At 50.4% G+C, this 141,791-nt stretch overlaps 3 protein-coding genes across 6 annotated transcripts; all 3 read right to left on the bottom strand.

Moving 5' to 3' along the window:
• Positions 1-62,543: 62,543 nt before the first annotated feature.
• Smim41 (small integral membrane protein 41) lies at positions 62,544-69,520 on the bottom strand. The gene is made up of 2 exons (XM_045153386.1): positions 67,527-69,520; positions 62,544-62,896 (listed from the first exon to the last, which is right to left on the bottom strand). The coding sequence occupies exon 1, from the start codon at positions 67,882-67,884 to the stop codon at positions 67,624-67,626; it is 261 nt and encodes an 86-aa protein (XP_045009321.1). The 5' UTR covers positions 67,885-69,520; the 3' UTR covers positions 62,544-62,896; positions 67,527-67,623.
• A 129-nt stretch (positions 69,521-69,649) lies between these two features.
• On the bottom strand, positions 69,650-79,924 carry Atg101 (autophagy related 101). Of its 2 annotated transcripts, none has more exons than XM_004649852.2 (4): positions 79,837-79,924; positions 79,545-79,645; positions 74,111-74,363; positions 69,650-70,303 (listed from the first exon to the last, which is right to left on the bottom strand). In XM_004649852.2, exons 3-4 carry the CDS (start codon positions 74,360-74,362, stop codon positions 69,899-69,901), a joined length of 657 nt encoding a protein of 218 aa, XP_004649909.1. In that variant the 5' UTR covers position 74,363; positions 79,545-79,645; positions 79,837-79,924; the 3' UTR covers positions 69,650-69,898. The 2 variants fall into 2 exon arrangements, with proteins under 2 accessions (XP_004649909.1, XP_045009320.1); XM_045153385.1 differs by having other exon boundaries at positions 79,814-79,907.
• An 18,745-nt stretch (positions 79,925-98,669) lies between these two features.
• Nr4a1 (nuclear receptor subfamily 4 group A member 1) lies at positions 98,670-124,258 on the bottom strand. Of its 3 annotated transcripts, none has more exons than XM_045153391.1 (8): positions 124,241-124,258; positions 118,363-118,481; positions 102,720-103,597; positions 101,755-101,884; positions 101,315-101,466; positions 100,760-100,962; positions 100,490-100,668; positions 98,670-99,483 (listed from the first exon to the last, which is right to left on the bottom strand). In XM_045153391.1, exons 2-8 carry the CDS (start codon positions 118,394-118,396, stop codon positions 99,227-99,229), a joined length of 1,833 nt encoding a protein of 610 aa, XP_045009326.1. In that variant the 5' UTR covers positions 118,397-118,481; positions 124,241-124,258; the 3' UTR covers positions 98,670-99,226. The 3 variants fall into 3 exon arrangements, with proteins under 3 accessions (XP_045009326.1, XP_045009328.1, XP_004649908.1); XM_045153393.1 differs by lacking the exon at positions 124,241-124,258 and adding an exon at positions 116,430-116,614 and having other exon boundaries at positions 118,363-118,483; XM_004649851.2 differs by lacking the exons at positions 118,363-118,481; positions 124,241-124,258 and adding an exon at positions 106,363-106,489.
• Between the last annotated feature and the right edge of the window lie 17,533 nt (positions 124,259-141,791).

Raw genomic sequence — 141,791 nt, 5'->3', positions numbered from 1 at the left:
TACACATCCGTCGAGGGGAGGCAAGGTCTGCACCCCTCTCTGGTCCCCATCATCTTATGCTTCCAGAGTCTGCTCTCCCCTTCTCCCGCCCCCCCCCCGGTAAGTTTTTCCTTCCAAAGACCACTCTGGCTTGGACTTCCAGGGCAGGGGCAACAGTGGGTGAGATGAGCCCTCGCCAGGCCCCTCCAGGCTCAGCCTGCCTCCAGCTGGCCAACACAGGCCAGGGCTCCCCGCGCACTGCGCCGTCCCCACCCTCCGCCCCCAGTCTGAGGGTCATTGCCAGTCACGGTGGGCAGCCTGGCACTGGAGCAGCTTCCAGTCTGATGGAGTGGGTGGGCCGGGGCAGCATAAACTTTTTTGTTTGTTTGTTCTTTGTTTTTCTACTGGTAAACACGGTAGCACCGCCCTCCTAACGGCCGAAGAAGCTGACGCAAGAACGTGCCAACCCAATGTGTCTCATGTCGCCTCCCACGGAGGGACCCCCCCCAACTCTAACTCGGGCAGTCCTGGGGTGCCCGTACCCCCTATCACCGACCCTAGCAGGAGCGCGGCGGCATGGGCGAGCAGATGGGGCAGGGCTCGGAAGCCTCTGTTCCCGTCGTGCTGACACCTGGTGCCCGCCCGCAGGCCGGCGTGCCCGGACACGGACCTGCTGGGGCCGCCTGGATGGGGCTGGACGGGACGGGAAGGGACGCGGGCGGCGCCGCCACATCTGAGCCCCGCCGCATTCCAGCGCGCCCCGCCCCGGGACCAGCGAAAGAGCCTCGCCACGCCGGGGAGGGCGCCGCCCCCTGCCGGCCGCGGCCCCAGAGAAGACCCCCCCACACACACCTGACCCCCACCCCCACCCCCGTGCAGAGCATGCCACATCCACTGGCGCTCAGCCCCCCATCCCACCCTCCACCGCGCCCCGAGCCTCCCAAGGTCCCACCACCCCCATCAGTCACTGATCAAGAACTTCCTGCCTGGGCCTGGGCCCGGGGTGGGGAAGGAGTTCCGTGGAAGGGCAAAGCAAAGCCAGAGGCTTTGGCCGCTGGCTTCTGACCTGCCAAAGCCTGCTCGGGCATTCCACGCTGGAGATGAAGTGGCAATCCGGTTTCGGCTTCAGGTTTGCACCGCAGACAGCCAGAGCTGGCTCCTGTGGGCCCTCCAAGCCCACCTGCGAGGCCTTTCTGGGGGCCCCTCCCATTCTGCGAAACCCGCAGGGCCCTCCAGTGCCCCTCAAACAACAAGAACCAAACTCTTGCAGTGGGCAAGACCTGGGCTTCCCGGTTGATGAACTTTGACACGTGTGTCCACCTGCCCACCAGCTCTGCACAGGGCCTGCCTCCCACACACACACAGATCTGCGCACGCTCCATGCACGTGTGATTGTACACACACACACACACACACACACACACACCGTTGGTGCTGCCAGTGCCTCTGAGTCCAGTGGACTAGGCTCCTGCAGCTCTTTTTCTGGGCCCTAACAGCCGGCAGCTGCGCTTGGGAACATCAGTTTGCCTTTCCCTAGCCGGGTCCTCCCCTTCCCCAACGCTGGGCCCTCCATTCAAAGGGTTCCTTGGATGAGAGGTGCTGGGAAGGCAGCAATTTCAATTCCAGTCACCGCACAGAGCCATGTGAGTGGGGGAGTAAGATTCAGAGGTGGTTGGAAGAAGCCATTTTGGGATTCGTATCAGATGTGCTTGTCTAGGGTTTGGGGTGGGCCTGGGCTTTTTCCGTTCACTTGGGTGCTCCCCTTCCACTGTTTAGCATACAGTAAGCGCTCACTAGCTGACAACTGCCCCTAGACAGTGAGCTGCTCTCAGCCCCTTCATGAGCCCAGGTCCTGAGAGAAGCCATACAATCTCTCTGCTATGCCTTCACCGTATTGGCTCACAGAACCTTCTAGTGCTCCTGGTCCATGCTCAAAGGGGCTTCATCAATGACCTGTGAACAGATCCTATGGTCTCCTCTTCCTTCTAACACTCTGGGGCCTAACAGGAGTCTATGAGCCAGGAGGGAAAGACGGGCTGAGCTCTCATGCACCCAGAATCCACACTTATGTGGCCATTACCCAGAAGTCCAGTGCGCTGCGCCTACAGAAGCGTTTGCTCGGCAGATGCCCATTTGGAAAGGTCAGAAAGCCAGCTGGCCATGATTCTCAGCATGTCCATGAAGAGCTTCAGGCCGCAAGGGTGTAGACTCCTCTGAACTCCCTAGACTGGAGGATAAGGCAGCAAGGCCTTGCTCACACTTCAAGTTTCCCACAAAAGTGGCCAGGTGATGGAGGAAGGTGTCCATGGTGGGGACTACTCAAAGCCCTTAGCAAATACTTTTTTTTTTTTTGTAATGAATTGCAGAGTTTTTATTGGATATACAGAGCTGTAAGCTTTTATTGAAATAAAGTGATTTCTTTTTTTTATTAGTTTTCTATTCTGCAAGTACAGGCAGTTTGGAACCATAATTAGGTTCATCCATGACCTACTCCCTCCCCATTGGCCCCTCCTTGTTGAGGTATATGGGTCGTGCATTGTGGAGTTAGCCCACAGTTATTGGTACGATAAAGCAAATACTTTTTGACCACCAGCTAGAGTCAGGTACTACCCAAGGCACTCGGGACCAGATTGGCAAGAATGCAGAGAGTTGCCCAGTGCCAACCAAGACGCAGTCAAAGCTGGAGTGTGAGCAACAAGCTGCAATCCCTGCAAAGCAGATCATGGGGGTTGGGGAGCCCACAGGCCAGAGGCTGGGAAGGAGATGGAAAGACAGTCCAAGTGGGTTCAGAATGGGGCCTCAGGATTCCCCAAACCACAGAGTTGGGGACAGAGGGTCGCTGATTTTCATTCCTTCAAGTCCTTTGGCTCTCAACCATGAAAAATTAGATGTGCAGGTGACAAGGAGTTAGTAAGGCAAAGGAGATTTGTTGAGAAAAAGGTGAAAAGGCCTCAAAGTGTCAAGTGTGCTTATGATTTCAGCCAGCATCTGAAAAAGAGAGAGAAGAGAAAAGAGAAAGATTATGCCTTTTGAACAAGCTTGCAGGGTTAGTCGTGGGGATCTGCAAGCAACTGTGCCAAGGGAGGAGCTTCGGGGGGACAGAGAACATTATCTCATTAAGGGGAGAACATCTTTAGCATATCTTTAAGTAAGAGGTGGTCTTTTGACCAGGTGAGTGGTTGACAGGTTCTGTTGGGTTAACTCTCATGGGAGAGGACCCTAGGTCTGATACTTCTATCTTCTTCCCTTTCAAACTAGGGAGACAGGAGGGAAGGTCCCTCCTTCAGTGTCCTCCAAACCTGCTAATGTCTGCCTATATGCAGCGAGAGGAGAGGATGAGGTACCTGGACCGTGATCTCCACCTTACAGTGATGGCTGAAGCACTGAGCAGTCCATCCTCCAGAAGGTAGGGGCTTGAAATGGGAAGAGATTAGCTAGACCATAGGGAGAATGTCCTGCTTGAATTGCCTGAATTCTAAACTTAATTAGAAATGACCTAGATTCCTTGAGCTCTAGGGCTTCTGAGCAAGGGTGTGGGTACAGGGGCTCAGCCCTTTCTGCCCCATGAGGGGAGGCTGGGAAGTGCAGAGGGTGGCTCGCACATTGGTGAACATCCGCATATGCTTGACCTTATCTTCGTCAGCCTCCCTGGAGTGGGCAGGTCGGGAAGCTGCAGAAGCTGAGGCCAGGGAGGAGAGGCCTGGGCAGGTCTCCTCTTGGTGGGTGCTGGTGGGGGGGAGCAGGGCTCTGGGCTCCATGGTAAGGAGTTGGGCTAGGCATAACCCACAGACTCCAAGCTCCCAATCTAGCCCCCACCCCACTATCCCACAAAGAGACCACCCTGTTAACTCCTTGCCAGAAGATCCCATGGTAGGAATGCTGCACGGACCAAACTAAACCATGCTAGAAAAGACCCCGGCAATGGGATGGAGTGACACTTTTATCTCTGAAGTCAACTTTTGATGACACACAGGTCTCATTCCAGGACCAGACAAAACACTGTATACCTAGGGCTGGAGAAGCCAACCTCCGAAGAAGAGTCTAGAGAGAGGCTCAAGCCTAGAACTGGGAAGACAGCAACGCCAACAGGTGACTCTGGCCCTGTCCCTGCCCAGCCCCCTGCTATGATGTCTCACACTGGGCAACTTTAGAACTCCCTGGCAGAGGGGCTGGTGGGCCCTGCCCAGGGAACTCCTCCACCAAAGAGCGAGCATCAGGCATGGCTGGTGTGGCCTGAGCCTGTGTTGGAAGTGAAGGGACCCTAGCCCACAGCTCACCATCTCAGTGAATCTTAGGAGAGATCACCTGGTCAGGGTGACACAGCCACCAAGCTGACTCTCTTTACCCTCCAATGTCCCCTGGGGTCTGGGGCAAGGCAACAGGAGCTCCACAGGAAGGCAAGAGGTGTGGAGTGGCTGGGCTCAGGGCCAGCACCAACTCTGGTACACCGCAGAAGCTGGGCTCTGCCTGGGCCTGGTGAGTTGCCTGGAGGCAAGGAGGCGGGCCTTATCCTTTTCCAACCTGGCAGAAGGTATTTGTTACCTAATAAGGTGCTTTCTCCTTTGCTAAAACAGCCTCTCTTAGAGTCTGCCTCAGCTAGTGCTGAAGCAGGAGACACACCCCACCTCACACCCATCGGAGACCCCTATCTGTCAGAGAAAAAAAAAAAACAGCTACCCTAATCAGCCGCTGAGGCCCCCTGACTTCCCACCCTAGATCCTAGATCCTGCAGGATGGGGCTGACCCCAAAAGTCTCTTAACTTGCACTGCTCCTCACAAATCCCATTTATAGCTTTGCTGGCTCTTCTGACCCCACTTAGACACATATAATCAGTCACCTGTGGAGAAGGGTTGATTCCCTGGGAACACAAACTTTGTGTCCTGTTCCTAAGGCAGGAGGCCAGACTGCCCCACAGAAAACGATCCCCCAAGGACCAGGAGGCCTTCTAGGGTGCCTCTATGAAGGCCACCCCTGTCCATCCTCAGAAGCAGCGGTAGGGCCTCACCCAGGACATAGTGGGGGCTCAGCAGGGTGATTCATCTGCCCCCACCATAATCCAGACAGAACTAGCCCTGGATTCTGCTCTGAGGACGTCAAGGAAGTAAGTCCTAGCAGTGAGATGGACTGATGTGGGGTACAGGGCCAGGCCAGAATCATTGTCCCTACACCTGGCTCATGCCCAAGCATGGTGGCAATGAACCTGACCAGGAGGCTTCAGGTTGGCTGAACACTTACTAGCCATGTGACCTTGTAAAGTGATAGCCTCCCACAGCCCAGACCCCACTGTGTGAAATAGGGCCTATGGGATCCTCCTGTAAGACTGACTAAGCACCCAGGGAGTTGACTCTGAGGCAATCAGCACCTAGGACTCAGCAAGTGTCCTCTATAGGGTGGCTAGGGAGGTCTGTGTGTTCTGTGGACCTGCAGGTGCAAAACCCATTCCAGCTCCTCTGGGCCCTGCCAAGAGCCCAGCCTGCTTCCCTGGGAGAAGGGCAAGAATGAGATAGCAGGCTATAGTTAATTCTGTTCCAGGAGCAGGGGCCTGTAGTCACCAAGGGACATCTTGAGAATGCTCCCAGCTGTACCAACAGTATCATGCCATGAAGGCTCCTCGGCACCCAGGACATAGGGCCCTGGACTCAGTATGACTGTGTTTCTGCTATGCAGCCAGGCAGCTGAGCCACACCCCGGTGACTCAGGGCTGGGGCATGCACCCTCCAGGCCGTGGGAGAACAAAGCCACCAGCTCAGGGTCTGGGCATCTAGCCTGAGTCACACAAAATACACCCAGTTAGGGGCCCCACCCCTTTCTGATGGTCCCACCCTAGAGGATCATAAGCTCCCCTTACCCCCTCCAAGTCCTTGTAATGGTGGCCAAAAGGAGATAGCTCCTCACTGGTCAGGTGTGCCTAGGACAGCAGACTGAGGTACCAATTTCTGAGCCAGTGAAATCTAGTAGGCCCAGGCTCAGACCAAGACCCCAGCCCACCAGCACACCCAGATCCAACCCAATCCAGGCAACAGAGCCCAGCGTCTAGCTTCTTCTGGGGCTAAACCTGGAGGGTAATGGAGGCAGGGGAGAGCCTTACCCCCGTGAAGCCAGACTGCAGAAACAGCCCTGAGTCTGGCCCCTAAATATGGTCCTCAAATATATGGAAACCAAGAGAAGGTGAGACATCCTGACCAGATGAGATCTCAGCTTCCTCCTGAGTGTGAGGTCTGTGAGGAGGAGTAGGCCTCACCACCCTGAGCCCAACCGTCAGCTCCAGCTCAAAGTAGCTGGGGTCCCCAGACAGAGTCTAAAGCGGGGGAAGGAGCCAACACAGAAGGGCCCGCAGCAAGGTGTGGGGGTGAGGTGCAGGAAACACAGCCTTCCTTGACAGGAAGGAGTCCCAGACACCAGGTCCATCACAGCTCCTGCACCATGCTCCAGCATACACAAGGCCTGAGAGCCTGGGACCCATTGCAGGACACCTCCTTCTGCAGCCCAGCCTGAACCCCAGAGAATGGGGAAGCCCTGATACCACCAGGGTCCCCAGCCAAAGCCACAGCTGAGGAATGCCAGGCTAAAGGGGAGAAGAAAGGCCCAGAGCTTACTGCCCAGGGAAGCTTGAGAAGATCCACCCACACTCCCCAAGGTTCCTTTGCCTAGCCCAGCACGGAGGCTCAGCTAACCCCCACCCAACCCAGCCTGGCCCACTCAACCTGAGCCAACCTGTGTCTGCCCCTCACCCTCACTCAGAGCTCACCCTGCCTGGCATTATGCCAGCTTCAATGCCAAGTCTGAGCTATAACCCCAACTCTACCTCAAACCAACTTTTCTCCAAACCTGGGTACTTGCTCCATCCTCAAAACCCAGCTCGAAACCGGCTCCATCCCAAACTCTAATCCTTGCACCTCAGATTCCAGTGTCAGCCACTCCTGCTCCAGCCCACAGTATTCCTCCAAACCTTTCCCAAGCAAGTACCCCTCACACTCACCAGCACATCACACCCTGAGTCTGCCAGTCTTCGGTGCCCCAAGCCCTTCCCCAGCCTTACTTCTACTCCTACTGCCCACCTGTGCCCATCCCATGTCCACTGTCTAGTGACCAGGAACCCACAGGAGAGGGCTGTGCTTGGGAGCTTGGGCCAGCCATAGACACTGAGTATTGGGCCAGATGCGTACATGCTCAGTCCGACTGACCAAAGAGGGACATTAAAAATGTCCCCAGGACTGCCAGATCTCTAAAGGGCCCTTCAGACCCCCTACTGACTGGCCTGCTCCAGCCTGCCACATTCCCAGCAGTGGTAGAAGAGGCAGCTTAGCACAGTCAATGCCACACAGTCAATGCCACTATGCCTACCCAGCTGGGAACCTTCTCTCTACGGCAGACTAGCCCACACCCCCACCACCAAGATGCCAAGCACCCATGCCTCAGCAGATGGCTCAAGTGAGGTCCCCAGAACCACAGGGCTAAGATGCCTCATGTCCAGTGCCCCAGGTCTGCCCTGCTGCAGAGCGCCCAGCCCTGTCCTAAAGGCCCTGCAATCTAGGCTGGAGCCCCTTCCGCTGCTACTGCCAGCTGTGATCTGGGGAGACTGCAGGCTGGCTCCTCAGCCTCCACACCCCCTACCACAGCCAGGACAGCTGCTGCAGCTGCCGCAAGGACGCAGAGCCCTAGCCAGCTCCCTCCTGCACTCCCCAGGACCCCCTCGGGCAGGTGCAAGATGCCAGGCTCATGAGACCTGGACAGCCTCCCTTAGCTTTTGAGAGGAGGGTCATCCCGAGTGGTCCTTTCCTTGACCTGCCACAGTCCTGTCAGGAAGCCCAGCCCTTGGGGTGGAAGACCTAGGGACACCCCATCACACACACACACACACACACACACACACACACACACATGAGAGAGACCCCTTCCCTCAGGCCTCAGCCAAACCAGGGTTTACCCCCAGAAGTCTAACCAGGGGTTATGGGCATCTGGAAGCAGTGGAAGATAGGGCATGCAGGACACTCAAGGACAGGCAAGACCAAGTCCCAGGCCAGGACATCCCCAGCATGAGACCCAGGAAGCTCGGGCAGCTGTTCAAGCTGGATTCTTCATAGCATAGTCCAAGGGGAGAAGATGTTCCTCCTAGGAAACCCATCCCTACCTCTGTCTGCCATCAAGGCCCACGCCTCTGCACTTCTTGGCCTCCCATCCCTTCTTCAATCTAGACTTCCTGGCTACGGCCCGGGCACTGCTCCCTAGCCAATGCTGAACAGAGGGATTGGCTCAGTTCTCCCTATCCCACTTGTCCTAGCTGCACAGGATCTTCCACAAGCCAAGGTCGATTGTGGTCACCCCTCCACCCCCGCTAAACATGGAAGTCAGTGGACCACTGCAGCCTAGTCACTAGCAATCAGGGCCTACCACTGCCCACTGCTCACTGCCCACGCCCTGGCCTAGTCATGCCAGCCAAATAGGCCCCCAGCTACGGCTCCAGGCCTAAGGGCCCTCCTCCCCCATGACATCTTGGCTTTCCTTCAAGGCCAGCTCCATACTCCTCCTCCAGCCCTCCATCGCCAGGGACAGCGCTGCCTCCTCTACAGCCCGCAGCAGGCTCTCAGCTGCAACGGCCCTCGGTGCCCTGTGGTCCCGCAACCGCGCTCTTGAGTGTCCGAGCCTTGAGTCTCCTCAGCCACAGACACTCAGGGGCCCAGCGCTCACTCCCTGGTCCCTGGCTGGTGTTCAGGGGGCTATGACTTCACCAGTTCCCATCTAACACCTCCAGCCCTGCTACTGTGGGAAGCGGAAAGAGAAGGGAAGAGAGGGCTAGGTGCTTTCCACACCCAGCTCCAGTCCTCACGTAGGTGTGTGAGAGCCACTGTTAGCATCTCATGCAGATGCTGGGGCCCCACGGTTAGGTGACAGTCCAAAGTAAAGTGGCAAAGAGACCCCGAAGCCTCCTCTCCCAAGGAGATCAAAACCTAACCCCATGTGTGTGAAGAGGTTGCAGTCAGGCCAGGCGTGGTGGCACGCGCCTTTAATCCCAGCACTGGGGAGGCAGAGGTAGGAGGATTGCCATGAGTTCGAGGCCACCCTGAGACTACTTAGTGAATTCCTGGTCAGCCTGGGCTGGAGTGAGACCCTACCTCAAAAAAACCTCAAAAACAAAACAAACAAAAAAAAAAAAAAGAGAGAGAGAGAGAGAAAGAGGTTAGGGTCTAAGAGAAGAAGCTGGGGTTGGGCAGGAACAGGCCTAACCCTTCACCCCAGACCTGATAAACATCACTGAGGGGACCCCAGGCCTGGGGAGACCCAGAGGATCTAGGACATCTCTAAACATCCTGCAGCATTGCTGGTGTGTCCTCATGGAGCACACACCAGACACACACACACACACACACACACACACACATCAAGCCGCATGCACACACTCAGCTCCCCTATCCCTACACCCCCACAGCCTACGCCCACGAAGACTTATTTCTCCAAAACCCAGGCCTCTTCCAACCTTTGCATGGCTACACCACACCCAGACCTGCCGGGCCGGCCAGACAGGATGCTAAGGAACACTCCGGCAGCCCTGCCCCCACTAGGAACCTGCAAGTTCTGTGGGACGGGAGCGCCCCCAGCTGGTGAGTGTGGGACTTGACCTCCTGGAACTCCTGGGGCCGAGCAGGATTGGTGAGCTAGGAGCCCCCAGGAAGGGAAGGGCAGCGTCGTGGAGGAGCCAGGGAGCAGAGGCGGTCATGCTGCCAACGGAGCCTGGCCTCGGCCTTGGTGATGGTCGAACTGGGGTTTGCATGCCCTTACTGCCCAGGGACACACGGTCTTCAGGAAGCCCGGCCCATCTCTGAAGTCCACCTCCTTAGAAGCCCCTGCTTGGCTTCTCCTCTGAAGTCACCCTTCCCCGAGTGATGGGGTCAGGGTAGAGAGAGAAACACCTTACCCAGCCACGTACAGTGGGTTCTGTGCCCATCCCCTGAGCTGCAGAGAAGAGGGGCAAGCTATGGTCCTGTGCTCAGACAAGACGGCTTGCTGCAAAGCCAACTGAAAAGGAGGGGTACTGGATTTTATGGAGCGCTTACTCTGTGGTGGTCACGATTCCGAGCACTTTCTAGGGAGTAAATCGGCCCATCAACCCCGGAGTCCTCTAAGCTGGGCTCCGTCAACCTCTTCACTTCGCATATGCTATTTGCCCAAAGACACGGAGATTTTAATCATAGATCCGGATTAGAATTTTGCTCTGCAAAATTATTGACTAACTCTTTGTGTTTTAAGTCTGGGCCAGTCTCATTTATCAATGAAGTGCTTCTGACTTCAACCATCACCAAAATTTAAAAAAAAATCTGTCTTCAGCTGGGCATGGTGGCACATGTCTTTTGTCCCAGCACTTGGGGGCCAGAGGTAGGAGGATCACCATGAGTTTGAGGCCACCCTGAGAGACAACATAGTGAATTCCAGGTCAGCCTGGGCTACAGTGAGACCCTACGTCACAAAAACAAAAATAAAAATACAAATAAGGGCTGGAGAGATGGCTTAGTGGTTAAGCGCTTGCCTGTGAAGCCTAAGGACCCCGGTTCGAGGCTCGATTCCCCAGGACCCAAGTTAGCCAGATGCAAAAAGGGGCGCATGCGTCTGGAGTTTGTTTGCAGTGGCTGGAGGCCCTGCACGCCCATTCTCTCTCCCCCCCCCCCACACACACACACTTTCTCACTGCCTCTTTCTCTGTCTGTTGCTCTCAAATAAATAAATTAAATAAATCTTTCTTTAAAAAAAGTAAAAATCTATCTTCTGCTCAAAACATTTATGTGCATGCTGCATCAGCGCCATCTAGGGGCAGAAGTGCCACCAGCAGCGACCTTCTTTGAGGAAAAAAAAAAAAAGATCCTAGCAGGGCATGGTGGTAATCCCAGCATTTGAAAGGCTGAGATAGAATGATCACTGTGAGCTTGAAGCCAGCCTGAGACTACATAGTGAATTCCAGGTCAGCCTGGGCTAGAGTGAAACCTACCTCGGGGGAAAGAAAAGATCCTATTAGGTAGAATGCCAATGCCTCTCACCACAGGTGCCAGTCAGTACCATGGCAACCCGTCTGCTGCATATGGTTACCAGTCAGAAGACAGCTTGCTGCAGAGCTGTGCGCTAAAACATTGGTGCTGGTTCCCGGGTCCCAATTCCTCTGTTACCGGCATTCCACAATCCCTGAGCACAGTTTGGATGTGGCTTCCTCTGAACCAGGAACCTTATAGGAGCAAGGAGCTAAAGAACATTCCTCACAACATTAGCAATGTTTTTTTTTTTTCCCTATGCTGAGTGATGAGTACCCGGATACTTTATTATTCTTTAAAGGTTGCATATCAGATGTTGTGCATATGAAAAATATTGTTTAAACTTCATCAGTTCTTTTGGGGGTTTTGGTTGGTTGGTTGGTTTTGTTTTGTTTTGAAACAAGGTCTCATGTAGCCTAAACTGGCCTTGAGCTTCCCAAGTGCTAAGATTACAGGTGTGCAACACCACATTAATCATCATTAGAGGTTTTTTTTGGGGGGTCTCATAGAGGTCGGAGGAATTGTCTCTATGCCACCTTCTTTTTAGACAGGGTCTCTTGCTACTACAAATGAGTCTGGCCCATGAGTGACCTTATGTGGGTGCTGGAGAATTGAAGCTGGGCTGTAGCCAGGCCAGCAGGTTTTGCAAGCAAGAACCTTTAAATGCTAAGTTATCTCCCCAGTCCCATCATTAGATCTTTTTTTGGTTGGTTGATTGGTTGGCTTGGTTTGATTTGGTTGGTTAGTTAGCTTTTGCAGAGTGTTTTGTTTTGTTTTGTTTTGTTTTGTTTTGTTTTCTTTTGTTTTTTGTCTGTCTCATGTAGCCTAGGCTAACCTTGAGCTTGCTATATGAGAACCTTGAACTCCTGATCCTCCTGCCTCCCAAACACAGGGATTACAGGTGTGTGCCACCACACCCAGCTTCATTAATTCATTTATGAGCTAATTCGTTTCGTTTTAACTTATTTTATTTAATTAATGAACTAATGAAAACAAGGGGCTTGCAAGCCCTGGCATGCCCATTCTCACTCTCTCTCGCTCTCTCTATCAGCCTCACTCTCTCCCTGTCTGTCCCTCTCAAATAAATAAATAAAACAGAAAGAAAAATTTAAAAAAAAAGAGTCCTGTTCATAAATACTAACAGGACAGGATAGCAGGAAGTGTCAACCTTAAGAGAGACATCAGGGATGAAATGATGATCGCATCCACCCAGGAAATATTCCTGCTTGCAGGGAGAATACAGCTGGACACCTAAACAAGGCTAGCGTTAGACTTCCCAGAAGGGAGCCATTCCAGGGGGACAGTGTTGGGAGAAGCCCAGAGGGAGAGTATCCAAAGGTAGGTTTGTGGAGTAGTCAAAAGGGAAAAGATTTTAAGAAAGGAATCTTGGCTGGGCATGGTGGTGCACGCCTTTAATCCCAGAGCTTGGGAAGCAGAGGTAGGAGGATCGCCATGAGTTCGAGGCCACCCTGAGACTCCATAGTGAGTTCCAGGTCAGACTGGGCTAGAGTGAGACCCTACCTTGAAAAAAAAAAAAAAGGAATCTTGGACTAAAGGTAGTTGAGAGTCTGTAGAGATGGTTCAACAGTTAAGGTGCTTGCCTGCAAAGCCTAATGACCCATGTTCAACTCCCCAGTGCCCACGTAAAGCAGATTCACGATGTCGGTGCACATGCGTCGGGAGTTCAGTTGCAGTGTGGCTAGAGGTCATGGCACGCCCATCCTGGCTCTCTTCTCTCTACCCTCTTTGCTTACAAATAAATTTAAAAATTGTTTTTTTAAAAAAAGGAGAAGTCGGGCATGGTGGCTCACGCCTTTAATCCCAGCACTCGGGAAGAAGAGGTAGGAGGATTGCTGTGAGTTCGAGGCCACCCTGAGACTCCATAGTGAATTCCAGGTCAGCCTGGGCTAGAGTGAGACCCTACCTCGAAAAATCAAAAAAAAAAAAAAAAAAGAGAGAGAGAGAGAGATTGAGAGAGAGTGAAATCCTACCTTGGAGGAAAAAACAAAACAAAAAAAAAAAAAAAAGGAGTTTCCTATGATGACAGACCTTGTAGGAGTTTTCACTTGACTCAGCAGCTGTGGGTAGCCAGAGGCATTTGAGCAGGAGAGTACCCCAGTCAGAATTATGGGATACCCTAGTACTGTCTAGTAAGTCGGCAATGTGGGTCTGGGCTAAGAGACGCATGTCATGAGCCAAGGGGGAAAGTCCCAGGGGTCTGCCTCTGTCAATGGATCTGTCCAGAGGGAGAGTCTAACCTAGGAGACCCCTCCATCCAGAGAGGATGGGAGCTAACCAGCCCCGTGCCTAGGACAGTCCTTCCCTTTCCTGCTCAGCTCCATGCAGCCCATTGCTCAGTCTTCTCATGACATCCTTCCGGAACCACCTGCAGCCCTGGGAGCAGCTCAAGAGAGGCAGTCATTCCAGAAGCCTGTGCCCTGCCCCAGGGGACTTGCCTGGGAATGAGCTGAAGCAGCCCAAGGGGGAATAGGGCTGCCCACAGGGCCTTTAAAAGCACCAAGTGCCCTGCCCATCCACCCATGGGAGATGTGCAGCTTGGATCCCAAGCCCAAGTCCCCAGAGTTGTGAAAAAAATGCCCCCCCAGGAGAATATACCCACAGCCCAGAACCTGGAAGGGTGACCTTATCTGATTTCTTTGCAGATGGAACTGATCTCTAAATAAAATTATCCTGTGGCTGGAGAGATGGCTTAGTAGTTAAAGCACTACAGAGAGTGCCATTGCTGCTGGACACCTGATTGTGTGGCTTAGGCCTTTTGGAGCTGATTTTCAAGAGGAATGTGGAAGGGTTTGAAATCTTGGCCTGAGAGATACATTGCAGTGCTGTAATTACAGCTTGATGGATTATTCTGATCAGAGTTAAGAGACCTGAATTAGTAAGAACTATGGACTGCGAGGTTTGGCTTATGAGGGTGAGAAAGAGCTTTGCCTGGGCTGGGCTAGAAGCAGTTTGTGAGTGAGGCTTGCTGTTATGCCTGTGTCCTGAGAAGTTGTGCAGGGTTGCATTGCGTAGAAATGGACTGATGTGAGCAGAGGGATATGGCACAGAAGTAAAATCTGTGGGCTGAAACTCTGCCATTCAGCTGCAATTATATGAGAGATTGCAACCTTTGAGATTGAGTCAGCTGACCTACACTGGAGCAACAGGAAGACCTTAAACTCTTTATTTATTTATTTATTTTTGTTCATTTTTACTTATTTACTTGAGAGTGACAGAAAGAGAAAGAAGCAGATAGAGAGAGAGAGAGAATGGGGCGCCAGGGCTTCCAGCCACTGCAACCGAACTCCAGATGCGTGCGCCCCCTTGTGCATCTGGCTAACGTGGGACCTGGGGAACCGAGCCTCCAACCGGGGTCCTTAGGCTTCACAGGCAAGCGCTTAACCGCTAAGCCATCTCTCCAGCCCAGAATATAAACTCTTAAAGGGGCCTGAGTGCTCAAGAAGTGTCCTGTCCTTCAAAGTCTGCTTTATTCCCCCCTGAATTAACAAATTGGCATGCAACCTGGTATTTTGGACTATAAGAAATGCAGGAGAGGGTCATTGAGTTTGCAACAAAGTCTTATGTTTTGGAAACAGCCATGGGCAGTGTGAAGCAGGTTTGCTGGATGCCTGCATGGAGACCCAATGGAGCTGTGAGGATAAGCCATGGATTGCAGTGGAGACCCAGTGGAGATGCCAGGGCCATGAGATGGCTGCCAAGGAGAGCTGCCGGCCACGGATAAGTTTTCCAGAACTGTGAGTAGCCTAGCTGGAGGGGCAGAATTGGAACTCCAAGAGACCTGTTGCTGGTTATAATATATATAATATATAAGGCTGGAGAGATGGCTTAGTGGCTAAGGCACTTGCTTGGGAAGTCTAAGGAATCAGGTTTGATTCCTCAGAACCCACGTAAGCCAGGTGTACAAAGTGACACATGCATCTGGAGTTCATTTGCAGTGGTTGGAGGCCCTGTGTGCCCATTATTTCTCTTTCTCTCTCTCTCTCAAATAAATAAATGTAAAAGATATTTTGGAGCTGAGAGATGACTTAGCAGTTAAAGCACTTGTCTGCAAAGTCTAAGGACCCAAGTTCGATTCCCCAGGACAAGGTGGCACATGAATTTGGAGTTCATTTGCAGTGGCTAGAGGCCCTGGCACACCATTCTCTCTCTCTCTCACACACACACACATACACACACACACTTAAATAAAAAGTAAAATATTGCCGAGCTTGGTGGCGCACGCCTTTAATCCCAGCACTCAGGAGGCAGAGGTAGGAAGATTGCCGTGAGTTCGAGGCCACCCTGAGACTCCATAGTGAATTCCAGGTCAGCCTGGGCTGGAGTAAGACCCTACCTCGAAAAACAAAAAAAAAAAAAAAAGTAAAATATTAAAAGTAACTGCTGAAAATGTTAACCTTAAACAAATATTTATTTATTTGGCAAAGATGGTGAGAGAGAGACAGAGACAGGGAATATAGACATGCCAGGGCCTCTTGCCTCTGCAGACAAACTCCAAATGCATGCACCACTTTGTATATCTGACTTTACATGGGTGCTGGCAAATTGAACACCAGGCTGTTAGGCTTTGCAAGCAAGCACCTTTAACTGCTGAACCATCTCCCCATCTTCCTTCCTCTCTCCCTCTTTCTCTCTCTCTTTCTTGGCTTTCATTATGGAGATGGAACCTAGGGGCCTTATAAATGCTAAGCAGATGCTATACTGCTGAGCCATGGACCTCACTGTCATTATGCGTCAACCTGGGGTAGCTGAGCTGGGTCATCCGTGCAGCTCCTTATAGCTCAGCGTTTCCCCTGCACAGGGTGGCATATATGTCTGGAGTTCATTTGCAGCAGCAAGAGACCCTGGCATGCCCATTATCTCCCCTTCCTCTCCCCTCCTATAATAAATAAGTAAATTAATTCATTAAAATATTTTTTTAAAAAATAGAGGAAGAGGGGAAAGAGGTAGGAAGAAAATAAGAAAAGGAGAGAATAAAAAAGAGAAAGGAAGGAGGGAAGGAAGGAATAAATTGAGCTCTCCTCCCCCCCCCCAAAAAAAAACAGAAGCTTTTCCTTCAGAAACAGAGATTAGCTAAGAAGCCAAACTCAGCCAGCTTAGGCTGCACAGGGCTAGGGTTAGAGAGAGAGGATGAGGATTTTCCAGGAGGCAGCAGAAGGCTGGCAAGGGCCCTACACAGCACGGGGATTTCTTCCCTCCTCACCCTAGCCTGAGGTTCAGGAGCTCTACTATGGATTCTATTTAACGTGACTGAGCAAAGCTCAGTGGGCCACAGAAACCATTAAGGAAACAAGAAGACGAGCGGAGGGCTGGAGAGATGCCTTAGTGGTTAAGGTGTATGCCTGCGAAGCCTAAGGACCCAGATTAAATTATCCGGGTCCCACATAAGTCAGATGTACATGGTGGCACATGCGTCTGGAGTTCATTTGCAGTGGCTAAGGCCCTGGCATACCCATTCTCTCTCTCTCTCTCTCTCTCTCTCTCTCTCTCTCTCTCTCTCTCTCTCTCCCTCTCTCTGTCTCTAATAAATAAAAAGAAATCTGAAAGAAAGAAAGAGAGAGAGAGAGGGAGAGGAAGGAAGGAAGGAAGGAAGGAAGGAAGGAAGGAAGGAAGGAAGGAAGGAAGGAAGGAAGGAAGGAGGGAAGGAAGGAAGGACCAGGAAGATGAACCAGACATGGTGCACACCATTAATCCCAGCACTAGGGAGGCAGAGGTAGGAGGATCAGCGAGAGTTCAAGGCCACCCTGAGACTACAGAGGGAATTCCAGGTCAGCCTGAGCTAGAGCAAGACCCTAGCAAGACCCTACCTCGAAAAAGAAAAACAAAAAAAAAAAGGAATGAAAAAAAGAAATAGAGGATGATGGCAGGGTTGAGGGCAGTTTGCTCCAATACAAAGCATCATGGGGAACGGAGGGCAGCAGACAGGCTGCTGATACTGACTGACGGAAGCTACCTCGCACACGTAGATAATGTGATGGGAGGCAGAGGGGTGATCCGCAGACTCCCCTCCACCTGCCGCTCATCTCCACTCACACCCAACATCTCAGTTAACAAACCCAATAGGAGAACTCTTATTTCCAGCCTCCATTCACTTCAGGAGAGCTGTCCCTCCACTCCTGAGCACTGGACCCCTGAAAGCCACATTGACTCCATAAACGCACTGAGGCCCCCCTGGTATGGCTATTTCTTGCTCACATGGCCCTATAAGCACGGTATCATTATGGGATGGGTCACCCCAGTACCCTGCAGAGAGCCACAGGGTCCAGATCACTTCAAACCATGATAGGACAGAAGGCAGGGATTTAACACCGCCCTGGGCAGGGCTGCAAATAAGGCTCCTGCCCACGTCACCCCCTGTGACTGTCTGCTGGTGCGCTCCTAAGTGGATTAGAGAAGAAAGCTTCTGCCGGCTGGTGTTTAAATGCCAAGTGTCTGAGGCTGGGCTCATCTTATAGCAGATGCCACATCCAGTATGACAGTTGCCACTGGGGCTCCTTCTTGGTCACCTATGTGGTTGCCTGTGTCTACCCGCCAAGTTCTGACTGCTCTCTGCTGAGCCCAGGCTGATGAATTCAATGGAGGTGTCCTGAAGACCATGGCCCCTACATCTTTCCCATGCTTAGGGAAGACACTGGTGGCCGTCCCCACTGGATGAGATATTGGCTTGGATTCAAGTTTGGTTGGCTGGCTGGCTGGATGGGTAGATAGATAGATGGGTGGCTGGTTTTTTGGGTTTTTGGAGACAATGTCTTAATACATATGGAGCACAGCCTGGCTTTATACTTGCAATCCCCCTGCCTCCACCTCCTGAGTGCTGAGAATATCTGTGAATGCCCCTACAGATTAACATTCAACTGGGGGATGGTGAGCCATGCCGCCACTCTGTGCAGGTTGGGTTCCCTTGGGTGCAACCCTGAGTTTATGATGCCCACATGCTCCTGGTTTCTCGATCAGCACCACTGGCCTCTGCTGATATGGTCCTGTCCCATTGTCCCCTAATCCCAAAGATGTCCCCTGCCAGCCACTTGGCCTTCAGAAGGGAACTTTCCCTGTGACACTCTCATGAGCCCTTCCTTGCGCCCTGGAGTGTAAGCGGTGTGTCCTCTGTCCTGCCCAAGAACATGCATCATTATCTGGTGACCTTCTCGCCAGGCACAGTCTACCCATGCCAGCATGCCCCCTGCCAAGGGCCTTCCCCCACAGCGTCCCGGTCAACTCTGGGTCTGCTGTTTCAACACTGTGAGCATGTCACTCAGGATCCCCACTATTTCTAGAAGCTTTCCTAGCAGCAAGTTGACACACTCTCCAGAGTCCTCACCACAGGGCTCAGAAGCCCTTACTGGCACTCAGCACCTCTGCACAGTCCCCAAAGCTCCGCACATGCTGCTCCTCCTGGACGGCTCTAGTAAAGACTTCCACTGACTCCTCACACCTAAGGCCACATGTCATTTCTGCCCAGACATGGCCCCAGCTCCATCCACGCCACCCCCAACTCTGTGCCTCTCCTTTGGGCTGCAGTTTTTTGGTTTTTGTTCTGTTTTGTTTTGTTTTGTTTTGTTTTGTTTTGTTTTGTTTTGTTTTGTTTTGTTTTGTTTTGTTTTGTTTTGTTTGTAATCCCAGAGCAGATTCTGGTTTGTTTGTTTGTGTGTGTGTGTGTTTTAAGAAGAGAGAATGGCCTCCAGCCGCTGCAAACAAACTCCATTATGCATGCGCCACTTTATGCAGCTGGCTTTTCGTGCAAACTGGACTCTAACCCCGGTTGCTAGGAACTTGCAGGCAAGCGCCTTGACTGCTGAGCCATCTCTCCAATGCCAGGCTGTAGTTTTCTGTCATTTGAGGGATCAGTGAATTCACATCTTTCTCTCCCTCTAGGCTATAAGCTCGTGAATGCAAGGCATTGCCCACGATCGGCTACCTAAGGGCATTGCCACATAGCTCGGTACACAATGCTTAAAGGAGCAAATGAATGAGTCCACCAGCCTCCCGTAACAGAACAGATGGCCTTAACCTTGTCATCCTCCTGCCTCCAAGTGGCCCAAATGCAGGGATTACAAGCATGTCCCACCACACCTGGCTTGAGTATCTTTACCTTTAATATGGAACTCAATCTGTGCTCCGCAGAGGACTTCTGCTGCTCGTCTTTGCCAACACTGATGAGGGCTTTCGTCTTTTTCGTTCCAGCCAAGCTGGGGAAGTGTGGAGCTGGCTTTCACACTGCAGCTCTGCCTTGCTGTCCTCTGATGGCCAGTGGAGGTGAACAGCTCCACACGTTGCTGCTCCCTTGGGTGCCCTTCTACTGAGCGCCTCTCCAAATGCCACTGTTCCAGGTTCCTTGGGGCTATCTATCTTTTTGTTTTTTCTTTTTTGTTGTTGTTGTTGTTGTTTTTGTTTTTGTTTTTCAAGGTAGGGTCTCACTCTGGCCCAGGCTGACCTGGAATTCACCACATAGTCTCAGGGTGGCCTCAAACTCACGGTGATCCTCCTACCTCTGCCTCCTGAGTGCCAGGTTTAAAGGCATGCGCCACCACACCCAGCCTATATATCTTTTTTCTTTTGTTTTGTTTTCTAAAGAGACAAAGAGAAAAAGAAAGACAGAGAGAGAGAGAGAGTTTGTGTGTGTGTGTGTGTGACTCCAGATGCATGTGCCACCTTGTGCATCTGGCTTATGTGAGTTCTGGGAAATAGAATAAGGGTCATTAGGCTTCTTGGGCAAGCACCTTAACTGCTAAGCCATCTCTCCAGCCCTTCTTTTGTTTTTTTTTTTTGTTTTTTTTTTTGATTGTTTTTAATTTTTTTCAAGCAAATACTGTTATTAACATGGTAAGATTTTTTTTTTTCAAAACATGGTAGGGTTTTGACTTCAAATGCTTATCAAGTCTGCTGCTCAAATAAACTTACAGCTTGACTGCATATTAACCTTGAAGATGCCAATTTCTTGCCCAGCTTGGGGTCCACTGAGATAATTCCATGCTTTCCTTCCTAGCCCATCAAAGGGCCTTTGCAAGTATCTTTAGTTTTATGCCCAGAATCCCCTCAAATACATGGGGTTATGACATCAACTCATACAGAATAACAAAGACTTCATCTCTTATTCTAAGTTCCATGTCATTTACAGCTGAGTTGGGGTGTACAAACTCACGTAGGTTACAATATAGTTTCCCACATAAAATTTAAAATTTTGCACAAAATACACCTCTCCTCCTTTGGCCTCACACAGAAACTAAAGTCCTCCGATAAAAACGATATTATCCTCCAACCTTCCTCCTAGTTCCTTAGTCTGAGCCAGTAAGGCCCATCTGCAGTTCAAGTTGAAATCTTCTGGAATGACCGCAACTGCATCAGCACCTCCAGAGCCGGTGAACACCAACTCTGAGCTTCTCATATGTCACACATAGACCCAAAGTTTCAGGGAGCTAGCAGGTCACACTTGAAAGAGCACCTCAAACTTCAGAAATAACTCAACAAACAAATGTGACTGCCGCGAGAGATCACACTCTAGGCCCTAACTTCTGTATGTTCCAAATAAAAGTTACTTCCCCAACAAAAACATTTAACAGTCAGAACGATATGGAGGTCATCAACTGCAGACCACAGCAGAAAGGCCGGGTAAGAGGACAGAGTAGAGACAGACGGTGGACAAGGGAAAACCAAAGTCTCTCTGGTTCTGCTTCTCCAGGGTGTCAGCCAATCGCCAGCACTTGGGAGGCAGAGGTAGGAGGATTGACATGAGTTCGAGGCCACCCTGAGACTCCATAATGAATTCCAAGTCAGCCTGGGCTAGAGTGAAACCCTACCTCGAAAAATAAAAAGAAGGAGGAGGAGGAGGAGGAGGAAAGGAAGGTGGACTGGGGAAATAGCTCAGCAGATAAAGGCACTTGCTTGCAAAGCCTGCCGCCCTGGGTTCAATTCCCTAGCCACCCATGCAAAATGGGATGGGCATTCATTTGGAGTACCAAGAGACCCTGGCATGCACACTCACGCTCATGCACACACATAAATAAAAAAAATAATGTTCGTAAAACAGAAAGAAACTTTAAGGTATATTCTTTTAACTTTTTATTGACAACTTCCATAATTATAGACAATAAACCATGATAATTCCCTCCCCCACTTCCCCCTCACAAGACCACCTTCCATCATATCCCCTCCCCCTCTCAATTAGTCTCTTTTATTTTGATGTCATCATTGTTTCCTCCTATCATGAGGGTCTTGTGTAGGTAGTAATAGGCACTTTGAGATCATGGATATTAAGGCCAATTTGTTTCTGGAAGATTACATTGTAAGCAGCCCTACCCTTCCTTTGGCTCTTACATTCTTTCTGCCAGCTTTTCCACAATGGACCCGGAACCTTGGAAGGTAGGTGTTGCAGTCTGGGTTCGCATTGCTGGTAGAAATCACCCAACCAAGAGGAGCTTCTGGGAAAAAGAGATTTATTTTGGCTTACAAGTTTGAGGGGAAGCTCCACGATGGCAGGGGAAAACGATGGCATGAGCAGAGGGTGGACATCACCCCCTGGCCAACAGAAGGTGGACCACAGCAACAGGAGGGTGTGCCAAACACTGGCATAAGGAAACTGGCTATAAAGCCCATAAGCCCGCCCCCAACAATACACTCCCTCCAGGAGGCATTAATTCCCAAATATCCATCAGCTGGGGAGCTAGCATTCCCAACACCTAAGTTTATGGGGGACACCTGAATCAAACCACCACAGTAGGATAGAGATGTTTTAGTGCTGAGCACTCCTCTGTCACTTCTTCTCAGCACCATGGTGCCTTCTGAGACATCCCAAGGTCACTGCCATCTGGAAAGAGAAGCTTCTCTAACCAAAAGTGAGATCAGCATTAATATATGGGCATGAACATTAAGAAGAGTGCTTACCGGGCAGTTTAGTGAACATAATATATGCGTTTAGCCAGACAACAGCAGGCATTACACTCCTAAGGCTCCTGATCTCCCCTGCCATAGGCTTTTGACTAGGTTTTCAGTACCAGGCATGTATCCCCTCCCATGGAGCGGGCCTCCAGCCCAATTAAAAAGTGGTTGGTTTCCCCGATAACAGACATGCTACTATTGCACCCATTGGCTCCTTTGACCTGGCTGACCAGTCTTAAGGCTTGCAATGTCCACCGTTGTTTATCACTACTGATGATTTCTCTCTCCCATAGGGCTGCATGAAATGTCGCCTTTTCCAGCTTTCTGTCAGCTGATCTACAGGGAGGAGGCTTCCAGCTCAGCTCCAGCTTGATTTTTCTCAGTGACCTGCAGTCCAAGCATGTGGAGCCTTCAGCAAAAGGGTCCTGTAAGGTATAATTGATATGCAAAGCATTGCTTATGTTTAGCACACACAGTGATGGGTTTGCCACATGTACACACCTGTGATATCATCCCCAGAGCCAGGGTAATAATCTTCCTTGGTTTCTAAAGTGTCCCTGTGTCCCTTCCTTTCGCCACCATAATCTCCAGAGCTCTGCCTAGGTCTTACACCCCAGTAACAGTCCAAATATGACCCATAAGAGGTTTAACCTTCACCCCCCACCACCGTCCTCAAGTCTCCTGGGATTTCTTTTTTTTTTTTTAATTTTTATTTATTTATTTATTTGAGAGCGACAGACACAGAGAGAAAGACAGATAGAGGGAGAGAGAGAGAATGGGCGCGCCAGGGCTTCCAGCCTCTGCAAACGAACTCCAGACGCATGCGCCCCCTTGTGTATCTGGCTAACGTGGGACCTGGGGAACCGAGCCTCGAACCGGGGTCCTTAGGCTTCACAGGCGAGCGCTTAACAGCTAAGCCATCTCTCCAGCCCTCTCCTGGGATTTCTAAAGGAACCTCTGCTACCCGACTGCCCTCACACCCAAAGGGCCAGGCCACCCTCCATGGGACTTAGGCCCTGCCCCATCAGGGTCAGCCCAGGGCCCAAGGCCAGAGAGGCAGCACATGCCTGTCACCAGCAACAGAAATGCGACTCAATGAAGCCAGTAGTGTACTGGGGAGGAGACCTTCCACTCCGGTGCTCCAGGTCCTCAGAGTCAGAGGTTAGTGAGTTTATCGATGACGCAGGAAGACAAAGCCCATTGGAAAGAGTTAAGGGTGGGCATCAGGAGAGGAATTCAGGGCTGGAGAGATGGGTTAGCAGTTAAGGCATTTTGCCTGAGAAGCCAAAGGACCCAGGTTCAATTCCTCAGAACCCATGTAAGACAGATGCACGAGGTGGTGCATGTGTCTGAAATTTGTTTGCAGTGGCTAAAGGCCCTGGCATACCTATTCTCTCTCTTTCTCTCTCTAACTGCCTCTTTCTCTCTCTCTCTTAAGTAAGTAAATAAATAATTTAAAAGAGAAAGAGAGGCCAGACGTGGTGGCACACGCCTTTGATCCCAGCACAGGGGAGGCAGAGGTAGGAGGATCGCTGTGAGTTTGAGGCTACCCTGAGACTTCAGAGTGGATTTCAGGTTAGCCTGGGCTACAGTGAGACCCTAACTCGAAAGAAAGACAGAAAGAAAGAAAGAAAGAAAGAAAGAAAGAAAGAAAGAAAGAAAGAAAGAAAGAAAGAAAGAAAGAGAGGAGGGAGGGAGGGAAGGAATGAGGGAGGGTGGGTGGGTGGAAGGGAGAGAGAGAGAGAGACAGAAAGAAAGGAAGGAAGAAGGAAAGAAAAGAAAGAGGAGGGAGGGAGGGAGGGAGAAAGAGAGGACAGTTCTTCTACAAGTACCCTAGTAATGTTGAAATTCCTGGGTGTCAGCCAAGGAGGGATAAGAGAAAACCAAGGGAGTGAGGGCCTCTCTTCCTCCGGCCTCCAGACTAGCCACTCAGGCTTCAAGAAGGAAGTGAGGTGAGGCGCACCCGCACGGTGCCCGCGGGCAGGCTGGCCTCAGCTGTTCTGCTGAGAGCGGCCCCACAAGCTCATCTTTGCTGTGCATCTATGAAGGGGACAGGCTCTGTTCTCACCTACATTAAATTAAACGCTAACACCCAACAACCCATGTGGTGGTTACTATCAACTACAAGGATGCACAGAGAGCCTAAGGGACTCACCCAGGGTCCCCATAGCTGCTGGGTGGTGGAACGCGGACCAGTGCCCAGGGTCTCCATCTGCCTGCATCTTGCATGGCTGCGGGTCCCTCCTGCCTGCTCAGGGCTCCTGTCTCTCACAGCATTGCTGCTTCTTTCCTTCTGACACAGTCCCCAAGCCCCTCCCTTCCTTCTGCCCCAGCTGCTGGGCTCCGGCAGCCGGGGCTGGTACCAAAGACAGCTACGGTGCCCCCCTCAGAGCCAGTGGCTTTGTTTCTTCCCACTTAGGGTTTTTTTTATCCTTTATCTTATCATGAATGATAGCCTGCTTCTTTCCGGAGACAAAGGGGGAGGCGATTGGCTTCAAAGTCCTAACCAAGGGCTGAGGAAGTGGCTTAGCAGTTAAGGCTTTTGCCTACGAAGCCTAAGGACCCAGGTTCGATTCCCCAGGACCCACGTGAGCCAGATGCACAAGGGGGCGCACGCGTCTGGAGTTCGTTTGCAGTGGCTGGAGGCCCCGGTGCACCCATTCTCTCTTTCTCTCTTTCTGTCTCTCAAATAAATAAATAATTGTTTTTGTTTGTAAATCCTAACCAACACATGGAACTGAAGAGCCAGGCCCCAGAAAACCGAGGTGGCATGGCAACGATGTTGTGATTCAGCCTCAAGCCAGCCAGGGCGGAAGAAGAAATCCGATTGCTGCTATCTGCAGGAAGCAGGCTGTTTTGCTCTGTGGCGACAAAAATTTCCCTCACAATGCATTTCTAATAAAAATTGCTTAGATGGGCCTCGCTAAGAGAAACACTTAGCGGTGCCATTGACTGACTGGCTATGTCCTAAGAAAAACATGTTTGCAAAGGAGGAAAGCATATTTCATGAGACTGTTGACCAGTACCAAAGACACAGTACCAGCAACACCCAGGGACACCGAGTACTCCAGAAGAGGGGTCACAGGGTCCAAGGACAGGATTGGATCAGGGCCAGGATTCAATCAAAGCTCCCCGAGCAGCCTGCCTAAGGGCAGAGCCAGGCACCCTCTGCTCTCCACTGGGACAGCAAGGGGGCTGGAAAGGGGTCCGTGGATTGCCAAGACCCTCCCTGCTACTAGAGAATCGCTCCAGTCTTGGGTTGAGGACTTCTCCTGAAACATCTTCCCAAAGAACCAAATAGAGGCCAGAAGAATGAGGGAAGGTGATTGAGTGAATGCGGAGCTCAGGGAGAGGATAGCTCATCTGGCAAGAAAGGGGCAAGGAGGAAGACCCTGAAGGAAAAAAAAAAAAAGGGAAACAGTCTCATTGAGTCTTTGTCCATTAAAGCAGTATGAAAACCACATTCTGCCCAAGATGGCATGAGCTTTGGCTCAAAAACTGTGCCCCAAAACTTTCAGTCTCAGAGCCTTCCAGTGAGTTGTTGGCCAGGGAGGTCCCTGATGCCCCCAAAACATTACAGGCCATCGCCAAGGCCCTTGGTTTCCCACCAGGAATAGATGGTAAGACCCTATTGCTGAAGACTCCACATACTTGGGCTGCAAGGCCACTGAGAAATCTTACTGGAACTGAGCTGATAACCTCCTCCATGCAGACCAGCTGACAGAAAGCTGGAAAAAGTCACGCTGCATGCAGTTTGATGGGATAGAGAGAAATCATCAGTGAAGATACCCAACAGTAGATACTGCAAGCCTTATATTTGGCCAGCCAGGCCAAATGAGCCAACTGATGTAATAGTGCACATCTGTTATGGGGGAAAACAACCGCCCTCTAGGGCTGCAGAGGTGGCTTAGCAGTTAAGCGCTTGCCTGTGAAGCCTAAGGACCCCGGTTCAAGGCTTGATTCTCCAGGACGCACATTAGCCAGATGCACAAGGGGGTGCACGTGTCTGGAGTTCAGTTGCAGTGGCTGGAGGCCCTGGCGTGCCCAATCTCTCTCTTTCTCTACGTGCCTCTTTCTCTTTCTGTCTGTCACTCTCAAGATAAATAAAAATGAACAAAAGAAAATAAAAAAAAAAAACACTCTCTAATTTGACTGGGCACCCACTCCATGGGAGGGAATACATCCCTGATACTGAAAACCCGCAACAGGGGTAGTCATGAACCCTAGAGGTGTGACGTCTGCCGCTGTCTGGCTGAAAATATATGTTATGCTCACCAAACTGCCCAGTAAGCACTTCTCTTAATGTTCATACCCATATATCAATGCTACTCTCCCTTACGGTTAGAGAAGCTTCTCTTTTCAGATGGCAGTGACCTTGGGATGACTCAGAAGGCACCATGGTGCTGAGAAGAAGTGACAGAGGAGTGCTCAGCACTGAAATATCTCTATCACACCTTCCATGGCTCAGCGTCCATTGTGGAGGAGATGGCAGAAAGAATGTAAGAGTCCACCCATTCTTACTCTCTCACTCTCTGTCTCATTCTGTCTCAAATAAAAATAAAATCTTTTTTTTTTTTTTTTTTTGGTTTCTCAAGGTAGGGTCTCACTCTAGCCCAGGCTGACCTGGAATTCACTATGTAGTCTCAGGGTGGCCTTGAACTCATGGTGATTCTCCTACCTCTGTCTCCCAAGTGCTAGGATTAAAGGCGTGCACCACCACGCCTGACTAATAAAATCTTTTTTAAAAGGGCTGAGGAGATTGCCTAGCAGTTTAGGTGCATGCCTGCAAAGCCTAAGCACCCCGGTTCAATTCTCCAGGTCCCATGTTAGCCAGATGCACAAGGGGACGCACACGACTGGAGTTCATTTGCAGTGGCTAGATGCCCTGGTGCACCCATTCTCCCTCGCTCTCTCTCTCTCTCTCTCTCTCTCTCTCTCTCTCTCTTTCTCTCTCCCTCCCTCATTCTGTCTCTAATAAATAAATAAACATAAAATCTTGGGAAAAAAAAAAAAGAATGTAAGAGCCAAAGGAAGGGTAGGACTCCTTACAACATGCTCCTCCAGATACAAAATGGCCTGGCTATCCATGACCTCACAGTGCCTGACACTACCTACATAAGACCATCATAGGAGGAAAAGATCATGACATCAAAATAAAACAGAGACTGATTGAGATGGGGAGGAGATATGATGGAGAGTGGAGCTCCAAAGGGAAAAGTGGGGGGAGGGATGGCATTACCATGGGATATTGTTTACAATCATGGAAGTTGTTAATAAAAAATTTTTAAACAAATTGATTAAAAAGAAAAGGACTGGAGAGATGGCTTAGTTAAGGCGCTTGCCTGCAAAGCCAAAATACCCAGGTTCAATTCCTCATGACCCACGTAAGCCAGGTGCACAAGGTGGCACATGTATCTGGACTTCGTTTGCAGCAGCCCTGGTGCACCAATTCTGCCTCTCTCTCTCTCTCTCTCTCTCTCTCTCTCTCTCTCTCTCTCTCTCTCTCTCTCTCTCTCTCAAATAAATAAAATAAAATTCCCTCTCAAAAAAATAATAGTATTTACTGTCATCGGTTTACCCTTTACTGGCCACAACATTTAGGGCCCCAAGATGTTCTTTTTGGTTTTTGTTTTTGTTGTTGTTTTGATTTGGGTTGGGCTTTGTTTTCTTTTGTTTTATTCAGTACTAGGGATTGAACCCAGAGCCTTGTGCATGTGAGGCACGCGCTCCACCACTGAGCTGCATTCCGCGTCCTCTGGTGTATTTCTAACTAAGCAGTAACAGCTTGAGGACTGCTTGTGGAAACGTTAGTGCCACAAAGCTCAATTGCCTCTGGGAATCTGCGTGCCCTCCTGACATTCTTAATCCTTTCCTTTGCCTGATGTGGCAAACATTTTGTCCCCAAGATCTGTTCTCCTCCTCCTCTTCTTCCTCCTCTTCATTCTCCTCCTTCTCTTCTTCTTTTTGTAAATTTAATTTTACTTATTTGAGAGAGAAAGAGAGAGAGAGAAAGAGGCAGAGAGGGAGAGAGAGAAAATGGGTGCACCAGAACCTTCAGCCACTGTAAATGAACTCCAGACATATGCACTATCTTGTGGGTCCTGGGGAAATCAAACCTGGGTCCTTTGGTTTTGTAGACAAATTCTTTAACCACTAAGCCATCTCTCCAGCCCTCTTTTTTTTTTTTTTTTTCCTTAGGTAGTGTCTCACTCTAGCCCAGGCTGACCTGGATTTCACTATGTAGTCTCAGGGTGGCCTCAAACTCGCAGCGATCCTCCTACCTCTGCCTCCCCAGTGCTGGGATTAAAACCACGCCTGGCTCCCTCTTCTACTTTTTGAGAAAGAATTCCATATAGCCCAGGCTAGCCTCAGAGTCATTATACAGCGGAAGATATAGTTTTGAACTCCTATTCTTCCTCCTCAGCATCCCAAGTGCTGGAATTACAGGTGTGCATGCCCATGCCCAGCTTAATCTCTGCTTCTGTAGAAATAAAGGGCCCTAGCCAGGTGTAGGGGCGGCACACAGCCTCTCTTGCAGCTGTGGCAATGACCCGACTGAGCACTAGCCAACAGGATGATGGTGAACATGGTGGAGCTGAGCTCTCCTTGCCTTGTCCCTCTGTAGCTGGGGCACAGAGGCGGTGGTGGCTGGCCAGCTTGTGGGGTGAGAAAGCTGCAGGCGAGATCCTGGCTCTGCAGGTGAGATCCTGGCTCTGCAGGATTCCGTTGCAACTGGGAAGGACAACTAGCGTTCCATCTTATGTAAGCCACTGTTCTTTAAGTCTAATGCAACAGGCAAACCCCCCCAGACCAACCAGCATCTCCCCCAGGGGACACCCATGCGATGCCACTGTCCTCCCTCCCAGGAGCCACAGCTGGGCACCGAGCATCATGTCAGCTGTTCACACTTCCCCAGAGGTCATTTGCCACAGCAGCCGAGCAAGGAGTAGAGCCAGGGACTTCACGCTGTAAGACAGGAAAGTAGAGGCCCATATCTATGGCAACCTGCCTCTGAGTTCAAAGGTAGGAAGCCTACTCCAGAGTCCTCATCCCAACCCCAAATGATTCCCACTCCCACCTCAAGAAAGCTGCTGTGCTGGAGGGATGGCTTAGTGGTTAAGGCAATTGCCTGTGAAGCCAAAAGACCCAGGTTTGATTCCCCAGGACCCATGTAAACCAGATGCACAAGGTGGCACATGCATCTAGACTCTGCAGTGGCTGGAGGCCCTGATGTGCGTGTTTTCTCCCCTCCTCTCTCTCTCTCTCTCTCTCTCTCTCTCTCTCTCTCTCTCTCTCTCACACACACACACACACACACACACACACACACATTTAATTAAATAATAAATGGGGGGGAGCTTTTTTTTTGAGAGGCCTGCCCACCTGGTAAGCATCTTTTTGTTTGTTTTGTTTTGTTTCTCAGGGTAGGGTTTCACTTTAGCCCAGGCTGACCTGGAATTTACTATGTAGTCTCAGGGTAACCTCAAACTGATGGCAGTCCTCCTACCTCTGCCTCCTGAGTTCTGGAATTAAAGGTATGTTCCACCATGCCCAGCTCTTGGCATCTTTTAATTTTATTTTTATTTATTTCAGAGAGCAGGAGAAAAAGAGGGGGAGAGAGAGAGAGAGAGAGGAAGAGAATGGGCATGCCAGGGCCTCCAGCCACTACAGACGAACTGCAGACGCATGCTCCCCCTTGTGCATCTGGCTTACGTGGGTCCTGGGGAAATGAACCGAGGCCCTTTGGCTTTGCAGGCAAATGCCTTAACCACTAACCCATCTCTCCAGCCAGAGCCATCTCTCTAGCCGGATAAAAGCTTTTTTTAAAAAGAAAGAAAGGGGGCTGGAGAGATGGCTTAGCGGTTAAGGTGCTTGCCTGTAAAGCCAAAGGATCCCAGTTCAGTTTTCCAGGACCCACGTAAGCCAGATGCACAAGGGGGCGCATGCGTCTGGAGTTCGTCTGCAGTGGCTGGAGGCCCTGGCGCGCCCATTCTCTCTCTCTCTCTTTCTTTGTCAAATAAGTAAAAATATTTTTTTTAAAAGACCTAAAAAAAAAAAAAAAGAAAAAGAAAGAAAGAAAGCTTTGTTAACCTAATCAGCCAAGCAAGCACAGCTATTCATTCTGTGGGTGAGAGGAAATCCCAGGGTCCCAGTGGGTTTCAGAAGGGCAGATCCTCTGCCTGATAGAGACACCCCCGGGGGTGTGAGGGAGAAACAGGTGGAAGGAGGGGCTCAAGCTGGGAGAACAATGCTAGGTGCTGTCCCCTCGACACCTCAGCAAGCCCTTCCCTCACTCTCAGCACCCTGGAAGTCCTTGCATTACTGTGGGTGCAGCCGGCCACCCTGAGCCCTGTGCACATGCATCTGGAGTTTGTTTGCAGTGGCTGGAGGCCCTGGCATGCCCATTCTCTCTCCCTCTCCCTCTCTCTCAAATAATAAATAAATAATAATAAAAAGAGGAAGTGTTCAGACACAGACAAGCCAAGAACATCCCAGAAGACCCATCCCAAGGTGCTGGCCTTAGATACCTAACCTGAGAGGCCACATTGCCTTGCTCCTGTCTTCGAAAGGTGGCAGCGTTCTGAGGCCCACCCACTCTGAAGAGGAAGAGACATAGACTCCCACTTCCGTGGAAAAGGGGGCAAAAGAATTTGACACCTTGTCTTAAACTGTCACATCACACAGTGTTACACTGTGGCCCCCCCAGCTTCCTCCCCCCCACCACCACACACACATCTCACACACACCAGATCTTTCCAGAGAGCTGTTGTGGCTTAAAAAAGAGAAAGAGAGAGAGAGAGTGCACTGGGACATTGTGTGTTAGTGGAAGAGCCTCCTGGGTAGATGTAGGGCTGGCGGGAAGGTCGAGGGCAGAGAAGGAGAGTCTAAGGTCCTCAAGGTCAACTTGGCAAATGTTACTCAGCCAGAAGCTGCCCCCTGCACCCCCACCCCCTGGAACTCTGCTTCCTTTCACCCGCAGGTGCCTTGCTCCCTTTGCACTGGTTTCTGTACTAGAGACTCTACAGCCTTGTACCTGAGAAGTCTCCCCAACAAGAACAGCCCTCCCTTCTAGAGCCATTAGCTCCGTAGAGCCATTATTCAATATTCTGCCCAGTTCAGTTCATTCAGCATGGCCCTCTGCACTGGCAGAATGGGGAACAGACCATTCTGGGTAGGGGAAGAGGGAGTCTCCTCACAGGGACTCAGGTTCTGTAAAGCATCATGGGCTGCTGGGCTGGGAGATTGCTCAGCGATTACACATGCTTGCTTGCAAAGTGTTGCAGTTACCTTTGCATTGCTGGAAAAACACCCGACCGGAAGCAGCCCATGGGAGGAAAAGGTTGATTTAAGGCTCTCAGATTCCAGGGAAAATTCCATCAGTGGCAGAAGAAGCTCATTATAACAGAGAGACACCACCAAACAGCCAGCAAGCAAACAGCCAGAGTTCAAACTGGCTCTTATTTTTATTTACTTATTTATTCGCCGGGCGGTGGTGGTACATGCCCTTAATCCCAGCATTTGGAAGGCGGAGGTAGGTAGAGCGCCGTGAGTTCGAGGCCACCCTGGGACTACATTGTGAATTCCAGGTCAGCCTGGGCGAGAGTGAAACCTTACCTTGAAAAACCAAAAAATAAATAAACAAATTTTATTTATTTATTTATTTGAGAAAGAGGAAGAGAGAAAGAATGAGTGTGCCAGGGTCTCCAGCCACTGCAAATGAACTCCAGACACATGCGCCACCTTGTGCATCTGGCTTACGTGGGTCCTAGGGAATTGAACCTAGGTCCTTTGGCTTTGTAGACAAGCACCTTAACCGCTAAGCCATCTCTCCAGCCCTCAAAACTGGCTCTTTACACACGTTAGGGCTTGACTACAAGATCTGCCTCAGTGACACCTCCTCCAGCAGGCTGCTAAAGACTCAAGTTGCAAGGTCAATCTCTCTCTCTCTGTTTTTTTTTGTTTGTTTGTTTTTTTGTTTTGTTTTGTTTTTTTTTTCAGGGTAGGGTTTCGCTCTAGTCCAGTCTGACCTGGAATTCACTATGTAGTCTCAAACTCACAGTGACCCTCCTACCTCTGCCTCTTGAGTGCTGGGATTAAAAGCATGCACCCCATGCCTGGCTCGCCAATCTTTTATTTTTAGTTTTTTTTTTTTTTTTTTTTTTTTTTGGTTTTTTGAGGTAGGGTCTCACTCTGGTCCAGGCTGACCTGGAATTAACTCTGTAGTCTCAGGGTGGCCTTGAACTCATGGCGATCCTCCTACCTCTGCCTCCCGAGTGCTAGGATTAAAGGCGTGCGCCACCACGCCCGGCTATTTTTAGTTATTTATTTGAGAAAGAGAAAGAGGCAGAGAGAGAGGGAGAAAATGGGTGTGCCAAGTCTTACAGCCACTACAAATGAACCCCAGACTTCATGCGCCACCTTGTGCATCTGGTTTACGTGGGTCCTGGGAAATCCAGCTAAATTCCTTTGGCTTTGCAGGCAACTGCCTTAACCACTAAGCCATCTCTCCAGCCCTTTAAAAAAAAAATCTTGCAAGCTCAATCTTAATTTTTAAAAATGCCTAAACAGGCCTGGAGAGATGGTTCAGTGGTTAAGCGCTTGCCTGTGAAGCCTAAGGACCCCGGTTCAAGGCTCGATTCCCCAGGACCCACATTAGCCAGATGCACAAGGGGGCACATGTGTCTGGAATTTGTTTGCAGTGGCTGGAAGCCCTGGCGTGCCCATTCTCTCTCTCTCTCTCTTTCTCTGTCTGTCACTCTCAAATAAGTAAATTAAAATAAACAAAAAAAATTTTCAATGCCTAAATAAATGGGGCCATACATTCAAACCACCACACACAGCCTGCTGGCCTGCGTTAGATTCTCCAGTATCCACATATAGTCAGATGTGTAAGTGGGATGTCTTTAGAGTCTCTCTCTCTCCCTCCCTCCCTCCCTCTCTCTCTTTCTCTCTCCCTCTCAAATAAGTACATTTTTCCTGGTTTCTATCCAAGGTACAATTTCACTCTAGCCCAGGCTGACCTGGAACTCACTCTACAGCTCCAGGTTGACCTTGAACTCACAGTGATCCTCCTACCACAGCCTCCAGAGTACTGGGATTAAAAGTATGCAACAAACCAGGCATGATGGTGCACGCCTTTAATTCCAGCACTCGGGAGGCAGAGGTAGGAGGATCACCATGAGTTCAAGGCCACCCTGAGACTACATAGTGAATTCCAGGTCAGCCTGGGCTATAGTAAGACCCTACCTCGAAAGAAAAAAAAAAAAGCAACACCACTCCTGGCCAGGTAAATTTATTTTTAATAGCTGGGCGTGGTGGCACACTCCTTTAATCCCAGCACTCGGGAGGCAGAGGTAGGAGGATTGCTGTGAGATTGAGGCCACCCTGAGACTGCATAGTGAATTCCAGGTCAACCTGGGCTGGAGCGAGACCCTACCTCAAAAAAACATAAAATAAAATAAAATTATAGGCAGGACAGCAGTTGGCAGCTGGAAAAGCCAGAGACAGGAGGCTCTTCCCAAGGGCACTGCTGAGATCACAAGGGCTCCAGCACAATTTCACACTGCCTTTTGCGCTCCAGAAATTGCGCGTCTGACACTGCCACTACCCCCACTCCCACACCGTGCGCAGGCTCGCGTGGCCAGACTCTGGGACACAAAATGTGGAGGCCACAGCCACCAGGCACAGTTTTCTGTTCAGCAGCAGCAGGAAGGCGGAGACCCCACGCTCCATGTTCCAGTTCCCGCAGGAGTGCATCTGTTTGGACAAACCTAAATCACTCTGGATGCACTGGGCTGGAGAAGCACGGTGATTGGCTTTAGAAGTCTACACTGTCCTGGGCACAGATGAGGTAGTCAAGTGGCCGCTGACCCTGACCCCTGCTGGGCTGTGGGGAGGCAGAATTCTCCCTTTTCTGGTTCCTTACTTCTCCAGCATCTAGCCTCCAGTTTATCTCTCCAGGTGGCTTTGTCACCACCACCCCCCAAAAGCTCTTGGCATCTCAATAGGCTCCCAGCTGGAAAGGGGAGATGGAATGACAAGGGTTCCCACGCATTCCTTCAATCTCTCCCAAGGCACCATTACAGTGTGTGCAGATTTCATTCCTGACCTGTTTACACAGTTTCCAAAAGGAATTACCCTCTTGAGAGGAAAGAGTCCCCACTGATTTGCACTTTCCCCTATGTTTCACCAAGACTGTACTAACCTGGACCTCACTATGTAGTCTCAGGGTGGCCTCGAATGCATGGCGATCCTCCTGCCTCTGCCTCCCGAGTGCTGGGACTAAAGGTGTGCGCCACCGCGCCCACCTCAGCGTTCTTCCTCTTCATCTTCCTCCCTAGCACAACCGTAAGGAGTGGAGTCGGGGACGAAGGCAATCAGGTGCTACGACCCCGAGAATGCTTAAAAGAGTGAGCTTGGAGGACCTAGGAGAGCAGCTCCCAGGTCCAGCAAAAGGGAGTCTAGGAATTTGGGTCCTTTCAGTGCGTAGCCACTAGAGGGCGCTGCAGACCGGCCGGTACTTTCTCAATAGCATTTCCACATTCGCAAAATGCCTGATGCTTTCCAGGGGACTTCTCGCATTCCTTCTGAAGTCCTGTATTTTTTCCTTACGGGTCCCTACGGCTGGCTGGAATCGGAGTGAGAAGGGCGCTGGGCCCCTCCAGCCCTGAGTTGCAATCTTTGATTTTAAACTCCCCCGGGGAAGGATTAAGCGACCCCTTAACTCCCTTACACTCCTGAAAGCATTGAGCTCTGACACAAAGGATTACCCCAGGGAGGTAAGAAATAATTTCCAGGCTGAGGTCCAACCTGTGCCTGTTACTAGGGAACACAAGGTCCCTTTGGCAGGTTCTTATCTCATAAATAAAAGAATTTAGAGCCCACGTGGTGGCTCACGCCTTTAATCCCAGCACTCGGAAGACAGAGGTAAGAGGATCACTGTAAATTCAAGGCCACATTGAGACTACAAGGTCAGCCTGGGCTAGAGCAAAACCATACCTCAAAAAGCCAAAGAAGAAGAAGAACAAGAAAATAAATTTTAAAAAGACAAAGAAGGCCTGGAGAGATGGCTTAGTGGTTAAGGCGCTTGCCTGTGAAGCGTAAGGATGCATGTTTGACTCTCCAAAGCCCAAGTGAGCCAGATGCGCAAAGGTGAGGCAAACACAAGGTCGCACATGCCCACTAGGTGGCGCAAGCATTTGGAGTTCAATTGCAGTGGCTGAGGGCACTTCTCTTCTCTGTCTCTCTCCCTCTCTCTCTCTCTCTCTCTCTCTCTCTCTCTCTCTGTCTCTCTCTAAATGAAACAAAAGACAAAGAGGAAGAGAAGAAAAATGGAATGGAAAAAAAAAAGAAAGAATTTAAAACCTGACTCAGGAAAAAAAAAAAAGAACAATTTTATTGACGTTTGAGAGGAAAACAATAGGTCTGGCAAGCCAGGGAGCTCAGCGGCTGCCAGGAGACTGGAGGTGGGTGAGGGGAAGAGAATAGGAGCTTTCTGAGTTAGGGGTCCGGGAAGTAGACAGCTCAGCAGTGGGAGTCTGCAGGCAATGGCTCTTTAGAGAGTGAGAATGTCTAGAGTGTCAGAGCAAGCTGACTTAGGATTGTGGCTGCTCTCAGAAAAAGAGGCTAGAGAGAGGGAAAAGGGACAGTTACCAGACGTGGTGGCACACACCTTTAATCCCAGAACTCAGGAGGCAGAGGAAGGAGGATCACCGTCAGTTCAAGGCCAGACTGAGACTACATAGTGAATTCCAGGTCAGCCTGGGCTAGAGGGAGACCCTACCTCAAAAAGAAAGAAAGAAAAAGTTGTCCTTCCCCAGCTCTTTATGCTTCCTGCATTCTAACTCAGAAAGCAGGCAGATGGGGCTAGAGAGATGGTTCAGTGGTTAAGGCACTTGCCTACTTGCCTACAAAGCCAAAAGGCACAGGTTCAATTCCCCAAGACCCACATAAGCCATACGCACAAGGTGGTGCATGCATCTGGAGTTCATTTGCAGTACTAGAGGCCCTGGTGTGCCCATTCTCTCTCCCTCTCTCTCTCTCTCTCTCTCTCATAAAAAAATTGCAAAAATAAAAACACAGAAAGAAAGCAGACAGGCAGGTATAGCAGTGAGGGTCTGTAAGCAATTGCACTGAGGGAGGGGACAATTGCTCCTCCCATTGCTTTTTTTCTTTTCAAAAAAAAATTTTTTTTTTTTTTTGGTTTTTTGAGGTAGGGTCTCACTCTAGCTCAGGCTGACCTGGAATTCACTATGTAGTCTCAGGGTGGCCTCAAACTCACGGTGATCCTCCTACCTCTGCCTCCCAAGTGCTGGGATTAAAGGCATGTGCCACCACGCCCGGCTCTCAAATTTTTTCTTTATTAACATCTTCCATGATTATAAAAAAAATCCCATGGTAATTCTCTCCCTCCCCCCACTTTCCCCTTTGAAACTCCATTCTCCATCATATCCCCTCCCCATCTCAATCAGTCTCACTTATTTTGATGTCATGATCTTTTCCTCCTATTATGATGGTCTTGTGTAGGTAGTGTCAGGCACTGTGAGGTCATGAATATCCAGGCCATTTTTTGTCTGGAGGGAGCATATTGTAAGGAGTCCTACCCTTCCTTTGGCTCTTACATTCTTTCTGCCACCTCTCCCTCATTAGACCCTGAACCTTGGAAGGTGTGATAGAGATATTACAGTACTGAGCACTCCGGTCACTTTTTTCCAGCACCATGAGGCCTTCTGAGTCATCCCAAGGTCACTGCCATCTGAAAAGAGAAGCTTCTCTATCAAAAGTGAGAGTAGCATTAATATAAGGGTATGAACATTAAGAGAAGTGCTTACTGGGCAGTTTGGTGAGCATAGTATATACATTTAGCCAGAGAGCAGCAGACATTACACCCCTAGGGCTCATGACTACACCTGTTGTAGGTTTTCAATATCAGGGATGTATTTCCTCCCATGGAGTGGGCCTCCAGTCCAATTAGAGGGCAGTTGGTTTCCACCATGACAGACGTGCCACTTTGCACCCGTTGGCTCATTTGGCCTGGCTGGTCAAATATAAGGCTTGCAGTGTCCACTGTTGAGTATCTTCACTGGTGTTTTCTCTCTCTCCCATTGAGCTGCAGAATGGCTTCTTCCAGCTTTCTGTCAGCTGGTCTTCATGGAGGAGGTTTTCAACTCAGCTCCAGCAGGATTTCTCAGTGGCCTTGCAGCCCAAGTATGTGGAGTCTTCAGCATTAGGGTCTTACCATCTATTCCTGGTGGGAAATCAAGGGCCTCGGCAATGGCCTATAATGTTTTGGGGGCATCAGGGACCTCCCTGGCCAACAACTCACTGGAAGGTATCCCATCCCTGGCACTGAAAATTTTCCAGCAACATTGTCCAAAAAAGTAGGTTTCCATATGATTTATTTATATCCTTATTTAGATTTTGATTAGCCCTCCCTCCACCTTTCCTTTACTCAGTCTCTTCCCATGACCTCACTTTGCCATTGTTCTTTATTTATTTTTGGTGTGTGAGAGAGAGTGTGTGTGTCTGTGTGTGTGTGCACGTACACATGGGCATGGGTGCTGTGGCACCTGTGTGGAAGTCAGGTATCGTTTTGAGGCAGGGTCTCTTATTCTTGTTCACAATGCTGTTTTCTGCACAGGCCAGGCAAGCCAGGAAATTCCCCAGTCTCTGCCTACCTTCTCATTGTCAGGGTGCTGGGATCACAGAAGCCTAACACAGCTTCCAGCCTGCACGTGGGTGCTGGGGTTCCCAACCGAGGTACTCCTGCTTTGAGCAGCAAGCACTTTATCCACTGGGCATCCATCTCCCCAGCACCGCCCCTGACCGCTGTCCTGAGACGACATCTCATGGAGCCCAGGGTGGCCTCCAACTTGCCGTGTGGCCAAGGATGAGCCACGTGCTGGGATTGCAAACACTCAACAAGCACTCTGCCAGGGACAGGATCTTCTTAATGTGTGTTCAGGTGTCTTATGTACCTTGAAGTTACAACTTCCTCTCCAGGTGATTAGCAGGCTCATTGGACCAACTTTTTTTTTTTTTTTAATTTATTTGTAAGCAAAGAGAGAGAAAGAGAGAAGACAGACAAAGAGAGAATGGGCACGCCAGGTCCTGTGGCCACTGCAAACGAACTCCAGATGCATGTGCCCCTTGTGCATCTGGCTTATGTGGGTCCTCAGGAATCGAACCTAGGTCCTTTGGCTTCACAGGCAATGTCTTAATCGCAAAGCCATCTCTCCAGCACCCCCCCCTCCTGCATTTCACCAACTTTTAAGGGAGGAGACAATATTGCATGTTTGGGATCTTAGACCTTCCTGGGCAGTTTGGAATGCCATGTTTCTACTTGCTCCTCAGCAGAGGGACTGTCCTAGGTCCAGCCACCCTGGGCACCTCTAGAAAACGTCAGTAGACCTCAGCTACCTTCCCAGCAGCTGCTGCTTTTTTGTGTGTATCAGGGTACGTCACAACTCTAATTTCGCTTCAGGTCACATACACACGCACGCACGCACGCATGCACGCACGCACACCCCTGCAGCCCGTGGGCTTTGCTGGGTTCTAGGCTGGGCAGACAAGATCATACCCATCCATGCCCACCGCATCTATGAGGTGGGTCAGTTGAGTCAGGAGAGCCTAGGAACTCACCTTTGCCAGGAGAGTTTTGCACTGAAATTCTTAGACACTTCTCTGCTCTCCTAGGAAAACCTCCCCAAACACAGCCTCCCGCCCCCCCGACTTCTTTCTCTCTCTCCCTCTTTTCAAGCAGGAAGCCTGGGAGCCACAGTGCTCTTCAGGCCACACAGAGGCGCCAGTGTCCAGTGCTGGCTGCACCTCTCCTGCCTGAGAAAGTCACGGTAAATTTCTTCTTAGACAAACCATCCCTGAGATGCCTCCTCCTCACTGGCCAGACATCTAAACGGATCTAATCCCATTACTGTTTAACCCAGCTTGAATGAAGTGTTTCCTTGCAAATGAAGTCAACTGCTAACTCTAGGAGGCTTCACAAGACGTGTTCCCAAAATCTCCCCACCTCCCACCTCGGGGGCATCTAACAGAGCTAGATCTGAAGAATGCAGTTGGAAGGAGCTGGACTTCCAAGAGATTTATCAAAAGAGGCCCTAGTCCAGCCGGGCGTGGTGGTGCACACCCTTAATCCCAGCACTGGGGAGGCAGAGGTAGGAAGATGGCTGTGAGTTTGAGGCCAGCCTGAGACTATGTAGTGCATTCCAGGTCAGCCTGGGCTAGAGTGAGACCTTACCTCGAAAAACAAAGCAAAAAGAAAGAAAAGAGGACTGGAGAGATGGCTTAGCGGTTAAGCGCTTACCTGTGAAGCCTAAGGACCCCGGTTCAAGGCTCGATTCCCCAGGACCCACATCAGCCAGATGCACAAGGGGGCCCACGCATCTGGAGTTCGTTTGCAGTGGGTGGAAGCCCTGGTGCACCCATTCTCTGTCTGTCTCTATCTGCCTCTTTCTCTGTCGCTCTTAAATGAATAAATAAACAAAAAATTTTTTAAAAAAAAAAGGAAGAAAAGAAAAAGAGGCCCAAATCCTACAGCAAATCTCTCCTCAGTAGATTTGCAGCGTTACGGCAGCAGTGTGTAGGCCTGGAGTGAGATTTACAAAGCCTAGACCAGACTGGTGTCTGACCTGAGAGCCTCATCTGTCCAGATAATGGGGGAGGGGGAGGGGGCACCCTGCAGGGGGGGAGCCACGGTGATCCTCGGGGGTGATGCGGCTTGGGGTGGGGAGGATGTGAGGCCAAGATGGGAGAACAGCTGGAGCAGGGCAGAGAGGGGGGTAAACGAAGCAATGGCGAATGGAATGATCCAGAAGGAAATAACAGCTGGGGAGGGGGGTGTTGGGATACAACCCTGATCAGCCACAGCATCCTACAGAATTTTCCTCAAAGGGGTAACGGTCTATATTTGTGCTGTCCAACAGGAAAGCCACTAGCCATGGGGGACTCAGAATGCATCTGGTAAGAATGAAGTACTACCATTTCTTTCTTTTTTTGTTTTGTTTTGTTTTTGTTTTTGTTTTTCGAGGGGTCTCAATCTAGCTCAGGCTGACCTGGAATTCACTTTGTAGTCCCAGGGTGGCCCCGAACTCCTGGCAACCCTCCTTCCTATCTCTACCTCCGGGGTTCTGGGATTAAAGAAATGCGTCACCACACCCGGCTTGGCTCTTGCTTGTTGATATATTGATGTATTCATGTCCATACAGCTGCCCGACACAAACCATCACTGGGGAACCAGGAGCCACGGCCTACTCATGAGCCCTTACCTCTGTTTGTTGTTGTTGTTGTTTTGTTTTAATTATTTATTTTATTTGAGAGAGAGAGAGAGGGAGAGAGAGAGAATGGGTGTGCTAGGGCCTCTAGCCACTGCAAACGAAGTCCAGAGGCATGTACCACCTTGTGCATCTGGCTTACATGGGTCCTGGGGAATCGAACTGAGGTCCTTTGGCTTTGCAGGCAAATGCTTTAACCACTAAGCCATCTCTCCAGCCTGCTAATGACTGTTTTGTTTTGTTTTTTCTCTCCCAATTTTTTTTTTTTTTTTTTGAGGTATGGTCTCTCTCTAGTCCAGGCTGACCTGGAATTCACTATATAGTCTCAGGTACCACCATTTTTTAAATCTTGTTATATTCACATTTAAATATCTGCAGTGGCAGCTACAGTGTTGGACAGGGTGGTTCATGAGGAAAGGTCGGAGGGGGAAGACGGGAGACAGGCAGGTAGGAGATCCAAGTGAGAGAGGAGGTGGCAGTCATCAGCTGGCACTGAAGAGGCGGTGTGGGCAGTAGGCATAAGCAGCAGCTAGAGCGGGGAAGTCATGGAAACCAACTGCGGATGGGGAGGGAGGCCGTGGGCCCGGGAGGACCCCAGGAGATGGGCTGCTTCCGGCCGCATTATTAGAACAGGAGCCAGGACCAGCTGGCTTGGAGGAGGTAGTGAGTGGAAGCTGAGACAGCTCTGGAAGGCCATTCTGTACCTGGCACTAACGTGCAAAAGGGAATGACCTGGAGACAGGCTTGCCAGGTGCCTGAGGTCACACATTGGCAGCCTGGGGAATCGACTTCAAGTCACAAATGGACCTGGAGTGGCTCACACCTTTTTTTTTTTTTTTTTGGTTTTTTGTTTTTGGTTTTTCAAGGTAGGGTCTCACTCTAGCCCAGGCTGACCTGGAATTCACTATGGAGTCTCAGGGTGGCCTCGAACTCATGGCGATCCTCCTACCTCTGCCTCCCGAGTGCTGGGACTAAAGGTGTGCACCACCACACCCACCCATTTTTTTTATATCAGAACCTACATTTTAAAAATAGTAGAAAATAATTAATAAGATTGGGGCCGGAGAAATGGCTTAGCGGTTGAGCGTTTGCCTGTGAAGCCTAAGGACCCCGGTTCGAGGCTTGTTTCCCCAGGACCCACGTTAGCCAGATGCACAAGGGGGTGCACACGTCTGGAGTTCGTTTGCAGTGGCTGGAAGCCCTGGCGCGCCCATTCCCTCTCTACCTGTCTCTTTCTCTCCCTCTCTCTCTGTCACTTTCAAATAAATAAATAAAAATGAACAAAAAAATATTTAAAATATATTTTAAAAAATTAATAAGATTGGCAAAATAAACCAGGCATGGTGGCACACGCCTTTAATCCCAGCACTAGGAAGGTAGAAATAAGAGGATCGCTGTGAGTTCGAGGCCAGCCTGAGACTCAAACCTCAAACTTCATAAAACCTCACAAGAATAGATACCCAGAGTCTACAGAGAAAGCAGCACTAGCCAGGTATAGTGGCACACGCCTTTAATCCCAGCACTCGGGAGGAAGAGGTAGGAGGATCGCCTTGAGTTTGAGGCCACACTGAGACTCCATAGTGAATTCCAGGTCAGCCTGAGTCAGAGAGAGACCCTACCTCGAAAAACCAAAAGATAAAAGGGATCTGAGTATTTGCGTAACATGCAGGGAGCCTTGCGCTCACTTTCCGGCAGGGCATGCACCCTGGTCTCGTGGCGCAAGCCTACAATAGCAGCACTCAGAAGGTGGAGGAAGATCAAAATTCAAGGTGGGCTTGGGGAGATAGCCCAGGGGCTAAAGGCACTTGCTTACAACGCCTGTTGGCCCAGATCCCCAGCCGCTCATACAAACCCAGATGAGCATTTATTCTCAATGGCAAACGACCCTGGTGCCCATGTGCAAACACATGCACGAAGGCAAATAAATAACTAAGTAGATAGATAAACAAATACTTCAAGGTCATTCTTAGCACATAAGTTTGGAGCGAGCCTGGAATACCTGAAACAAACAAAAACGTTCATTTCCGCTTATGTCGCCCAGCTATGGAACCAATACGACAGGCCCAGCCGTACCCACAGAAATTGAAGTTCAGAAAGCATACAAGGTGATAAGACCTACCAAGGCAAGCCCAGATTAAGTTAGCAAAACACGATCAGCCTCTCAGCCAGCACAGCCAGCTTTCCCGCAGCGCAGGCAAGTCAGGCTTTCCAAGCTCCCTCGGCTTTGGCCTCTAGTCCCTGTAGCCTGGCCAAGAGCCCAGGCCACTGACCCTAAGCTCTGGGTGAGTTCACTTCAGGCAACAAGGTTCGCTGGGGCTGCCATGGCTCCTTGAGGAATGGGCTTCCTTTGTGACGGCCACACTAAAAGACACCAGCCAAAACCTGCTAAACTGCTGGATCCACGGAGCACAAATGTTGTGGCAAAACAAAATCCCAGGACCACGTTTGCACCCTATATCAAATGCTTGAATATATTTGGCCATAGCTCCGTGAAGAACTTTGTTTCATCTAAGTTACAGTTTTGTTTGTTTGGTTTTGTTTTTGTTTTTGTTTTTTGAGGTAGGGTCTCACTCTAGCTCAGGTTGACCTGGAATTCACTATGTATTCTCAGGGTGGCCTCGAGCTCACAGTGATCCTCCTACCTCTGCCTCTCAGCACTGGGATTAAAGGCGTGTGCCAGAATGCCTGGCTAAATTACAGGTTAGAAATAAGTTGTGTAAATCACTCTTTGGAGGGAAAAAAAGGGGGGGAACTTAAATTTAGTAATGTGACATTACAGTCTTTGGAAATAACTGAGTTGTGTACTGCTGTTCTGACAATGGAAGAGATTGTATGCTCTCTGAAGTGGAATAATCTATTTTTTTCTAACATTTGTCTTTTCTTCAAAAGAAAAGTTTTTAACAATGGAATACCATAGATCCTCCACTTAAAAAAAAAATTGGGGCCGGGCGTGGTGGCGCATGCCTTTAATCCCAGCACTCGGGAGGCAGAGGTAGGAGGATCGCCATGGGTTCAAGGCCACCCTGAGACTCCATAGTGAATTCCAGGTCAGCCTGGGCTAGAGTGAGACCCTACCTCGAAAAAAAAAAAAAAAAACTGGGGCTGGAGAGGTGGCTCAGCAGTGAAGGCATTGGCCTGCAAAGCCAAAGGACCCAGGTTCGATTCCCCAGAAACCACGTAAGCCAGATGCACAAGGTGGTGTATACATCTGGAGTTCATCTATATTGGTTAAAGACCCTGACACACGCATTCTCTCTCTCTCTCTCTCTCTCTCTCTCTCTTCTTCTTCTTTCTCAAATAAATAAAATAATATTTTTAGTTAAAAAGAAAAAAAGAAAGAAAAGTGCCAGGTATGGTAGCACACACTTTTTTTTTTTTAGAATATTTTTTAAATTTATTTATTTGAGAGTGACAGACACAGAGAGAAAGACAGATAGAGGGAGAGAGAGAATGGGCGCGCCAGGGCTTCCAGCCTCTGCAAACGAACTCCAGACGCGTGCGCCCCCTTGTGCATCTGGCTAACGTGGGTCCTGGGGAATCAATCCTCGAACCGAGGTCCTTAGGCTTCACAGGCAGGCGCTTAACCGCTAAGCCATCTCTCCAGCCCAACACACACTTTTAATCCCAGCACTCAGGAGGAAGAGGTAGAAGGATCACTGTGAGTTTGAGACCAGTCTGGAGCTACAGAGTGAGTTCCAGGTCAGCCTGGGCTAGAGTGAGACCCTACTTCGAACAAAAAGGGGAGGGGGGCTGGAGAGATCGTTTATTGGTTAAGGCACTTGCCTGCAAAGCCAAAGGACCAGGTTTGATTTCCCAGTCAGTACCCACGTAAAGCCAAATGCACAAGGTGGCACATGTGTCTGGAGTTCATTTGCAGTAGCTCGAAGCCCCAGCATGCCCACCCCCCTTCTCTCCCCCCCTCAAATAAATAAATAAAATATTTTTTTAAAAGAAAGAAAAGCCGGGCATGGTGGCACACGCCTTCAATCCCAGCACTCGGGAGGCAGAGCTAGGAGGATCGCCATGAGTTCAAAGCCATCCACTACATAGTGAATTCCAGGTCAGCGTGGACTAGAGTGAAATCCTACCTCAAAAAAGAAAAAAAAAAAAAAGGAAAGAAAGAAAAGAGAAGGGCTGGAGGGATAGGATGGCTTCATGTAGCAGTTAAGTCACTCACCTGCAAAGCCAAAGGATCCACATAAGCCAGATGCACAAGGTGGCGCATGCATCTGGAGTTTGTTTGCAGTGGCTAGAAATCCTGGCATGCCCATTCTTTCTGTCTCTATCTGTGCCTCTCTCTCTCTCCCTCAAATAAATAAAATAAAGTTTAAGAACAAGAATGTGCTTAGCATGTACGAGGTCTTCCCTCTTTAGTGGATCCTCAGCACAAAAAAAATGGTGGAAGACAGGGAAGAAGTGGGGAGAGACAATAGTTTTAGAAACCCAATCTCTCTCCTGCACACATGCAGTCTTTTGTTCATTTGCTTATATATTTATTTATTTCAATGGTTGGTCTGGTTTGAGTTATTTTGTTTTACTTGTTTGTTTATTTGAAGGTACATGTGGAAGAGGCCTGTCAGGGCCTCTTGGCGCTGCAAAGGAACACCAGTTGCCCGTGCCATTTACCTGGGCAGCTTAGGAATTGAACCCAGGACTTCAGGCTATGTCAGCAAGCACCTTTAACCATCCTCCCAGCCCCCTCTTTTCTTATTTTGTTTTAATTTTTATTTATTTTATTTTATTTTATTTATTTATTGAGAGAAAGAAGTAGGTAGAGAGAGAGACTGGGTACGCCAGGGCCTCCAGCCACTGCAAACAAACTCCAGACACATGCACCACCTGTGCATCTGGCCTACGTGGGTCCTGGGGAATTGAACCTGGGTCCTTTGGCTTTGCAGGCAAGCGCCTTAACCACTAAGCCATCCCTCCAGCCCTAGTTTGTTTGTTTGTTTGTTTGTTTGTTTGTTTGTTTGTTTGTTTGAGGTAGGGTTTCACTCTGACCTGGAACTCACTATGTAGTCTCAGGGTGGCCTCAAACTCAGGGTGATCCACCTGCCTCTGCCTCCCAAGTGCTGGGATTAAAGGCATGCGCCACCACACCTGGCTTGGTTTTTTTTTTTTTTTTTTTTTTTTGAGGCAAGGTTCTACTCTAGCCTAGGCTGACCTGGCACTTACTCTGTAGCCCTGTAGCCCGAACTGGTCTCGAATTCATGGAGATCCTCCTACCTTGACACCTGCCCTCACCCACTTCCTCCAAGCAGAGATAAAAGGTATGAGCCACTGTATTTGGTTTCTGGTCTTGTTCTTTAAGACAGAGTATCATGTAGCCGAGGTTAGCCTCAAACCAGAGGCTGAGGATAACCTTAAACTCCTGACCCCCTGCCTCCACCTCCAGATACTAGATTACACCACCATCCTAGCTTGTGTTCTTTTGTTCTAAAGATGGGGGTCTCACTATATTGTCGAGGCTGGTCTTCTACTCCTAGGCTCAAGGAATCCTGCCTCAACATTCCTACTTTTCTTTTATTTATTTTCAATTTTTTAAATTTTTTTTATCAGAGAGGGAGAGCAAGAGAAAGACAGCAGGAAAGACAGACAGAGTGAATTGTCACGTTAGCACCTATAGCCACTGAAATCAAACTCCAGATGTGAGCATGTGTGACCTTGCCTGCTTGGGTCACCTTGCGAGTCTGGCTTATATGGGACCTGGAGAGTCAAACATGAGTCCTTAGACGCCACAAGCAAGCCCCTTAACCGCTAAGCCATCTCTCCAGCCCCCTGCCTTTCTTTTAAATTCATCATTATGGTGACATAATAGCCAGACATGGTGCTCACATCCGTCACCTCAGCATTCCGGAAGCTAGCCTAGGTGACCACAGCAGCTCACCACTGTGAAGCAGGAGGATCACCATGACTTTGAGGCCAGCCTGGGCTATAGAATGAGACCTTGTCTTTAAATATATATTAATTAATTAGCTAATTAAAGGAGGAAGAAAAGGAGTAACAACAATGAAAATAAATAACCATCTTAGAATCCTGCTTGATGAGGCAGAATAGTGGCAGAGGGGATCGATTAGAATAAAGTCTAATGACACATATGTATGAAGTGCCAGAATGATGCCCATTACTTTGTACGCTATCTTTAAAAATTAAAGGAAAAGGGCTAGAGAGATGGCTTAGTGGTTAAGGTGCTTGCTGGTAAAGCCAAAGGACCCAGCCAGGTTCAATTCCCCAGGACCCACGTAAGTCAGATGCACAAGGTAGAGCATGCATCTGGAGTTTGTTTGCAGTGGCTAGAGGCCCTGGTGCACCCATTCTCTATCTGCCTCTTTCCCTCTCCATCCCTATCTCTCTTTTCTTCCTCTCAAATAAATAAATAAAATAGGAGGGATGGACCAAAGGACCCAGGTTCAATTCTCCAGGACCTACATAAACCAGATGCACAAAGTAGCTCATGTGACTGGAGTTTGCAGTGGCTGGAGGCCCTGTATCCATTCTTCCTCTTTATTTGCCTCTTTCTCTATAAAATAAATTGAAAAACATTATAAAAATAAAATAAAAAATTTAAAAACTGGGTGTGGTAATGCATGCCTTTTATTCCAGCACTAGGAAGGCCGAGGTAGGAGGACTGCCACGAGTTTGAGGCCACCCTGAGACTACATAGTGAATTCCAGGTCAGCCTGGGCTAGAACAAAATCCTACTTTGAAAAAAAAAATTAAAATTAATGGAAAAGGTTTTTTTTTAACAAATACATAAAAGGAGAAGGAAGAACTCTGTTGGATGCTGCTTAACGGAGTTGTCCCTAAGTTTGAGACCACAGACAAGGGGCTGCTGGGTGTGGCCGGAGGAGCTCACTGGAGGAAGCCCTGTCCTAGCCCTGGGGGAGGAAGGTGTGACACAGTCCCTGCTTCCTGCCAAGAGGATTTGAAATATTCATCATTTCTCTCAAATGACAAATGATGAAATTTTGCTTCTACTTTTAGTTCATTTCCCTTACAATTCCTGTAACATTTAAAATGTGACAAAGACATTTAAAAAAAAAAGATACACTCAAAATTGAGAACCAACAGGCAGCAAACTGTTCCATTTAGCAGCCACCTGTGTCTCTGAAGCACGGATTGCATGCCCAAGTGAGCCCATAACCTGGGGACCCCGCCCCCCCAAGGTACAGAGTGGTGCAGGGCTCACATTGCCAGCCCATCACTCAGATTCATTGAGAGTGGTATCTAAAGAACTGACACTACTTGGGCTGAAGAGATGGCTTAGCAGTTAAAGGCATTTACCTGCAAAGCCAAAGGACCCAAGTTCGATTCCCCAGGACCCGTGAGCCAGATGCACAAGGGGGCATATGCATCAGGAGTTCGTTTGCAGTGGCTGGAGGCCCTGGCGTGTCCATTCTTTCTCTGTCTTTCTCCGCCCCCTCCCCCCGCCTATTTCCCTCTCTCTCTCAAATAAATAAATAAATTAAGTAATTAATTAAAAGAATTGACACTACTAGAAACATTTTGAAGTTACTTCCTCACAAAACTTTGTTATTGCTAAACCCAAAACAGCATCTGCAAATCTACCAACTATCCTCTTGAAATCCTGCTCTGACATTATCTCTTAATTGTTCTGGTCTTGCCAGCAGGGTATCATGTGATCAGCTCCAGTGTGCCTCAGGTAGCTCCTAGAATGTTCTGGGAGATGAAACCTTTTCTTCTCCTTACCTGAGGAAGCAAAGGGGCTATTTACTTACAGTGCCCCATCCACCCTCTGAGACAAAGGGAAAAAAAATAAGAGATAATTTCACTTCTTCAAAAATATATCTCCTGGGCTAGAGAGATGGCTTAGCAGTAAAGTGCTTGCCTGTGAAGCCTAAGGACCCTGGTTCGAGGCTCGATTCCCCAGGACCCACATTAGCCAGATGCACAAGGGGCGCACACATCTGGAGATCATTTGCAGTGGCTGGAGGCCCTGGCGCGCCCATTCTCTCTCTCCATCTGCCTCTTTCTCTCTCTGTCACTCTCAAATAAATAAGTGTGTATATATATATATATATATCCTAAGCCGGGCATGGTGGCTCATGCCTTTAATCCCAGCACTCAGGAGGCAGAGGTAGGAGGATCACTATGAGTTCGAGGCCACCCTGATACTCCATAGTGAATTCCAGGTCAGTCTGGGCTAGAGTGAGACCGTCCCTCGAAAAACCAAATATATATATATATCTCCTAGTTGGGTATGGTGGCACACACCTTTGATCCCAGCTCTTGGGAGGCAGAGATAGGAGAATCGCGAATTCAAGGTCACCCTGAGACTACATAGTGAATATCAGGTATCAGGTCAGTCTGGGCTAGAGTGAGACTGTACCTCGAAAAATTATAAATATAAATATAAATATATATATATATATATATATATATATATATGTGTGTGTGTGTGTGTGTGTGTGTGTATATATATATATATCCTAAAGACCCTCTGTGTGCAGTGAACAAAACAGCAAAACTCCTTCTCCTAACAGAGCCGGCACTGGAGCAGATGGCTCAAGCAGAGAAGTTTTCCAGCTAATACGATGGCTCCTCTCATGAAAGCCTATTCAACCTCATCTTGAGCGCATCTGCTCTGCCAGGAATAGGTTCAAAGAAGAAAATGTTAGGGTTCAAATAGATTCTACCAGGTTGGAGAGGGGAGCACAAGTTGAGAGGTGGAGGACAGGCATCCGGGAGAGAGAGCCCTGGTCAGAGATCCCAGGAGCTGGCCACTGGCCATGTGGAGCCGCTCAGGTCAGGGCCCGGGACCCATGCAAAGCCTGAGGCCGCATTTACACAAGGCACGTGACTGGGGGGGGCTGAAGGCCAGGGATGCAGAAACAGCAGGGGACCTTGTCTGGCGGAAGGGAGCGAGTTGGCTAAAAGCTGTCTGTTGTGGCTTCAGAAGCCTTCCTTGAAAATTCCCTAAATGCACCAAAGGGTGATGTTCAGGGCCGGTGGCAACAGGGATGGGAACAGGTTTCAAGAGGGGCGGAGCTGGGCATGGGCGCACACCTGTAAACTCAGCTCTCCGAAGGCTGAGGCAGGAGAAGTGTGACTTTTAAGCCAGTCTGGGCTACATGGCAAGTTTCTCCTCATAAAATCTAAAGGAGGAAGGGACAGAGCAGCAACCTGTGCGCTCTTGAACAAGAAAGACCTCCAGCCACAGGCACTACACTGAAAAGTTTATGAGGCCGGGCGTGGTGGCGCATGCCTTTAATCCCAGCACTTGGGAGGCAGAGGTAGGAGGGTCGCTGTGAGTTCGAGGCCACCCTGAGACGACATAGTGAATTCCAGGTCAACCTGGGCTAGAGTGAGACCCTACCTCGAAAAGCCAAAAACAAATAAATAAATAAAAAGCTTATGAGGCCAATTGCCCCTCCTTCTTCCCTCTCTGGACATGAAAAGATCCCCTGTGTCACCCTCATTAAGCCACACTTGGCTTTGACCCTGACATTGTCCTCCAGGGCAAACCCCAGCACCTACTGCAGCCCACCCAACTCCATGAACTTGGCATCGCCTTGAGCTGGCCCACCTGGGCTGACTCTGGGGCCAGATCCAAGACTTGACTCTCTTAGAGACAGATGTCTCCAGAGAAGCAGAAGCGGTTATAACCAGAGAAGGAGGAGAAAAAATGGCACTGGGGAAATGGCTTAACAATGTGTTTGCCTGAGAAGCCTAAGGACCTCAGTTCAATTCCCCAGGACCCATGTAAGCCAGATGCACAAGGGGGCACATGTGTCTAGAGTTCCTTTGCAGTGGCTGGAGGCCCTGGCATGCCCATTCTCTCTGCCTCTTCCTCTGTCTCTCTCTCTCTCAAATAAATAAATAAGTAAAATATTAAAAAGAAAAGAAAAAAGGTGTCAGGCATGGTGGCACATGCCTTCAATCCCAGCACTTGGGAGGTAGAGGTAGGAAGGTCGCTGTGAGTTCAGGCCACCCTGAGACTACAGAGTGAATTCCAGGTCAGCCTGAGCTAGAGTGAGACCCTACCTCAAAAACACCAAAAAAAAAAAAGTGAGAAGAAACAGGTGTCAAAGAGCCCAAGGTCTGTGCCCTCAAATACACTCACAGGGCTGAGGGACAGAGGAGCTGGGTGGGGGAATGGGACCTGGAGCTGAAGCGGAGTCAGGACAGAGGCTGGGAAGACACCAAGCAGCCCGGGCTTCTCCACCCCCATCCAGGGATCTCAGCATAACTCACTCACTCATTCTCTTATCCAACATGTATTTATTGAGCCCCTCTATGTACCAGGCATGATGGAGTCATGGACTCTGTTCTCCAAAGGTTTATGTAACTTAGAAGAGCAAATACTCATATAGTTAAACATGTGAAAACAGACTCTGGGATCATTGCAGGGCACCATGGGAATGCCGAACAGGACCCCCAGTGGTCTGGAGGGGATCCTCTGTGAAGATGGGACATCCCAGACCTGAAGGAGGAAAAAGAGTCCACCAGGTAAGAGGCTTGAGATGGAACGCAGTACTGAGACACTTGCCCAGTGCACACTGGGGCTGAGCACCATCACTGTCACGGGCATTGCAAGGGAAGGGAAGGGAAGGGGAGGAGAGGAGAGGGGAGGAGAGGAAGGGGAAGGGAAGGGGAGGGGAGGGGAAGGCAGAAAGGGGGAGGAGAAGGGAAGAGAAGGGAGAGGGGCAGGGCAGGCCAAGGCCAGGGGAGGAAAGGAGAGAAGAAAAGAGAAGAGAGGAGAGGAGAGGAGAGGAGAGGAGAGGAGAGGAGAGGAGAGGAGAGGAGAGGAGAGGAGAGGAGAGGAGAGGAGAGGAGAGGCGAGGCGAGGCTGGTAAGATGACTCAGTGGTCAAAGCTGCTTGCTTGCAAAGCCTGCCAGCCCAGATTCAACTCCCTAGTATTCACACAGGATGCAAAGTGGCACATGTACCTGTATGCCCAACATACCTATAATGGGATGCAGACTCTGGAGAATCCGGAGCTCCTGGGCAGGTCAGCTAGTCTAATATTCATTGGTGGCTGTCTGGCAGTTCATTTGCAGAGACAAGAGACCGTGTTTCAAAAGAAATTTTAAAAGGTGGAACAGGGCTGAAGAGATGGCTTAGCGGTTAAGCACTTACCTATGAAGCCCAAGGACCCTGGTTCGAGGCTACATTCCCTAGGACCCATGTTAGCCAGATGCACAAGGGGGCACACGCATCTGGAGTTTGTTCACAGTGGCTGGAGGCCCTGGCGCGCTCATTCTCTCTCTATCTGCCTCTTTCTCTCTCCATCTGTCACTCTCAAATAAATAATAAAAAATTTTTAAAAAGGTGGAACATAGACATTTTAAAGTTGTCCCCCGACCTCCACACATGTGCACGTTGGCATGCACTCATACACATGTCAAGTTTTTAAAGAAAAAGGGACTAGGGAGATGAATCATTCAATAAGGTGTTTGCTGCACAAACATTGGGCCCAATTTCAGATCTCCAGAACCCATATAAAAAAGCCAGTATAGCCAGGCGTGGTGGCGCACGCCTTTAATCCCAGTACTTGGGAGGCAGAAGTAGGAGGATCACTGTGAGTAATAGGCCACCCTGAGACTGCATAGTGAATTCCAGGTCAGTTTGGACTAGAGTGAGACCCTACCTCGAAAAACCAAAAAAAAAAAAAAAAAAAAGCCAGCATAATGGTGAGCATTTGTAACCCTAGCACCAGGAAGTTGGAGACAGGATGACCTCTGAGGCTTGCTGGCTAGCTAGTCTAGTCAAATCAGTGAGCTCCAGGTTCAGTGAGAGACCCTGTCTTGAAAAATAAAGTAGAGGACTAAAGAGATGGCGTAGTGGTTAAGGCACTTGCCTGAGGAGCCTAAGGACCCAGGTTTGATTCACCAGAACCCATGTAAGCCAGATGCACATGGTAGCACATGGGTCTGGAGTTTGTTTGTAGCATCTGGAGGCCCCAGCAGTTAGGGAGTTGGGGTTGACAGACAGGGGACACACAGTGTAAAGGACACTAGAGAGAGGAATGAGGATGTAATAGGAGCAGGGCCAGAGCTTGGAGAACTACAAAAAAATTATTTGGACCAGCCTGGGTTACAGAGTGAGCTCAGGTCAGCCTGGGCTAGAATCAGACCCTGGTTAATAAATTAATAAAGAGGTGGAGGCTTCTATCCTATGAGCCTGAGAAGCTGTAACTGCAGGAAAGATAGGGACGCGGCTCGTCAAGATGCCGCCTTTTCAAGACACTATCATGTTAGTGGAGAATGGTGGCCCAGAAGCACTAAGGGACCTGAGGGCCATGTAAAGCTGGGAACAGAAGGCCGTTCTCTCAGATACAGAATGCACCCTATTTAGACATGTCTTGACTGGGAGCAGCGATGTGGGGGACAGAGATTAGTGAGGAGGTGGCACCACTGACTAGGAGCAAAATCTTGTCAGAGCCATGGTTCCCGAGGGCAGAACCAAAGCTGTGTGTCCCTGTCACCCTGCTCTGGCTGCCCTCCTGCCCGCCACATCCCATGCTTTCGCCCTCTGCTGCCACACTGTCCTCTTTTCCATTTTAATCACTCAGAGGCAAGTTCATTCCTATCACGGACTTTATAGCCGCTGTTCCTCTGGCAGGAACACTGTGGCCAGCTCTTCCCTGGCTGGACCTCCCACGGGTCAGGTCTCAACTCAAATGTCACCTCCCACAGAGACTTTTCCTGACCACCTTTGCTAATGTCACACCTACCACAGCCCAGTCACTACCTGTAGTTACCAGTTACCCCTGCCATTTTTTTCCCCCTTTTATATATTAAAAAGAAAAAGGTTGCAGGTTTTTGGTTTTGTTTGTGTTTTGCTTTATTTTGTTCAAGACAGGATCTCAGGTAGCCCAGGCTGTCCTCCAACTTGCTAACTACTCAAAGATGACCTTGAACTTCTGATCCTCCTACCTCCGCCTCCCCAGGACTGGTATTTCAGGCCTTACCGTATCATACCGGATTGCCTGGAATCAAACCCAGGGCTTCATGTATGCTACACCAGCACTTATTTCCCAAGACCCCCTAATGCCTTTTTTTATAGGTCCATGCAATGCCCCCTTATAAGAACCTGGAGCTCTGAGGGGCCGGGGGCTCTGTTCTCCGGTGCTGGAACGGCAGCTGCCCAGGCAAAGGACTAGGGGCACCTAGACAAGGGGCAGGGTAGCACAGGAGGGGGACTGGCCGGGAGGAGGGCCAGTACAAAGCCCCGAAGAGCTGGGCAGAAGATCTGGGAATGGGAAATCGGTTCGATGCAGACACGGCAGGCGCGCCTAAAACTCAGATGCCCCACTGTGAAAGTTTTGTGGGCTGGAGAGATGACTTAGTGGTCAAGCGCTTGCCTGTGAAGCCTAAGGACCCCGGTTCGAGGCTCGATTCCCCAGGACCCACGGTAGCCAGATGCACAAGGGGGCGCACGTGTCTGGCCTTCGTTTGCAGAGGCTGGGGACCCTGGCACACCCATTCTGTCTCTCTATCTGCCTCTTTCTCTCTCTGTCACTCTCAAATAAATAAATAAGAATGAACAAAAAATTTGTTTAAAAAAAAAGTGCACATTGTCCATCACCCAACTCTCACCAAGTACATATACCATCACCTGGCTTTCCTAACAAGGGGCAAGCACGTAGGTTACACAGGGGAAGACCTGGGGTGGGGTTTCTCTTGGAACCCACAGTCTCCTGTCACCTTGAAGAAGTCTTGGACAGGGGAGGAAGGGACCAAGGAGGCTGGCTGAGGTGACCACTGAAAAGTGGTCTTTGGAGCAATAGTCCTGGGGCTTGGTGCGTGGGGGAAGAGGGATGGAGGCCAAGCTTGGAAGGCCTGAGGACAAGTTAGAGGCCAGAAAGTGGGGGGGGGGGGGGGTGGCAAGGAAGGTAGCGCCTCTGAGAAGCTTGGCAATAGGAGAGTAACTGGAGGAGGTGGTGGGGCAACAGAGGCCTATTTTAAGGCCGAAGAAACCTGAGTGTGTCGGGACTCTAGGGCCAGTGAGCGGCAGCTAAAGAGGCTGCAGGGGGCTGGAGCCAGGCGCAGCCCTCCTCAGCTGCCTCCCCATTTCTGAGCAAAGTGGGAATGCTGGGGGGGGGGATTTGGGGGGTGACAGCAGCCTCAGGGTCTGAGACTGAGCAGTGTGAGGAAGGGTCTGCTGGACCTGTGACCAGACAAGAGCTCTTCTGGAATGGCTCTGTGGAGGAGCGACAGGATGAGGGCAAGAGTGACCGAGGTGGCAGACTGTGGGACGTAAACTGAAAAGGGACTAGGGGACAGAGCAGAAGTGGAGGGCAGGAGTGAGGAGGCTCAAGAAAGGGTTGGCATGGGCTGGAGAGATGGCTTAGCGGTTAAGCACTTGCCTGTGAAGCCTAAGGACCCCGGTTCGAGGCTCGGTTCCCCAGGTCCCACGTTAGCCAGATGCACAAGGGGGCGCACGCGTCTGGAGTTCGTTTGCAGAGGCTGGAAGCCCTGGAGCGCCCATTCTCTCTCTCTCCCTCTATCTGTCTTTCTCTCTATGTCTGTCACTCTCAAATAAATAAATAAATAATGAACAAAAACAAAAGAAAAAGAAAGTGTTGGCATGAGCACAGGGCAAAGACTGAAGCAGGAATCTCCGAGGGGAAGGTTCCAAGCAGGGACGTGTTGGTCTGAAGGGAGAGGCGGGTAAAGGACCAACACCCAGCTGCCCCAAGAACTTATACACCACAGCCTTGGGGGAGGGTGTTTCCTTTCTTTCCTTCCTTCTTTCTTTCTTTATTCCTTCCTTCCTTCCTTCTTTTTTGTTTGACCTAGGAGAAATAGGTACTCAGCAAAACAGTTACATGATACTAAGGAATGTCCTAGAAATGTAATGCTACCCCTTTCCATCACAGCAGGTTCTCTAGCCCTGGGCAACCACGTGACCACTTTCTTCTCGGTGTATAGGCTCCTTTATTGGAGGCTGAGAGGTAGTGATATGCAACTTAGTGAGCTGCCGCCTCCCTCCAAATCCGCAGGCCCCTTTCCAGCCCCCAGAACTGCTGGGAACATGGACGCTCCTAGCCAACCCCTCAGTTTCCAAAATCGACCCTTCCCTGACACGTGAAGGAGCTCATCACCTGCTCCCCGGCTCTCTGGCACCCCTGTCCTGTGCCTGGCGTTAAGTGGCGAAACCCCAAGGCTGCATGCCCTCTTGTCTCAGCTGGCCCACCCTGAACTTCATTTGCCCAAGTCAAGCAATGTCATGATCCAGAACTCTCTCCTGAGGTCCAGCCCCTTACACTGGGGGCCTGACAGCTCCCCAGGAGGGCTTCCCAACCTAACGCCGCAGCTGCCCCCTTTGCCTATGCCCCAGAGGCAGCAGCTATGGGATTGGTTTATGGCCCCCAGCCTCTCTGTTTGCCCAAAAGCAAGCAGACCCAGGTTTGAAAGGAGACATCCCCCTGCTTCGGGTTCTGTGATTTGGGGGTGTCCCTCAGCCTCAACCCAAGCAGATCATGTGACCAATGCCTAGAACATTCCATGCTTTCAGCATCGCTCTGCCTCCAGCTCATTCTAAGCAGATCACGGGGGTCAGCCTACATCACCTGAGGATGATCGCCTCTTGCCTGACAGATCTGAATCTAAGAGGACACAAAGACAGTATCGCGCTCACTGTGCACTGGCATCCCACATTGCCATCTCCTAACAAGGCATTGGTATGAGCCACACCCTGCCTTCCCTGGTTTGAAAATGAGGGGATGGAGCCACATGGAAGTTAAGCACAGGCTCAGGCCCCACACGTATGACCAGAACGCAGATCCAGGCAGTGTGGCTCCACAGTCAGCGCCCCTGACCACCAGGCTGCATGGGCCCAAGCGGAACCAGAAGCAAGCTGAGGAAGAGGAGGAGGCGCCCACTCTCATGGGCTGGATGGACTGTGGATCAGACCAGGCCTGAGGCAGCAATGACCCTTGGACTTCTCATTGACATGGGCCAATGAATTCACTGTGCCTAAGCCATATAGTTTGGGTTTTCTGTAAATTCAGACCCACAGAGTCCTGAGAATTCATCTTCTCCATGAGAGTTTCAGCTGCTCAGGACAGAGCAAGGACATCTTCTACCTCCCCTGTCTCCCGCTCCTCCCTCACACCTCGTTAGTGACTAAAGCCTGTGTACCAAGCCCTAGTCACTAGCATATTTGGGGTTGTTTGCCTGTTTTGTTTTGTTTTCTTTTTGGTTTTTCAAGGTAGGGTCTCACTCTGGTCCAGGCTGACCTGGAATTCAGTATATAGTCTCAGGGTGGCCTTGAATTCACAGTGATCCTCCCACCTCTGCCTCCCAAATGCTGGGATTAAAGGCGTGCACCACCATGCCTGGCTTGTTTTGTTAGTTTTCTGAGGTAGGGTCTCACTCTAGCCCAGGCTGACCTGAAATTCACTATGTAGTCTCTGGGTGGACTGTGGACTTGAACTCATGGTGATCCTCTTACCTCTGCCTCCTAAGAGCTGGGGTTAAAGGTGTGTGCCAGCACCCCAGGCTGGGCTGTTGTTTTTTGTTTTTGTTGTTGTTGTTTGTTTTGTTGCTTTTTTGAGGTAGGGTCTCACAGTAGCTCAGGCTGACCTGGAACTCACTATGTAGTCTCAGGATGGCCTCAAACTCATGATGATCCTCCTGACTCTGCCTCCCAAGTGCTGGGATTAAAGACGTGTGCCACCATGCCCGGCTTGGCTGGTTTTTGATAATTACCTCTTTAATCTCCTTACCTCTTTTTGTTGTTGTTGGTGGCGGTGGTGGTGGGTTTGTTTTATTATTGTTTGTTTATTTGTTGTTTTGTTTTGTTTTTTGAGGCAAGCCCAACAGACTGGCCTTTTTTTTTTTTTTTAATAAGAGAGAAAATTGGTGTGCTGGGGCCTCAGCCACTGCAATCAAACTCCAGATGCTTGCGCCCCCTTGTGCAACTTTGCACTCTTGTGTCACAGTGTGTCTGGTTTATGAAGGACCTGGAGGGGTAACATGAGTCCTTATGCTTCGCAGGCAAGCACCTTAACCGTTAAGCCATCTCTCCAGCCCTGTTGTTGTTTTTCAAGGTAGGGTCTCACTGTAGCCCAGGCTGACCTGGAATTTACTATGTAGTCTCAGGCTGGCCTCAAATTCAGTGATCCTCCTACCTCTGCCTCCCGAGTGCTGTGAAAAGGCATGCATGACTCTACCTGGCCTCTCACTTCCTTCTTATTTCCAGCTGCTCCAACCCTCATGTGTAACCCAGCCTACTGAGATCCAGATCATACCAGCCATCTGGCCACCCCACCCCCCTCTCAGCTGCCCTCTGAAGCCCTCTGCCCAGGGGCACTTATGCCCTCCCACCAGGCAAAGGCCACTCCTTAAGCTTCCCAGTTGGCCTTGACCAGCTCCCAGGAGAGGCCCCTCTACTCTTTGCCTCTATCCACCTGGGCCTGTTTTAAGTGCAGTCTGTGAGCCCCACTCTCTACCTTCCTGGGGGCTCTCAGAGGACAGGGCCGTCACCTTTGACCCCTGTGTGCCACTTGCCGACATAGTACACACTGGAGTCCTTGTAGAAGGGACAACGAAGTCGTGTCCCCAGGAACCAGGTGAATCTTCTCTCCTCTTTTCTCTTCTTCTCTTCTTCCCTTCTCTCCTTTCTTCTGAGGATGGTCAGGTCCAGGGAAAACAATGTCACATGATAATTGTAGTACAGAAAGCCTTTTAATGCCGGGCGTGGTGGCGCACGCCTTTAATCCCAACACTCGGGAGGCAGAGGTAGGAGGATCGCTGAGAGTTCAAGGCCACCCTTAGTCTACAGAGTGAATTCCAGGTCAGCCTGGGCTAGAGTGAGACCCTACCTCGAAAAACCAAAAAAAAAAAAAAGAAAGCCTTTTATGGATCGACAACCACATTACCTATTGGCTCCTCATAATAACACTGCTGCTTATATTTCGTGGATGGAGAGATCTCGGGTTCAGCAAGGCTTGCCAACTTGAACTCAGCACACATTCCCCAAATCTACTCTTTTTTTCCAGTGGATCCCATACTTGGATACCAAGTCATTCTGGTGGACTTTTGCACATACCGGCCACAGGGAGGCAGCCGGGTGCTGGCATGAGAGTTAATCTTTGCCCACTTCATAGGTACCCTCAAGCAGTCTAGGATGGGAGGGGATGGGGGATGGAAAGCCTAGGATCTGAGGCTGAAGAGACTCAGCAGTTAAGCCTACAGACCCAGGTTCAATGCCACGGTACCCACATAAAGCCAGATCCACAAAGTGGCACATGCATCTGGAGTTCGTTTGCAGTAGCTGGAGGCCCTTGTGTACCTATCATTCCTTCTCTCTATCTGTGTCTTTCTCTCCCAAATAAAAATAAATAAAATATTTATATATAAAAAAAAGATTAGGCTCTACTGGAAAGGATTATACTAAGTGAGGTAACCCAGCCCAGAAAGCCAAGTGTTGCATGTTCTCTCTCATATGTGGATCCTAGCTACAGATGACTGGGCTTCTGTGTGAGTAGGAAGAAAACTCAGTAGCAAAGGCCAGTAAGCTAGAAAAGAAATATAAAGGGAAGAGAAAGGAAGGGAGGGGTACTTAATAGGATGGTATTGTATATATGTAAGTAGAAGACTAGATTAATGGTGGGTGAAAAGGTCCAAGTGAGGTCAGGGAAGAGATTGAGCAAAGGAAAAGTGGAGGGAGAGCTAATCAAAATCTAAGAGGATATATAATAAATCATATGGAAACCTACTTTTTTGGACAATGGAACACTCAGGAGCCATAGATTGTTGCTAGAAAATTTTCAGTGCCAGGGATGGGATACCTTCCAGTGAGTTGTTGGCCAGGGAGGTCCCTGATGCCCCTAAAACATTATAGGCCATTGCCGAGGCCCTTGATTTCCCACCAGGAATAGATGGTAAGACCCTATTGCTGAAGACTCCACATACTTGGGCTGCAAGGCCACTGAGAAATCCTGCTGGATCTGAGCTGATAACCTCCTCCATGTAGACCAGCTGACAGAAAGCTGGAAGAAGCCATGTTACATGCAGTTCAATGGGAGGAAGAGAAATCACCAGTGAAGATACTAACAGTGGACACTGCAAGCCTTGTAATTGACCAGCCAGGCCAAATGAACCAACGGGTGCAATAGTGGCACATCTGTCATGGTGGAAACCAACTGCCCTCTAATTGAACTGGAGGCCCGCTCCATGGGAGGGAACACATCCCTGATACTTAAAACCTACAACAGGGGTAGTCATGAGCCCTAGGGGTTTAACATCTGCTGCTGTCTGGCTAAATGTATATACTATGCTTATCAAACTGCCCAGTAAGCACTTCTCTTAATATTCATACTCTTATATTAATGCTACTCTCACTTTTGGTAGAGAATCTTCTCTTTTCAGATGGCAGTGACCTTGGGATGACTCAGAAGGCATCACAGTGCTGGAAAGAAGTGACAGGAGTGCTCAGCACTGCAATGTCTCTATCACACCTTTCAAGGCTCAGGGTCTAATGAGGAAGAGGTGGCAGAAAGAATGTAAGAGCCAAAGGAAGGGTAGGACTCCTTACAACGTGCTCCTCCAGACACAAAATGGCCTGAATATCCATGACCTCACAGTGCCTGACACTACCTACACAAGACCATCATAATAAGAGGAAAAGATCATGACATCAAAATAAGAGAGAAACTGATTGAGATGGGGAGGGGATACGATGGAGAATGGAGTTTCAAAGGGGAAAGTGTGGGGGGAGGGTATTACCATGGGATATTTTTCTTATAATCATGGAAGTTGTTAATAAAAAATTTAAAAAAAAAAAAGGAAGGAAGGATGTGAAGAAAAAAAAAATCAAGACTTGGGGCTGGAGAGATGGCTCAGCAGTTAAAGGCACTAGCCTGCAAAGCCTAATGACCCCAGTTCTATTCCCTTGTAAAGCCACAGGCACAAAGTAGTGCATGCATCTGGAGTTTGTTTGTAGTGGCTGGAAGCCCTGACACACTCATTCTCTTTCTCTGCATGCAAATAAAAAAATAAAGCAAGACCTGGATCTAAGGGAGAAAAGGAACCCAGCAAAAGAGGCCAAGTCTGGAGCTGCAATTCCAGTATCTGCTAGAAACGGGCCAGTCTGGAGGGGATAGAAGAAATAACCACAAGTTCCAAGCATCAGGGGCTCATTTGTATCACTGGCCGGTTTTTTAAAAATCTTTTTATTGGCAATCTCTGTACATACAGACAATATACCATGATCACAGTCCCCTGCCACCACCCTCCTTTTCACTCCTCCCAAATGCCCCCCTCCGCTGAAGCCCTTATTTTTCCCAACTAGTCTCTCCTCTTTTTCATGTCATCATTTCCCCCATTGCTGTTATGCAAGTCTTATGCAGGTAGTGTCAGCCACTTTGTGTCTGATCGACAGCATTGTAAGCACTCCTCCCCTTCCTCTGGCTTTGACATTCTTTCCAACACCTCCTCTACAATGTTCCCTGAGCCTCTGAGGCTGTGATAGAGATGTCTCACTTAGTGCTGAACATACCACTGTCACTTCTCAGCACTCTGGTGAGTTCTGAGTCTCCCTAGTGGTCACTACCATTCGAAAAGAGAGGCTTCTCTAACCCAAAGTGAAAATAGCCTTACTGTGTGGGCATAAATGTAAGAATTTAGAGGGCAGTTTGGTGGGTATATCTACTGAGCCAACATTATCCATTTAGACAACAGTAGTAGTTAATCCCCAGCCACAGGCTTTTGATTCAGTTTTCAGTACCAGGCATGAATTCCCTCCTGAGAAGCAGGCCTCAGAGCCAGAGAGTAGTTGGTTTCCTCCACCACAGACATGCCATCATTGCACCCGTTGGTTACTGGCCTATGTAATAGCAAGCCACAGAAAGCAATGGGACATTGCTGGATGGCTGGGGAACCTCCCAAAGGGGTGACACTGACCATCCCCAGCAGGCACAGGTCACCAGCCTGTCAGACAACAGGGGCCTCACTCAGAAATTGCAGAAGACACTAGAAAGTGGAGAAACATCCCTTGTTCCTGGATTGGAAGAATCAATATCGTGAAAATGGCAATCTTACCTAAAGCAATCTACACATTTAATGCAATCCCTATCAAAATTCCAAAGGCTTTCTTCATGGAAATAGAAAAAACAATCCAAAAATTCATTTGGAATCACAAAAAACCTCGAACATCTAAAATAATACTGAGCAACAAAAAAGAGGCTGGTGGTATCACCATACCTAATTTTAACCTATACTACAGAGCCATAGTAACAAAAACAGCATGGTACTGGCACAAAAACAGACATGTAGATCAGTGGAACAGAATAGAGGACCCAGATGTAAGCCCAAGTAGCTATAGCCACCTGATATTCGATAAAAATGCCAAAAATACTCATTGGAGAAGAGACAGCCTCTTCAGCAAATGGTGTTTTGAAAACTGGATAAATATCTGCAGAAGGATGAAAATAGATTCTTCTCTCTCGCCATGCACAAGAATTAAGTCCAAATGGATTAAAGACCTTAACATCAGACCGGAAACTTTGAAACTGCTAGAGGAAAAAGTAGGGGAAACCCTTCAACATATTGGTCTTGGCAAAGACTTTCTGAATACAACCCCAATTGCTCAGGCAATAAAACCACAGATTAACCACTGGGACCTAATGAAATTACAAAGATTTTGCACCACAAAGGACACAGTGAAAAAAGCAAAGAGGCAACCTACAGAGTGGGAAAAAATCTTCGCCAGCTATATATCTGATAGAGGATTAATATCTAGGATATACAAAGAACTCAAAAAGTTAACTAATAAGGAATCAAACAAGCCAATCAAAAAATGGGCTAAGGAGCTAAATAGAGAGTTCTCAAAGGAAGAAATACGAATGGCATATAAGCACCTAAAAAAATGTTCTACGTCACTAGTCATCAGGGAAATGCAGATTAAAACTACATTGAGATTCCATCTCACTCCTGTCAGATTGGCCACCATCATGAAAACAAATGATCATAAATGTTGGCGGGGATGTGGAAAAAAAGGAACCCTTCTGCACTGCTGGTGGGAATGCAATCTGGTCCAGCCATTGTGGAAAACAGTGTGGAGGTTCCTAAAACAGCTAGAGATTGATCTACCATATGACCCAGCTATAGCACTCCTAGGCATATATCCAAAGGACTCATCTCATTTCCTTAGAAGTACATGCTCAACCATGTTTATTGCTGCTCAATTTATAATAGCTGGGAAATGGAACCAGCCTAGATGTCCCTCAACAGATGAGTGGATAATGAAGATGTGGCACATTTATACAATGGAGTTCTACTCAGCGGTAAAGAAAAATGAAGTTATGAAATTTGCAGAAAAATGGATGGACCTGGAAAGTATTATACTAAGTGAGGTAACCCAGGCCCAGAAAGCCAAGCACCACATGTTCTCTCTCATATGTGGATCCTAGCTACAGATGACTGGGCTTCTGCGTCAGAGGCCAGTAAGTTGAAAAGGAAACAGGGGCCTCGCTCATGTCCAGAGAAGCCTGTGAGCACCATCTCCTGCACCAAGCACTCAGGGTATGAGGTCAATTCCAGTGCCCGGGGCACACAGCAACTCCCAAGGGGGCTCATCCACTCCTTGAGCATGGACCTCCTGGGTCCACCCCAGGAGATGCTGGGCATCAACTCAGAGGCAGCAGCTGGGTGCCAGGACTCTAGGGCGAGGAGTCACCATAATCCATTGCCTGCACAGGTTCCCTAGCAGCCAGAAGGCAAGCTCTTGGGGAGGCTGGTGATTCCAGAATCTGTAAGAGATAAAATCTCAAATGGAGGGGGCTGCACTGTTGGACTGAGGAGGACATCAGATCAGGAGATTCAAGCACAACCTAGAGTTCCCTGGAGCCCCCAGCTGGAGCCTGGGGGAAGTGACAGCAGCGTCCCCACTTCCCCATTTTCCACATTCCTTTCCTTCCACTCTGCCTGAAAACCTTGACCCAGACAAGAGCTCTACAGCAAATGTCTCAGAATCTTACCCCTGGGAACACAGGTCCCCAGCACATCCACTCAAAACACTGGTACATCAAAGGCAGAAAGTTGAGGAAAGTCTTGGCCTGAACCCTCTATCCACTCTTTCCTGGTGTCAGCAGATACAATGATGCTGGATACAACCTTTCCCTCCACCTAATCGCCACACTACAACCCTAGCACTGAAGGAGAAACAGGAGAAAGCTAGCTTCTTGTAGGAAGTTTCACTCAGAAACTGCTGTCCACAGAGATCCAGGAGATGTCACCCCACATGGCAACCCTCCTTGGCATGAATGGAACTCTTGGCAGGAATGGAACTTGAGTCTGATCAAGACTCACCCATAACCAGCTACACTGGCCCCTGCGCCCCACAGCTCAGCACACTACCTAGATGGGCTGCTTCTGGATGCCACCCCCCCAAATCTACAAACCAATTGGGTCTTCTCCTTACTTACCTGAATCTGATGAAAGAATACATTTTCTGGGGGCTGGAGAGATGGCTTAGCGTTTAAGGTGTTTGCCTGCAAAGCCAAAGGATCCTGGTTCGATTCTCCAAGACCCACATCAGCCAGGTGCACAAGGTGGCACATGCATCTGGAGTTTGTTTGTAATGGCTGGAGGCCCTGGCACACCCATTCTCTCCTTCTCTCTCTGCCTCTTTCTCTCTCTCAAATTAAGTGTTTTAAAGAATATATTTTCTATACTCTAATGGCTTTCTTCCTGTCATCCTCTCTGCATGCCTCTCCTTGCTCTGGCCACAGGGACACACGTGAGAGCCTAACACTGTTTCTTGGTCTGGGGGAACTTTTCTGTTTGCTTCTGCTTTATAGTTTGGGGTAACTTCTCACTTTAAGTACAGGTATGATTTTCCTCTGGTCTCGGAATCCACATGTGCATTTCCCTTACCTGCCAGGTGGTGCTTTTGCTAACTGCAGGCCTGTCACCTTTGTCACTTCTCTCAAGTCAGGGTGGCCATGGGCACAACTCTCTTTGCTACTCATCTCAATGTCTTGGTCTGTTTTGGTATTTTCCCCCGGCTCTTCTTCCTTAAGCCACCACTGCTTGCCCTCTTAACTTCCTCCCATAGGGAAGCATGGGGGGAATGCTACATTTCTCTTCTAAAATCCCCCCACCTACACACCTAAGCTCTATCTTCCCCGTGCTTGTGGCCGTACTCCAGTCTGTCCCTAGAAGCCTTGATTTCTCTCCAATGAATCTCTTCAGCAATATCCTACCAGCATGTGCCACCACAACTGGCTATTTTTTTTTTAATTTTTATTTATTTATTTATTTGAGAGTGACAGACACAGAGAGAAAGACAGATAGAGGGAGAGAGAGAGAATGGGCGCGCCAGGGCTTCCAGCCTCTGCAAACGAACTCCAGACGCGTGCGCCCCCCCTTGTGCATCTGGCTAACGTGGGACCTGGGGAACCAAGCCTTGAACCAGGGTCCTTAGGCTTCACAGGCAAGCGCTTAACCGCTAAGCCATTTCTCCAGACCATCTCCAATGAATCTCATGACTACGCTGGGTTTTCCACATGAGTGCATGTTTCCTGCTTCCCACCTGCTTGTGACCCTGCTGTAACCCTCTTCCTAGATCCCAATTTCCCTTAAATAACCCCCCACAAATAAATAAACTTAATAACTCATGATTTATCCTTCTATCATCTTGATCAATTCTTGGCTAAAGGTAGGACAGGGCCCAAAATTGGGATTCATAACCTTGAAGGACCCCTCCAGAGCCCCAAAATATTGCATTAGCACCACAGGGAAAGTCTTTGCCTATAGCCTCTGTCCACTCTTCCTTGGTACGAGCAGATACAATGAAGCTGGGGTGAAGGATGCCTTTCCCTCACCAAATCACTACCCTACACCCCAGGCACCACAGGGACCTGGTCCTAAGGCCAGTTATCCTGCACTGGCCCCGTGCTCTGACCCTTGGATCTTTCCTACCCACGTTTATTTAAGCAACACTCTGAGCTCCTCCCCTATCCCTCAGGCTCCTGCCAGAAAAGACGAGCACAGCTGGTGGGATTCTGCTAACCAGCATCTGGAAGACTGTTCCGGAAACAAACAGTATCTAGCAAGGCCGCTGGGGTAGCAAAGACAAGAGGGGACAATGGCAGCGGAGCTTAGGATTGGAGTCTCTGACTCAAGTTCTGTATCAAAAAACGTTTGGAGCCGGGCATGGTGGTGCATGCCTTTAATCCCAGCACTCAAGAGGCAGAGGTAGGAGGTTTCAAGGAGGCCACCTTGAAAAACCAGAGTGAATTCCAGGTCAGCCTGGCCTAGAGTGAGACCCTATCTTGAAGGGAAAAAAAAAAAGCTTTGGGCCAGTCATGGTGGTGCAAGTCTTTAATCCTAGCACTTGGGAGGCAGAGGTGGTAGGATCACTATGCGTTCCAGGCCAGCCTGAAACTACGTAATGAATTTCTAGTCAGCCTGGACTAGAGTGAGACCCTCTCTCTCCAAAAACAAAACAAAACAAAATTTGGAGCTGGGCGTGGTAGCACACCCCTTTAATCCCAGCACTAAGGAGGCAGAGGCAGCAGAATTGCTGTGAGTTCAAGGCCTCCCTGAGACTACATAGTGAATTTCAGGTCAGCCTGGGCCAGAGTGAGGCCCTACTTTGAATCCCCCCCTCTGCAAAAAAAGAACAAATTTGGTAAAGGTTCTGCTGCCGTGTTCTTCATCAGCATCTCCTCCAAGAACAGTGGGTGAGTGGGAAAGGGAGGAATGACCCATCACCATCTGGAGGGCTCAAGCTGGGACGAAAGAGACCATGTCCAGTTCCAGCTGTTTTTTTTTTTTTTTTCTTTTCTTTTTTCTGTTTTTCGAGGTAGGGTCTCATTCTAGCTCACCTGGAATTCACTATGTCGTCTCAGACTGGCCTAGAACTCACAGCAATCCTCCTGCCTCTGCCTCCTCAGTCCTGGGATTAAAGGCATGCGCCACCACACCCAGCCAGTTCTAGCTCTTGAACATGTCATTTGCTTCTGGGTTTCACAGCTTTTCTAGGAAGTTCTCTGAGCTCCCTCATTGTAAATGAAGAGGTCTGTGGGAACCTGGAGATTATCCCACTGGGGAAAGAGGAGCGTGCAGGGTAGCAAGGTGGAAGGCAGTGGAATGGGTGAGGCCAGAGTCTGCCAAGAGCCAGGTTATGTTAGAGGGAGCACCCCCCCCACCCTGCAGGGCTATCAAAGTGAAGAGGTGGGGTCCAATTCTTAGATCCCCCGCCCCCCCCCCACACAGGGTCCTGGAAGGCACCGCTCTCTCTGCAAAGCAGTACAAGTGCCATCCCTAAGGTAAGAAGTCAGCACCTCACAAGGCCAGTGTGCCATGGCTGCCCAGGGCAGGTGCCAAGTCCTGAGCTGCTCAGCAGGGATCACACTTCTCAGCAGCTTTGCAGCTACTTAGCTGCACCTGTCTACATCCCTTGGCCCCTCCTCACAGGCACACCCAGCACCACTGCCTTCTCAGACACCTGGGCGGGGGCCTGGAGTAACAGGGATGTCAGAGAACTCAGTCACCAACAGCCACCCTACAAAGCTCCAGAGAGAAACAGTGAGAGCACCCCTATTCTCCCAGCAGTCCCTGTGGGTCAGCCCTAGGTAGCCTTGGCCTGGAGTTACCTTGTCTTTTGGGCCACCCAGGCCCATCCCTCCAGATGGTTCCTGTCCTTGGAGAGATAGCGGAAAGAGACCCAGACACAGCCCCTACAGCTGGACGTCTTCAGGCCCACTTCCTGGATCAACAAGCTCCTGAGGCCCCCCAGCTGCTGGGAACCCTGTCACCCACATACCCTAATATGCGGCATATCAGGCTCCCAGCTACTTCACTTCCCCAAACTTGAGCAAGGGTCAGCAGAAGGGGTCATGGCACCCCCAAAGTCACCCAATCGGGAATGCCTCAAACGGGAGGCCACAGTGAGGACTCTTACTCAGTCCCAACCCTCTTCAGGGAAAAGGCTTCAGGAAGGAGAGGGGAGAAAGCTGAATCCCAAGGCCAGGCTGTGGCCTTAGGGAATGTTTCCTCTCATCCTCTAGTACAAAGGGTCCTGTTAGGTGGTCGGCTTAGGACTGGGGACCTGGTGGGGCTGGGGGAAAGGAATGGGTACTAAGGAAGGGCACCCAAGTACACAGGCCCCTCCAGATTCCCTTCTCTTCCACTGGGCCCCCTCCCAGTTATACAATAGCCTGCTGTGTCTAGAGAACAGACAACAGGGGAGGAGGACCCTGCGGCAAGAGGCCAAAGAGAATTCGGGAGCAAGAGGCACCCAAAAGCTGCAGCCCACCCTTCCTGGCCTCACAGGGCTGCAGTCAGCCTTGCTGAAGAGCTGATTCTGCAGATGGTCAGTGAGCCCATCCCTCCTCCCAGACCCGTCCTCTGCCCGCGACCCAGATCTCTCACCTGTGACGAACTTGGCCACAGCCCCACAGCTCCAAGGCCGGGGCGTTCTGCAAGGTACCCAGGAGGCTGAGCCTCCCAAACACCGCCAGCCTGGCACCTAGGAGTCGTCATCCGCTCCAGGCTCAAACTCTTGGGATGCCTGCTGCTCACGACCTAGCGGCGCGGCCAGGCCCTGGGCGCGGAGGAGGAGGCCACAGCCCAGGAAGAGGACCCCACCGAGCACAAGCAGCGACAGCACTCCCAGCACTGCGGCCTGCACCAGGTGTGGCCCCCTGGGGGGCTCGAGCAGCACCGCCGACCCGTTGCAGCAGCTCAGCCAGGTGGCTCGGGCCACAGCGCCCACCTGCGAGTTGTTCATGCTCCCCGGGCTGCCCAGATGTGTGTGCTACTACTGCCAGACACCAGGGCTAGGGTGACTTCCCAGAGGACTCTGGGGGCGGGTCTTGTGAGGAGCAGAGCACTCGGCCCTTCCTAAACGGAGAGCTCCTCCTCAGCAGACTATGGATCCTTCTCTGACAGGCCAGATTCTTAAGCCCGGCCTATTTTCCTCCAAACACCAGTCCACACACTCACCTACTTGAATGCAGCCATGAAGCCCCAAGGCTCTGCTCTCTTGGCAAAGAACCAAGCTAGCACCTCTCTGGACTTTTCAGAGTTCACGAGACTCAGATTCAATCCCAGGTGCTGCCCACGGTGAGCAGGACACCGAAGAAGGGATTTCAGTCCCTGAATCCAAGTTCAACACTTCTAGGTGGCCCACATGGCTGCTGAGACAGCCTTTAACGATCCAAATGATATAAAACTTCCCTGGAGGCAGAGAAGCAGGTCATAGGATGCCTCCTCTAGACCCCAGGACAGGGAGAGGCAGAAGGTAGAACAAGGCCTACGCCCCACTTTCTCCTGCCCTCTTAGCCAAATCAGGCTTAACAGGAAGGGAGCGTAGATCTAAGCCACCTGTCCCTACCTCACAATGCCAAAAGGATGTGAACCTTATTGACAAGTCCACTGCCAACTGGGTGTCCCATAAGCCAGCAAGAGTGGGAGTGGAGTCCAGATGCGAAAAAACAGAGAGCCTGCCCAGGTCTACTGGAAAATCCCGCAGCAAACCAAGTCCTGTTTTTTTGTTGTTGTTTTAGGTAGAATCTCCCTGGAATTCACTACATAGTCTCAGGGTGGCCTTGAACTCAGGATGATTCTCCTACCTCTACCTCCCGAGTGCTGGGATTAAAGGTGTGCGCCACCATGCACAGCTTGGCCGAGTCCTCTTGCGGAAACTAGTCACTGCTGGCAAACACCTGTTCCAGGCAATACCTCCAAAGGAAAACAGGCAAGACCCGGCTGCAGCAGGCCAGGGAGACTTGCTGGCAAATTCCCATCTCCAAATCCCCTTGGGCATCCTCCAATCTCTAGAGTGTCCAGAAACCAAGGGTAGGACATTACAACCTGTCAGGAAACGCCCAGGACCAAGAGGTCGTGGCCAGGAGAAACACAGAAATGCATCCTGCCCACTTACTATGCTCAGGACCGTAACACGACCTCCATCCCTGCGCCTCCTCAGCACTCCACCCTACAGGCAACTCATCCAGTCAGGTCAGAATGCCCAAATGTAGCTAAAAATAAAAATTTCTTAAACTGCAAAATATGGAATAAGCCAACACATTAGGCAACAGTGGAGATTTTGGGTATGCTTGTATAAAAACACCTTAGCACTGTCCTGTGAGGGGAGGCCAGCCTGGAAAAAAGTGTGACTAGCCACCATCTACTGCTGGCCAATCTCTCCCGACACCCATCAAATGACTTTCTGATACAGATGGGGAACTTCATCTTTGGGGTAACCATGCAGCTAGATCGCACAATAAAGGCCAGCATGCCACGCATCCTTAGGGAGGAGAAACAGATCAGCGCCATCCAAAAGCAAGAGGCTCACGCCATGCCCTCATTCATGGGAACAGCCATGATTGCATGTGGGTAACACAACTTCTATGAATGTCTGTCAGTTTCAGTCTATCTTTAATTCCATGCACCCTTTGCTTCCGGCCTAGAATGATGCCCTCAACATGTACCTGTGTCTCTACAGGAGTGCCAGGTGTTCATGCTTCAGGGCAGGACACAAGCTAACATGGTTGAACCCAAACTCACATTGCAACTTTATTCACCGCTCCCACAGCACCCTAGAGAATGTAGAAGGGGAACCCATCAATGGTGTGGAGAGCCTGCAAGCAGAACTTAAGGATCATCAGAGGCTGGTGCTGCCCCTTCCAAGTCTTACCAAGGACCTACAGCAGGTTCCAGAACCCCAAAGGCTCCATAATAGAAGCCTTAGAAGCCGAGATCTGGGAGCCATCCAAGAGCTCCCAAGGCTCCAGCAAGGCCTATAGGGCAAGGGTGTCCTTGATAAGCCTGCGCACGGTGGTGGTGACGGAGGCTCCCAGGGCGTCGGTGATCTGAAAGGAGATCTTGTAGAGGTAGGGCTGCACGTCTGGCAAGCCTGTGTCAAACACGTTGTCCACTTCAGACTGCGTGGGCATCTTGGGTAGGTACTCGTGCCGGTTCATCACCTCCACGATGTTGATGATCTTCTCACAGAGCTTCTCGCCCACCTTCTCCCGGCATATCTGCCGTTCCTGCTCTGTGGCCAGGGCCACCACGTGCACCTTGACTGTCCACACCTCCCAGGGAATGCACTCATCTGAGAACGGCCAACGAGACTTCTTCTTCTGATAGAACTCCAGGGACATCTGGCCCAGCCCATCACCGCCTGAGTTCCGCAGTGCATCCTGGGAAGGGAGGAGTAACAATGAGCAAGCAATGGCCTCCAAAGGGTTCTCACCCCTGTGAAGCCTGCTTTCTACACCCAAGAATTGTACTTTACCACCTTCAAATAGGGCAGGGAACAAGAGGTAAAGGAATTTTGAGGAAACAATAAACTGGCAGCCTAAAACTGCTTATCCAACGCCTGTCTCCTTGCCTGACTCTGGCATTTTTTCACAGTAGTCTTAGCAGGACATGGTGGTGCACACCTGTAATCCTAGCACTGGAGGGGCTGAGATAGGAGAGGGGAGAGCTCAGTGTCAGCCAGCCTGGGGCACAGAGTAAGAGAGACGCTGTCTTCTTTTGTTGTGTACATACCTGGTACTGAAGCCAGGGCCTTACACATACATGCTAGGCAAGCACTCAACCACTGAGCCATGTCCCCAGCCTGAAACCATCCTTAAAAAAATGGAAAGTGGGCTAGAGATGGCTTAGCCATTAAGGCACTTCCCTATGAAGCCTAAGGACGCATGGTGGACTCTCCAGATCCCAAGTAATCTAGACGCACAAGGTGGCACACAAATGGAGTTCTACGGCAGTAGCTAAGGCCCTGGCACACTAATTCTCTCTCATAAAAAGAAAAAAAAAAAAAGCCAGGTGTGGTGGCACACACCTTTAATCCCAGCACTTGGGAGGCAGAGGTAGGAGGATCACTGTGAGTTCGAGGCCACCTTGAGACTACAGAGGGAATTCCAGGTCAGCCTGAGCTAGAGACCCAACCTCAAAAAAACAAAAATAAATTATTAAATTAAAAAGTACTGATGTTATAAGCATCACTCTGGTTCCAAGGCACTTACTCTGTGCTGGGAACGTTGTGTGAGTGGATGTACATTTTCATATGCACGTGTATGTGTGCAGGTGTGTGTGCATGTGTACATGTGTGTAGAGGCCAGGGTCAACAATGGCTGTCTTCCTCATACAGTCTCCTGTCACTTTTTTGTGTTTTTTCTTTTTTTAAATATTTTGTTTTTATTTTATTTATTTGACAGAGAAATAGAGGAAGGGAGGGAGAGGGGGAGAGAAAGAGAGAGAATGGGTACACCAGGGCCTCCCACCACTGCAAATGAACTCCAGATGCATGTGTCCCCTTATGCATCTGGCTAACGAGGGTCCTAGAGAATTGAACCTGGGTCTGTTGACTTTGCAGGCAAACGCCTTAACTGCTAAGCAATCCCTCCAGCCCTGTTTGTGTTTTTTTCGAGGCAGGGTCTCATTCTAGCCCAAGTTGACCTGGAATTTGCTATGTAGTCCCAAGATGACTTTGAACTCGGTGATCCTCCTATCTCTGGTTCCTGGGTGCTGGGATTAAAGGCATGTACCACCAGGCACAGCCATTAGTCTTATTTTTAAAAATATATTTATCTATTTAAGAGAAAGAGGTAGAGAGATAGAGATAGGGAGTTGGAGAGAGAGAGAGAGAGAGAGAGGGAGGGAGGGAGGGAGAGAGAGAGGGAGAATGGGCACATTAGGGCCTCTCAACTCCACATGCTTGCACTACCTTGTGCTTCTGGCTTTACATGGGTACTGGGGAATTGAACCTGTGTCCTTTGGCTTTGCTGGCAAGTGCCTTAAGTGCTAAGCCATCTCTTCAGCTGCAGTCTTATTTTTTGAGACAAGATCTCCCACTGAACCTGGAGCTCACTAATCTGGCTAGCCTTCTAGCCAGATAGCACCAGAGATCCTGACTCTACCTCCCCTAGCAGTGGGATCACAGTCACTCACACCACCACCTAAAGTATGCACAGGTGCTGGGATCCAAACTCAAGACCTCACACTTGCCCTGCATGCACTTCATCCACTGAGCAGTCTCCTCAGCCCTATGCTAGGACTTTACACAGTAAGTCCTATGAGGTAAGTAAATCACTTCAATTTTACTGAAACAAAATGAGGCTGAGAAAAAAGGCTATTTGAAAGTCATGTTAATGAAAATATGTACCAAAGTTTGAATGCAAATTGTCTACTTTCAAAATCCTTTCCTTTCACCTTCATATTAAGGGCCTTCTCTTTGCCCAAGTCCACCCAAGGGTCCCCAAACCTTCCAAACATTTTCTACCATCTCCTACTTACTTTTCCACTGCCAACCGCTTCATGGGCTATCACTCCAAGCCAGGCAGGGCCCATGAGCACCTTTCCACCCGAGTTAGTGTCAACTGAGAGGGTCAAGATGTGTCCAGTGGGAACAGTCCCTCTTCCACACACAAACCAAAGTCACATGACCCTGACTGATGCTGACAACAGCTAACAGTTCTGTAATGCTTACTGCTTGGCTCAGACTGGTCCAAGCACTGAGCAGCTGTGGATCATCTGATCCCTGTGGTACACATACCTACAAGCAGGTACAACTGCAAGTGCACACAGTGGAGTACTTGCCTGAGGCCACACATTCGTTGAAGGGAAGGGCCTGGCTCCAGTACCTGCTTTTAACCACTGTGCCTCTCAGAGACATCGACAGGATGGGGGGGGGCACACTGCTCCCTGTCTGAAAGGGTAACTAGGAAACCTCGTAACCTTGCCCCTTCCAGACTTTCAGGGAAAGGAAAAAGGGTAGAGAGGAGATGTCCACTGGACACTAGGCAACCCTCTGCAGCAGAAGGGCTTTGACACAGTAGCAGAAGGGGACTTATTTGGGCAAAGGTCAAGGACTGGCAATAGGGGGGAATAAGAGCAAGGTACGTTGATGTACAAGTATGAAAATGTTATAAGGAGCCGGGCATGGTGGCCTTTAATCCCAGCACTCAGGAGGCAGAGGTAGGAGGATCGCTGTGAGTTCAAGGCTACCCTGAGACTACACAGTGAATTCCAGGTCAGCCTAGACCAGAGTGAGACCCTACCTCCGGGGGGAGGCGAGGGAAGAAAAAAAGAAAATGTCATAAGGAACCTCATTATTTTGTAAAGATAAACCCCATACTGCCATTATCACCACTCATGGTGACCGACATGAGCAGGCTACTGTGCCCCTACCTTTGTCCCTGCCCACCCAGATATACACAAGCACAGGTCACAATGCCCCAAACCTTGGACTCCACATCTTAGGTGGCAGCCACTGGTCAAGCACTCCTCCTTCTGGGGGAGTTTCAAACAGGGAAGGCCCAAGCTGGCGAGGGGAAGACACACCAAAGCAGGATGGTGTCACAGACACAGCTGTGCAGCCAGAGGCGTCAGGACCATATGAGCAACGCCTCCTCCCCAGGGACCTGAGTGACCACACTGAGGGGTTTCCTGCTCCCTTCCTCCCTGGGGACGTGTAAGGGTGCCTCAGCCTCATCACAGCAGACATAGGCCTCTGTGGTGGTTTGATTCAGGTGTCCCCCATAAACTTAGGTGTTCTGAATGCTAAGTTCCCAGCTGATGGAGATTTGGGAATTAATGCTTCCTAGAGGGAGTGTGTTGTTCGGGGCCGGCTTATAAGTATTAAAACCAGTTTCCCCTTGCCAGTGTTTGGCACACCCTCCTGTTGCTGTAGTCCACCTTATGTTGGCCAAGGGGTGATGTCCACCCTCTGTTCATGCCATCATTTTCCCCTGCCATCATGGAGCTTCCCCTCGAGCCTGTAAGCCAAATAAAACTCTTTTTCCCAGAAGCTGCTCTTGGTTGGATGATTTCTACCAGCAATGCGAACCAGACTGCAACAGCCTCCTTCCTGGAGTTCTCAAGCACCTATTCCCTAGTGCCTGAAAGATTCCTTTCAGAAAGGGTGAGATGGTCTAACATGTAGCCAGAGTGGAGGACATGCATGCCAAACCCATCAGCCTTCAGCTGTGTCAGCCACCCACCTTGAATTCGCCAACAGCTTTGCGCAGGGCCCGGTCCAGCTCCTCAGAAGAGACGCGCACGTAGGTGAAGTCAATGAAGTCGCAGTCAACATCCTGGATGCCCACGGTGCCGATGGAGTAGGTGCCTTCCTTCTTGTAGTGGAACTTGCCCGTGCTGCGGTGCAGGAGCACCGTGTGCAGTACAGCCAGCAAGGCCTCCTCCACCTGCCTCCCTTCCACCGACACCTCCAGCACCTCCGAGCGACAGTTCATCCTGCAGCCAGGGACAAGGACAAAGACATGAGCTTCACCCCATGCAGGGGTCAGTCTGAAAGAGGAGCCAGGTCAGACGTGTGGACAGGCCCTGTCCACTTCTTGCTGACTTTGCTCGCCCTGCCTCCGCTGGCCTTCGGTGCTTTCGTAGCACATTCTACCAGAAGCCCATGGGCCATCAAGGTCAGCAAAGGGCACAGCTTCGCGGTTACCCGTCCACACACAAGGCAGAGCGTGAATCCAGAGCATGAAGAGGGAGTACAGAGAAAAGAGCAGAGTAGGTTTCTTAGGACTTAGTGACCAGGCTAAGACATCTGGGCAATAGTGTCACTGTATCCCTGTGCCAACATCTTATCTGTGCATCAGAAAATTGGCTCTACTAGAGCTAAAGAGATGGCTTGGTGGCTAAGGTGCTTGCCTGGGAAGCCTAAGGACCCAAGTTTGATTCCCCAGGACCCACATAAGCCAGATGCACATGGTGGTACAAGTATTTGGAGTTCATTTTCAGAGGCCCTGGTGTGCCATTCACTCTCTACTTGCCTCTTCCTCTTTCTCTCAAATGAATAAATAAAAAAATTTTAAGCTGGGCATGGTGGCGCACACCTTTACTCCCAGCACTTGGGAGGCAGAGGTAGGGGGATCACCGGGAGTTTGAGGCCACCCTGAGACTACAGAGTGAATTCCAAGTCAGCCTGGGCTAGAGTGAGACCCTACCTCGTAAAACCAAAAAAAATAAGTTAGCGCTACTGGAGAGTTTGACTACTTTTGAACAGCTTGGCTACTTTTGGGTCCCAAACTGCTTTGAAAACTCAATGAAATCTATGAAGTGTGGGCTTTAAAACCAGAATGTAACACGTACACACACAATCTACACATTTCCAGAGCCATCCAGGCTTGTGTAAAAATAGATATATTTAAGCCTGGCATTGTGGCACACACCTTTAATCCCAGAACCTGGGAGGAGAAGTAGGAGAATTGCTGTGAGTTTGAGGCCACCCTGAGACTACACAATGAATTCTAGGTCAGCCTGGGCTAGAGTGAGACCCTACCTTGTTAAACCAAAACATAAACAAAAAACTCACAGATTTAATACAGTAAGGTTGGTCAAGGAGACTGCCAGAAACCTCTACAGTAGGGGGAGTTACCGATGCTTACAACCAAGTGTGGACAGTGAAGTGTGGAACACAGGAATATTTGTGTCCAAAAGCCCTAAGTTTGGATCATAACTATTGCTTACTTGCTCACTCTATCTGATATCTTTTTTTTTCTTTTATGAGAGAAAGAATTGTCATGCCAGGTCCTCCAGCCACTGCAATCATCCCCAGACGCGTGTGCCCCCTTGTGCACGTGTGCAACCTTGTGCGCTTGTGTCACCTTGTGCATCTGGCTTATGTGGGGCCTGGAGAGTCAAACATGCGTCCTTAGGCTTCTCAAGTAAGTGCCTTAACCACCAAGCCATTTTTCTAGCCTTGTGTGCATGTGTCACCTTGTGCATCTGGCTTTCATGTGTTCTGGGGAGTCAAACCTGGGTCCCTAAGCTTCATAGGCAAGTGTCTTAACACCTAAGCCATCTCTCCACCTCCATCTAGCTATATCTACCTATCTATGGAGACAAGGTCTCACTGTTGCCCAGGCTCCTGGACTCAAGTGAACTTCCTAACTGTACCCCACCCCCAAGTAAATGGGTCTACAGATGTGAGCCTGGCTCTTACCCCTAGCTGTATGCTATCATCTGGATCTGAAACGCTGCCAATCTGTGTCCCTACCAGGAGGCAGGGCCTAGGGTAAGCAAGTGATACCAGTGGGGACATGCCTGCCTCTTCTCCTCTGGCTGCCGTAAGGTGAAAAGTTTTGCCCCACCATGTGCTCCCCACTATAATGTTCTACCGCACTACAGGCCCCAAATCAACCGAACCAGCCAACCAGACTGAAACTGTAGGCCAAAATAAATCTTCCCAACTTTAGGTTGTGTATATCAGGCTTTTTTATTTTTTTTTGTTTTGGTTTTTCAAGGTAGGGTCTCACTGTAGCCCAGGCTGACCTGGAATTCACTATGTAGTATCAGGTAGCCTTGAATTCAGGGAAATCCTACCTCTGCCTCCTGAGTTCTGGGATTAAAAGTGTGCACGGGGCTGGAGAGATGGCTTAGCGGTTAAGTGCTTGCTTGTGAAGCCTAAGGACCCTGGTTCAAGGCTTGATTCACCAGTAAAAACAGATGCAGAAGGTGGTGCATGCATCTGGAGTTCGTTTGCAGTGGCTGGAGGCCCTGGTGCACCCATTCTCTCTGCCTCTCTCTCTGTTGCTCTCAAATAACTAAAAATAAGCAAAAATAAAATTTCTTAAAAAAAGGTGTGCACTACCACACCTGGATAGTTCAGGCATTTTTTCACAGGGATGGAAAATGACAAACACCACTCAGACTTCTCTGAACCTGTTTTCTGTCTATAAACTGGGAATGAGGTATCAAAGATTAGTTAAATACAGGTAAACAGTTAATGAAAGTAGACTGGTTGCAAACGATGACTCCAACGCCTGGAATGGAACCTCAGTTATGCTACTTCTCCCTGTATGAGCTGCTTATGTCTTTCCTCATCTACAAGAAAATAGTAGGGAGCTGGAGAGATGGCTTAGCAGTTCAAGGAAATTGCCTGAGAAGCCTGAGGACCTATATTCTACTCTCCAGATCCCATGTAAGCCAGATGCACAAAGGTAAGGCAAGCACAAAGTCACACGATGCCCACTAGGTAGCGCGAGCATATAAAGTTCAATTTCAGTGGCTGAGGCTGTGGTGAGCCAATTCTCTCGCTAAGAAAGAAAGAAAGGGGGGAGGGGAGGGGAGGGGAGGGGAGGGGAGGGGAGGGGAGGGGAGGGGAGGGGAGGGGAGGGGAGGGGAGGGGAGGGGAGGGGAGGGGAGGGGAGGGGAGGGGAGGGGAGGGGAGGGGAGGGGAGGGGAGGGGAGGGGAGGGGAGGGGAGGGGAGGGGAGGGGAGGGGAGGGGAGGGGAGGGGAGGGGAGAGGAGAGGAGAGGAGAGGAGAGGAGAGGAGAGGAGAGGAGAGGAGAGGAGAGGAAAGGGAGGAAGAAAGAAAAGAAAAGAAAAGAAAAGAAAAGAAAAGAAAAGAAAAGAAAAGAAAAGAAAAGAAAAGAAAAGAAAAGAAAAGAAAAGAAAAGAAAAGAAAAGAAAAGAAAAGAAAAAAGGGCTAGACTGGGGATATATGTAAGCAGGTGTGGGAGGATAGTAATAACATAATAGCAATCTTAGAAGAACTGTCTCCAAGACTGAATGATTTAGACGTGTAATCACTTAAAACTGCCTGGCAAGTAGCAAACACTCACTAGGCATTAGCGGCTGACTAGCTAATGGTGTTCATTACTACACTGCTATTGCCTGGAGACAGTACAAGACTGCATGGGAGTAGGGTGAGACCATACTTGCGAACAAGAACTTAGTAAGTAACCATCTGTAAGCCCAGAGGGAAAGGAGCAACCAAGTTTCTTGGCTGTGTGTTCAGCTTGCAAAGCACAATTTTGTTTTTCATTTTTCCAGGCTTGATGGCACACACCTTTAATCCTAGCACTTGGGAAGCAGAGGTAGGAGGATCACCGTGAGTCTGAAGCTACCCTGAGACTGTATTGTGAATTCCAAGTCAACCTGGGCTAGAGTGAGACCACACCTCAAAAATTTTTATAATAATTATTTATTTATATATCTATCTGAGAGAACAGGCATGCCAGGACCTCCAGCTGCTGCAAATGAACTCCAGACACAGACACCACCTTGAACAGCTGGCTTTACGTGGGTCCTGGAGAATCAGACCTGGGTCCTTGGCTCTACGGGCAAGTGCCTTAACAGCTACGCCATATCTCCAGCCCATTAATTTCTTTTTCTTTTTCCTCTATGGCGATCCTCCTACCTCAGCCTCCTAAGTACTGGGATTAAGACACTCACCACCAACTGGGCTTCATGCCCCCCCCCACTTTTTTTTTTTTCCAGGTAGGTTTGTTTCACTCTGGCTCAGGCTGACCTGGAATTCACTATGTAGTCGTAGGGTGGCCTCAAACTCACTGTGTCCAACCTCTGCCTCTCGAGTGCTGGGATTATAGGCATGCACCACCACGCCCAGCTGATGCTTCCTTTTTTTAAGGTGAGGTCTCACCTAGTCCAGGTTGGCTTGAAACTCCTACATTTGAGGAGTTTCAGGCTGGCCTTAAAGTCCTGATCCTCCTGCCTCAGGTATGTGCTCAATTTTGCCACCTGAGTATCCACTTATTCTACCTGTGAGCTTTTCAGATAGTTAGCTCTTCTGCCACTCGGTCACTCCCTCCTCCTCTTAGAATTTAAAGGTCCCAGTACGCATGCCTGCTCGTTATCATATCTCCTTAGGGTCCTGACAGCTAAGTGTATTTCCATTTGCCTTCTCCTCTTGTCATTTTGTTAAATTGACAACTTCCATAGTTGTCAACAATATCCCATGGTAGTTCCCTCCCTCCCCCCACCTTCCCCTTTGAAACTTCTCTCTTCATCACATCCCCTCCCCCTCTCAATCAGTCTCTCTTATTTTGATGTCATGTCATTTCTTATGGAAACAGGTTCTCATATTGTGACTAGGGATGACCTGGAAATTCACTAAGTAGACAAACTGGCCTCCAGGCTCCTGGTAATCCTGCCTCAGCTTCCCACTTGCCAGGTTTGGTCTTCTCCCCTTAAACAGTAGTGCTCAGCACGGGACGCAAGGCAACAGTGCGCGGACTGGCCAGACATCAGCCTAACTCTGCCTCTCAGCTGCCATCTGCTCTGGTATCCCCACACCCTCAGGGGTTATTCTTGCTGCTCCCATTAGACACAGTTCCTGGAGGGAAGAGACTACGTCCCATTCATCACGATAAACTAGTGCCTAGCAGAAAATAACTGGTCAGTGCACCCTGATCTCGGAATCCCAGGTCCTTACAAAGGTTTGTTGCTCTCAGATCAAGAATGTGGTGGACTCTCATGCCCATTCAGCCTCCTGGTTTAACTACACCCCGCAATTTCACGCCTAGAGATTTCCAGTCCAGCCTTTTCTTCCGCTTCTCAAACCTTCACACGGTGCATGTCTCACGATCTTCCCTCGATTCCAGTACTGCTTCCAACACACACACACACACAGTAGCTGGACGCGGTCAGGAGACACCGCGCTCCGCTCACCTGGCACGTGGGGACTGAAGCGTCGCTCACTCCCTCGGATCACCCGTCCTCCTCCTCCGGCCCAGGGACGACCTCCGCAGGGACACCGAGCCGCGAGAGGACTGAAAACAGAAACAAGGCTGTTTAGCTCCGCCTCGGGAACTCGCGCAGCCGGGAAGAGCGACTCCACGGACGCCGGTGGGAGGGGGAGAAGGATACGACGCCCCGCGCCCTCCGCCCGGGAACGCCTGCGCTCTCACAGGACAAGGGCGGCTGAGCCGGCCTCCTACCTTCCCGAACCCCGGGACCGAACCTGTCAGCCGAGGCCACGGCTCCCCGGGCCGGCGCCAGAGACCCGCGGCCAGAGCCCCGCGGCCAGAGCGGCGCCGGGTCCGGAAGTCTCGCGCGGCCGAGAGGGTGGGGCGCCGGGAAGGTACCACCGGTGCGCAGGGGGGCGACCGGCTCGGCCCGAGCCCCGACACCCACGCGGCTGCCCACGGCGTCAGGAAACTAGCACCAGAGCACGCATAGACTCACCTGATGCTCCGTAACTCGGGAGCTACTTATTTTCTCGATTAACCCTCGATCTTAAGGTTCAATGAGAAAGGGGATTCCCCCCCATTTGGACGAGTCCATTCTCCCACCAGCGAGAATGTTGTTGTTTGGACTAGGACAACTCACTTCCGCCATAGAGGCGAGCGGGAAGGAAGGGCCCGATGGACTGCGCACTGCCTCTCGTGGCCCGGAGGAGTCATTGGCGTTGGCGATGCCTCTGCACTGGTCCCCCAGCTAAGCGCGAAGAGCCCGGGAGGGGGCACTGATCCCAAGATTAGGGGCACACCTCTCTCCAGAGAGAGACCCTGGAGATGAGCGCAGGCCTCGTGCTGGCCTGACGCTGAATTAATTGATGGCGAAAGTTGAGCTGATGCAACGCGCATAACTGCTTCACTGACCTTCAGCCCACACCAAGATTCCGCAGGAAGGAGCTTGAATGAGGGTGGTTGATCTTCATGCAGGAGCGCTACCTGGTGCTCCGTCATAAGCGATCCTGTGACAGTGTTTTACAAGGCTTGCAATTCTGCCTGTGCTTCTCTGAGGTCGCTCATCCTCTCTTGAGTTCCTTCGTAAACAGGGAGCTTCTCTGAGGATCGAAAGAGATCCTCCTATGAAAGACTTTTGTGACCTCTGAAGGGTTCTGTGAATACAAGTGTCAGCGCCGTGAGCCTGTTTGGTTCTCCATACAGTGGTAAGCAAGGGGCCTGCAAGGGTTTACCAGTTGCTCCATTAGTACCTAAAGGGGGCACTCCTGAGTTGTTTACGTACCATGCTCATTTTCCAAATGCACTCCTCATCTCCGGAACTGTAATGAGTACCTTTTATCTATTAATTCCACAAAGTGGGTAAGAAGTCGACAGCGGGAGGAGTTAACTTACTGGAGATCGCTGGGTGAATAGCAGAGCCTGAAGTTCAAATCCAGTGCCCTTTACCACCTCAGAAGCTCCCTGTCTGGCTTCTCCAGCAGAACTCCCCCTGTCCCCCCCACACACACCACCATGCTCCAGTGCACCCCACGCACCAGGAGTGCACTTACAAGTATGTAACCCTTGCTCTGTGGTGGAAAACTGCCTTGATTTGTAGCATCTTTGTCAATTTTCTGTCATGCCAATTTCAAGCCATCGGACACCGCTGAGTTCAGAGGCTACAACGAATAAAGAATTAGACTCCTGCGAGGTGTGGTGGCGCACACGTTTAATCCCAGCATTTAGGAGGCAGAGGTAGGAGGAACACTGGGAGTTCGAAGCCACCCTGAGACTACATAATAAACTCCAGGTCAGCCTGGGTTAGAGCAAAACCTTACCTGGAAAAAAAAAAAAGGGGGGGGGGAAGAGGGGTCCAGTAAATTCCTAAGTACTAGAACCAGCTCTCCTAGCACGCCTCTGGCCTCTGTCACCTAGGTTACTGGGTTAGCTCCCCCTAAACCCAACTACACAACATTCTCCCTGGCTGGCCCTGCCTCCCCCATCCACTCCCCTATTCCCTTTCTCCCGCCAACCCCCTCCCCCCCCCACACACACACAGCAACACTCTTGCTCAGCTCTTGCCTGTGGGAAGCCATGCTGGCTTTATCAGGCTTTGCTGTGTCAGCTACTGTGGGAAGCCTTGCTGGCTTTATCAGGCTTTGCTGTGTCAGCTTGTTTACTGCTTTTGTATCCTAATTGTCTGTGCATGAGCACATGATGTTATCCTAACATGGCTGCTCACCTATCCCGATTGGGTGATGCATAGTCAACTGATGAGACTTAAGCCAATCAGACGACACTGCACAATCATCTGACCACTAGTATATAAGCTTGGGGCTCTGTAGGGTCAGGGTCCTTCTCTCTTTCAGTCTGGAGCTCCCAATAAAGTGTGCTTGAGAAGAATCCTGTTGTTGTTGTTCTTCCTGCTGGCGGGAGGGGCGCAACAAGTGGTGCCGAAACCCGGGAACTTGTCAACAAACGGCCAATTGAGAGGACCCCTGAGGATACTTCCGAGGGAGGATTCAGAACTCAACACACGGAGCGGCGGTACCGGTAAGTTCCCCTGGTGCTATATGATAAGTTTTGGCCTGTAACTGATCTCTAAGTAACATACATAAGGTTGCAAAATGGGACAGCACCACTCCACCTTTTTGGAGCCACTTCAGGAAGTACTAACACAACGTAGGCTTAAGATTTCAGATAAAACTCTTAAAGGGTTTTTGGAAGAAGTGGCTATGATAGCGCCTTGGTTTGAGCTGACTGGAGGTTTAAATTTGACCTGCTGGGATAAATTAGGCAGAGACATTGACCGTGAGTCAGAAACGCGAAAGTTGCGCGCAGGTACACAGCCCTTATGGCGTTTGGTGCGATCCTGTTTGAAGGACAAACATTGTGAAGAAGTGATCAGGGAAGGTCAACGCATATTAGCACATCATCAAGATAGTATGTCAGAGTCTGAAGAAAGTAAAAGGGGAAAACAAAAAAAGGTTAAAATAAAAGGAGAACCTAGGTTTCAAATAGAACAGAATAAAAGTGCACAGAATAAAAATGAATCACAAAAGGAAGGGCCAAATTCAGGTCCTAAGTTATATCCAGATTTAATGGAACTTGCAAATTTATATATAGAAAGTTCTAGTGAATCTGAGGGAGAAGAATTAACTCCAGAGGAAGAACAGGATTTTGAGGAAGTAGAGACTGAATGTGGTCGGGAGTGTTCTAGACCCAGACAAGATGGCGTCTTTGCTTCTCCTCCAGCTTATGCTTCTATGAGTAAAAAGTGTAAACAACAAGATGGCCGACTTCCGTTTGGGGCACGTCCTTCGTCCGGATGTAGTCTGATAAAACCAGATACTTGGAAAAAGCTGGCTAGTGCTTATCCAGTCTTTGAGGATCCTAATACCAATAATAGATATCATAAAGCTATAGGATATAAGGATATACTTAAAAATGTCTGGAAAGGCCCGGATCCAGTTATAGCCAGATCCAGGGGAGCTGTTTGTGTTTTTCCACAGGGCCAAGCTGATCCTATCTGGGTGCCAGAGCGGTTGACTCGAATCGTGCGTCATGAGACAACAAGGAATGACAACCTCCGTATTACTACTGATGATCCTGAGCCTGTTCCTGCCGATGATGATAAAGGGAATTAAGATGTAGTTTTGGGCTGTGGCCAGAACATGGCCTGTCCCTATGCCAGTTCATTCATATTCTAGTGTCTTACCTACTCTATTTTCCACATCTTGCCAAGGGGAAATGCCTTGCATCAGGGATCCTATGCAAACACCAACAATTTATAATCAAACTTCTTTTCATCTGAATGGCACTTTGTGTTTTTTCCAGGGTAATAAGAACCTAGCTCCCCCATGTATTGTATTACAAAAACAAAATCTTAGTGCTTGGCAGGACCCATTAGAAAAGTCTAAAGTTGATATGAGTATAATACTTGCAACTTTAACTCAGATTACTAAGAAAAAACAAAATGGGTCAGGAGAGGGAGGTAATGTTACAAATGTTAATATTACCACATTATTGATACAGAGTGAAGTGACTGTCCCTTCTAGACAGCCCAATCTTAAGATATATGCTAGTAATGTAAAAGGTGCTCCCTGGTGTGAACCTAATTATGCATTTCCTCCGATTTTTACTCCATGTCAGAGTTCAGATAAAATCCAAAAACAGATCTTACAGGGATTTCAAATGACCCCTCCATTAAGGCGTTACCAATTTAAAAGTAAAGGAGATGATACTCTTAGTAATAGTGCTGGTTGGCCCTGGTATAAATGGCTTCTGTCCAATGAGGCCGATGCAATGGCAGATGTGTCAGCTTTAGCAGGATTATTGGGAACTAAACATGCATTATGGAATGTTTCAGCAGTTAGAGTTAATATAAATGATAAAATTTATATTAAAGACATAAATAAAAATCACCAATGGATTAATAGTAGCTTTAATCCAGCCTCAATTTGTGTACAAGCTCCATTCTTTTTTCTGACAACAAATGTTAGCACTAACATCTCTTTGATAGATTGTAGAAATATCACATGTTGGCTTGCAGAGTGCTGGAATGCTAGAGTTAATCTAGCTTTAATAGTAAAATTACCTACTTTTGTCCCCATTCCAGTAGAGGCGGATCCAAATACCTTTCCTTTAGTAGGACTTATTCGTCATAAAAGAGATTTTGGTATTACTGCAGCAATCATTTCCGCCATCGTCATTTCAGCTGCAGCAGCAACTACTGCTGCTATTGCCATGACATCTCAGGCCCAAACTGTGGAAGTTGTTAATAATATAGTAGAAAAGACTTCTACAGCATTAGAAACACAAGAAGCAATTAATGCACACCTTCTTGCTGGTATTCATCTAGTCAATCAAAGAGTAGATTTGGTGCAGAATCAAGTAGAGGAATTATATAAAATAATACAACTTGGATGTGTGTCTCAGTATCAACATTTGTGTATTACTCCTTTGCAATTTAATTTTACTGCTTCTTTTAATCAGAGTCGCAAGCTAGCTGAATTTTTGGCAGGAAACTGGACGCGTGAAGGAGAGCAGCTATCTCGGAAGTTACTGTTCCAGATTGTACAGCTGAATGGAACTCATTTGGAGCCAATCTCTTTGGGAGATTTTACTTCTTGGTTATCTTCTGCATTTTCTTTCTTTAAGGAATGGGTGGGGGTGGCTATGTTTGGAGCAGCCCTTTTGTGTGGTATGGTGTTCTGTCTCTGGCTTATCTGTCGAATCAGACGACAACGTCACCAGGATAACATAAAGATTGTTCAGGCACTTATAGCCTTGGATCAAGGAGCATCTCCACAAGTGTGGCTGGCAAGCCTGCAAAATGGTTAGTTCCACCCTGCTTACTGTAAGGCCTTTGCACACCAAGTGACCTTGTTGTCATTGCACCTTGGAAGGCTTACATTCCTGCATGAGCAGCCTTTGCACCCTGAAGGAATTTTTCCATTGCACTCGGGAAGGTGCTGAAGCAGGCTTTTGGTCTTGGGCTCTACCCTTGATCGGACTGGCCATCATGAGGGCTGGTCCTGGATCGGGTATCCTGAGGTTCAAAACAATTTTAAAAGGGGGAACTGTGGGAAGCCATGCTGGCTTTATCAGGCTTTGCTGTGTCAGCTACTGTGGGAAGCCTTGCTGGCTTTATCAGGCTTTGCTGTGTCAGCTTGTTTACTGCTTTTGTATCCTAATTGTCTGTGCATGAGCACATGATGTTATCCTAACATGGCTGCTCACCTATCCCGATTGGGTGATGCATAGTCAACTGATGAGACTTAAGCCAATCAGACGACACTGCACAATCATCTGACCACTAGTATATAAGCTTGGGGCTCTGTAGGGTCAGGGTCCTTCTCTCTTTCAGTCTGGAGCTCCCAATAAAGTGTGCTTGAGAAGAATCCTGTTGTTGTTGTTCTTCCTGCTGGCGGGAGGGGCGCAACACTTGCCTCTGTCCCAGGTAATGGAGAAAGACAAAAGAGAAAGCAAGCTACCAGCCCTACCGACCAGCAAGTCTTCTCAAGTTTGCATTAAACCGTGACACCATGAGAGGGGAAGCCTGTGAGAAACTGAAGGAGGGACCCACGCAAGGAGGTTAGGGCCAGTGTGGGTATGGGGAAGAGACAGGGCTATCCCCAGAGTCAATCAATCTCTCTCAATCTCCGTGTGTGTGTGTGTGTGTGTGTGTGTGTGTGTGTGTGTGTGTGTGTCCAAATCCAAGGCCTTGTGCAGCCTACCACTGAGTCACTCCAGCCCCAGCCCACACTCTGTCTCAGGCCCTTTATTGCCCCTGTCCTGAGGACATCATTCAGGCTCAGTAGCCCCACGTCAGCACTGCGATGCTGACTTCTCCACAACTGCACATTTCTTTTCTTTTTTTTTTTTTTTAATTTTTATTTATTTGAGAGCGACAGACACAGAGAGAAAGACAGATAGAGGGAGAGGGAGAGAATGGGCGCACCAGGGCTTCCAGCCTCTGCAAACGAACTCCAGACACATGCGCCCCCTTGTGCATCTGGCTAACATGGGACCTGGGGAACCGAGCCTCGAACTGGGGTCCTTAGGCTTCACAGGCAAGCGCTTAACCGCTAAGCCATCTCTCCAGCCCAACAACTGCACATTTCAACATTTCACGCTAAGTACAATTCTGCTCCCCAGACCATTCATGATAATAAAATGATAATAAAACTGAGGCTCATTGATATGCAGGGCTTTGCTGTGATGACTAACTATGCATAAATAGATGTCAGCTTGACTCTGGACACAGAGCACCCAGACATTTGATCAAACGGTGTGGCAGAGCATTTCTACGAGGGTGTTTCTGAGGAGATTAACATTTGACACTGGCAGACTGAATAAAGCAGATGATTCTCCCCAGTATGCGTGAGCCTTAGCCAGTAGGTGAAGGCCTGAAGGAACACAAGGCCTGACTCTCCTGTCAGGGAATTCTTTGCTGCTTTAGGGCTGGGATGTCAGTCCTTTTATTTTATTTTATTTTATTTTATTTTATTTTATTTTATTTTATTTTATTTTATTTTTATTTTTTGGTTTTTCAAGGTAGGGTCTCACTCTGGCTCAGGCTGACCTGGAATTCACTATGTAGTCTCAGGGTGGCCTTGAACTCACGGCGATCCTCCTACCTCTGCCTCCCGAGTGCTGGGATTAAAGACATGCGCCGCCACTCCAGGCAAGTTCTCCCATTCTATGCCCTTACCCCTGGTGATCAAAATACAATTGTTTAGCTAGGCCTGGTGGCCTGTGACTGCAATCCCAGCTGTTCACAGCCAGCCTGGGTTATAAAATGAGTGCAAGGCTAGCCTAAGAAACTCTGAGATCCTGTTGCAAAATAAAATGTAAAAAGAGGGCTGGAGAGATGGTTTAGCAGTTAAGACGCTTGCCTGCAAAGCCAAAGGACCCAGGTTCAATTCCCCAGGACCCACATAAGCTAGATGCACAAGGGTGGGGCATGCATCTGGATTTCATTTCCAGTGGCTAGAGGTCTTGATGTCCCCATTTTCTCCCTCCCTCCCTCTCTATCTCTCTATCTCCCTGCCTATTTCTCTCTCTCTCTCTCAAATATATATATATATTGGTTTTTCAAGGTAGGGTCTCACTGTAGCTCAGGCTGACCTGGAATTTACTGTGTCATCTCAGGGTGGCCTCGAACTCACAGCAATCTTCCCACCTGTGCCTCCTGAGTGCTGGGATTAAAGGCGTGCACCACCATACCTGCTAAAATAATTTTTTTTTTTAAGTGAAAAGAGCTGGGGACCTAGCTCAGTGGTTGAGTGTTTGTTTAGCATGCTCAAGGCCCTGAATTCAATCTCTAACAAATCCTTCTTCATTCATTCATGCTACACACATGTAACTATCCACACATCAGGCTTATGATACCAAACAGAACAAGTCACAGTTCCAGCTCTCGTGAAGACCCAAGACTTACAAAGGAGATGGGCTAGAAGATTTGTCTGAACAGGAACCCTTGAGGAGTAGTCTGAAAGTAATGGCAGCAGGTTCTTTGAGGGGCAGAGAGAGAATGGTGGCTGCTGCTGTCATCTCAGAAAGATACTTGTGGCCTAGAATATAAAGTGATATATTCAGAGTGATGAGAGAGCCAGGCTTGATGCACAGGCCTGTAATCCCAGCACTCAGGAGGCAGAGTTAGAGGATTGCTGTGAGTTCGAGATCAGCCTGAGACTGCATACTAAATTCCAGGTCAGTCTGGGTTAGAGCAAGACCCTACCTCAAAAATAAATTGATTAATTAATTAATAAAACAAGGTTAGAGGGATGGCTTAGTGCTTAAGGAACTTGTTTGCAAAGCCTAAAGACCCAGGTTCAATTCCCCAGTTCCCACGTAAAGCCAGATACACAAGATGTTGCATGCATCTGGAGTCTGTGCTGCCTCTTTCTCTCTCAAATAAAAATAAAAACTATTTAAACTGAAAATAAGGGTTGGGGTGATGATTTACAGGTTAAGGCACTTGCCTGCAAAGCCAAAGGACCCAAGTTCAATTCCCCAGGAACCACATCAGCCAGATGCACAAGGTGGTGCATGCATCTGGAGTTTGTTTACAGCAGCTGAAGGCCCTGGTGTGCCCATTCTTTCTCTCTCTGTCTCTTTATCTCTCTCTCTCTCTCTCTCTCTCAAATAAATAAAATAGCTTAAAAATAAATTTGATTTAAAAATTGGCTGGAAGCCAGGCGTGGTGGCACACACCTTTAATCCCAGCACTTGGGAGGCAGAGGTAGGAGGATCGCCATGAGTTCGAGCCCACCCTGAGACTACATAGTGAATTCCAGGTCAGCCTGGGCTAGAGTGAGACCCTACCTCAAAAAACCAAAAAAAAAAAAAAAAAAAATTAGCGGGAGAGATAGCTTATCAGTTAAGGTGCTTGCCAGGGTCAACTCCCCAGAACCCACATAAGCCAGACACGAGGTGACACATACGCACAAGGTCACACTTGCGCACAAGGTGGCACACACGTCTGGAGTTCGATTGCAGTGGCTAGAGGCTTTGGCATGCCAATTCTCTCTCTCTCTCTCTCATAATAAAATAAAATAAAAACAAAATTCAGAGTGAAGAGGGAGCCAGGCTTGGTGGCACAGGCCTGTAATCCCAGCACTTGGGAGGCTGCGACAAGAAGATAAATTCAAGGCCAGTTGGGTGTGGTGGCGCACGCCTTTAATCCCAGCCACTGGGGGGGGGGGAGGGGTCAGAGGTAAAAGGAGCTCAGTGAGGTTGAGGCCAGCCTGGGACCACAGAGTGAGTTCCAGGTCAGCCTGGGCTAGCGTGGAGACCCTATCTTGAAAAACAAAAACAAAACAAACAAAACAATCATGAGAGTGGAGGGGAGTCCCAAGTCCCAGTGCCAGCAAGGTAGGAAGTGATGGACACTGGAGGAAAGAAAGCCCGGGACAGCAGCCTGAGGAGACCAGGAAAGCACCACAAAGCAGCAGTCTCGGGGAATCATTCTGGCCAAGTTTTCTGGAGAAGGAGAAAGAAAAGGCTGGTGGAGAGGCCTTGCTGAGGGTAGAAAGAGGACTCCCAGGCGGGACAGGCGGGGACGCCGGGAGCTGACTTCTCAGCCAGAGACTGCAAACTCCGGCAGGCAGCGAGGCAGCCCGGCCGCTGACCAGAGCGAAGGCCAACCCGAGACCTTGGGAGCAGGCAGTTGGCGTCGCCTGGTGCATGTGGCCTCGGATAGCCCCACCTCATCCTGGGGTGTGCCCAGGGGGAGTGCTGAGCCCTGAAGTTGGCCCTCAAGGCCGCTCCGTCCACTTCAGAGCTGACCCCAGTGTCGTCACAGGGTGTGACTCAAACTCCAGCGACAGCAGTGCGCGGGACTGACGTCAGGGGGCTCCTGACGGTAGCCAGCCTGGCTCAGTGGATAGCACCCTGTCTGCTGACCCTCCAGGCCACAGGGGCAAGGGGGAGCCAGATGTCCCCTTCTGACATCTGTCCTCTGGGATCCAAGGCAAGGGGCTCATCCACCTCCCACCCTGTCTGGGATGTCACTCCCTGCCTCCACCCTCCAAGTCAGAGGAAGTGGCTGGGCGGAGGAGAAAGTGGAGAAAGTTGCAGAGAGCGTGGGAAAGAGACACCTCCGGATCCAAACTGCCAACCTCACCCGGCGGCGACTTCGGGTTCATGTCCGCTGGCTGTGAGGTCTCCGGGAGCCTCCAGGGCTCTAGCAAGGGCTGTGTGTCTCCTTCGTATAAAGTCCTGTGTGGCTGGGCAAGTTAGAGCGGGGGTGAGGCTTTGCCCCCATGCCCAGGGGTGAGGGATTGTCATTCCTCCCTGCAAAGCCTGTCTATCTATTTGGGAAGGCACATATATCTGTCATTGCTGGGAGGAGGATTCTATGCAAGTGTCATTGCAAAGGGCAGCCTGGTAGGGAAAGGTCTACATGTCTGTCTGAGGGCTGTTTATCTGGCCCTGATTTCTACACAGGACATCTGTCCTCATAGTATCCCAGTTCCCTAGAACTCTAGGATGGGGTCCAGGTTTGGTCACCCCAAAGTTAGGCTTCTTGGGTAGGGGCCCCAGGATAGGCGAGCAGGGCCAGTCTGCACCCCGCCTGCCTAGCTTGCAGCTGGGCACGGCTCCCTGCTAACACAGCATGTACCAGGACAGGCCTCCCCCCGCCCTCCCCTTCCTGCCTCAGCTGCCACCCCCAGGTCCCACAGCCACACCGAGCCTGATTTATGGTCCTGAGCGAAGGCTGAACATTACCAGTGCCTGGGCCAGACCTTGAGGAGACCTCAAGTGGCCCCCCCTCAGCCTGGCAGGGTCAAGGCACAGCGGGAGGTGAGGGGAGCCAGGGTGGTGTGGAGAATGAGCAAGCGAGGGCCTAGGGGAGGCCTGAAGGGGGCAGACACCAAAGCCAGAGGCTTCAGGGCCTCATGGCACTGGGGCCAGCTCTGAGTCCAGCTAGGGAGCCTGGGATGGGCCTCCTGCCCTCTGCAGGGACGTGAAGGGTGCACTTTCCTCCTCTGAGCACTGAGGTTTCAACATCCTACAAGCCAACTTAGACCTTCACCAGATGGCCCCTAAGCCTGGGGGCCAGGGAGTGCCCTGGGCAGCCCTAGAGCCTAAGGCTAGAGGTGGCGGCCTGGGGATGAGTGCTGGCACCTCTGCCAAGGGGTGGGGCTGAGAAGAGAGCCGCTGGCTGAGCTATTGTGCAAGGCCAGGCCTGGAGAGGGATGGAGCCAGGTGGACAGAGGTTTGTTCTTCATCCTCATCCTCTACGGAGTCTCAGAGGCCCTGGGCTCTCTGGAGCCAGTGGCTGGCCGGGAAGGGATTGGGTTTCACTCAGCTCTCTAAGCTAAACACCTCCTGGAGTCCCTGGCTCAGCAATCATGTGAGGCCCACCCAGCCAGTACTGCCCTCGATCAAGACACAGCTCTGACATGCGTTTCACAGCTGCTCACCATCCAGGACCACGGAGTGCCCCCCAACACCTCACAGGCTCCCTCCTGCTGCCCCCACACCACGGGAGCGGGGCTGGGTATGGAGTCCACCTTGTAGACAGCGCAACTCAGTGACAGACAGCATAGCATGGTGGCCTGAGGTCTCCTCACAGTTCTCGCTGTCTCTGGGCTGACCTCTGCCACCTCCCTCCATAGTAGAACCTGGTGGCCGGGGACCAAGTGTGGTCTTATCCACCCAGCCCCCCGGGAAGGAGCCTTCAGTGCAGCCCCTTGAGCTGGGCACTCCTTCCGAGCCTCTGCTGACCCTGCTCAAAGGCAGTCACCTCGGGGTTGGGGAGGGGGCTGGGGATTCTGGCCATGGGGCCCAGCGTAGGTTAGGGTGTGTGTGGGGGGGGGCGGTGCAACAGGGAGGCAGGCTTCCTGGGTTGCCTGTGAGGACAAATCGTAGGCAGGCTTTGAGGCCTTGGAAAATCCCAACCGGGATTCCAGGCCCTGCCGGCGTCACTGCCTTTTGACTATTGTCCTTGTCGGAAACGGGCCAGCCCCCGGCCAGCAGGGACAGAGCCGCCATTGTGAGGCCCCACCAGACTCAATGCCCCCTTGTTCGCCCTCCCAGCCCCTAGCAAGACTTGGAGGCCAGTTCTTCCAGTTGCTGATGGAAAGAAAGGGCCTGCCTCCAGGCTCCGGTCCTTGGGTGGGGCATCAGGGCAGGGCAGGGCAGGGCAGAACTGACATATCAAGCCCCCAACACTGCCCTCCCCCCCCAATGCCAGACTCCTGGAAAGGAGTCACCATGAAGGAGCTGCTTTTATGTGCAAGATATGGGCTAGGAAGCTACTGACAAGCCAGGTGATCCTGGGAAGTCATTTCCTTCCTCTGAAGTGAACTATTTTCCTGTGGAAAAGCAAAAGCTAATCATTAGCTGGGCCTATGTTCATAATCCCAGCATTCAGAAAGCTGAGGCAGGAGGTTTGCCATGAGTTGAGGCCAGCCTGGACCTTGGTGACAGCAGTCTGTAATCGCGGCACTTAGGAGGTAGAAGTAGTATGTTCAGGAGCCCACATTCAGCCTTGGCTACACAGCAAGTTCAAGACCAGCCTTGGCTACGTGAGACCCTTCCGGTAGAAAAAACAAAAATTAAAAACTGGGGCCAGAGATATGGCTTGGCAGTTAAATGCACTTGCTTACAAAGTCTGCTGGCCCAGAGTTCAATTATCTTGTACTCACATAAAGCCAGATGCACCAAGTGATCCATGTACCTATACACAATCTCAATCTATCTCTCGCCCCTTGCTCCGTCCCTCTCTCTCTTTCTCTCTCTCTCTCTCTCTCGCTCTCACACACACACATAAATAAATTTAGAAACAAGGACTGGGGAGCGGGCTCAGTGGTTAAAGGTTCTAGCCACAAAGCCAGCCAGAAGCTCCTCCCGCTGACTCTGATCCTGCCTAAACCTGTGATCACCTGACTCCACTCCTCCAACCATGGTCTTCCTTATTTTGTTCCCCTCTTTCTCCTGGACATCATTTCCTACACTTCCTTTCAAATTTCTCATGATTCTTTCTGCTTACAAAAGCCATAACTACTTTAGAATGTGAACATTCACAAATAGATACTATAGAAATCTAAACCCATATCACTCCCACTCCCAGGAGATTCCGATAAATTTAGGTACTGAAAATGAAAACTATAAAAATGCTAAAAAAGTAAAATAAAATAGGGCTAGAGACATGGCTTAGTGGTTAAGCGATTGGCTGTGAAGCCTAAGGACCCCAGTTCAAGGCTCGATTCCCCAGGACCCACATTAGCCAGATGCATAAGGAGGCGCACGCATCTGGAGTTCGTTTGCAGTGGATGGAGGCCCTGGAGCATCCATTCTCTCTCTCTTTTCTCTCTCTCTCTCTCTCTCTCTCTCAATCTCTCTCTCTCTCTCTCTCTCTCTCTCTGCCTGTTGCTCTCAAATAAATAAAAATAAAAGACAAAAAAAATTATAGACTATGGTTAAGACCTTTTAACATGAGATATAACATATAAAAGTTTTTTAAAAGACTGAAGATTACCTCATACAAATTTCAAATGATATAAGGCAAAAGATACTGAAAACTGGGCTGAGAACATGGGTTGCTGGTGAAAGGCACTTGCTTACAAAGCCTGATGACCTGCGTTCAATTCCCCAGCTCCCATCTAAGCCAGATGCAAAGTGGCTCATGCATCCGTGATTCCAAAGGCCCTATGACAATGGGGGCGGGTAGAGCCAGGAGAGCCCAAAGCTCACGGAGCAGCTGGTCTGACATTCCTTTGCGGCCTGGCAGTTTGCTTGCAGCAGCAAGTGACACTGTCCCAAAGAAAATGGAGCACAAACACCTGCAAGTCATCTTGTGACCTCCACAAGTACACCATGACACACGCACACACATACACACACACACAATAATTAAACTGTAAAACACAGAGCTGGGCGTGGTGGCACACGCCTTTAATCCCAGCACTCAGGAGGCAGAGGTAGGAGGAACACCGTGAGTTCGAGGCCACCCTGAGATGACAGTGAATTCCAGGTCAGCCTCGGCTAGAGTGAGACCCTACCTCAAAAAAACAAACTAACAACAACAAAAAAATTAAACATAAAGACTCACAATAGATAGACATACTTTGGAATTCTTCATATATCAATTCACTCATGTAACCCTTTCAGCAGTTTTATAAAACATGTGCAATTCTTTCCCCATTTCTAGCAGAAACCAGTAAAGAACAGACAGGTTGAGTGTCTTGGCCGCTACTACACAGCTAAGACCTTCCTTCTCTCTCCTTCCTTTTCTCCCTTCCTCTCTCTCTTTTCCTACAGATCAAATCCTGGGCCTCAGCATAGGCTTTGCTGCTCAGCTCCACTCCTAATGTGGCCAAGGCTTAAACTCATGTGGTTCGGCTCCATAGTTCTCCCTGGTTTTTGTTTGTGTGTTTGTTTTAGTTTTTGGAGGTAGGGTCTCACTCTGGCTGAGGCTGACCTGGAATTCACTCTGTAGTCTCAGGGTGGCCTCGAACTCATGGTGATCCTACTGCCTCTGCCTCCCGAGTGCTGGGATTAAAGGCATGCGTCACCATGCCTGGCTTTCATAATTCTTTCTTTTTGCCATGCATCGGTGTCCCCACGTCATATGATCATGCTTTCCTCATTGGGTAATGGTGAGGGATAGCAATAGCAACTATTGTATGAAAAGGACCTGGCTGTTGGGGGACAGTATGTCCAGCAGCTTAAAGGACTGTGGGAACTAAGGTTCGCTGCCGGCGCACACATAGAAGTACTGAAGTTCCTTCCCTTATTCTGGGACTGTCCTGTTTCCACGTCTGTCTATGCTAAAGGCACAAGGAGCGTGACCTACAGTGAAAGGACCTAGTTTGTCAGCTACTACCGCTCTGCCGCCTGCCAGAGCGCGCAACAAGACCCATCTCCCCACTGAACAGATGGTAAAATCCAGGCTGAGTGAGGAAGAAGGCTTCTCTGATACCACTGGGAGGTAGAGGCAGGTGCCGGGGCTGCTGCTGACCCTCTCTCTTTTTAATTTTTTTTTAAATATTTTTTTATTTATTTATTTGAGAGCAACAGACACAGAGAGAAAAACAGATAGAGGGGGAGAGAGAGAATGGGCGCGCCAGGGCTTCCAGCCTCTGCAAACGAACTCCAGACGCGTGCGCCCCCTTGTGCATCTGGCTAATGTGGGACCTGGGTAACCGAGCCTCGAACCGGGGTCCTTAGGCTTCACAGGCAAGCGCTTAACTGCTAAGCCATCTCTCCAGCCCCCTCTCTCTTTTTTAAAAAATTTATTATTTGTAGGCTGAGAGAGTAAGACAAAGAGAATGGGCATGCCAGGGCCTCCAGACACTGCAAATGAACTCCAGACCCTATTGCTGAAGATTCCACATGCTTGGGCTACAAGGTCACTGAGAAATCGTGCTGGAGCTAAGCTAAAAACCTCCTTCATGGGCTGGAGGGATGCCTTAGCAGTTAAGGCATTTGTCTGCAAAGCCAAAGGACCCAGGTTCGATTTCCCAGGACCCACATAAGCCAGATACCCAAGGAGGTGCACACATCTAGAGTTTGATTACAGTGGCTGGAGGCCCGGGTGTGCCCAATCTCTCCCTCCCTCTTTCTCTGTCAAATAAATAAATAATAAAAAGATTAAAAACAAAAACTTCCTTCATGTAGACCACCTGATAGAAAGCTGGAAAAAGTTATGCTGTGGCTGGAGAGATGGCTTAGTGTTTAAGGCGTTTGCCTGAAAAGCCAAAGGATCCCTGTTTGATTCGCCAGGACCCACATAAGCCAGATGCAAAAGGGGCATATGGCGTGTCTATTCTCTCTTTCTCTCTCTCTCTCTCTCTCTCTCTCTGTCTCAAATAAATAAATAAATAAGCTATATTAAAAAGAAAAAGCTACGCTGCATGCAGCCTTATGGGAGAGAGAGAGGAGTCATCAGTGGAGATAAACAACAGTGGACCTGCAAGCCTTAATTTGGCAAGCCAAACCAAACAAGCCTACAGTTGCAATAGTGGCATGTCTGTTATTGGGGAAATCACCTGTTCTCTACTTAGACTGGAGGCCCACTCCACAGGAGGGAGTACATGCTTGGTACTGAAAACCTATGATGGGGAGGTCATGAGCCCTAGGGTGTAATGCCTGCTGGTGTCTGGCTAAATGCATATATTGTGCTCATCAAACTGCTCAGTAAGCACTCCTCTTAATGTATACACACACACACACACACACACACACACACACACATGATTTTCTTTTCTTTTTTTGAAGCAGGGTCTCACTCTAGCCCAGGCTGACCTGGCATTCACTACATTGTCTGAGGGTGGGCTTGAACTCATGGCAATCCTCCTACCTCTGCCTCCCAAGTGCTAGGATTAAAGGCCTGGGACACCACACCCGGCCATACCCATATCTTTTTAAATATTTTATTTTTATTTATTTGAGAGAGAGACGGGGTGGGTGGGTGGAGAGAGAATGGGTGTGCCAGGACCTCTAGCTTCTGCAAATAAACTCCAGACGCATGTACTACCTTGTGCATCTGGTTTACATGGGTCCTGGGGAATTGAAGGTCTTTTGGCTTTGCATAAGTACCTCAACCACTAAGCCATCTCTCCAGCCCATACCTATATATTGTTACTCTCACTTTTGGTTAGAGAAGCCTCTCTTTTCAGGTGGCAGTGACCTCTGGGATTACTCAAAAGGCACCATAGTGCTGAGAAGAAGTGAAAGAGGAATGCTCAGCACTGAGACTTTTTTGTTGTTTTGGTTTTTTTCGAGGTAGGGTCTCACTCTATCTCAGGCTGATTTGGAATTTACTATGTAGTCTCAGGGTGGTCTTGAACTCACGGCGAGCCTCCTACCTCTGCCTCCTGAGTGCTGGGATTAAAGGCGTGCGTTACCGCACCTCACTACGGAGACATTTCTATCACACTTTCCAAGGCTCAGGGTCCATTGCAGAAGAGGTAGTGGAAAGAACGCAAGAGTCACAGGAAGGGTAGGACTGCTTACAATGCACTTGCTCTTCCAGACACAAAATGGCCTGGATATCCATGACCTCACAATGCCTGGGTACTACCTACACAAGACCATCATGATAGGAGAAAAAGATGATGACATCAAAATAAAGGAGACTGAGAGGGGGAAGGGGAATGATGGAGAATGGAGTTGCAAAGGGGAAAGTGGGGGAGAGGAGGTTTATGGAAGTTGTCAATAAAAAAAAACAAATTAAGTCAGGCGTGGTGGTGAACACCTTTAATCCCAGCACTGGGGAGGCAGAGGTAGGAGGATCTTTGAGAGTTCAAGGCCACTACATGGTGAGACTACATGGTGAATTCCAGGACAGTCTGAGCTACAGTGAAACCCTACCTCAGAAAAAAAAAAAAGAAGAACTTAAAGAAACCTACATTAAATGAGACGTGGTGGTTCATGCATTAAATCTCAGCACTAGGGAAGCTCATGAAGGAGGAACACAGTGAGTTTGAGGCCAGCCTGGGCTAGAGTGAGTCCCTGCCTCAAAAAGCAAACAAAGCTGAGTGTGGTGGCACACGCCTTTAATCCCAGCACTTGAGAAGCAGAGATAAGAGGATTGCCATGAGTTCGAGGCCACCCTGAAACTACATAGTGAATTCCAGGTCAGCCTGGATTAGTGTGAAACTACCTTGAAAACCCAAAATCAACCAAACAAACAAATAAGGCTGGAGAGATGGCTTAATGGTTAAGATACTTGCCTGTGAAGCCTAAAGACCCATGTTCAATTCTCCAGGTCCCACATAAACTAAACACACAAGGTGACACAAATGCACAAGTTCACACATGGGCATAAGGTGGCACACATCTGGAGTTTGACTGCAGTGGCTGAAGGCCCTGGTGCGCCAATTCTCTCTCACACAAAACAGGGCCAGTCTGAGCCGGGTGTGGTGGCGCACGCCTTTAATCCCAGCACTCAGGGGAGGCAGAGGTAGGAGGGTGGCTGTGAGTTAGAGGCCACCCTGAGACTCCATAGTGAATTTCAGGTCAGCCTGAGCTAAAGTGAGACCCTACCTCAAAAAACCAAAAAGAACAAAAGGCCAGTCTGTTGGGGTTGCCTCAAACAAACAAACAAAAAACCTTACATATGTTAGCATTAGTTATTACCTTCCCTGGGCTCACTTTTACCCAGCCCACTGCAGGACACACCCACACACTCCCTGTTCCTGACAGCTCCATTCAACTAGGTCTATTCCTTTTCCTATTTTACAGATGTGGAAACCAAGAATAAGAACCGGAGGGTGCTGGGCATGACAGTGCACACCTTTAAGCCAGCACTCAAGGAGGTGGAGGTAGGAGGATCCCTCTGAGTCTGAGGCAAGCCTGGAAATAACTACAGAGTTCCAGGTCAGCCTGGGCCAGAGCCTACCGGGGAAACAGAGAAGCCCTGGGGTGCATCTCAGTGGTAGGACACTGGATAGCATGTGTGAGGCTCGGGGCTCCATCCTCAGCATCCCGGCCCCAGCTAATTCAGAAAATGATGATTTGTTATCCCAGGTGAGTAACACACTAGAACAGACGGGAGACCCGAAGGCAGACTGTTGCTGCTGCTCTAATCCCTTAGTTTCCATCCACTGTGGATGAAAGGCTTCCCCGGTTAAAAGTGAGTCCCAGGGCTGGGGAAATGGCTTAGCGGTTAAGGCATTTGTCTTTGAAGCCTAAGGACCCTGGTTCGATTCCCACGACCCACGTAAGCCAGATGCACAAGGGGGCACATGCATCTGGAGTTTGTTTGCAGTGCTGGAGGCCCTGGAGCACCCATTCTCTCTTTCTCTCTGCCTCTTCCTCTCTCTCAAATAATTTTTTTAAAAAATGTGAGTCCTAGAAGCAGCTGTGTGGTACACATCAGTAACCCCTGCGCTCAGGGGACGGAGTTGGACGGAGCAAGAGCTCGAGGCCAGCCTGGGCTACAGAGTGCTCTAGGCCAGCTTCACCACAGAGGCAGGGATGCTCACGCCGGTGGTTTGCCTAAGGCCTGCGTGGCGTGAGTGCCATCATGATCTGCTGTCTACAAAGGAGTAAATGAAGAAGGCCTTGTAGTTCAGGTTGGTAACATCTAAGATTTGTCCACAGCCACTGTTTTGTATTGTGTAATTATGCCAGGGTGTTAGAGAAAAGACCATTCCATTTCAGCTACATGTCTATTTTTTATTCAATATATTAAATATATTAATCAGAAAAGTCACATACTATAAATCCAGGAAAAAATACACAAATATAAATCAGAATCTGTCATTTTGTCTTCTTCCTTGTGACAGTCTATACACATGAGGAAGGAGGGTGGGAAGGGAGCACAGGCTGGAGGAGGCTGGAAAGGCTGGCCCAGGCTGGTGGGGCCCCATCCCTTCCTCCCAACCCCCCAGTTCAACCTCTTCCTTCCTGTATTTACAGCAGCTTTGGCTTATTTACATCAGGGCGGCATGTGTTAAAAACGGTTTATCTTACAAAAAACATGAAGGCCAGGGCTGGGTTTTGGGGGGTAAGACAAATAGTGGGGTCACCCCCATGAATGTACCTCCTGGCCCTGGACTTGAGCCCCCTGTCGACCTCCTGGAGTAGGTTGAGGCAGTGGGTCAGTCTCAGCTCAAGCCCAGGCTGGAGGGTGCTCTGGGGGTCCGTGGACTGCGGGATAAAGGCACGTGGGGTGGCGTAAGAGTGCGCACACATTGCACGCAGGTTCGGGGCCGGGGGTCAGAAGGACAGCGTGTCCATAAAGATCTTGTCGACGATAGGTGGAGGGGGCACCAAGTCCTCCAGCTTGAGGTAGAAGATGCGCTGTAGGCCCTGGGTGCACAGGGTCCGCAGCTCGGGCAGTTTGCCCAGTAGCCGTGACAGGCAGCTAGCTGGCTGCGGCTCTCCGGCCACGGCAGCCACGTGCTCCTTCAGGCAGCTGGCGATGCGGTTCTGCAGCTCTTCTACCCTCCGTGGCTCCTGCAGCCCATGCCGGTCTGTGGGGAGGGGGCAGAGTTAGCCATCCAGCTGAGGCCTCCTGGGGTCTGCCCCTCGGTGCCTCTTAACTGCCCACCTCCCAACCGCCCCTCCTCTGGCACTTCCTACAGGAGCCCATTTCCCAACCCTGTCAGAATTTGAAGGCAGGTCTTTTTACTGTTGTCACATTCCAAGGGACAGACTGAGGCCTAGTGAGCTCGAATGGCTTGCCTAAACTCACACAGATGAATTAAAACCCTAACCCAGGCTTTCTGCAAGGCCAGCGGGGAAGGGATCCATGGTGTTCTGAGCCACCCTAGAGCCACCTCCAGGGAGATCTGGGCTCAGACCTCACCAATGTTCAGCCACAGCTCCTAATCTTGTTCTGTATAGGTGGGTCCTCTGAGAAATTTAAGCGGAAGAGGGGGCAAGGGCAAAAGAGATCTGAAACCTCTCCATTTAGCACTAGGGCCCATCCTTAGTTTCTTTCTTTTTTCTTTTTTGGTTTTTCCAGGTAGGGTTTCACTCTATCCCAGGCGAACCTGAAATTCACTATGTAGTCTCAGGGTGGCCTCGAACTCATGGTGATCCTCCTACCTGTGCCTCCTGAGTGATGGGATTAAAGGTGTGTGCCACCAGGCCTGGATAAGCCCATCCTTTCTGATTAACACTCAAGATAGGCAGAGCCAATCCAGCTGGTAAAAGGTCGGAGGTATGGCAGTAGCTGTCTCCCACAGACAGGGATGGGAAGGGAGCTGGTCCTGCGTTTCCTGACCACAGGGCTGGCCATGTAAATGCAGTGTGTGAAAATTTTCTCCTGTGCATTGTTTCTGCATGCCGTGTGATTGACAGGATGGTTTCAAAACAAGCCCAAATCCTGGACGAGGCACCCGGCACCCATGGTCGTGTCTGGCTTAGTCTGTGGTCATTAACGGTTAGCTTGGGCTTTGGGGCAGAGCGCAGCTGAGCCCCTCTCCTTCCAGAGGACCATTACGCTTCTAACTCCCACCACATGAGGCTGCTCACCAGTGATGAGGACAAGGGCAGAGAGGCAGGCAAAGGCAGGGACATCGACAGCCAAGCTGTGCAGGGACATCGAGAAGGCCAGAATGCTGTCTATCCAGTCGCCGAAGCCCCGGGCACACTGCAGCCTGTGAAGCACCACGCCTGAGCAGAAGATAAGCTTCCCCTCGCTGGGCTTCGACCTGTAGGAAGGGGAAACGGCAGTGGTCAGGGATTGGCAGCTTAGAGGCTGGGGCGGCAGGATGGGGCCAGGAGGGCAATGGGGCAGCTCACCGGTAGGCCAGGCGGAGGATGAAGAGCTCCAGGAAGGCCGACTCCAACAGCAGGTCCTGGTCGCCTGGGGTCAGCTCTGCAAAGCCGGGGATCTTCTCGGCCCACTTGCGGATGACGTCCAGGGAACCCGAGAGCAGGTCGTAGAACTGCTGCACATCACGTGCATCCTCCTTCCCAAAGCGGGGCAGCACCAGCTCCTGGAACTGGAGGAGGGTCCGGCGGGGGGGGGGGTGAGCACCTCAGGTAGGGGCCACAGCAGCCTCCGTAGGTCATGCGCTGACACACCAGGTCTAAGGGCGCACATGGGCCACAGACTGGGCCCGCTGGAGTGCTTCAGTTCTCAAATAATAACCCCGGGGCTGTGGTGACCATTTTCTAATTAGCTAATCATTGGCCCCAGGGTGAATTTCTCAGTGCTGGTCAGCACCCAGGGGCTCTCTCTTTTCTTATGTTGCCCTAGAGGGACGCCTTTCCAAACACGCATGAAGGCCTCACACTCCGTGTGCTCCCAACAGGTTATCCCAGTAGGGGCAGAGCAGGTGGGCAAGGCCTCACCTTGGAGTAGTCCAGCTTGGCAGTACTGGGCCCTGAATCCAGGTGTGCCCGGACAAGGGATGTGAGGAGATTGGCAGGGGAGGCATCTGGGGGCTGCTTGGGTTTTGAAGGCAGCCGGCCCCGTCGCCCCTTGAGGCTGTCTGTCCGTACAACTGCAAAGAAATGGGCAGGGGTGAGGAAGGAAGGAAGAGATCTGGGGAAGGCTCCCCTTTGACCCACACCGTGCACACCACTGCCGAGCAAACCAACGCCCAGAGCCCCCAGATCCGAGGCACCCTACAAGGCCGTCCCCTGCTCCCACCTGCAGGTGGAAACTGTCCTGCCAGGAGTCTGAGAGTGGAAATGGGGTGCAGAGAGGCCCTTCCTTCCATGGGCCTCTTGGGCAGATGCCTGGGGACTCTGCCTGCCCCACCCCATTAGGCCCCCATCCTGCCACCCACCTTCCTTCACCATGCCCACAGCCAGGCACTTCTGGAAGCGGCAGAATTGGCAGCGGTTCCGCCGCCTCTTGTCCACAGGGCAGTCCTTGTTTGCCAGGCAGATGTACTTGGCGCTTTTCTGCACAGTGCGCTGAAGGGGGGGGACGACACGGAACAGTCTGTCAGAATGCGGAGTGGGGAGGGGGAAGCCCAGGGGAGGGGCCTGTCCAGATCCTGCTGAGGCCTTAGACAAAAGCACTCTCTGTTCATAGCTATTTTCCTAACATTTGGGTGGCAGGGGAGGGAGAGATGAAGGAGTGGTGTGGGGGGGGGGGGGAATGTCTGGAAGACTTTGGGGAAGGTTTCTACCTAAGGAGAAAGACCCCCTCCCCATGACCTAAGCCTAGTGACTAGGGACTCCCTGGCCGTCCAGACACTTGTTTATCTGAACAGGTGTTTGCCTGTTTGCCTGCGTCAACCTGCCCCTCCTCTGGGGCAGACAGAAGACAGCTATGGGGCTGGGGGTGGGGACGGGAAGCTAAGTAGGCACCCAGCGCCGGGACAAACACACAGCCTGTTCCCAAGTCCATCCCCGGCCCACAAGCACCAAACCCTCTGCCGATCCTTTCATCTCGTGCCAAGAACATGAGTGGATGTGGCCCCCTTCCCACCGGGACCTTGGGGGTGGTGGGCAGGGGAGAACCAGAGGCTGCCCATTAGGAGTGCTCACGAGTGCTACTGCGGGCTCAGGGCCATGCTGCGCCCTCTGCCCCCTGCATCCAGCTTTCTGCAGCTCCCTAAGCCCACGGACCCTGGGTCGATGAAGGTTCCCACTGAAGGCGGCCCGCCTGGCAGGCCTGTTCCCTTCCCACAGGACAAGACTAGTTGAGAAGAAAGCCCAAGGGAGGGCATCACAGACCCCAGTGGGACGAGACCAGCCGCTTCCCACTTCCAACAAGCCGTGGGCTCCCAGAATATGGCCATACCTTGAAGAAGCCTTTGCAGCCCTCGCAGGTGCGGACACCATAATGCTGGCACGAAGCGTTGTCCCCACAAACAGCACAGCGGCCCTCACTGCCACCTGGAGCCCCGTTGCGGGCCTTGGCCGAGGTCATGGGCGCGTCCAAAATCCCAGAGCTGTCAAGGTGCGGGGAGGTGGGCGCCAAGCCGGGGAAAGCTGCCTGCTGCATGGAATAGCTCTCTCCTTCCCCCAGCTGGTGGGCAGCCGAAGATGATGGGAACAACTTCAGGGAGCTCTGGGCCAGGCAGGGGCTGGGACCAGCTGGAGGACTGAAGGAAAAGAAGGCCGGAGGTGGTGGGGGCCCAGAAGCCTTGGGCAGCTGCTCTGTCCATGCCCGCAGGCCTTCGTAAGTCTGGCTGGGGGAGAAGTGGCTAAACGAGCCGTCCCAGGGGGAGAGCTGGGGCGGCTGGAAGCTGGGTGTGGACGGTGACGGAGCGGAACAAGGGCTGCCGTAATAGTCAGAGCCGCTGGAGGACAGGGTCTCGTCTAGTGGACCGCTCAGGGTGCCAGGGTAGCAGCCGTACACCTGGAAGTCCTCGAACTTGAAGGAAGCAGAGGCGGGAGAGGTGGCTGAGGAGGAAGACGAGGATGTGGAGGAGGCCGAGGAGCATGGCTGGGCTGTCCCTGGCAGCTGGTACAGGAAGGTGTCAAACTCTCCGGTGTAGCTGTCCATGAAGGTGCTGAAGCTGGGCAGGGTGGTGGGGGCAGCGGGGACTGCCTCGTGGCTGGCCAGGTCCATGATGGGCTTGCTGAGCTCAGTGGTCAGGGGGTCACTAGCGAGGTGGTCATGCAGTCCCGGGCTTGGTGCTGGTGTCCCATATTGGGCTTGGATACAGGGCATCTCTAGAAAGGGAGGAGATCCAAAGAAAGGGAGGGGAGGGAGGAGTCAGCGAGAGAAGACGGAAGCCTGGGAGGCTCAGGCCAGCCAGGTGGCAATCCTAGAAATGGGACAGAGGCACCAGGGCCTTGACCCACCTCGGAATCCTGAGCCTTGGCAGGAGTGCTGTCTCTATGATCCCCAAAGCTCATGCGCAGCGGCCCAGCCTGAGTGGGCACAGTTGAAAGGCCAACCACACCCCAGTGAGCCTGGGAACCCTAAGAAAGGCATCTAGCCAGCATTTCCCTACTGAACAGGGGGAAGCTGTGTTCCTTTGGCCCAGGCCTGGCCCTCCTCCCCCCCTCCATGGGTGGGGGAACAGGCAGCCTACAGAGCCTGGGCCCAGCCCCCAGGGGCAGATTTGCTGATGCTTCAACCAGGCACTTCCTGGGAATATTCCCAGACACACCCCAGCCTCGGCATACCCCTCCTCACCTCCCCACTCCCACACAGTGTCTGAGAAGGTCGCTGTCCTGGAAATGGAAGAGGTGCTGAGAATGAAGGCCCAGCCAGGTATATGAAGGTGGCCTTCGTAGCAATGTAGCTGGCCTAGCCTGGCCATATCCCCACCCCCACCCTGCCAACTGAACAGAGGCAGCAGATCCCACACACACCCCAGTCCTGCCATCTGGGGCTACACACCCACTGTGTACTGCCTGGGATACTTCCAGAAGTGGGGAGCAGGCCTCCTCACTGTTCCCAGATCCCCAGAGAATCAGGTAATATAACTTTAGATCTTTAAATGTCATAAACTACAAGGGGGCAAGGGACTGAGTAGAAAGTCCCAAAGAACAGCCTCTGGACATTCAGGAGAAGGGAATAGTACTCCAAAGGAATTTCTCAGCTACCTGGTAATTTTTATAAAAGAATACCCAAGAGTAAAGCAGAAGACACAAGGAGGTGATACAGGGTAGAGAGCTGGTGGGGCATAAAGACACCCTGCTGCCTGGCTACCTCTATTAAAGCAAACCAGAGCTGAGCCCCACAGCAGCACCCAAGGGCTTAGCAAAGGGGATTACGCTTCCCCTGGTCCTGAGGCACCTGAAGGAGCAGAAACGGTAACAAGAAGAGACTTAAGTTCAGACTGTTTAAAAATCCTGCAGGTCACTCCAGTCACGGAGGCAAGCCACATAGGAAATCAAGCTGCCGCAAAGAGGACCATGACTAAGGTATACAGGAACGGGGCAAATCTGTCACCACCTGCTGGCCAAAGGCCCAGGAAGTCCTCTCGTCCAACTTTCTCCCACCCATGGGGGCCCTGGACAGGGCAGCACCACTCCTGGCCTGACACACAACTACCGAGGCATAAAGGCCCCCCAGGCTCCAGCCCCACCTACTCAGAGGCACCTGCAGGAGACAGTGGCCACCTCTTATTGTCAGCATGAAGGCGTCTGGGCAGGGATGGCTTAGGAGTGGAGGAAGAAGGGTGGCAGCCACAAGGACTGGGCACTCGTTCCAATCTTAATTCAAATCCTGTTTCTCCACTTGGACGTCCCACATCCGGATCAATCCCCCCCACACACATCCGGATCAATCCCCCCTCCCCAACCTGCCCGCCCTGGTTTGTGCAGAGAGTCCAGCCGCTCTAGATACAGGGCTGCACCCGGCCTCCTGAGGGCGGGCACTCTCACAGGGAGAAGGAAGAGACGGGGCTCAGTGGGGTGGGAGAATCCGGCTTGGGGCAGGTCCTAGCAACAATGTGGTTTGCACCTGTTATGCTGAAAAAGCCTGAGGCGGCACCCTACCTAACAGATAGGACAGGGAGCAGTTGCTGGGGGGGGGGGGGGTTACAGAGGTGATCTGCACGTGGGACTGGAATCGAAGCGGGTTATCTCTAGGTAGTACACACACACACACACACACACACACACACACACATACACACACACGTCCAAGCTACAATCCTCCCTGTGCTGCCCGATGCAGCCGACCCTGACAAGGACTTTACTCCAACGCACAAGCGCCCCCCCACAGTTCACCCACCCACCCAGCCAGAAATCGTAAGGTCTCCTCACCCTGTTCGCTTAGAAAGTTTGGGAGGGCAATCTCCGAACACTAAGCCGGTCTCTAAAGTATTAAGAGAGCCAGTGGGGAGAGGGACTGGCAGTCTGGGAAGGAGACCTGTGGAAACCCAATTCTCCTGGGAGATGGCTCGATCCCAGAAGCCCCGAAGCTCTACTGTGTGTCTTTCCCCAGACTGTGCCCATATACCAAGTCCTGGGCACCGCGTATCTACTCTGGCGCCCTGGGAGACTGGATGAAGGGCCAGACATCTGCTGGACAAATCCCCATTCCGGGCACCAATGCCAACCCCCTGCGGCTTCCACTGTGCAGACACTTCAACCCCCTTTCCCAGCCCTCAACCCCGCATCCAGTAGATTCCAGCCGGATCTAGGTCCTCAGCCGGCTCCCACCGCTAACCTTCAGCACCGGAGCCACACTCTACACACCCCCCTGAAAGCACCCCTAAATCAATCAATCTATCTATCTATCTATCTATCTATCTATCTATCTATCTATCTATCTATCTAATCTACCTACCTACCTACCTACCTACCTACCTATCTATCTATCTATCTATCTATCTATCTATCTATGTACCTACCCACCCACCCTAACCTATCTATCTTTTTTGGTTTTGTTTTGTTTTGCCCGCGCGTACATCCACATCTCCTTCATGCAGCAACCCTAGAAACAGATGCATGCAAGCTCCAAAGCGGGGGGTACCTACCCGGCCAGCTCCGGCTCCCCTTGCCCGGGACCGGCGCCCGAGTTGCAGCCGGATCCCGCGTGCGCTCCGCAAGCCGTTCTCGCACACTCCCCCAACTTTCGCAGCCTCCTGCACTGGGGCTCCCCGAGCGAGCCGGACCCTCCTCTTAAGCGCTCCGTGACGCACGGCGAGGGGCGGGGGAGCCGCTGACGCACGCGGCCCGGCGAGCTTTGGCCATACAAGGGCGCGGGGGGCGGCGCGGTTCCGGCGGGAGGCGGCCAAGGGGGAGGCGCGGGGCCGGGGAGCCCGAGGGGGCGGGGCGAGGAGGGGGGGCCTGGAATGTCTGCGCGCGTGACGCACGCGGGGTTCCATTGACGCAGGGAGCGCGGATTGTTTGATCTATAAATAGTCCCCTCGCGCCCGCCGCGCTGGCTAAAAATAGCAGCTCCCAGACTCACTAAGCTTCCAGCGCCGGGGCTCAAAACCGGGTCCCCGGCCCCAAAGGTCCGAAATAACCCTCGGCGAGGACCAAGCCCAAGGAGGGGGCGCTCCGGAGCAGCGCCCGCAGGGCTTCCCCGGGCAGGATCTCGCTGCCCTCCCGAGGCTCCCAGGTGCCCACGGCTCCCGCTGCCTCCGGCTCCTCCAGGCCCTTCCTGGTGGCCAGAGGTTGTCGCTTTCTTCCGCTGCTGGGTGACCCGGGCAGGCCCAGGGCTGGGCGGGCAACTCCTGGACACACCCTGGGGAGACTGCGCCCCCAACCTCAGCCCCGGGCAGTCGGAGCACATGCAAGTGTCTTGCCCAGCAGGGTCTCCCACTGAGCTCAGTCCCAGGGACGTCTGGAAGAGCCCAGTCTTATTCCTTCCCGAGAAGTCCCTTGAAGTGTGTGGGGCGGGGCGGGGGGGGGGGTGGAGGTGGAGGGCAGTGGGGACAGGGTTCTCTGCTCCACAACCTGAGCTTGGTTTCTCACCAGTCCCCCTCTCCAGCCCCTCTCAGGGTGGGTGCATCCTAGTTGAGAAATTACTGAAATTCACAACTGGGAGGAGTCTGAGAAATCTTTCCAAATTCGTGCCAACTCTTCCCCATTTTATAAATAAACAGGCTCAGAGACATAACGACACCGGCTCAAGGTCACACAGAGAGGCAGTGACACACTGCGGTAGAACCCGGGGCCATGGACTAATCTTCGGGGGCTCTTTTCATGCCCTCCCGCCAATACTTCACCGCCCGTTAGGGCAGACCCGCCCTCCCACTCCCAAGTGCAGCAAAGGATGTTAGAAGGGCCCATGCCCAGTTGCTACCTGCCCCGTGGAACACGGAAGGGCGTGCCAGAGGTGTGCACGAGCCTTTCCTGGGTCAGCTGTCATCCTGCAGCTCCCCATCCCCTCCCAAGCTTGGGGAGCCCTCACTCACTGGCAGGGTCAGACAAGAAGAGGGCTAACACAGGATAGGAGAATGGGGACCCCACTCCGCTAGGAGCCCCCCACTCCCCTTCCCTACTGTAGGTCAATGCCTTACTGAACTTCTGTTGGCAAGGAACCTGTTCTCCATCATCTGGTCACCCCCAGGCACCTCCATCTGCCCCTGAGATCTGTGGTTCTAGACCACTGTCACCTCCATTACAAATCTTTTACACCCCGTCTTAGCTTCTGATACCTCACATGCAACTTTTTTGAAAAATTTTATTAGATATGGACAGATTTAGTATGTAAACAACACATGTTTCCCTCCATCCTTTCCCTCCTCCCTGAGCCTTTTCTAAAGAAGAGGCCTTCCTCATTGGAGCTGTAGATCAACCCCTTGGGGATTGTGGGTCATGCATTATGGGTGTGTTTGGGGGGGGGGTGGAGAGGCAATGTCTCTGTGCAAAATGTCCCAACTTGTGGCTCTAACAATCTTTCCACCCCCCCCCCCCCTTCTGCAAAATTCCCTGAGCCATGCTGTGAGCAGTTTAAGACCACTTCTGTGATGGGCACTTAGGAGCCTTTGGATCTCTGGTTTAGTAGGTGCGGAGTCTCCTCAGTGTCTGTCTCCTTCACCCTTGTGCTGATAATTAGATTCGCTAAGAAAGCAGCACTCTTTCAAATGCAACTTTTTAAATATTTTTATTTATTCATTTGAGAGAGGTACAGAAATAGGCAGGTAGGGGACTGGAGAGATGGCTTAGCAGTTAAGCGCTCGCCTAGAAGCCTAAGGACCCGGGTTCGAGGCTCGGTTCTCCAGAACCCACATTAGCCAGATGCACAAGGGGGCGCACACATCTGGAGTTTGTCTGCAGTGGCTGGAGGCCCTGGCGCGCCCATTCTATCTCCCTATCTCCCTCTTTCTCCGTCGCTCTCAAATAAATAAATAAAAATAAACAACAACAACAACAACAAAAGGAATAGGCAGGTAGAAAGAGAGAGAGAGCATGGGCATGCCAGGGCCTCCAGCCATTGCAAATGAATACCAGATACGTGTGCCCCCTTGTGCATATGGCTTACGTGGGTCCTGGGGAATCGAACCTGAGTCCTTTGGCTTTGCAGGCAAGCGCCTTAACTGCTAAGCCATCTCTCCAGCCCTCATATGCAACTTGTTATCTCTGTGAAATACCTCTTAGAATCCCTCTCCCAATTTCTGCTGCCAACCATAGCCTGTGCCGCTTTACTGGTGCAGCAGACTAATCGGGTATACCCAATGGTCTGACCTTCTGGGCCATGCCCATTAAGAAAACCGCACTTGGTGCTGGGGTTGTGGCTCAGTAGTACAGTGCTTGTCTGCCATTTGTGCCCTAGACTCCATCTCCAGCCCTGGAAAAGAAAAAGAAGGGGAGGCAAGCACCTTAAGTAGCCTGCCTGACCTCACTGACCGGCACAGATGGAGCAGCTTTAACCTTCATCTGATGCTGTCGTCACCCACTGATCTGGTCAAAAGCTGCCAGAGGAGCTGGGAGACGGCTCAGTGATTAAAGGTGCTTGTCTGCAAAGCCCGCTGGCCTGGGTTCAGTTCCCCAACCACCCACATAAAGCCAGACAGGCATTTGTTTGCAGCAGCAGGAGACCCTGGCACACCCACACACAAACACACATGTCCAAGACATGCAGTCTCAATGTGAGTGAGTCCACAGCCCTGGACTTCCCCAAGCCATTATCCAAACGACTCAAAGGCCAAGTTGAAGCGTGGACGGGATGATCTCAATTTCTTTTTCCTGGGTTTTTGCACAATATTTTTCTTAGATTATTCATTTATTTATTTATTTATTTGAGAGAGGGAAAGAGGCGGAGTGAGAGAGAGAGAATGGGCAGGCCAGGGCATCTGGCCTACGTGGGGTTCCGGGAAATCAAACCGACGTCTTTTGGCTTTGCAGGCAAGTGCCTTAACTGCTAAGCCATCTCTCCAGCCCTGGAGTTTTGAGGAATCGTTTTGTGGGAAAAGACAGGACCACAGATTCTAAGAGGAGCAGTACCTTTGCCCTGGAGCACACTGCAAGTCCGGCCACAGTTGTGCCACATCTGGTTCCCCACCTCATCCCTCCTCCCAGCCCTGCCCTCCTCCCTCCACCCGTAAAATAAAATGGCTTTAATATGCCAGAAAAATAATCCAAGGCTGTCCTTCCTTCTAGACGGGGGTGGGTGGGTGGGGGGACCAGGTGTGTTGCCCTGGCTTCACCAGTCTATTCTGTGGTGAACCTGGCCTTAGCTCAGTCTTCTCTAATGGTAGGAGGAGGCCCCAGGGAGAGGCCCTGAGGCTCTTTGGAGGGGGAGAGTCCTGCTGAAGTGAAAGTGAGAACATTACTGATGCAGGCTGGGAAGATTAGAACAAAAGCTGGTCCCAGACCCAACAGAGACCTCTCAGTCTTGCCTTCAAGAACCAAACCAGGGCTGGAGAGATGGCTTAGCGGTTAAACACTTGCTTGTGAAGCCTAAGGACCTCGGTTCGAGGCTCAGTTCCTCAGGACCACGTTAGCCAGATGCACAAGGGGGTGCACGCATCTGGAGTTTGTTTGCAGTGGCTGGAAGCCCTGGCGCGCCCATTCTGTCTGCCTGTCTCTCTCTGCCTCTTTTTTATCTTTTCACAATTTTTATTAACATTTTCCATGAGTATAAAAAATATCCCATGGTGATACCCTCCCCCCCGCACTTTCCCCTTTGAAATTCCATTCTCCATCATATTACCACCCCATCTCAATCATTCTCTCTGCCTCTTTCTATCGGTCACTCTGAAATAATAAATAAAAATAAACCAAAAAAATTAAATAAAAAAAGAACCAAACCAAATGCTGGGCGAGGTGGCACACGCCTTTCATCCCAGCACCCGGGAGGCAGAGGTAGGAGGATCTCTGTGATTTCAAGGCCACCCTGAGACTCCATACATTCCAGGTTAGTCTGGACTAGGGTGAAACCCTACCTCAAAAAAAAATAAATAAATAAAATTAAAAATTAAAAATAAAAGAATCAAGCCAAGTTTCACTGGGGAAAGGGAACAGTGATGATGGGAAGAGTATCCAAAACCAGAGCTATGCCCTGGAAGACAAGATGCCCGTCAAGATACACCAAGGAGGCACAAGAAGGGCATGGAGAGGCCGTGAGCCAGCACCACCCAGCTGGGCTCTACACTAGGTTTCAACCTCTACCAATGAGCCTCACGCACCATCTTGGCATCTGCCATCTCGGCTGCAGGCACGCTGTCCCTCCTCTCTTCTACCGGGATCCTGGCCTGTTCTCCTGGACTTTAAGCCTACTCTCACTGCATGGAGGTGAGGATAGAAGTGGAATATCAACCAAAAGTCAAACCGAAGCCAGACATGGTGGTGCACAACTTTAATCCCAACACACAGGAGGCAGAGGTAAGAAGATCACCATGAGTTTCAGGCCAGCCTGAGACTACAAAGTGAGGTTCCAGGTAAGCCTCGACTAGAGTGAAACCCTACCTCAAAAAAAAAAAAGAAAAGAAAAGTCAGACCTTGGGCCAGGGTACCTGACTTGGATGACTCTATTTAAAATTTTTATTTTAGTTTTTTGATTATTTAGAGAATACTTTATTAGCTTCTGTAATCAAGCCCACATAAATAAGACCTTATATATTTAATATAGTGCATTTACCCCTGTACAAATGGAAAAAAAATTAAGTTTAACATTTCTAGACCAATATGGCTGTTAATTTCTATATAATGCCAACTCAACATGGTAAACAGGGATTTTTTTCTCCAAAGTTTACAGCACAGCTAAAGTTTCCAAAAATTCAAATTATATGTATGAATATACATTTATATTTATATAAAAAACCAATAATAGCAGTATGTTATGCGTCAATAGCAGCAACAGGTTCTTTCTGCAGCTGTCTGAACAAAACTGTAGAGTCATCCAGCATGCTTACTAAAAAAAAATATATATATATATATATATATAAAACAAAACCCCAGAAAACAGCCAAGTTCTATTACTGTTTTGGTACCTGGCACCATAAAATTATTTTTTAAAGTTTTATTTATTTGAGAGAGTCAGAGACAGAGAGGGAGGGAGAGAGAATGGGCACGCCAGGACCACCAGCCACTGCAAACGAACTCCAGATGCATGCACCACCTTGTGCATCTGGCTTACATGGGTCCTGGGGAATCAAACCACGGTCCTTTGGCTTTGCAGGCAAACACCTTAATCAGTAAGCCATCCCTCCATCCCAGGATGACTCTATTTAACTCTCTCCCCACCCTCATCCAGTCTTGAAGTTACAACCTGCATTTTATAAGCGAGGAAACGGAGGCTCAGGCAGGCTCAGGTCCTACAGATTCTCATTTCATGCCCGTTGCCATGACTCTGACCTGCAAAAGCTGTGGCTTCTGATCCCGTGAGCCTCGATTCTTGTTCGTGCCCCACAGAAGCAAGTAAGCCCGTGGCCCATTACAGGTTCCTCAGAAGAGGTCTTTGGTAGGACTGGAAGCATTCTAGTTCCCAATTTGGATGATGGCGCCACGTGTGTTCACTGTGGAGAACTCATCAAACTATAATCTGAGATTTTACATCTATGATGGGCACACTCTTCTTATGTGCGCTGTTCTCTCCTCCTCAGAACTCACTCAAAAAGCAGCTCACCCCGATGGGACAGACACATTTATTTAAATGGATGCAGATGGATTTGCTGAGTTCAAGTTCATTCAGGTGTGTGTTCCTGAAATCAGAGTGGCCAATTCTCATTATGCATTTATTCTATCAACAGATACCAAGAGAACAGCTAGAGTTAGGAGGGGCTGCAACATCTGACATTAGAAAAGGCCCAAGCCGGGTGGAGTGGCCTATATCTGCAATCCTAGTACTCAGAAAACTGAGGCAGAATGATCATCAGAAGTTCAAGGGTAGCCGGACTACATAGTAAGATCTAGTCTCAAGAAACAAGAGCAGGGCTGGAGAGATGGCTTAGCGGCTAAGCGCTTGCCTGTGAAGCCTAAGGACCCCGGTTCGGGGCTCGGTTCCCCAGGTCCCACGTTAGCCAGATGCACAAGGGGGCGCACGCATCTGGAGTTCGTTTGCAGAGGCTGGAAGCCCTGGCGCGCCCATTCTCTCTATCTTCCTCTATCTGTCATTCTCTCTGTGTCTGTCGCTCTCAAATAAATAAATTAATTAATTAAAAAATATTAAAAAAAAAAAGAAACAAGAGCAGCCGGGCGTGGTGGATGCACTTGGGACACAGAGATAGGAGAATCGCCATGAGTTTGAGGCCACTCTGAGACTCCACAGTGAATTCCAGGTCAGCCTGGGCTAGGAGGAGACCCTACCTTGATAAAACGAAAGAGGAGGGATTGGGCGTGGTGGCGCACGCCTTTAATTCCAGCACTCAGGAAGCAGAGGTAGAAGAAATGCTGTTAGTTCAAGGCCACCCTGAAACTACATAGCAAACTCCAAGTCTCCCTGGGATAGAGTGAGACCCTACTTAGAAAAAACAAAAAACAAGGGGGACCTAGGGAGACAGCTCAGCAGGAAGAGTACTTGTTATAACCATGAGGGCCTGAGACTGCATGAGTTCGATTCCCCAGCACACATGTAGACATCTGGGCATGGCCATGCATGCCTGTTATCACAGTACTGTGGGGAGCAGAGACGGCAGAATTGCTGGAGTTGGTGCAAATCCACACCTCCACATTCAGAGGGTGGTGTTTTGATTCAGGTGTCCCCCATAAACTTAGGTGTTCTGAATGCTAGGTTCCCCAGCTGATGTCAATTTTGAAAATTGAAGCCTCCTGGAGGCAGTGTATTGTTGGGGGCGGGCTTATGGGTGTTATGGCCAGCTTCCCCTTGCCAGTGTTTGGCGCACTCTCCTGTTGCTATTGTCCACCTTAGGTTGGCCAGGGGGTGATGTTCACCCTCTGCTCATGCCATTGTTTTCCCCTACCGTCCTGGAGCATCCCCCTCGAGTCTGTAAGCCAAAATAAACCCTTTTTTCCCTAAAAACGCTGCTCTTGGTCGGGTGATTTCTGCCGGCAATGCGAACCTGACTGAAACACGGAGAGAGACTCTGTCCTAAGGAAATAGCTGATGAGTGACAAAGCAAGGACACCCAACATTTTCCTCTGCCCTCCATGAGCCTGTGAGTACATCTGCACACACACCAAGCATGTGCACACGCGTGCGCACACACACACACACACACACTACACAGACAAAAAAAAAGGGAGATCCACATGCTGTCAACACAGTATGATTGGAGCTGAGGAACTCAGTGCTTAGATCCACCCCCCACCCCTAACAATATGTAACAACGTGAAGGCAAGGATGCTGTCTCTCCTCCTTATAGGCAGGCCTTTTATGCCTTTTCAACAGTTAAAAAAAAGCCCATGCATGGGCCCCACATAGGCAGCAATGTCCACAGTCATTCCCCAGCCAAGAGGGTTGGGAAATTGGGTAAGCAGGGAATGGGGGAAGTGGACTCTTGCAGTCCTTTCCCACGATGCCCCTTGAGCTGGGCCCCACCCCGCTAAGTTGAGGGCAGGAACTTGCCCCACTTTCACCAAGACCGTCCCCACCCACAGCCTCCATGCTCTTCCCATGGGTGCAATCCTCGCTTCCTCCCACTGACAAGGGGCCTCTGGGAGCTTCCCCTGTTCAGTCCCAGGGTCTGCTGCCAGCCCTGACCCAGCCACTTCCTCTTTTTGACCTGGCAGTAGGCAGGGGAAGATTTATGCTGTGGGCAGAACCTTGTTACCTGTTCCCCAGGGTCTTCCCAGGGCGCCTCTGGGAACTTGGGGTCAGAGACGTTGATTCCCCCGATCCTTCCCTAGGGCCTATCATGACCACCTGTGGTTACCTCCATCACCAAGACAGGCTCCCAGGATGAGGCAGGTTAGTTCACAGGCCCCCACCCACAAGCAAAAGCTAGGAGAAAAAGACAGGTGTGGTGGCGCACGCCTTTAATCCCAGCACTCCGGGGCGGCAGAGGTAGGATTACTGTGAGTTTGAGGCCACCCAGAGAATACATAGTGAATTCCAGGTCAGCCTGGGCTAGAGCTACAGTGAGACCTTAACTCAAAACACCAAAAAATAAATAAATAAAAAGCTAGGTGAGCTCTCAAGGGCATCTTGAGCCTAGGGTCAGCAAGCCTGCTTTGGTGTGACCTGGGCCAGTCCTCCAGCCCCTCAGAAAGTGTTTTCCCATGAGCCCACTGCAGACATTATAAATTGCACTGGAGAACTCAGTTCGCTCACGAGAGGGAGAAGCTGAGCGCTCAAGCGGATCACTGGGGCCTGTACGCCTGGGACCAGCAGCAGAATCGCGAGGGTCGTAGGGGACCAGCGAGGGCTGGACTCTCACTCTCAGAGAACAAAACAGCAGCCCATCCTCTTCTCTCCCTCCAGGGCTGAATGAGAAGAACTAAGACTGAGCCCAGAAATGGGGCTCTACCTAGCACTGGGAAAATTCCAGTCTCTGTGCTCAGTTAATGCTCTGCAGAAAGCTGGTGAATTAGGAAATCAGGCATGGCCGCAGAGGTCATCTTCAATCCAGTGATTTCTCTACCCCACCTTCGTCATAGCCCAGAAAAAAAAAAAAATAATAACAACATATAACATATAGGAATAAGGTTAGATTTCAAGAAGAACCACCAGGACAGAGCTAGAGGAGATCACGGAGTTCCTCTGAGAAAGGTCACCCTGCACCTCATCCGCGCCCTCCTCACAGGGTCCCCCTCCGTGTGTGTGCTCAGCTCCTGACCAACTCTCCACCTTGGAGGGTCTCCTTCCACCTGGCAAAACAGTCACACCCACCAAAATTCCCCTGGCCTTGCCCAGGTTCTCTCCACCCAACCTCCTAAGCACAATGTCAAATTCCAAAATAAAATCCTTCTGATAAGGAACCGTGGCGGAAGACCTCCACACTTTCCTATTGTTAAAGTATTTTTAGTTTCAGCCTCTGGATTCAGTTAGAGACTAACATTCCGACAGGGAATTTTTTTTTTTTTAAGAGCTGAGGAGGAGGGCTGGAGAGATGTCTCAGCAGTTAAAAGACTGGGCAGGAGGAGAACATAGGCGCCTCCCACCTAAGAGGCTGCTGCTGACTCCGGCTGGCCGGGCCAGAGTCACGGGGGCGGGGGGGGGGGGGGGACAAGTTGGTGACAAGTTGGCCAAGGGACTCACCAGGCCTTGCTCCAGCCCTGCTTTTCAGCCCCAAAAGTAATTGGGAGGACCAACAGCAAAGGCTGTCAGCTAGAGGCCAAGTCCTCAGCCTAGCCAACTGATCCCCAAAGGCCAGGGGGCTTGAGTCCCCACTCAGAGACTAACCCCGAGGTACCATGGACAACAAGCTCACGCCTGCCTCCCTCTACTGCCACAGCAAACCAGGACCTTGAACAAGGCCCACTGGACAAGTAGTGCTGAGGAAGGAGACCGAGGTCACTTGTCTGTGCCATTCTCTCTCAGGTCCCCAATTTCCCCAGTCTCAGTCCCACAGTGCTCCCAACTCCATTACCCTCCTATAGCCACGCTGCACTCTCCCTCCCCCGAAGGGTCAGCTACCCTTGCTGCTCCCCTCCTCCCTTGTCCTCACCCCAGTCACAATGAAAGGAGACCTGTCGCAATGGGGAAAATGCAAACAACCTAGCTCGGTAGCCTCAGTTTCCCCAGACTCACCAGCTCTCCTCCTCACGGCCCTGGACAATGAAGGGAGGATCCAGAGTCAGGGGCGCTCTCTTTACCTCCTCAGGGAGTCCAGCGGGGCGAGGAGACAGCCTGAGCAGCCTGCCGTGCCCGGCTGAGGCTGTGCACCCGCAGAGCAGGCTCTGGATGGGAACTGTCTCGAGCCAGGATGTCCTCCTCTGTTTATATAGCAGAAACCAGAGCTGGCCTCTGGGGACTGGGGCAGCCGCCTCAGGGCCTTCTTGGCTAGGGTCTGTCTTTGGCCCAGGTCAGCAAGAGCCCAAAATAGTCAGCTGACGGGAGCCCCGGAGTGAGCGTGACCCTGGGCCCATGCCCAGGCCTGGCAGACAGGTGCCCACGTCACAAGACCAGCAGCTCTAGCACTCACGGGGCCCCAGCTGGCAGCCCCTCAGGGTGGCCTTGGCAGCGTGTTCCTCATGGGAGTTCCACCCAATCGCCACCATCACCCAGACAACAGGGTAAACATGAGGAATTCTGCCCCCCAGGCTGCTATGTGCCCACAGGGAAAGCTGGGTACTTGGGAAGCCAGGTCTGGGCTTTGGGGCAGAAGTGTGGGCCAATGGGAGGGAGACACCTGGCCGTTGCTGTCATCCCGACTCACGTGCTTCCCAACTCAGGATCTCCGGCTGACCAGGGACACCTGCCCTTTCTACTTACAGTAATAATTCTCTGTCCCCGGTCCAAGGTTGGTGGCAAGGATCCCGCTGTCAGCAGGAAGCCAGGTGCACGCTTAGGCCAGATCCCAGAGGCTCCCCTTCCCAAGGCTTCCCAGCTTTCCTTCCAGGCTCAGTCACATTGGGCAACCTCCCTGAAACTCTCTGCACCCTAAACGCCAGTTCTGCACGAAGCAGCAGGGCTGAGTCGGGGAGCTGGGGAAGACACTAAGAGGTCCTAATCATCTGGGATCTCCCCGGCCTGAGGGGCTGTTTCTCACAGGTGAGGTATTCTACAGAAGGAGGGACAGAGTTCTAAGTCCCCTGCCCAGGGTGCCAAGTTGAACGCCAGCTCCTTCTGCATGGTGACAGGGACTTGGGCACCCGTAAGCCCCATCACAGTACCTTAGGTTGCAGGGACCATGTTGGACAATCCATCCCTTCCCCCAGAGACAAGCCTGTGTCTTCTTTGAGACACCCACAGTTGAGGAAGGGTATCACCTGGCATCAGGCAGCCACTGGTCCACCAAAAATCCCAAAGCCCTGGATTCTAGGCCTTGCTCTCAACACTGCCTCCTTCATATGAGAAGTCACTTGTTTTCCAACCCACTTGCCCCACAGATAAGAGGAGGGCTGAACTAGATGGCCACGGATGCCTTGGGGCTGGCATGCCATTTTTTAAAGGCCATTAGGTGAACAGTGCAGAGCCTGCTTCCCCATTTGTAGAGACTACTTCATTCTATCACAGGTGCCCCATGAACTACAGCCTGTTAGGATTGTGGAGTGCTCCCTGCCCCTGGGGGTGTTAGCCCAATGCTTGTCCACTCCTAGGGAGGTGCTTAGACCCTGGAAACAGGCTACCTTCCATGCCCAAATGCCCTTGCCTAGGCTCTCAGCCCTCAGCTACCCACCCCACCCCTTCAGCTTCCTGGAACCAGGCACGTGCTGCCAGGGGAGCCGCTCACACCCCCTCCCTCACCCACCCGTGACACCCCGGGGGCGCAGAGCCTCTAGCCTAAGCTGCTAAGAACGTAAGGCTTCCCCATCTCCACCTCCGCATCACCCCACCTCTGAAGAAATCAGATCTTCCCATGCTGAGCAGCACCTCTCCCGCCTGCCACCTCCGCAGGGCTTCCCCCTCCAGCCCCCCACACCACATCCGCTCGAGGCAGCCCCACACCCGCCTCTGCCCCTACCCTGCCCCTCCCCACCTTGGGCCCCAGGGGCGCACAAAGGACAGCGGCAGTGCTTACCGCTCTGGAGGGGCCGGAAGGACCCTGTCAACATTCACACAGTCTCCTCTGCCTTCGGGGCCCAGCCAAGCAGCCAAGACACCAGGGAGGGGCAGGGACTGGCCTCTGTCCATGGTGGCCTACGGAACGGGAGTCAACGTGAGTGACAGCAAACGGCCGGCAGCAGGGACGTCCTCTGGAGACAGCACAACTGGGAAACTGGAGTGGGAGCAGAGGCAAGACCCAGGCCATAAGGGGAACAAGGCAGCCACCAGGCAATGGGCTCTGGGAGGACACGGGGGAAGCCAGGAGCTGTGGACAACATCTCAGAGGCACAGAGCTGCGTGCTGACACTGAGTTCTCACCTCCTGCCCGTAGCCCTTCGTGGGCACACGGGGCATTGAGTAGCAGTGAGAAGGCAGTCACTGGGAGGAAAGGCAGAGCAACCCTCCCTTCCTTTTTTTTTTTTTACAAAGGGTGGGGGGACTGGGGAAATGGCTTAGCAGTTATGGCATTTGCCTTTGAAGCCTAAGGACCTGGGTTCAATTCCCAGGACCCACGTAAGCCAGATGCACAAGGGGGCACATGTATCTGGAGTTTGTATGCAGTGGCTAGAGGCCCTGTTGTGCCCATTCTCTCTCTGTGTCTCTTTATCTCTCATAAATAAATAGAATATTTTTAAAAAATTTAGGGCTGGAGAGATGGCTTAGTGGTTAAGGCATTTGCCTGCAAAGCCAAAAGACCTGGCTGGGTTCGATTCCCCAGGACCCACATTAGCCAGATGCACAAGAGGGCACATGTGTCTGGAATTCATTCGCAGTGTCTGGAGGCCCTGGCACACCCATTCTCTCTCTCCCTCTCCCTCCCTTCCTCTATCAAATAAATAAATAAATAAAATATTTTTAAATATTATTTTTATTTATTGAGAAAGATGCAGAGAGACAGAGAAAGAATGAGCATGCCAGAGCCTCTAGCTGCTGCAAAAAAGCTCCAGATGCATGCACCACCTTGTGTATCTGGCTTATGTGGGTCCTGCGGAATCGAACTTCGGTCCTCTGGCTTTGAAGGCAAGTGCCTTAACCACTAAGCCATCTCTCCAGCCCTCTTTTTCTTAAATATTTTATTTATAAGCCAGGCACAGTGGCACATGCCTGTGATTTTGAGGCCAGCCTGAGACTACATAGTAACTTCCAGGTCAGCCTGAGCTAGAGTGAGATCCTACCTTGAAAAAGTAAAAAATAAAAATAAATTAGAAATATTTTGTTTATTTATTTACTTGAGAGAGAAAGGGAGAGAGAGGAAGAGGCAGAAGCAGATGAAAAAGAGCATGCCAGGGGCTCCAGCCACTGCAAACCAACTCCAGATGCAGGTGCCACCTTGTGCATCTGGCTTATGTGGGTAGTAGGGAATCAAACCTGGGTCCTTAGACTTCTTAGGCAAGTGCCTTAACTGCTAAGCCATCTCTCCAGCCCAAGCCTCCCTTCTTAAGGGGCTCTATCTCACTCCTAAGACTTAGAGGCCTCAGAAGGCAAGGACTCTATGGCCCTGTCTCAAGCAGCCCAGCCTTCCATCCTGAGAAAGAGGAACTCTCAGGAACTTCTGTGATGGGACCCCAGTACCCAAACAGGAAGGCCAACATAGATAGAAGGGTTAAGAGCTCAAATCCTAACCCAGCATATGTCACCTGAACAAATTACATCATCTCTTTCTGACTCCCTCATGTACAGAAATGACAATCTGGGGCTGGAGAGATGGCTTAGCTGTAAAGACACTTGCCTGCTAAGCCAAAGGACCTTGGTTCGATTCCCCAGTACCCACATAAGCCAGATGTACAAGGTGGCTCATGCATCTGGAGTTTGTCTGCAGTGGCTGGAAGCCATGGAGTGCCCATTCTCTCCCTTCTCCCCCCCACCCTCCTCTTTCCCTCTCTCAAATAGATAAATAAATAAAAATAAAATATTTTTTCTTTTTTTTTTTTTTTTCTTTTTTCGAGGTAGAGTCTCACTCTGGTCCAGGCTGACCTGGAATTAACTCTGTCATCTCAGGGTGGCCTTGAACTCATGGCAATCCTCCTACCTCTGCCTCCCGAGTGCTGGGATTAAAGGAAAATATTTTTTAAAAAGAAATGATAATATGTAATTGACATTCATCTCTAAAACTACCAACCTAGACTGTGATTGGATTTAAAATGTACATAACTTGGAATAGGCCCGGATTACGCACCAGCATGTATTGTCATTGGGAGGTACTGAATGAGCACACACAAAACCCAAACTATAATTCCAGTTTCTCAGAAGGCTGAGGCAGGAGGAGCAGGAGTTCAAGGCTTACCTGAGCTACAGAGTGAGTGCAAGGCCAGTATGGGCTACAGGAACTCCTTTCTCAGATTAAAAAGGAAAAAGGGCCACATGTGATGGTGCACGCCTTTAATCCCAGCACTGGGGAGGCAGAAGTAGGAGGATCGCAGTGAGTTCGAGGCCACCCTGAGACTATGTAGTGAATTCCAGGTCAGCCTGGGCTACAGTGAGACCCTAAGCCTGGCTGGTGGCTCCTGACCTCACACTTCTATTCTCTCACACACCTTCAACCCTCTCCCCTCTCTGCTGGGCCCAGAGTGAGTGCAGGAGCAGCCAAATTGAGGCCTGGTGGCTACTGGGCTGTGTTGCAGGCCAGAGGAGGTCTGGAAAAAGAGAAGTAGATGTTTCCATGATGGGAGGTGGAAAAGAGAAAGGAAGAGGAAGGTCACTGAGGGCAGATCACAGGCTTCCCCATGCTCCTGACCTCTGCCCCAAGGCCATGGGCTAAGGAAAGTTCCCAGTGCTGTGGTACCCAGATCCTTCCTTAAAGAGACCAACTGGTAGAGCGCCAGCCTAGCATGCGCAGCGCCCTGGATTCCTCTCCCCGCACATACACAGGCATGCGCGCGGGCACACACACACACGCACACACACAAACACACAAGCGTGTGCGCGCGCGCAGATAAGAGCTACCATCCTGTGTCCCCTCACGTGTCTGTGGAGAAAACAGAGCTGGAAGTGAAGGCCAGAGGTGAGGCAGGAAGGCTGGCTGACTGGAACAGCCGGGCCACCTCTACCCAGGAAAACAGAAAGTTGGGGCTTCAAACCTGCTTTTCAGAGTGATTGTGCCATCCTATCATATGTTAGAAATGGACCAAACACCACCTTTCACCTCTATGAATGATACAGGGACCAAAGCCTGGCACCTAGCTGATGCCCAGAGGATGACTCACAGCACTGGAGCCCAGGTATTCAATCCCATCTCCTGTCCTGACAATCACACAGCCAGCATCATCAGGCCCAACTTCACAATCAGTCTCTGCTCCCCACTCCTCACTCAGACCCCTCTAACTGGGCTCCAGGCACATGAGCCTTCTTTCTCCTTCCACGGCCTTGGTGCTGGCTGTTTCCTTTGCTGGGGAAGTCGCTGTCCCACCTGTCTGTCTGTCTGTCTGTCTGCCTCCTCCCCATCTGTCAGGTTTCCACTCGGTCTTACTTCCTCAAAGAACCACCACGCCATCTCCACCCCCACAATGACCCATTTTTTCACTGTGCATGGAATAAATAAATACGGTTTTCTCCCTTATCATCTGTCCCCCCCCCCCATTAGAAAACAAAGATGCGCCAGGCGTGGTGGTGCACGCCTTTAATCCCAGCACTTGGGAAGCAGAGGTAGGAGGATCGCCGTGAGTTCGAGGCCACCCTGAGACTACATAGTAAAATTCAGGTCAGCCTGAGCTAGAGCGAGACTCTATCTCGAAAAACAAACAAAAAAGAAAAGAAAAGAAAAGAAAGATGCCTTTAATTTCAGCATTTAGGAAGCAGAGGCAGGAGAACTGCTGATAGTTCAAGGCCACCCTGAGACTACAGAGTGAATTCCAGGTCAGCCTGGACTAGCCTAAAAAACCAAAAAATAAAATATAGGCTCAAGGGCTAGAGAGATAGCTTAGTGCTTAAGGCACTTGCCTGCAAAGCCCAAGGACCCATGTCTGACTCTCCAGATCCCACATAAGCCAGACGCATATATACATATATATATGTTTTTTTTTTTTTTCGAGGTAGGCTGACCTGGAATTCACTCTGTAGTCTCAGGGTGGCCTTGAACTCATGGTGATCCTCCTACCTCTACCTTGCAAGTGCTGGGATTAAAGGCGTGTGCCACCACGCTGGGCTTTTAATAAAAATAATTTTTAAAGATGCCGTCTGACCAGTCCCTATGCAGCCTTCTGTCTGCAGCTGCTCCCACTAGCAGGTGCTGGGGTGTGAGCCCCAGGGAGGGGAAGATCCACACAGATCTGCACCGCAGCTAGGGGGAGACTAAGCAAGGTGAAAACAACCCCCCTAAGGACCTGCACCTTCCGTTTGGATCCAGCCAACCAAAGTGGAGTCCTTCCTTCTGGCTGAGTCACAACGTTGACTCCAAAAGTCCAGTTCTGGGACTAGCCTGCAGCTGCCTACTGGAAACCTTCTTGTCCTTCCTATGAAGCATTTGAATGTTTTCTTAACTAACCCCTCCCCCTTGCCTTGGCCACAAGACATGGGTAGCAGACCTTCTGCCCTCCCATTCCCCCCTACCCCCCCCCCCCGCGGCCTCAGGACACAGGTCTGCATTGGGCCCCTTCCAGAAATGAGCACACTAGGACAAGAGCCTCCTGGCTATACACTTGACTTGGCATCTTCTCACTTCAGCCTCAGGATGCTATGAGGAAGAGACCACTATTATGCACCCCAGAAAACAAGACCTGAAAGGTTAAGAAACTCGCCCCAGGCCACGCTGCTAGAAACTGTGCCAGGGAGCCGACCAGGGGAGCACAGGACCAAGCATTCTTCCTACACACCGCTTGGATCTGCCCAGTGTGAACAGTCGTCCAAGCAGTGTGACAACCCTCCCAGGGAGTCAGTGGGAAGGGGGCCCCTGAGCCAGGTACATGGCCTAAGCTTCACGGCTTGACAGTGTGACCTCCAGGCCACGGTTCACCATTTCTCATCAGTTCCACTTATCTCATCAGTCTTGGCCTATCTTCCACCCAAATGATCATCTAAAATCATCATTTTATTGCACTGTCATTTGTCCCAGCTGTGGGTCACTACGTCAGCTGACTTCCTTCGCAAGTCGTCTATCAAGTCACTGCTGTAAAACGTGGTCCCTTGTAGTAGCAGCCCCAGGATGGTCCTTTGGAACTGCCACTGGAGACCCAGACCAGGAGGGTGCACCTGTCGGGGAACCTGCCGGCCAGCATGCCCAATATACGAGCCTCAAACCCGGGTCAAAACTTCACATGAAACCACTTGCGCAGCATCTCTCCGACCTGGCCACCTATGAAAAGGCACGCGGGGGTGCTGGGCGTGGTGGCGCATGCCTTTAATCCCAGCACTGGGGAGGCAAAGGTAGGAGGATTGCCATGAGTTAGAGGCCACCCTGAGACTTCACAGTGCATTCCAGGTCGGCCTGGGCTAGAGTGAGACCCTACCTCGAAAAACCAAAAAAGAAAAAGAAAAGGCACGCGGGGGTTGGGTGGGGGAGGGGATGTGCCCAAAGGAAGGGGGCTGCGCCCTCTCCACCCAGACCACACTCGGAAACGACCACGGTCCCCCGGATTACAGCCATTGCTAAGCGAGACGCAGGCCGTGGGGACCCCGAGCGAGCGCGCGCAGCCCGGCGGGGCTCCTCCTGGCCCGGCGCTGCCCGGGCGCACGGTCCCCACGGGCGCGGGCAGCGCTCCCCGGAACCCGTTCCCGCAGCCGGCCACGTGCGGAGCCCCTCGGATTGCCAGACCCCATCCAGGGCGGGCTGGGAGCGACGGCGCCGGCCGTGGCGATGGGGCCGCGCGGGGTCCCGGCTCGGTCTCCTCCCGCCGCCCCCTCCACCCCAGACCCCTCACCTGGGCCCGCGGGCTCATCTCGCCTCGCCGCCCCCGCCTTCCGGGGTCGCCGCCGGGGTGCCGCTCGGCCCAGCCGGGGCGCCCATGCCCGGGCCGCCGCCGCCGCCGCCTCGCGCTCCCGCGCCCCCCGCCCCGCGGTTCCGGCCGCGCCCCGCGCCCCGCGCCCCCGCGCGCCGTCCCGGCCCCGGCGCGCCTCCCCCGGCGAGCGGGCGGGCGGGGACCGTGACGCGCGCCCATTGACGTCTCCGGAATCCCGGCGGCGGCGGCCGACGCAGCCTCATCAATGGGGCTAAAAATAGCGGCGCCCGGAATAGCCGCGAGCGCCCCGCCCCGCGCCATCCCCACCCCCAACACCCTGCAGCCGCACGCCCGGTTACATAACGGGGCCCCCGGTGGGCTGTGCCGTTCCCAGGTGAGCCTTCTTGGGCCTCCTGAACGCCTCGGGGACAGCCAACTCATAAATAAACCTACCCGGGGCTTCCCCTGAGCAGGAGATGGAAAAAGTGAGGCTCAGAGAAGCTCGGCGGTGTCTCGAAGTCACACAGCGATTGGGTGGCTCGACGGGGCTCAGCTCGAGGGCTCAGCTTCTGGGTATTGGAGTCTTGTAGGACACATCAACCTCAAGAAACCCAGAGAGTCAGGCACCCTGCTTCCAAGGAGAAGGCAGTGGAAGAAGGAGTTCTTTTATTATTATCTTACTTATTTTTACTTTTTTTTCCCGAGGTAGGGTCTTACTCCAGACCAGGCTGACCTAGAATTCACTATGTACTCTCAGGGTGGCCTCGAACTCATGGCGATCCTCCTACCTCTACCTCCTGAGTGCTGGGGTTAAAAGTGCACACGCCCAGCCTATTTCTTTTCTTTTTAAATCTGAGACAGAGAGAGAGAGAGAATGGGTATGCCAGGGCCTCTAGCCACTGCAAAGGAACTCCAGACGCATGCTCCACCTTGTGCATCTGGCTCACATGGGACCTGGAGAATCGAACCTGGGTTCTTAGGATTCGCAAGCAAGTGCCTTAAACACTAAACCATCTCTCCAGCCCAGAAGCATTTCTTTTTTTTTTTTTTTAATTATTTATTTATTTATTTGAGAGCGACAGACACAGAGAGAACGACAGATAGAGGGAGAGAGAGAGAATGGGCGCGCCAGGGCTTCCAGCCTCTGCAAACGAACTCCAGACGCGTGCGCCCCCTTGTGCATCTGGCTAACGTGGGACCTGGGGAACCGAGCCTCGAACCGGGTTCCTTAGGCTTCACAGGCAAGCGCTTAACCGCTAAACCATCTCTCCAGCCCCCAGAAGCATTTCTTGAGACAGAGCCACTTCCCATATCCGATTCGCTGATCTGACTGCTCCTGTACTCTGTGTGATGCCTCCTCTGTAAGGTGAGGGAAATAATCTTATCCGGCTTTTGCCATGACCAGGCCTGAGCAGCTGTTCCGCCAGAAGTCCCCTGGAGTTGGATGTCTCCATTCATGGGGTGCTCAGAGAACCTGCCTGTGACCACAGTTGTTAAGCACAGGCCTTGGAGCAGGGGTGGTGGCACAGGCCTTTAATCCCAGCCCTTGGGTAACAGAGATAGGAGGATTGCTATGAGTTCAAGGCCAACTGGAAACTACATATAAATTCCAGGCTAGCCTGGGCTAGATGGAGACCGTACCTTGAAAAAATAAAACCAAAACAAACAAACCAAAAAAAAATACATATATATATATATATATATATATATATGTATATATATATACATATATATGTATGTATGTATGCATATATATATGTATGTATGTATGCGTATATATATATACATATATATATACATATATATATATACATATATATATATATATATATATATATATGGGGGTGCTGGAGAGATGGTTTAGTGGTTAGGGTTAAGTCTTTGCTTGTAAAGCCTAAGGGCTCAGGTTCCATCTCCAGAACCCATGTAAGCCAGAAGCACATGGTGGCACATGCATCTGGAGTTCGTCTTTAGTGGCTAGAGGCCCTGGCACATCCATATTCTCTCTCTCTCTCTCAAATAAATAAATAAATTAATTAATTAATTAAAAGAATTTTTTTTTAAAGCCCTTGGGGGAAAAATGACAAAATCCCTACCCTGAATAAGTGAGAGGACCTTCCTGTCCAGAGCAAGCCTTTCTCCCCAGCAATTACACCCCAGGACAGGCTGCACGGGAAACATCAGATGAGGAAGGGCCAGGCCAAAGATGGAGCACAGGGGCTGCCTGGCTGGACAGGGTCCTGTGTCGGCCCCTGTCACGTTGAACAACCCATTATGCGGGGAGCACCCATTCAGGGGGACTTTGTAGTGGGCCGGCTGCACCAGCAAGCTTTCCTGTGGCCAGCAGCAAGCCAGACCCCAGACTGCCTTCAGAGCAGTCTCAAGGTGGTCCCACTCCCCCTTAGACACTCATTCCAGGGTGCTGCATTCCTTTCCTGCTCCCAGAAGCCCTCCTCTGGACCTGTCCTACTTTCAGACAACTCAGAAGTCTCTTTCTCCCCTGCTTCACCCAGAAACCTCTAGTTGGTCTCAAAAATCCCTTGAATCTGCAAGGTTCTTTTCCAGACCCAGGCACTGGGTCCCGTTACAGATAAAGAAACTTTGGGATCTCTATGCCCAACTTGCCCATCCTACCGGCTCCGGCCCCATAACTCCTTCCAGATGGGCTTTGGAAAGAAGGTGCAGCCTCACCCCCTCTTATTTTTTCCAGGAGTCTTTTTTGCAAATACATCCTAAAATATTTGCCTGTGTAGGAAAAATACATTTATTTAGACAGGAACGGGGGGGAAGAAAGACTGTTAGCAATTTTTCCATGGAGGGTTCCAGCCCACAGAGGTCTCTCCTTTCTATAAATACTCGGCAAAATTTGCCTCAATTATATACTCTATTTATAATAAAATAGAGTAGATACTAAAATGTGTAATGCTAACAACCATGCACTTGTACAGCTCAAGCAGGCAGGGTGAGATAGTGGTGAGAACGCAGACCCAAGTGGCCTGGGGTGGACACGTCATATGAAGTCCAAGCTGTGGCAGAGCCCAAAACACAGATGGCAACCAGACTTAGCTCTCCTTGATCTTCCCTGGCAGTCTAACACTTCCTCAGCCCACAGGCTTTCAACTTTCCCCAACTGTGCAACTCCAGGGAACTGACTAGCACTCTCTGTCCCCTCCTCAGAAAAAAAAAAAATTACCTGTGTCACAGGATGATCATGAAAAATTCCTTTTTTTTTTTTTTTTTTTCCTGTGTAGGGACTCACTCCAACCCAGGCTGATCTGGAATTCACTATGTAGTCTCAGGGTGGCCTCGAACTCTCCGCAATCCTCCTGCCTCTGCCTCCCAAGAGCTGGGATTAAAGGGGTGAGCCACCACACCCAGCTAAGAGTTCTTTTCTTTTTAATTTTTATTTATTTATTTGAGAGCGACAGACAGAGAGACAAAGAGACAGAGAGAGAGAGAATGGGCGTGCCAGGGCCTCCAGCCACTGCAAACGAACTCCAGACACGTGCGCCACCTTGTGCATCTGGCTAACGTGGGTCCTGGGGAACGTAGCCTCGAACCAGGGTCCTTAGTCTTTACAGGCAAGCGTTTAACCGCTAAGATATCTCTCCAGCCCAAGAGTTCAGTTTTGATTGTGAACATAAATCGTGCAGCAGGGAATGCCACTCACCAGCCATTTTCCATTTCTATTTGGGAGGACTTGAACATAGACAAGGCATTCTTGTCTTGGAGCCATTCCTGTAAGGTACCTACTTCATCTTTACCCAGAAGTTTATTTGATGGTTTGGAAGGGGGCACACAGATGGAACAGTATGACTTCTTTGTGCCATACAGATGCCCCATCAATTTCATCCTCACTGTTGTCCTATTTATTTATTTATTTGGTTTTTCAAGGTAAGGTCTCACTATAGTTCAGGCTGGAATTCTCAGGGTTGCCTTGAACTCTTGGCAATCCTCCTACCTCTGCCTCCCAAGTGTTGGGATCAAAGGTATGCGCCCCACGCCCGGCTCTTGGCTATTTTTTTAAGCTTATGTTTATTTTTACTTATTTATTTGAAAGAGGGAACAGAGGCAGAGAGAGAGAGAGAGAGAGAGGGAGGGAGGGAGAGAATGGGTGCACCAGGGCCTCTAGCCACTGCAAGTGAACTCCAGATACACGCACTGCCTTGTGTATCTGGCTTATGTGGGTACTGGGGAATCGAACCTGGGTCTTTTGGCTTTGCCCACAAGCCTCTTAACTGCTGAACCATTTCTCCAGCCCTGTTGTCCTCTTTAATTATATTCCTAGTGGCCAAACAGCCGCCCCACAGCCCCACAGACTGTCTATGCACTATGGTGTTCCTTCATTCTTGGCATTGTCTTTCTGCCCAGATCCCTGGACTTCAGAGCAGATGGGAAAGCTGAGCAGCAGGTGAGCCGCTCACATATTCGGTTGGCTCAGGGTCTAGCAGCAGATGGGAGATAGGTACGACAGCCAGTGCTGAAAAACTCTGGAAAATTCCTGAAAAACAAGGCCCTGAAACAGCTATTTCTAGTGTAGTGGGAAAAGCAGGATACAGAAGACAGGAAAGCAGAGGATGAATGCCAGGGGCCACCCTGGAGGAAGTGAATGTGGAGCACAGTGTGAGGGACCGGGCCTGGAAGGGAGAGATGAAGGCGCCCCATGGAGGACAGGCTGACCCTAACCCTGGGGCACAGGTAGGGGAGATGTCCCAAGTAGGAAGCCAAGGTAAGCCACAGGACCCAAGATGATTAGTCACATTTAGTGGCCTGGATTCAGCTGCACATAGTCAGGGAACCACCATTTCGCATCACTTCCGCCCTGCCCACGGAGGCTAGAGGATGTCTGTTGAGGGGCTTCCCTAACATGTCTGGGCCCAGAAGGGACTCCCCTATCCGGGCCCTGGCCCAGAATGCACAAAGGGACTGGAGAGGGGATTCCCTTCACTGCTCTTTTCCTCAACCTGTGGTTCAAGAACTACCTGGCTGGTCCCGGCAGCAAGAACATCAGACATCAGCCTGTGTGTGTGTGTGTGTGTTTGTGTGTGTGTTTGAGGCAATGCCTTTTCTTATGTGAGATAAAGAGAGTGAGCGAGAGAGATTGAGAATTGATATGCCAGGGCCTCCAGCCACTGTAATTGAACTCCAGACTTGTGTGCCATCTTGTGCACATGTGTGACCTTGCATTACTATGCATCTGGCTTATGTGGAACCTGGGGACTAGAACATGGATCCTAAGGCTTAGCAGGCAAGCACCTGAACAGCTAAGCCATCTCTCTAGTCCCCAATGGGTGTTTTTTTTAAAATATTTTATTTATTTATTTGAGACACAGAGAGAGAAGTGACGCTCCAGGGCCTGCAGCCACTGCAAACTCCAGATGCATGCACTACCTTGTGCACCTGGCTTACATGGATCCTGGGGAATCAAACCGAGGTTCTTTGGCTCTGCAGGCAAACGCCTTAACTGCTAAGCCATCTCCCTAGCCCTTGTGTTTGTTTTGTTGTGCTTATCTGTGTTCTTCGTTGTTCGTTTGAGGATGGCATCTCACGTAGCCTAGGCTGGCCTCGAACTTGGCAGATAGTCAAGGGTAATCTTAAAGTTCTGATTCTCCCGCTTCAAACTCCCAAGTGCTATAGGGTTGCAGGTGCGCACTACCGCACCTGGTTGATGGGTGCTGGGGATGGAACCCTGGGCGATGTGCACTCAAAGCAAGCAGTCTACTGAGCTGTAACCCCAGCCCATTGCTACAGGTTTATGCACAAATTCAAGAGCCAAATAATAATAATAAAAATAAAATAAAAGTCATATATATATGTATATGTATGTATGTGTGTATATATATCCACAAAGATAGGGCTTTCCTGGTGTTGTGTTAGGAATCTTGGGGGGTGGCATTGGATTGGGAGATGAGGACCCCCTGCCCTTGGTGCTTTTCCAAGTACTTCATCATTTGCAGTTTCTAGTTACCATGGAGGGCCATTAGGACCAGCAAAAGAAAGGGGCCAAGGTCACCAGGCCGGAAATAGCGAGTCTGGAATGAATACAAGATTTCTCCTAAGTCAAAGTCAAAACTCCTGATTAAAAACAAATACTGTGTAACTTTAGTTACAAAATCAAACTTGCTCCTCGTAAAACAAACGCAAGGATTACAGAACAGAGTGAATGACAAGTGCGAAGTCCGTAATCCCATTCCCAGGGGAACTCCAGCGCGGTCATTCTCCGGTGCGGGCTTCCAGATTTCTTTCACGTCGTTGGTGATCAGATCCGACCCGGATCCCTTCCCAGGGGGACCGGCCCCAGGCCCGCCGCAGCGCTGGGCTCTGCCGGTCCTGCCCCCGCCGCATTCCGGGGGCGACCGCGTTGCCTGCGCCAGGACCCGAAGCGCCGGCCGGGTGCGGCCGGGGAAGCCGCTACGTCACCGCGGGCCCGCCGGGAGCCCGCTCGGCCAGCCAGGATTCCATTACATCATCCGGGCCCCGAGCTGCGCTCCGTAAACACCGCTGCACGCCATTGGCTGCCACGCCGCCCTCCCAGCCAGTAGCAGGAGAGTATGCAAATCATCACTGAGCCAAAGCTTCCTTTGGATCCGCTGTGTACAAACAGACGTCATTGCCCGGGTGGGGGGGTGCCCGGGTCAGGGCGAAGGGGGGCCGGTGGGCGTCTGGAATTTCGTGGAGGGTTGATTTGAGGACTTGGCATCCCCAATCTGTTCTAGCCACTCCCGAGGGGCATAGAGTGTGATTAAGGGTGAGTCCCCTTGATTCTTGGGCTCTTTTCCTGTTAGGCCCCGCTGCTTGGAGATTCAGTGAACATAAGCGATGGTGCACAAATTAAGCCAATTACCGGGTGTGGTGGAGTCTCTGGACTCCCAGCCAGACACCCGGCGTTTGGGAGGCGGAGGGAGGAAGCCATCCTCGGATACTTAGGGAGATTGAGGTCAGCCTGAGGTACTTGAGACCTTGCCTCAACACACAGGCGCGCGGAGAGACAGGGAGGGAGGGAGGGAGAGGCAGGGAGGGAGGGACGGACGGGGGTGGGGTGCAGAGAAGAGAACACTTGGACAGGGAAGGGAGAAATAAGAGAGAAAAGAAGGAACATGCTTTGGAGAATACTCAAGCCAAGCCTCTCCGAGGGGCCGTAGCAGCGAATAAAGCAGATTACAGCCCGGGTCAGCAAGTAGTTAGATAGAGCTCAGTTAACAAGTCCCGTGTAGGGCTGGAGAGATGACTCAGCGACTAAGGCGCTTGCCTGCAAAGTCTACCTAACGACCTCGGTTCAATTCCCCAGAACCTACATAAAACCGGATGCACAGAGTGGCACATGCATCTGGAGATTGTTAGCGGCTGGAGCCCTTGGTGTACCCATTCTGTCTGTCTGTCTCTGCTAGCAAAGAAACAAAAATACTAAAAAAAAAAAAAAAAAAGTCCAGTGTTGCAAGTCAGGGTTCTCCAAAGAAACAGAAGGCACAGCACGTCAGCCTTCCATAGCTTCATATACACAGAGGTGGATCCAAACTATTTTGCCAGGGAGGAGACTGCATCCATAGTGGACATCTACAGAGTTTTCCCCCCGTCACTACCTACTAAATAACAATAACTCAGATGTCATTTATATCACACTAGAGATCATAAGTAATCCAGAGATTTAGTATAGGGAAGGGGACCTGGGGCGATAGCTCGATCTGATGGTTTGAATGTCAATGTCCTCATATCCTGAGGTATTTGTGACTGAGCTTTGGGCTTGGTCCCCATCTGGTGGAGCATTTGAGAGGTGGCGCCAGGAGGCGTATTGCTGGGGGCCTACCTTGGGGTCGGCAAGCCCAGTTCTGCTGTGCATTCAGAACCAGCTTGCCCTTGCTGTTCTTTCTCTGCTGTGTTCCCTCTGTGCTGTGGATGCATGATGAAGTGAGCCAGCTCCTTTGGCCATAATGAAGCTTCTCCTTGAAATTGTAAGCCTCAAATAAACCCTATCCTCCCATAAGCTGCTTTTGCTTGGGAGCTTTGTTCCAGCAAAGAGAAGCTAGCGACTTTACGCAGTCAGTAAAGTGCTTGCCTTGTAACCATGAGAATCTACGTTCAACACCTAGTACCCATGTAAAAATGTTATGCGTAGTGGCACACACCTGTATTCCTACACCCGGGCAGACAGAGACAGGAGGATCCCTGGGTTTCACTGACCAGCTAGTGGTGAACTCCAAGGCCATTTAGAGACCCTGTCTCACAGGAAGTGGGCAGCACTCCTGAATATGTCACCCACGATCACCTCCACACGCACAGATACACATGTGTAATCACATGCACACGTACACACAAAGAACAGAGAAGGGAGGGCCAAGTGGGGTGGCACATGCCTGTAATTCCAGCACTCAGGAGGCTGAGGCAGGAGAATCTTTAGTTCAAGGACAGCCTGGGACTAAGACTGTCTCAAAGCATGAAATGAATGAATGAGAAAGGTGTGCATAGGTTATATGCAAATTCTGTGCCATTTTAAATAAGGGACTCAAACTCCTCAGATTTTGGCATCCTGGGTGGTGGGGGGGGGTCCTGTAGCAAATCCCCATTGGCCACTAAGGGGCCACTGTAATAGATGTATAGATAGAAGACTGTGGAGCCAAGAAGGCCCACAATTTGTTGCATGCAAGCAGGAGACCCAGGGAAACGAGGGGTGAGTTCTAGTGTGAGTGTGAAGGCCTAAGGAGCTGGAGGTCTGATATAGAACACCCCTAGCTCAAGAAGGGAGTGAAGTCAGCTGGGCATGGTGGCACATGCCTTTAATCCCAGCACTCGGGAAGCAGAGGTAGGAGGATCGCTGTGAGTTCAAGGCCACCCTGAGATTCCAGGTGAATTCCAGGTCAGCCTGGGCTAAAGTGAGACCCTATCCCAGAAAACCAAAAGAAAAAGAAAAAAGAAGAGAGTGAAGTAGCGTCTCATACCCATTTTGTTCTTCCCAGGCCCTCTGTGGATGGACTGGATGATTCCCATCCCCACTGGGGAGGCATTAGTGACTCGGTTTATCTGCTCAACTATTCCCTTCCAGAATCATTCTCTCACACACCCAAAATAATGTCCCATCAGCTCTCTGGTCATGCCTTTGGTCAAGTTGCTGCATGACATCAACCATCACAACCATAAGAAGAAAAGAAAATGCAGAAGGTCAATGAGACAGGTATTGGAACCTGCGATTTAGAAGGGAATGAGCATGCTTCTCCACAGAAGTCATTTTCCCACATACTAAGTTTAATTGCTTTGAAGCAACAAAATTTAGTAACAAATGTCTAACAAGCATCCATTGTAATTGCTAAATTGTGAAATCAGCATTACTTGTATATGATCAGCTATACAAAACATATCAATTTTTCTTTTGGCGAAAGATAGACATTCCCAGAGAACATAGGAGCAGCTACCAGTTAAAGGTTGGGTTTGCTAGTCTAGCACCATAATTCCAGTCTTAAAACCTCACAAGTAGTTGGAAGGAAGATATGAGACAAGGTGAGGCTGTTGAAAATGCTCAAAGGGTAACTTAACTTGAGGCCCCATCTTGGCTCTGAGGCAACACACAAGGTTGAGCTAAGAAAGTAACAGGCTAGAGAGGAAAACGAAAGCTGTGAGTGAGACACAGTGGCAAAGGAGGCCCTGGGAGCAGTGGAATCTGTGTCCAGGATGGAGCGCTGGCAAGGGCATCGGGAGCTAGGGGGTTTCTTCTTGGCTTCCAGGTCCTTCTTAATGTCTTCAAGTTTTTTAGTCAGGTTTGGTATGTCATAGTTCTGAGCCAGATACATTCCGACCACATTGCCCAAAGTAAATCCGAGCCTCAACAGGCAATTCTGGAAATACACTTGAATTTCGCCAGAAAACACTTTAACTCAAACTAAGGGACCATGTGAAATACTCTGCTTACCAGGAACTGGAGCATGATGTCAGCAAGGAGGGTGGGAATGGCAATGGAGCTCCTCAGCGGTCGGTGTTAGCCACCGAAGTCATTTTTTTTTTATATATTTTATTTTTATTTGTTTGCGAGAGAAAGATAGATACAGAAATAGGCAGGTAGAGAGACAGAGAGAGAGTGTGAATGAGAGCACCAGGACCTCCAGCCACTGCAAACAAACTCCAGATGAGTGCACTCCCTTGTACATCTGGCTTACGTGGGTCCTGGGGAGTCTAACCTGGGTCCTTTGGCTTTGCAGGAAAGCACCTTAACCGCTAAGCCACCTCCCCAGCCCCTCCACAGAAGTCATTATTATTTAATTTTTTATTACTTATTTATTTTGGTGTTTTGAGGTAAGGTCTCACTCTAGCCCAGGCTGACCTAGAATTCACAGTGTAGTCTGAGGGTGGCCTCAAACTCATAGCGCTCCTCCTACCTCTGCCTCCTGAGTGCTGGAATTAAAGGTGTGTACCACCATGCATGGCCAGAAGTCTTTTTTAAATCAAGATGCATTTTGTCAGGTGGAAGAAGCAAGCTTCAGGGAGAGGAAACAGCCCAAAGACAGGACAGGACAGAGCATTGCTCCTTAGAAGAGCAGAGTAAATTGTATATATGTAATAGAGAATAGATTAATGGGGGTGAAAAAGCCCAAAGTGAGGTCAGGGGAAGAGATTGAGTAAAGGAAAGGTGGAGGGAGAGCTAATCAAAATCTAAGAGGATATAAAAAAAATCATATGGAAACCTACTTTTTTGGACAATGGTACACTCAGGAGCCATAGATTGTTGCTAGAAAATTTTCAGTGCCAGGGATGGGATACCTTCCAGTGAGTTGTTAGCCAGGGAGGTCCCTGATGCCCCCAAAACATTATAGGCCATTGCCATGGCCCTTGGTTTCCCACCAGGAATAGATGGTAAGACCCTATTGCTGAAGACTCAACACACTTGGGCGCAAGGCCACTGAGAAATCCTGCTGGAGATGAGCTGAAAACCTCCTCCATGTAGACCAGCTGACAGAAAGCAGTTCAATGGGAGAAAGAGAAATCACCAGTAAAGATACCCAATAATGGACACTGCAAGCCTTATATTTGGCCAGCCAGGCCAAATGAGCCAACAGGTGCAATAGTGGCACGTCTGTCATGGTGGAAACCAACTTCCCTCTAATTGGACTGGAAGCCTGCTCCATGGGAGAGAATACATCTCTGATACCAAAAACCTACAACAGGGTAGCCATGAGCCCTAGGGATGTATTGTCTGCTGCTGTCTGGCTAAATGTATATACTATGCTCATCAAACTGCCCAGTAAGCACTTCTCTTAACTTAATGTTCATACCTATATATTAATGCTACTGTCAGTTTTTTCATTGGAGAACTTTCTCTTTACAGATAGCAGTGACCTTGGGATGACTCAGAAGCCATTGTGGTGCTGGGAAGAAGTGACAGGAGTGCTCAGCACTGAAATATCTCTATCACACCTTCCAAGGCTCAGGGTCCATTGCGGAAGAGGTGGCAGAAAGAATGTAAGAGCCAAAGCAAGGGTAGGACTCCTTACAATGTGCTCCTCCAGATACAAAATAGCCTGGATATCCATGACCTCACAGTGCCTGACATTACCTGTATAAGAGCATCATAATAGGAGGAAAAGATCATGACATCAAAATAAAAGAGAGACTGATTGAGATGGGGAGGGGATATGATGGAGAATGGAGTTTCAAAGGGGAAAGTGGGGGGAGAGAGGGCATTACCATGGGCTATTTTTTTATAATTGAGAGGATCAAATTTGCTCCAGTTTACAGGTAGGCCTAAGTTTCAGTTTCCCTGAGAGGCAGGAAAGACTTCTGGGAAAAACCACAAACAAAGGACATGCCCAAGGTGGTGGGCTGTGGGAGCTGAGTCAGTTTCTAGAGACATGTCCCTTTCAAAACCCTCTGTGCTTTCCAATCCTCTGTCCCAACCAATCAGAGATGTACAAGTGTAACTGCTGCTTGCCTAGCCACTCATTTTAAAAGAGGACCTAACCTGCCTAAAATTCCTGTAGTTGTGCTTAAAAGGGGCCTGCGTGCTTCTCCCGGGGTCACCATTTTGTATGAATGGTTGACCCCCGCTTGCTGGCTGATTCTGCAGAATAAACGCTCTTTGTTGCTATATACTATCTGAGTCTGGGGTCTTTCTTCAGTGATTCTCAGACCCTTACATAATCATGGAAGTTGTTAATAAAAAATTTTTTTCAAAAAAAGGAGAGCAGAGTGAGGCAAGTGTCTGGAGCACAGTGACATGAGGAAGGAGCGTGGGAGATGCAGCCCGGGAGGAATACCGAGCCGAGTCACAGCCATATGGGGCCATGTGCCGGGCCCTGCGTTGACAACCTTCCTTGCTTTGTGTCTTCTTGCAAGAGCCCCAGAAGTACCGCTTCAGCGTTGAGAAAACTGTGGCTCCGGTCGCATGCCAAGGACAAGGGGGGCCGGCTGGGCATGCGCACATGGAACCTCAAAGGCACACGCCGAACTGCCACACTTCCACCCTGCAGAGAGAAGGCGAGGGCTCTCGGAGCTCCGTGATCTTGCTTGCCTTCTTGGCTTGCCCTAGAGCTGGAGCCCCCGAAGAACAAGTGAGGCTGGAAATATTTGCTCTGTGGGTGTCACGGTGCTGTGAAGCAAGACAGGGTTCAAGAAAGAGGGGCCTAGGGATGTAACTCCATGGTAGAGTGCATATTTAGCATATCCAGTGCCCTCAGTTTGAACCCCAGAGCCAGAAAAAAAAAATATATATATATATATACACATATATACATATATACACATATACACACATATATATACATATATACACATACATACATACATACATATATATATATATTTCCTGAGGTAAGGTCTCACTCTAGTCCAGGCTGACCTAGAATTCACTATATAGTCTCAGACTAGTCTTGAACTAACAGTGAATCCTCTTATCTCTGCCTCCGGAGTGCTGGGATTTAAAGGCATGCGCCACCACGCCCGGCCAAAAAAATAAATTTTAAAACAGATCAGGAGAAAAACAAGGAGGTTGGGGGAAGAGACGGCTCTTGCCCAGGCTAGAATTTAGGTGCTGGTGGGGTAGGCAGAGGTACAAGTGTTCCAGGTCCCTTCTGGGAGGTGCCTCTGGCCAGCAGGGGCTACCCTTGGGGCTATGGGAGTCTTGCCTGCCAGCAGCCACAGCCATAATGCACTGAAGCTTCTGTGCCCTTCCTGTTGCCAAGAGACGCTGCTGCTGCTCTCAGCCAAGGAGCCAGCTCTGGTTACAGCTGACCAGCCCCTCAGAAGCACGCCTGGAGAGGCAGGCAGGCAGGCAGGCAGGCCGGAAGGTGCCAGAGGAGGCCAAGTCTTTCCCAGCAATCTGGTGGTTCCCCATAGGCTCCTGGGTTACCTTTGGGGCTTGTGTCCCCTGGGGCTTGACCCTGAGCTCTAAATCCCAGGACCTGTAGGTAAGGAAGATGTGCCAGCCTGAGCAGTACCTGGGCAGGGCAGGGCAGGGCTTAGAGGCCAGGCAGTGGAAAGGATTCCTGCCTTCCAGCTCAGCAAGAGGGAGAGGAAATGTGTGTGCATGGTGTGTCTACCCAACAATGGGCAGGGACAACCCATCCACCTCCTGCTGCTTTTGGTTTTTCGGGGTCAGGTCTCACTTTAGCCCATCTGACCTGGAATTCACTATGGAGTCTCAGGGTGGCCTCAAACTCATGGTGATCCTCGTACTTCTGCCTCCCGAGTGCTGGGATTAAAGGTGTGGGCCACCATGGCCAGTCTATTGCTCTTTTGGAAAGGGTTTCACACTGCTTCAGCTGGGGCCTTCTTACTTGTCCCAGAGTCCCAGGATCAGAGTAAACATGTCCCAACTCCCTGGGAGTGCCACTCCACGGAAGGATTTGTCTGAGAATAATTAGGTGATTTCACTGTTAGATTGTTTTTTGAAAAGCCTTGTGATTTTATTCTCCTTATTCTAAAATTTTTAGGGCTGGAGGGATGCCTTAGTGGTTAAGGCGCTTGCCTGCAAAGCCAAAGGACCCAGGTTCAAGTCCTCAGGACCCACATAAGCCAGATGCACAAGATGGAAGATGCATCTGGAGTTCGTTTGAAGTGGCTAGAGGTCCTGGTGCACCCATTCTCTCTATCTGCCTCTTTCTTTCTCTCTCTCACTGTCAAATGAATATATAAAAATTTAAAAATAAATATCTTTAAAATTTTTATTAATTTGGTTGGGCATGGTGGCACATGCCTTTAATCCCAGCACTTGGGAGGTAGAGGTAGGAGGATCACCATGAGTTTGAGACCACCCCTGAGACTACCTAGTGAATTCCAGGTCAGCCTGGGCTACAGTGAGACCCTACCTCAAAAACAAAAAAAAAAAAAAGAAGAAAAAAAGAAATTTGCTTGAAAAGCCAGCTGACCCGGAATTTACTATGTATTCTCAGGCTGGCCTTGAACTCATGGTGATCCTCCTACCTCTGCCTCCCAAGTGCTGGGATTAAGGGTGTGCACCATCAAACCCATTTATACTAATTTTTAAGTGTGTATGTGTATGTTTTGGTTTTTCCAGGTAGCATCATATAGATCCATATCCCAATTCCTTTTCTTATCTTTTGTTAATTTTATTTGTTTATTTATTTTGGTTTTCCGAGGTAGGGTCTCACACTAGCTCAGGCTGACTTGGAATTCACTATAGTCTCACGGTGGCCTCAAACTCATGGCGATCCTCCTACCCCTGCCTCCCGAGTGCTGGGATTAAAGGTGTGCGCCACCATGCCTGGCTTAATTTTATTTATTTATCTACTTATTATTATTTGGTTTTTCGAGGTAGGGTCTCACTCTAGCCCAGTCTAACCTGGAATTCACTCTGTATTCTCAGGGTGGCTTCGAACTCACAGCAATTCCTTTACCTCTGCCTCCCGAGTGCTGGAATTAAAGGCATGCACCACCACGCCCAGTTTATTTATTAGAGAGAAAGAGAAGTAGATAGAGAAAGAGAGACAGAGAATGGGCATTCTAGGGTCTCTAGCCACTGCAAACAAACTTCAGACACATGTGGCACCTTGTGCATCTGGCTTACATGGAATTGAACCTGGATCCTCAGGCTTCGCAGGCAAGTGCCTTAACCACTAAGCAATCTCTCCAGCTCTCATTTTCTATTTTGAGGGAGGGTCTTACTATGCTGCCCATGTTGAGCTAAAATTCTCAATCCTTATGCCTCAGTCTCCCAAGTAGATGGGATTACAGGCCTGTGCCACCAGACCTAGCAGAGGAGTGGGTATCTAAAGGTACAGAAACGGGGCTGGAAAGATGGCTTAGTGGTCAAGGCATTTGCCTGCAAAGCCAAAGGACCCTGGTTCGATTCCCCAGGAGCCATTTAAGCCAGATGCACAAGGGGGCACATGCATCTGGAGTTCATTTGCCCTGGCTGGATGCCCTGGCATGCCCATTCTCTCATAAATAAATAAATTTAAACTGTTTTTTTTTTAAATTTTTTGTTTCTTTTTATTTATTTTATTTTATTTTTTATTTGAGAGCGACAGACACAGAGAGAAAGACAGATAGAGGGAGAGAGAGAATGGGTGCACCAGGGCTTCCAGCCTCTGCAAACGAACTCCAGATGCGTGCGCCCCCTTGTGCATCTGGCTAACGTGGGACCTGGGGAACCGAGCCTCGAACCGGGGTCCTTAGGCTTCACAGGCAAGCGCTTAACCGCTACGCCATCTCTCAAGCCCTCTTTTTATTTATTTATGTGAGAGTGGCAGACAGAAAGAGGCAAAGAGAGAGAGAGAGAATGGGTGCACCAGGGCCTCCAGCCACTGCAAACAAACTCCAGATGCATGCGCCACCCTGTGCATCTGGCTTACGTGGGTCTGGGGAATCGAGCCTTGGACTGGGATCCTTAGGCTTCACAGGGAAGCACTTAACGGCTGAGCCATCTCTACAGCCCCAAATAAATAAATAAATAAAGGTACAGAAATGGAGAGGCTATAACAGTAATCCCTTTCTTTCTCACTGTCTGGGTGCAGGCACACAGCATGCTGCTGAGGTCAGAGACAGCTGGTGCTCCCTTTCCGCCTTGCTTGGAGCAGGGTCTCTTCGTTCCTTGCTGCACGTGCCAGGCTATGTAGCTGGAGCATTTGAGGGGGTCTCCCGCCCCCACTTCCTACCTTGCCACAGGAGTACTGGAATTACAGACGCTGCTTGCTGGGGGTGCTGGGATCTGAACTCAAGTTCTCATGCTTGTAGGCAAGGACTTTATCACTGAGCCAGCTCCCTAGCAACCTCCCCTTTTTGGCAGTGCTCAGGAAGGAATCTAGCTCACCTCACAATGCTAGGCAAGCACTCTATCACTAGGCCTCATCCCCAGCTTTTTTGTTTTGTTTTGTTTTGTTTTGTTTTTCGAGGTAAGGTCTCACTCTAGCCCAGGCTGACCTGGAATTCACTGTGGAGTCTCAGGCTGGCCTCAAACTCACAGCGATCCTCCTACCTCTGCCTCCCGAGTGCTGGGATTAAAGGAGTGCGCCACCACGCCTGGCTTTTTTTTTTTTTTTTTTTTTTTGGCTATTGTTCATTTATACTTTTGGAGACAAGGTCTCATGTATCTCAAGCCATCCTTGAACTCGGTATGTGTGGCTGATGATGATTTTGAACTGATCCTCTTGCTTCTGTCTTCCAGGTGCTGGGGTTACAGGTTGTACCCCCCTGTGGCTCCTACATCTTAGCACCTGCTGGCCATTCTCTCACACATTCTTCTGCACCCCAGATGATCTGTGAAAACTTAGCGGGGGGTGGGGGGCAGGCTGTCAGGTACAGTTTTGTACCTGGTCCCTGGGGGAGTACAGCAGTTCCCTTCTCATTGCTGGGACAAAACAGCTCACTAGAAGCCGCTTCTGGGAGAAAAGGGTTTGTTTAGCTTGCAGTCCCATCGTGATGGTGGAACATGGCAGAGCAGAGGGTGTGGCATCTTTTCTCTTCAGATCAGATGGGAGGAGGTAGAACGAGCTAGCTCTGAACATACAGTGGGCTGGACCAACAATAATCCTCGAGCCTCCTCACCCACCCATGACACGCCTCCTCCAGCAAGGCTCCATCTCCCAAAGGCTCCACAACTTTCCCAAATTGCCACCAGCTGGGGACCGAGTCTTCAAAACACATGAGCTTATGCGGTGGTAGTGGTGGGGGGGGCATTTCATTCAAACCACCAGAAGGAGCTATGTGGCTCTGGCCATTCTAGTGGGCACCAGGGCATGCGGGCACCTCCTTGTGTCCAGGTTCCATGGGTTCAGTGATCCAGTGGGCTGTGATGAAGACATGGGGGTGAGGTAGAGGAGCCCTTGCATTCTGGACCCTGTTTATACCTTTTGAATCAACCTGCACCCCGTCCCCCCAAGTTCTTCTGGCTCCCCTTCCTCTCAGCTCAGGAGGCAAAAGACCCGGAAGACCCAGTTCTGCTGGTCCTGGCTGCAAAGACAATAACGCACTTGCTCTGGGGCGGGGGAGGGGGGGAAGAGTGGGCTCAGAGGAGCTGTGAGGAGACTTGCTGCTCAGGCACTCACACTAAATGTCCAGCCATCGAGTCACTTTGAAACTGTTCCCTGCAGTCCAG

The sequence above is a fragment of the Jaculus jaculus genome, chromosome 6 (assembly GCF_020740685.1).
Source record: "Jaculus jaculus isolate mJacJac1 chromosome 6, mJacJac1.mat.Y.cur, whole genome shotgun sequence".
In the NCBI taxonomy this organism is placed as follows: domain Eukaryota; kingdom Metazoa; phylum Chordata; class Mammalia; order Rodentia; family Dipodidae; genus Jaculus; species Jaculus jaculus.
Note: the sequence above shows the minus strand (reverse complement) of the source record. Positions and strands in the feature narration are given on the sequence as shown.

Coding starts and splice junctions, on each gene's coding strand:
- Atg101 (XM_004649852.2), bottom strand. CDS start 74,362: ATGAACTGTCGCTCGGAGGTGCTGGAGGTGTCGGTGGAAGGGAGGCAG. Junction 70,304..74,110: donor AAGCTGTTGGCGAATTCAAG/GTGGGTGGCTGA, acceptor CTCCCTTCCCAG/GATGCACTGCGGAACTCAGG.
- Nr4a1 (XM_045153391.1), bottom strand. CDS start 118,396: ATGTTGACAGGGTCCTTCCGGCCCCTCCAGAGCG. Junction 100,669..100,759: donor ATCCTCCGCCTGGCCTACCG/GTGAGCTGCCCC, acceptor CCCTTCCTACAG/GTCGAAGCCCAGCGAGGGGA. Junction 99,484..100,489: donor TGCCCTTGTCCTCATCACTG/GTGAGCAGCCTC, acceptor CCCTCCCCACAG/ACCGGCATGGGCTGCAGGAG.
- Smim41 (XM_045153386.1), bottom strand. CDS start 67,884: ATGAACAACTCGCAGGTGGGCGCTGTGGCCCGAGCCACCTGGCTGAGC.